We start from the raw sequence: 121,896 nt of genomic DNA, 5'->3' as shown, positions 1-121,896 counted from the left end.
AAATGAACAATACTGAGCTCTCAGAAAACAAAAAAACTAAAAACTATCTGAGTAATTGAGGTTTTTTTTTCAACATGGTCCTGGTTCATTTCTTATGCTCTGCTGCCACCTGCTGGCCGTTTCGTGTAATAACTACCATTTATTCAACCGTTCTTTGCAGTACAGAGGCTGCATCAAAGCTTTTTGTATGCTCTAGCATTAAAAAAAACATTTAAAAACATATAAATACGTCTTTGGGACATTTAAAACACTTAAAATAGAATGTATCTATACGTTTTGGGGAGCAAATGAGTTAATGTGATGATACACTGTGTCTATCACTAGAATCTGGAATACAGAATACAATGTAGACACTAACTTTTACATTTAACTCTTCTGTCATTTATGGAAATGAAAGTTTGTTCAGAACGGTAAACTTCAAGGTGGTGGACCGAATTATGCTCGAAATGAGTGCAGACTACAGACAGGCGTCTGTGCTAATTCTTGTCTATCAGTTCATTTAAAGTGTTATGTAAGAAGTTCCTGTTCACTCCCTTAAGTCTGCCAGAGTTGTCATCATGGTAATAGGCGAAAACAGATAGATCCAAATGCGGATTGGTTGACTTCAGGAGGGACTGGGCAAGATAAAATAAGATAAGATAAGATAAGATTCGCAGCGTTACCAGCAGCAATACACATCGTCACACATCATATATGAATAATATATTTGATCATAATCAATGTATATGACTGATGCGTATAGTAAGAATCGAATCGGGGACGGGTTACTAATAAGCCATGGCTTCTACCCGTCAGCCCTTCTTTCGGATGTCAATGTTGCAAATGATATTATGTGATCGATGTAACCTGTAATAATGTGTCCGAAAAGAAAAAAGAAAATAAAACAAACAAAACAAAACAATATGTATCACAAAAAAATACTTATATAGCCCATAGGTAAATAAAAACATATAACACAGTAGTGCAAATAGATTTAACAAATGTGATGATGATGCCTCATCACATTTGTTAAATTTGAAATTAAAACATCACACCACATCAATTGTCTTCCGAGTGTACAGTTTCAGTTTACTGTCTAACAGCAGCAGGCAGGAAGGACCTTCGGTACCTTTCCTTGTTACAGCGTGGGTGAAGAAGCCTAGCACTAATGGTGCTCTCCATGGCTCAAACAGTCCCGCACAGGGGGTGGGAGGCGTTACCCTGGATAGATGACAGCTTAGTCACCATTCTCCTGTTGCCTACCACCTCTACCGTCTCGATACTGGAGCCCAGAACAGAGCCCGCCTTCTTCACCAATTTGTTCAGTCTCTTCCTCTCCGCAGTTGAGATGCTGCTGCTCCAGCAGACCACACCTTCAAATAAGACTGAGGCCACCATCGAGTCATACAAGGTCCTTAATAAGTCCTTCGCACCCCGAAGGACCTCAGTCTACGTAGCAGGTATAGTCTACTCAGTCCTTTTTGTACAGAGCCTGAGTGTTGTCAGTCCAGTCCAGGTTCCTATTAAGGTGAACACCCAAGTACTTGTAAGAGTCCAATATCTCAATGTCTATTTCCTGGATGTTCACCGGAAGGGGGTGGGTTAAATTACCTTTGGTCAGGCGAAAATCCACCACCGGCTCCTTAGTTTTTCCTGCATTAATCCGGAGGCGATTTTCCTCACACCAGGCCACAAAGTTCTTGTTCAGTTCTTGGTACTCTGTCTCATCTTCATTGTTGATGAGAGCAACGAAGGCAGAGTCGTCCGAGAACTTTTACAGGTGACAGTTCGTCGGCTGTGTAAATGGTGAACAGTAGAGGTGCTAGAAGAGTCCCTTGAGGGGCCCCCCCGTACTGCAGATCACCGGATCAGACACACGGCCGCTCGTCTTCACATACTGCCGCCTATTGGTGAGAAAGTCCAGAACCCATGTTGGTAAAAGAGAGCTCCCTGACCGGGAATTAAACCCGGGCCGCGGCGGTGAGAGCACCAAATTCTAAGCACTAGACCACCAGGGAATGGTGTACAAGTGAACAAATACTCAGTGAAACCATAGACATTTCTGGTTTCTGGATAAAACTATGAAGTCCTATATTGTCGCTGCTATGTGAAAAACACTTACGTCCATCTTTCTTTCTTTTTCATTTTTATGTTTTGGGATGAAACTGAATGTATACGTCCCATTTTATTTTTATAGGACTTTTCTATACCTTCAATGTAATCACATTCACATATGATGACACAACATCAGGAGCATATCGTCGCTGCTTGTCAAGGAGGGGGGAAGCTTGAGGACCCAAATGCGGGAAGACAGGGCGAGGAGGCAGAGGTTTAATCAAAAAAAATAAAAAGGAATTTTAATTTCTATTCAAACAAAAGGCGATCTTCCAAATTAAAAGATAAACCAAAACTCGAACCAAAACATGGGGGGAAAAACAAGGCAAAAAACGGGCAGCACGACATGGGGAAAAACAATGAACCGACACAGACAGAGGGGAGACAGCAGACTAAATACACAGACACTAACACACAACAAGATACACCTGGGGCAAGACACAAGTGGTTGAGGGCACTGATTGGTTCACACGAGGAAGGGCAGGATGACACTTAAACAAGACCAAGGGAGACACACAAGGAAAACAGAACCCAAAACATGACACTGCTATGTGAAAAACACTTGCGTTAATTTTTTTTCATTTTTATGTTTTTGGGATAAAACTGATGTAGACATTCCAAAAAACTAAAAAAATATATGAAAAAAGAAAAGAAAATGAAACGGACGTCAGTGTTTTTCACGTAGCAACGACGATATCCTCCTGCTTCATCATACGTGAATGTGGAGACAGTGCAAAAGCACTTTGATTACAATGAAGGTATAGAAAAGTCCTATACAAATAAAAGCCCTTTATTATTGGGATCGACAAACCCCTCCACGACCATAAGGTGACGGCTCAGGGAGATTTATGTACATAATACTGTGCTACAGTAAATTCCAGCAGTGAAACCTGCCTCCAAACAAAGGAGGCTTTTCTATTTAATTAAAATCACAGTACTAAGAAGCTACTTGAAACAAGAAAGAGTCTTTATAACATAAAGGGTACAAATGTCTACAAAAAAACTAACCAAGAACGAATATTAAGCAAAGGTGTGTTTCTGTAAAAGGTGTTAATTTGTGGAATAATTTTAGAACTGGCCTGAAAAGATGTCAGTCACTTGCTGAATTTAAAAAAATTGTTTAAAAGCAAAGTTTTAAACAATTTACTTAATTTAGACATGAGCTGTTAAAATTGCATAAATGTTGTTGTGTTTTTTTTTAGATGTATGAGATGTAGATATGATTATTTATGTATGAGTGTAATGAAAATCGTATATGTGAGAATGAGGATATGATTCCTAAATGTATTATGGTATATGCCTATGAATTTCATGTAGGCTACATATGTTGCTGGCAAATGTACGCATGTCAAAGTGCACTTGTATACATCACCAGATTTATACATTCTTCTTTTATTGAAATACATTAACCCATTATTGTGTCAATAATAATTAAATAGAGAAATGGGTGAAATAAGTCAAAACACAACGAAAAAGGGGTTGGACTAGATACGTTTTCAACTTCTTCCTACTCCCTTTTGAACATGTAAACCGTGACTAATGATGATTGTATAATTTTTTTTCTTCTTTTACATCTTTATTTTAAATTTTAAGCTACTTGTTTACATGTTCATATGTTCAATAAATAATCAAACAAAAAAAGTAACTACTTTGCACACTTTGTATAAAGGTGCTTTATGAAGTTCAATCCATTTATTGTACTTATTAGTTTATGGGGCAGATCTGTCACGTGACATAGTAGATGTGCTGATTATGTGTCAATCAATCAATCAATCAATCAATAAGTCAATCAATCAATCAATCTAATTTAACCGGTTTTGTTTTGATATATTTGCACCAAACGTCTAATAGTTAATTGCGCTATGCACAATGTTGTGGAAGAGTTGACTTCATGTTCTCCACTGGTGCAGTCATTTTTTATTTTCGTTATTTTCTTCTTGTTCGTTAACATGCATAAGATTAATCATATGCATGCAATCTGTGTAACATGATGTACATGTTATATTAGAAAGTGTCAAATAATTAGGTAAATAGGCTTTTAAATTCCAAATCCCTAAAAAAATGATGACATGAGGCAAGTTTATTAGATATATTCATGTTGTACCTCACAGCTGTTAAAAATTAAAATACACCACATTTGTCACCACTTGCTCTAAGTACTCATTATCTCATGCGCATGTTTGAAATTTTTGCTATTGCTTTAAATTGAGGCCATAGGTTTTCTGCATGAGAAGACATTTAAAAAAACACTGCAATGGGCCAATGAAGCATTGATGTGTTTTAATGTGTTCATTCGGCGTAACAAATCACTAATGACACTGTGTGTATTGTACAGTATAGCATAATTTAAGCATGTGGGGAGAAAGCACCAGTAATTATTAATACCCTCTCTCAAAATAGAACATGAGTAAAGCAGACTTATAACATAAGATGGTTGAATTCCATGAATTAACTGTGAAACATTCATCCCCAACAGCTTCATGATATCTTGGATGTAACACATTACGCCTCACGCAAGTCCATACCCATTTTGTTCATCTTTAAATATGTCAACCATAGTTCGTGATTGCACACCATCCTTGTCTTATGCGGTTGTTGTCACGGAAACAGGAAGGCTGTAACTGACCAGTTTTGGCTATATTACAACAGAGGTGGTGCAGGCACTATTGATCTCCGCCGTGAGGCCTGGAGTGACACTAAAATATGGATTAATATGTCAGGAGAGAACACCATTAGGATGCTTCACACTCCGCCCACCATATTTGTCTCAATAGTAGCTTATACTGTACACGGCTCATTTCATTGCAATGCAGTAGAGAGGTTGAGGTTAGATGTTGAATCTAGCCTTCCTGTTTGGAATCTGCAAGGTTATTGTTTGAGACCCCTAAAATAGGTTTTCACAAGGATACGTCAAAATGTTGCCCCCACTAATCAAAACATGATAATGTGATTAACCTAGTGTTTGTTGAATGTGAATTAAGCAGAAAAATCCGCCTTTTTGGCTGCCATTGTGTCCTGTACTGCCACCTGCTGTCGACTGAAATTGACATCACCGTGCTCACGGGCTCAGTTTGTGAATGTTACGTGACCAGACCTGGAAAACATTCGATTCCCTTTCAGTTACAACATGATTTGTGGTGACTACAGTCGATCAAAACTATATGCTGCATTTGAGAAAGGTAGGAAATCGAATTTATCCCACTCGGATTGTCCCAGTTCCGACCTCAAAGTGGGCGAGGCAAATGTAAACAACAAAGATGGACTTGTTTGTTCTGGTTAATTAACACAGGCATTCCAAATCATGTTGCATAACTAAATTAATGTGACAATCAATAAATAAATATTAAAAAATAACTGTTTAAACTCCAAATTATATTTTGCCATTCACCGTCTGTCTTCATGGGGGTCGTCATTGTCAAGTGACATGAGATTGAAGCCGGTCGGTGTCCTTTTTTTTCACCATTTCCGTGCGCACTTCCTGATATGAAGTTGGAAAAGTCTGACTCCCCACTTTCCTCAAATGCAGCAATATCTAAGTTTGGTCACGTGACGTTTGTAAACTGAGCCGTGATTGGTCGCTATACCTGATCCTTGAACAGCTGTGATGTCATTTTCAGTGGACAGCAAATGGCAAAATGGCCGCCCTCCCCCCACCCTGACTCGTGGGGCTCCATAGAACATATTGTAAAGAAAGTTTTTGACTTGACTTCTCTACATTTGAAAGTCTGTACTCTTATCATTTTTAATCATGAATAACTTCTTTCACCAGAGTTCTTTTTTTTTTTAAGAGTTATTATTATTATTAATTTTTTTTTACACTGGTCATGCTAGAGTGTGAATAGTTGTGCCACCTATGCAGCAGGCCAATTTAGTGGGCAAAAGGCAGGTTCTAGCGCCCCCCTTGTCAGCCTGTGGTGACATTGAGGAATGTTTACCTGGAACAGGAGGCTACTAACCAGATCATATCTCACTGCAGCCCACTGTTGATGATGATGATGATGATGATGATGATGATGATGATGACGAAGCCCTTTGACACTCTCGTGATTGAGGTCTATCTAGATAAACTGACATGATGATGATGATGATGATGATGATGATGATGATGATGATGACGAAGCCCTTTGACACTCTCGTGATTGAGGTCTATCTAGATAAACTGACATGATGATGATGATGATGATGATGATGTTGATGATGTTGATGATGTTGATGATGATGATGACGATGATGACGATGATGACGATGATGACGATGATGACGACGGCGATGACGACGAAGCCATCCTCTCAGCCAACCTCTCCCGACTGCAACGAAGCATGTCAGCATCCGCAGCGCTTGTAAAAGGCGCTTTGTGCATCCCTAATCCGCTGTGATGTCACCGCGCAGGAGGAGGGGCTCCGTTCTCCGCTTTAGCCCGACAACTTGTCGTCGTCTGGAGGGACCAACCGAACCGAACCGCAGCAAGCCGACCGAGCCAGCAGGCACCGGGGGGAGGAGGAGGTGGCAGGGATGTACACGGCCAGAGCCGGACCACTAATCTACTGACACGCAGGTAACCCGATGACTAATAACTGTGTGTTGTGCTGTGTTGCGGGTGTTTGACTGTTTATATAAGGCGTTGTTTTCACGACACCTGCCCGGATGTAAGCGTCTGGAAGCGCATCAGACAGGTGACAGATTGTTCTTCTATTACATAATATTTTTGAATACGCCGAGATGAATGCATCGGGAAAGATCCGCGTCATGTTATTTTTACAGAGCATGTCAATACACAACATTATTATGTTTGAGAGACACTGTCTTTTTTTCTTTTCTTTTATATTTTTTAATGCTCAGCTGCTTCTTCATTCTCATCGTGCTGCCAAATAAATGGCTTAGTTGCCTGCTAACGGAAGAGAACCGTCAAGGCAATGCATGGGAAGGGATTGAAGCACTCGACAGTTTGCCTGTACCATTCTATGTTTTTCATGGATTTTGGCGTTAGCTATTATTATGCAAACACGGTGCAAGAAACATGACTCTGCGTGTTTGTTCTTGTGTGTGTGTGTGTGTGTGTGTGTGTGTGCGTGTGTGCGCGTGTGCGCGCGCGCATGTGCGTGTGAAACAGAGAAGACAGAGAGGAGGAATGATGCACTCAATTATTAAAAGGTAACAAAATCCACATATGAGTGAGCACAGAGCAAATTAAAACTAGACTAGAGCTGACTAGAAATAGGCTGTATATATATATATATATATATATATATATATATATATATATATATATATATATATATATATATTTGAGGAATGATCGCAGAACCTTCAGGTTGGGAGACGGCAGCAGCCAATCTACCTACTGGGCCATGCCGCTCCTATGTGTGTCGGTATATCGCTGGTGTCAGGTGAAATCATGGAAACATGGAATGGTGTTTGTTCTCCTTTTGGACACACCAGCAATATGTTTACAAACAGTAGGAGCGGCATAGCTCAAGTGGTGGAGTGGCCGTCTCTCATGCTGAAGGTTCTGTGATTGTTCCTCAGCCCTGAAGTCTTATTTTTGTTTATTTATTTTTTCACCCTCTTCCAGTTCCAAGTGAAAAACTTACTCTGGTTAGTCAGTGACTGCATATAGTCTCTCTCTTTTTTTTTTTTTTAAATCTACTCTACATCTACTCTACGAAATTTACTGTGTATGTGAGGTTTATACATAAAAAATGACTGAATAGATGCTGCTTTGCCAATATTGCCACAAACATGGGTGGGATCTTATGTTGCTTTTCACAGGTTTTGTATGCATGAAACATTTTTGGGGTTGTTTTTCTAACCTACTCGCTGTGTAGCTGTGGATTTTGAGCAGAAAGGGTTACTTTTACCCAAGGTTGGGCTAAATTATTTTTGCCTAGCATTTGGGTAGGCTGAAGAGCTGAAGCTGGTCACCATTTTGGACACAGTTAAGGAAACATTGGTGGATGGCTCAGTGGTAAGTTAATACCACTGAAAGGGGGCAGTGTTCAAAACCTGGTTTGGGCAAATAAAAAAACCCAATTACAAGATATTGTTTATAGACCCGAATAATTGCACATAAATCTAGGGATGTTCAATACCACTCTTTGTCAGGACGATACTACAGTATAAGTATAAGTATTCACTCTTTCAGTACTCACAAATACCAAGTACCGATACCTCTAGTAAACTACTTTTGATAGTTATACAACTTCATTTAACACCATGATAAAAAATGGTCAACAAATACCTTGCTTTCCGACGCTGATGTGTCAAAGCTCTGTAGTATAGTGGCAACTCCTACCAAGGAGGACTTATTCAATAGATTTTTGTGGCCTTAAGTATCTATGGCTGGTATCGACAGCCTCCATGATACCCGACATCTTAAAATATCAGGCTGGTGTCCGCCCGATACAAATACCTGCTAACCCACCCCTGAATAAATCGTAATTTTGTAATTTTTAAACATTGTTTTGTGCATCTAACAGACAGCATAGAGGTATAGTGTCTGCTTTCCATAAGGTTAAGACAGGCATTTCTTCTCCAAAACCTCAGGTAATGTTCATGTTAGTGCAGTACAATATTTGATTCCGGCTTTGGGTGCAACACCCGATTATGTGGGTCATTGCACCAATCATACGAGGGAGGCAGATATCACTTGCGTAATACTTGATGTCTTTTTGTGCTTCCGCTTTTTCTTGATATTGCATAACACACTGTTACTGCCGCACCAATCATTTGAAAAATCCAAATGTCAAATTGTGACTTCATCTCACACAGGGATTTCCAGACACAAATTATTCATACCATAGCTAATTTAAATTGTAGGGGGTTGAGTGCAAACGACACATGACGTGTGGCAAAGGACTTTAAGAAGAAAAGAATAACCTGTTTGCCTTTTTTTTCCTTTCCTTTAAAAAAAATATTCATATAACAGATTTCATTGGACAATTTTTGCATTATTTTAAAGCGTTCTGGTAAATTTTAATGTAATCTAGAATACTACCAGGCAACTTTGATGCCTGTCAAGGCCTTACCCTGAGGATCAGACTGTGACCAGCAACCTACGACAATCACAATTTATATTGAACTAAAAAACAAAAATATATGTTTAGATTTTTTTTTTATCCATGATAATTATTAAACAAATGTATATAGGCTACATCAAGTGAGTTTGCCCACTTCTCAAATTCAGATATTTTATAATTAAAAATCATAAAAAAAAAAATGCAAATATCAGACTAATTCAACCCAAGTGAAGATAAAATACAGGTTTTAAATGGTGATTTTATTTATTAAGGGGAAAAAAATCATTCAAAGCAATCTTGGCTGTGTGTGAAAAAGTACATACCATACTTACTCCCTAATCCTAATAACGGGTTGGGCCACCTTCAGCAGCAACAACTGAAATCAAACACTTTCTCTAACTGGCAATGAGACATTTCATTGGAGGTATTTTGGATCACTCTTCCCTGCACAATTGCTTTAATTCAGCAAAACGGTTGTTGTTTTTTAGCATGAATAACCTTTTCAATTGGATTCAATCAATATCTTCATTTTGTGTTTTTTAAGACATTCAGAAGTTGACTTTCTGGTGTGTTTTTGATAGTTGTGCTGCTGCAGAAGTGCACTTGCTTGAGGTCACGAACTGTTAGCTGAACATTTTTCATCAGGATTTTCTAGTAAAAATCAGAATTCATGGTTCCATCAATGACAGCAAGTCATCCAGGTCGTGAAGTAACAGAGCAGCCCCAAATGTGACAAGACATACACCTTCCAAAAGGTTCAACTTTTTCCACATAGGGAGCTTACTTGGATTATATTCATCTGATATTTACATTTTGATGATTTTGGTCATTAAAGTAGGGAAACTGAAAAATTACAACAACAACAAAAATGAGAAGAGGGTATAGCTATTTTTTTCCACGACTGCAATTTGTGTTAAAATTAATCTGTGACCACAACATCATACTGCATTTTTGCCTTTGTAATTTGTGTGTCATTTTCAGCAAGACATTCAACAACTGAAAATGTATGCATGAGTAATTTTGATATTAATTAGATTAAAATTTTCTGAATATATAACATTTATATTCCTTATTATTTAATCCAAAGGAATTCCCTTCAATGTTTTTTTTTTAAATTATTATCTGTGTTATAAAAAGCAGAAATATATTTTGCACTAACTGTATCTGTACCTGTATTAGATGCACTGTGTCTTGGAAAGACAAGTTAAGTAAAAGTAGAAGACATTTAGAAAATACAATTTAAGAGTAACTCCTAACGTCGAGAGAAACCAGTTGAGGTGGCTCGGGCATCTGGTTCGGATGCCTCCTAGACGCCTCCCTGGAGAGGTGTTCCGGGCATGTCCCACCGGCGGGAGGCCCCGGGGACGACCCAGGACACGCTGGAGAGACTACGTCTGTCGGCTGGCCTGGGAACGCCTTGGGATCCCGTCGGAGGAGCTGGCTGAAGTGGCTGGGGAGAGGGAGGTCTGGGCTTCCCTGCTAAAGCTGCTTCCCCCGCGACCCGATCCAGGATAAGCGGTAGATGACGGATGGATGGAAATTTAGGAGTTAAACAATAGCTGATGAATTTCAATTTCATCCTTTTGCCATTGCCATTTAACGCACCTTCCCATCACATCACCTTTGTTCGAGAAGTACTAATGACTTAACTGCTTGTTGTCAACAACTACTTGTGTCTCAAAAACATTATCTTGTTATTGACGCTGTGTATGATAGCTAGCTCAAGGTCCTTGTATGCCCAAGCAGCACGTGTGCTGTTGTCGGTTGGTGTTTATCAGGAGTGGATTAGTGAGTTAATGGGTTAGCAAATCCCCAAGCCTGCAGCTTTCACTGCACCCTGACAGATGGAAGTGCAGCAATCTGCTCAAGGCCCCCGCAGATATACCGCCGCTGCTGGGCCATCTGCGACTGGGCCAAGCCCTTCTTGATGAGCCTCTCTCTAAGGTGCCTGGCATCCACCGCGCAAACTGTGCAGAGAGGATCATCCAGTAGCCCCCAGTCTACCCCGGCAGTTGGGGCTTGCGGTCAGATTACAACATCAACTTTGGCGACTATATTAACCTTAGCCCTAGAGTTGGTTGTGTCCCTTTTCAGTATGTATTTGATTACTGACACCGCCCCCCCCCCCTCCGCACCCACCCCCCAACCTACCTTATGGTGATGGGCATTATATAATCAATTTATTTAATCCATCCATTTTCTTAACCGCTTGTCCTCACAAAGGTCGCGGGGGTCGCTGGAGCCTACTTAATTTAATCAATAATTTAATTTTAGTTAAGTGAATTAAAAATTTTGAAGCCTTCCTCTGAATCTATCCGGTCAATGACATGCTTCAACTTTGTGGTATACTCTATGTTACCTTTGCCCTGGACCAGGGTTATAATAGTTTGGGAATGTTTTTGTCATTTTTTGTTTTGTTTTCAGTTTTTTGATGTAGTTAGTTTTATTTAGTTTTCATAGTTTTTATTTTAATGATTCGTTTTAGTTGAGTTTTTCTTAGTTTTACTATTAGACTTGTATTATTATTTAAAAACATTTCCAAAACAACCATTCACAAATCAAATACAGGTAACAGTCAACAGACTTTGAATTTCAATAAGTGCAGTGCATAATACTGCTTCTTGATGCATCACAACCCAAACGTCTAAACTAAAGATTGGATGGCCTCGCTTTCCATTCCTTGTTTGAAAAGTTGCCAACTTTGCAAGCACAGATGTCTGGTGGCGCTTTTTTTACTGTGCTTCCGTCGCTTCCATGCAACACACATAAAAGTTTTTGATCGTTTTGTAAACATAAAATGTAGTTTTCAGGGTTTTTTCCATTTTTATTTTATTTCTTTTTTTAATTTATTTAATTTTGGTTATTTTGTTAGTTAAAATGACTTTGCCTTTGACAGAGTAAACTATCTTTTTGTTGCTGCTATCCTCATGAACCCTTTCACCTAATTGATTGCCACCATTGGTGTAAGCTTTCTTGCACAATCTGCAGACCTGAGTAACACCAATGTCACAAAAACGACACTTTTGTCCTTTTTTTTCTAGAGTCGCTTCTTCAGGCTCAGCTCCCTTAAAAGAGATTCTTTTGGCTCCCAGGTGGGCCTCAATTTTTTGTTGTTGCTTCAATTACTCATTAAAAAAATATATAGCGTATGTGGTATATAAATGATTAATATTGCATTGTTATTGCACAAACTTGAGAGTGCTACACAAATAAACTGTTTTAGGAGCAGCAACAGTCGACACACTCGTACATTCATTAACAACAGGTTATTTTGCTTGTTTTTCCCCCTAAGTAACTTAAGTAATGTATGTTGTTTGTGAAACAGAAAAAAGAAGAGCGAGACGGGTGCGTTCGTGGCGGAATTGTTTGCAACCACCTCATCACTGCGCTGATGCATTTCATGACATCATACCTCCGTGACTGTTTCATGCAATTGTCTTATTTTACACTCACACAATCATTCTCAATTTCACAGTTACATAACAAGATCATAAGCAATAACAATGAGGGGTGTTTTCAGATGGACCAATATTATAAGCCCCTCTAGAGTGGAATATTTTAAGCAACGGTTAAAAAGGTAAGCCTAATTATAACAAATGATTCTAGTTACAGTCTGCACATGTTGTCCTTTTCTGGTATTTTAATCAGTAAGATTATTTTGTGTATTTTCTCAGCACGATACACAGCAAAGGCTTGCACAGGAAATAACTGATGGATACCCTGATAGCCTCATTCTATTTAATAAGCATCACAACTGGCCCTGTATCTCCCAGGACACTTGTTATTCCAATCACTGGCCTATCCATCGCTCCGTGTCAGTTCTTATGCGACAACAGCAAAATATCACTTTTCGTCTTCCCACCCTGACTCCTATTTGACCTTTGGCCTCCTCTCGTTCTGCCAGCTGCTGGTGGCTGTGTGAAAGTGGATGAAAGTGCACTGAGGAGCCATACCAGTCCCAGGGGATTTGTTTTTATTGCTATTAGTATCATTGATATAAGCTGTCAGGAAAGAAAAGCAACATAATGTCTCTTACTTACTAAATTACACTGGCCCAATTGTAAGATTATTTTTCATAATCTTTTGGCTGTTCATGCTTTCCCAAAAAGTTGCACGTTAGATCAGTTGAATACTCTAAAATGTTAAAAGGTGTGTTGTAAATGGTTGTTTATGTGTCCCCTGCCTTCGATTGGCAACCTGTTCTAGTTGTGCCCCGTCTTGTCAACCAAAGTCAGTTGATACAATCCTCCCTTGTGACCCGAACAAGGACAAATGATTCTCAAAATGTTTACACCAAATACAACCTCAATACACATGTAACATTGCATTTTAAATCAAACGATTTACTGGATGACAGAGAGATCGAGTACACAGCTATTTGCCTTTTTCTGATGGATGCAGAAGAAGGTCTAATCTGTCCAAAATGGTTTCAATTCTTTAGATAGGTAGATAGATAGGAAGACGCTGAGCCTGGAGGACAGGTCATAGTGACACAATGGCGTAGCTCAAGTCACCTATCTAATTATTAAGAGGGCTTATCTAACAAACCTTTCCGATTTGTCTGATCATTTGTTTATATTGTGTTCTGTCTCTGTGTCTGAAGGGTTTTCATGTAGGTGAAAGGACTATGTTTTAAAAATTGGAATCAAATTACCCCAGTAAAATGAGCCAGAAGTATCCTGAAGAGGAGAGTGGGGAAGTGGATGAGGAATGCCCTGCAGCCTCAGGTTCTCAGAGGACAAGGCAGAATAACGGTTCAGTGCCTGGAGAACCTCCTGTACGTCGACCCTGGAGGCCATGTCAGATGCTCAGTCCGGATGGAGAGTTGAATCCACATCATCATCACCACCATCACCAACCTCCTTATCATCACCACCCACCTGCAGGTCGTGGTGGTCCACAACGGCAACGCCGGCGTCCACCATCAGTACAAGGGCAAAGTCAAAGTCAGGCAAATTTTTCTGGCTCTATCCCAGAGGCTGTTCCCTGCCACGAAAGTCAAAACACTGAACCCCGTCCTGTCCAGCAGCTTCGGCCCGCTGTCACCCGTTACCGCCGTCGTGGTGACCCAAATCCGAGGCTCAAAGGTCAAAGGCAGAGACCACTAATCCAGGAGACGCAGGAATCTTTATCAGTTTCAGAGCACACAGAAGGTCATACAGAAATGACAGTGCAGCAAAACATTACAGATGGTCTTTCTAAGGAACAATTACCGGACAGGGGATCTCCCCACCTGACTTCTGTTGCTGTGGTCACCCCAACCCATCTGTCACCGGGGCCAGTTCATCTTGACTTCCAACCAGACCTTCAAGAAGGTGCTGTGGCCTGTGAGAAAGAGGCTAAGGAGAACGAAGAACCAGGACCCGCAGAGGATGGAGCAGATCAGCACTCAACCACAGATCACTCTTGCTGCCCCTCCGACAACATGCATGCAGTTCAAGATGGAAGAGAGGCGACAAGAGACAAAGGGTTGGAAAACTGTGAGGAAGAGATGGACGTTCATGTTCTCGATGTTGAAGCTCAGGGGAGTGAAATCACTGATCTCTGCTCAGACACAGAAAGCGCTGCCTCACTTAGTAACGACGGACCTCTCCACAGCCCACCGCCACTCCAGTCCCCGACTCCGCCATCATCTCCCGATGCACCGCTTTTCCCGCAGCTGGACCACTTCAGTGAGGAAGCCAGTATGAGCTCGCTACCCGACAATGACATGCTGCCTCAAGATGATGACGAGTGCTCGGAATCACCCCTGGAATACTACCCCAAAACCTATGCAGACTTTTATACAGAGTCCCACCAAAAGTCTTACGTGGAGTCAATTGATAATTCAGAGACAACATCCCACCCCAAATCTTTTCCAGAACCCCTTAAGAGCTCCTATTCTGAAGCACTCCGAGAACCGCGCATGCAGTCTCGTCAGAGGTCGGAGCCATATGAGGCCCAGCAGGGGTCCCACCGCGAGCCATTTGCCAGCCATAGACAGGAGAATGTCCAAAAAGCCTCCCCCAACAAGGGCTCCCATCATGCACCAAGGCGGGGCAAAGACCGAGGTCCCCATCCGTCCCAAGTGGACAGTTCTGTTGGCTGCCGGCTGCACCACTATGACGGCCAGTCTGATGGAGAGGGGGGTAGTGCTACTCAAAGCCCCATCCAGAAAACCTTTAGACAAGTAGATGCACAGACGAAACATCCATCATCCGCGCTGAGCAGCTCAAGAGAGACCAATGATGAGGTTGGTCTCTCAGCTGAAGAAGGTCCAAAGGTCCCGGGAGACGCCATCAGCCTGGTCATAAAAGACATTAGAGAGGCCATTGAGGAGGTTAAGACCAAGACGATACGGTCCCCCTACACACCTGACCAGCCTGTGGAACCCATTTGGGTAATGAGACAGGAGATCAGCCCGCCAGAGGAGGTCGACCCACTACAGATGATGGCAGGCCATGTAAGTATGATCCTCATTTCTCCCCCCCCAAAATTGGCCTTTGATTCATTGAAGTGATTATTCATTCCGACTAGGGATGTTTGATACCACTTTTTTGAGACCAATACCGATACTCAATTCTTCAGTACTCACCGATACCGATACCAAGTGCCGATACCAGTAGTAATTATGTTGCATAAAATTTCCACACAAAAACACACAAACAATGACAGATAATTTAAAAAAAAAGAAGACATTGTATACTACAGCAAATTTCCTTAAAACTGAATAAAATGAATGGCAATTATATTTTTTCAATTTGCTCATAAAAGTCATTTTGCATAGAGCACACAATAAAATTAATTTAAAAAAATCGATAAATAAGATGAAACAAATAATCCAGTGGTTAGGAGTGTAGTGCAAAGAGTGCAAAAAATTAAATTCAATACATTAAGGCTTCAAGTAATTTAGTAATATCTACCATGTTAAGAATCAGCCTACTCAAGCTGTTAAGTGTGTGATGTTTAATTATGTCTTGTTGTGAAATCCATGCTTTTAATTTGTAAGGCTGCTCTGTTTTTCCAGTTCCTGTATCACGTTCTCCATTCATTACAAAAACAATGTAGTATGTATACTAGAGCTGTGCGGTACTTGAGATTTTGGTATAGATCGATACCAAGTAAATGCTGGTGCCATTATCGCCGATATCGTTACCGATAGCAATTACTTTTAGGTTAATAAAATATTATAGTATTTTAAATAATTTGTCTTTTTAAATAAAAAAATAAAAAAATTGAATTAGACTTTATTGTAAAGTTCTTAAACATGCCATAAAAATATCCTCAATGAAAAAATACCAGGGCTGTTATTTAAATTTTACAATGTACAAGTAATAATCTTCATAATCTCAGTCCCTGTCTGCACTCAAAGAAACGCCAGCCACCGAAGTTTCTCTAGTCTAGTCACATTACATGAACGATATACTTGCTGTACTATACTTGTTGTGCTACACTAAAACCGAGCTCAACTAGTAGTTGGACAAGCTCAACCGAAGCATAATATGACTCATTGTCATATTATGTCATTCACTGTTAACATAATTATTTGTTACCGCCAGTGCTGCCCACTGCTGTCATTGGCAGGCTGGCACATGCACGTGTGCTACAAAGGGATTGTGACCGATGAGAAAGCAAAAACCAAAATAAATAAATAAATGTAAAATACAGATACTAGTGCTCTGGTATCGATACGATACTGGTATTCACGTTAGTATCGATTCAATCGATACTTGGATCGATTTGCACAGCCCTAATGTACACCCAATTCACACTGACTGCGGAACGGACGCGGTGCGTTTTCCGTACTTGTCAATTAAGACCAGCTGCAGTGCGGTGCAGAAGGGATGCGGCGCTGCGAAAGGTTTCCACATTTTTTTCCCGGACGCCGCATGCGGATTTGCATGAAGTTGAAGAAATGACACGGGCCAAACTGGAAGTCGAGCGTCGGCATCAGGGTAAATCCGGTATATTTCAAAATAAAACAGTTTGCAAATTCATTTTCTGGGGGAGGCAAGCAAGCATAGTCTAACATGAGTCGGACATTTAAGACAAAAAAACTAGCTCAGATTAAATTAAACATGACAAAATAACACTATTTAAACACAAAACGTACTTACGCATGGTAGAAGTCACAGAAATAATGTCCAAAACCATATCGTGTGACAGCAGGCAAGTGTGGCTATTGTTTACAAATAGGACTCGACATACTCTGAACGTGATCTTGTGGTCTGTCGGGTGCAGATTTCCGGAATTGGGCGTTAAAGAGCTATAAGTAGCGTCTGCAGGGCCTTAAACGGCACCGTTGTATTTTTAGCACCCCAGCTCTGACGTTAACGAGGCAATTAAGCGCCTGGCAAACGTAAACGAGGCAATTAAAGTTAAGTTACGTGAGCTACGAACATATACAGTGGTACCTTGGAGTTTGAACATAATTCGTTCCTGCGAAGTGTTTCAAATCTGAATTGTTCAGCCTCTGAAACATTTTTTCCCATAGGAAATAATGTAAATGCAATTAATCCGTTTCCAAGCTCCAAAAACTTCTAATTTCTATTTATGTTTTTACATTTACAGTACAGTACAGTATTTAAACAATAAAAATACCTTACCTTACTTGTGGTGTGATGGCATCAGTGGATGATAAATGCTATGCTAATGCTAGCTTTAGTTCAGTGCTGTGTTGTGTGAGCTGTTTAACGTCAGGCACGTTGTTGAACAGCTAAGGGGGTCTTCGTGCCAGTATTTACAGAAGTAGTCACGGTAGTAACCCAACTGCGCGATAATCTCCTTCCTAATTCCACTGTGGTTCGTAGCACTGTATGTTTTTCTTTGCTGCCACTGGCACTTTTGTCTTTCTTTGGGCCCATGGTGAAGAAAATTGTTGTTGAAAAATCAAAATGCACTCGCGAGTATGGAGCACCTCCGGGAGTATTCACGATCTGACTGGAAATGAGCAACGTAAGCATTCGGCATTGCTCGGCTTCGCTCAACTTAACTCGGCTACCCGTTTTCAAGGTATGTTTGGCTTAGCCTTCTTTGCTTGGGTGTTCGAACTCCGAAAATGAGTTGAAACTCCGAGGCATTTTTTATTCAGATTTTTTGGTTGAAGTCCGAATTGTACGAGTTCCGAGACGTTCAAACTCCGGGGTTCCACTGTATAACACTAACCCACATTGAATGACAGATATACTGTAGGTGATATTACTCACAACTTACTTATTCTCAGTAACGCACACCAAAATGGCGCTGCCGGAAGTAATGAAATGAACAAGTGTTACCTCATAACAGAGGAAACAAACGAGACGGAACAAAACTTTTGTTCCCCCCAGTCTTTCTGATAGTTCCTGACCGAAAAATTGCCACAAGAGCGGGGGCCGATACCAGTATCGATATCCGTCTCCAGTACCTATACCATTAAATGTGTGACCTGGTATCCCGCCCGATACCTGGTATCGGTAATCGCCCATCCCTAATTCCGACCTACAAATTCTATTTCCTCCTTTTTGTTTCCTACTACTTTGTTCATTTTCATCCCTTTCCCAGTCAGTGTCCAGGTCTCCGACTCAGCATGCCTCATTGTCAGATCAGGAGTCTGGCAGTCCGCTGAATGTCGAGTCGTCCAGAGCAGGCCTTTCCCAACAATATCGCGAGCATCAGCCCCAAGGCCGCCAATCGCATCAGAGGGATGGCGCGATGCAACCGCACCCATACACGCAGCCTAGTCAAGCACAGCAACATCACCAACAGAGTCAACACAATCAGCAGCCGCCTGTCCAAAAGGTGATGTCATTCGACCATTAAATCACAAGAAAGCCCTTGACATGTGCGATGTTTCACTTGTTTGATGTAAGATTATTGTGCTTTTTTATGTATAGAGTCGCAGATCTCTTCCGCAGTTTCCCACATTTGTGGATGGTGAGTAGACAAAATGTGTACATGTGCAGGTGCCAGTGTGCACTAGTTAGCCCTAAGGATAACTTGAGTAGTCCACAGGTCTGTTCTAAAAATAGCTCACCAGTGATAAAGCACACTGGGACTTGCTAAGATTAATTAAAACAGAAAAAAATAAAGCTAACATTTATTTATTCAATTTATTTGATTAAAGTTAACATGATACCTGTTTCTTAATGTACCAATATTCTATATTTGGTTTAAAAAAAATTGTTTGTGTTCAATGGATTTTTTTTTTGACTTACCCAAATATTTTAAAAAGAAAGAAAAAAAAAGGACGTTTCAGAGCTGTAATTTTAATACTGTGATACTGGAATATTTTTGCTCATATTTATCATACCATCAGAATCTAATATTGGCCCATGCCTAGTAGTACTGTCTGTAATAAATAAATAAATAAATAAATAAAACGATAGTTGTATTAGGTTGGTATGGAAGCATTTGAATACCATGAAAACACATTAAAGGGATACTTGACTCATTGAGCCATTTTCACCAGTAAAAAGTTAATATTTTGTACAGAATAAATTTGATAACTTCATTATTTTTCATGTAAAATTAATACCTTTAAAAACTAATTTATCCACTTGTCAACTGAAGATGACATTAGTAGGTAGCGACCAATCATGGCTCAGTTTGCTGACCAAACTCAGAAAAGAGGTGAGCCATGATTGGTCGTTACCTACTTCCTCAGCGCAGGTGATGTCATCTTCAGTCAATAGCAAGTGGGGGAAAATGTGTTTTTAAAGGTATTAATAATATATGAAAAATAATGAAGTTATCAGATTAATTCTGGACAAAATATTAACTTTACTGTCTGAGTTAAGTACCCCTTTAAATATTATGAGTGACAGTGTGAGCAAGGCGATATTTGTACTTTCATACTGCCAAATGTCCCGTTACTTTTGTCCATTTAGTGTCACATATGCAAACATTCTTGTGCCTGATGAGTGCATTTCATCTTTGTAGTCCCGGGACCATGTGACCCTGACGATCTTATTGATGGCATCATTTTTGCCGCAACCTACCTTGGATGCACACACCTGCTGTCAGAGAGGACGCCCACAAAGAGCGCGCGCATGCAACAGGCTCAAGAAGCCATGAACAGAGTGCGGGTATGTTTGTCATGGTGATTCGTGAGCTTTTTAATTCTGAAGTATGAAGTGGTGAACTAGTTAATATGAAAATGGGTGAACGTAACTTTGGATTAGTCTGTGTAGAAAATTAACTTTCTCTACACTGGGAACATAAGGTTTCGAGAGTGACAAGGTAACATGTCAGCGCGAGACTGCGTTAAAAAATGGATGAACGACTGAATGAATAAATGAATGAAATTCTACGCTGTTGACCTGTGAGTTGTGCTCTATATCTCTGCAGGCAGCACAGAAACAAGCAAATAACAGGAAAAAGGTGAGCTGTCTCTCCTCTCTTTTTTTCTTGGAAAATGGAAGTTTATGTTGAGAAGTCAGTGCTCATATAGCTAATTTGAAATTTTACAATTGTCTCTTCATTTTAAAAAGAAGTAATTTTTTAAATTTGTTTTTATTCTATCTGTTCTTGTCAACGTTGATGTTTCTGTAGAGTCCTGACAGTGAGGCTCCATGTAGTGCTGAGGTGGATCTTTTCATGTCCACGCAAAGAATCAAAGTCCTCAACGCAGATACTCAGGTGACGATACATATATTATATTATTATATATATATATATATTATAGCCTTTAGTAGGAATTGTGTTCACGCAGTTGTGTAGCATGTCAAAATGGCCTTCGAACCCCACATGCAGCACTTGAAAATGACCCAGATGGCTTTTTCTGAACATGAACATATGCTTTTTTGTGACCTTATAGGAGTCTTTAATGGATTTGCCGCTGAGGACCATTTCCTACATTGCCGACATTGGCAACATGGTGGTCCTGATGGCACGGGGGAAGATGGTGCGGTCCCGCAGCGCGCAGGAAAGCTTGGAGCACACAGCGGAGCAAACCACCATGTCCAATGATGACAGACGGCTCTACAGGATGATCTGTCACGTCTTTGAGTCTGAAGATGTGAGTCAGTGCTCACATGGGTTCGGTTAGATGCAGATTCAAATTCGGATAATTTGTATTTTCAAGTTGATGTTACAAAATATTTGTTGTCTTTCGACACACTAAGAATAAAAATACGAATACTGTAGATATAAGAATAATATCAATACATCCATTTGACATATTACTAATTAGCATCACGAGTGAGCTGGAATCTATCCCAGTGGTAAAAGTCCTCACACTTAAGTAGAAGTATATATACATGTGTAAAAAAGAAGTATGGTTCAACTTTGTTTTAGCCACACCCCAAAAAACACAAACAGCTGAAATGGTCAAAACAACTTTAACATTATACAGTTAACCATTGCGGGGTTTGTATTACATATTCAAAGTCCAGCTATTTCGCTTTTTTATTATAATTTTAATAATAATAATAATGATAATAATTTATTTATTTTACAGTTGATTACTGTTATTTTGTTCTGCCATGTTTATGTTGTGTGTAATTCCACAGTCGACCTCTAGATGAGGCACACTATTTCATTTGAGACTAAATTTAACTAAAGAAGATTGAAAACACAAAATATTTCATCTCCGCCTTGTTTTTACTTAAGGTTGAATATCAGTCTACTACAATGCTGCTTTTTACGCCAAAAGAAAGCGACGGTTATTATAATGTAGCCCCTATCTTTGAACAAAATGGACAAAATGAATTTCTGTAAACATATATTTGATTGGTACACTGCTTATATAATATTTTGTGTTATCCATTGTTCTTGCTCTCTCAATACATTCAATAATATTAATAGTGAGTGTGTATAAAGGCCTTAAAAAGATAAGTGCTAAAAATACTATAAAAACAAACATGGGTGTATTTAAATATGGTATTGCTATATCACAGATTTCACTTATTGAGGGGGTAGTCTGGAACTTAACCCCACCAATGGATGGGAGAACAACTGTATCCCAGCAATGCAGTCCTGTATTACATTCGTCTCCTTTCTCTCTTGCATTTATTATGTAAATTAGCCCCACTGTTACATTACAATGGGGTGGAAGTGTAGAATAACTTACTCACAGGCACATTTTCAGAAATTGGCAGAAATCAACAGCTTGACTGTTTCACACTTGATAAGTGAGCAGCCAAAATAAATAAATAAATCAATTTAGAATGAAACAGGTACACCTATGTACGCCATTTTGAGTTGTTTTCTCAGGATGAAAATGTCTTCATCTCTTCTCCAGGCGCAGCTTATTGCTCAGTCCATTGGACAGTCCTTCAGTGTGGCCTATCAGGAGTTCCTCAGGGCCAACGGCATCGACCCCGAGGATCTGAGTCAGAGAGAGTACAGCGACCTACTCAACACTCAGGACATGTACAACGACGACCTCATCCACTTCTCCAAGTCTGAAAACTGTCGAGATGTAAGTGAACCAGTAGGTGGCAGCAGAGTACTAGCGCTTCTTCTGGCTGATAGAGCTCAACACATTAGAAATTTGGCTTTCCATAATATCAATATAGAGTATGAAAAATGATCAATACGCCTTTTGCCTTTCTTTGGGCAATGAGCCATTTTGAAATAGACGGTGTGATGTGTATGGAAAACACTTCTCACCATAAATTTCAAGATTACATTTTAAATCAATTATAAAGCCAGTCTTTTTTGTTTGTTTTAGGTTTACATTGAGAAGCAGAAGGGGGAGATTCTGGGTGTGGTGATAGTGGAATCGGGCTGGGGGTCCATCCTCCCCACCGTCATCATCGCCAGCATGATGCACGCCGGTCCCGCAGAGAAGTCCGGTCGACTCAACATCGGCGACCAGATCATGACCATCAACGGCACAAGCCTAGTGGGTTTACCGCTCAGCACCTGCCAGAGCATCATCAAGGTACGGCGGCAAATTTCGATTTCTCGGACTCTATTCTGTTAGCGAGTCTAATTCAGTCGTCCTTCAGGGGCTCAAGTCACAGTGCAGGATCAAGATGAACATTGTCCGGTGTCCGCCCGTTACCATGGTGCTCATCCGAAGGCCGGACCTCAGATATCAACTGGGCTTCAGTGTCCAGAACGGCATTGTGAGTATAATGACAGGGAGTAAGCTTTTGTGTTGAAACCACAATTCATAACCAATGCGTGATTTTTAGTGGTTAATTGTCATTATTTCATGACATTTTGTGTGAAAACCTGGCGACTGGAGTTCGACTCGAGTGACACGTCTGCTTCCAAATAACAATTGTTTCATATATGATACATTTGTGTGCAGATCTGCAGCCTAATGAGGGGCGGAATCGCAGAGAGGGGCGGCGTACGCGTTGGCCACCGCATCATTGAAATCAACAGTCAGAGTGTGGTGGCGACACCTCACGAGAGGATCGTACAGATCCTGTCAAATGCCATGGGAGAGGTATGTTTAGTTCCTTCACAATTTCAATTACAAATCTGAAATCTATACAGTGAGAATGAATGTTGTCACAGTATTGTCCTGCGTTTGAATTGTACACGTTGAGACAAGATCAAATATTGTCCGTCTCGATTCCAGATCCACATGAAGACGATGCCTGCAGCCATGTACCGCCTGCTTACAGCACAGGAGCAACCTGTCTACATCTGAACACAATTCATCACGCCCGTTTTCTGTCTGTTCATCCCGCTTTCACTCCTTTGAGTAGCTTCCATCACTTAGCAACCTGTTTGACATCACGCTAATTGCCTTAATCTGTACAGTGCACAACAACATAGACATCAACACCGTAACAAGTTGATTTATTTATTTTTTTCATTTGAGCCACGTGCTCCCTGTGATGTGGTACAGTATGTGGGACCAAAGATAAATCGACGGTCTTATTGTGCATATGTAGGCGGCAAACAAGAGTAAACGTTATTTTTGGTTGAATAGCTGTCATATCTGAATGTACACGACATAATGTTGGACCTTAATATTGTCAGGGCAAGCAAAGTGTTAAACAAGTGAAGCCAAGCATGTTCATTACTGCTAAATAAACCGAAGGCAATCACCAACACCAGCTGCTTTTGTGTTTGACTTGCAAGTGGACGCAGTCACCAGCTGAAGATTTCAATTCAGCCGGTTTGACTCCGTAATTTATATGAAATCACATTCATGCTACAGTATAAATTACTCCTTTAATAGTGAACATGTCAAACATTTCAATCTCAACTAGTAACAAAGCCGAAACGCTGTCAAATATATTTAACGTTAAAAAAAAATATTTATTTGAAATCCCCAGTGACAACACTAAAAAAAAAAAGAATAAAAAAGAAAAGCACATAAAAAAAACCCCTAACAAATCACTATGATTGTCTTCACCACATACCATTGATTGATTGGATTTAAGAGAATATACTTTGTAAAATCTATATCATTGTCTGTGGTTGCAAGAAGTTTGAAAAGAGAAAGTAAATGCTGTTCCCACAACTCCAACATAAATGTTACTTGGACGGTCAAATGTGTTTAAGCATACAGTACTTAATCTACTGGCACCACAAATAACACTTTTTAATAAAAATGATATTCAACGCTTAAAAAAAAAATCAAGGATTTTGCAACTTTGAGACCTACACGCTATTAATATGTATCTAAGAGATTCTCCCCCATAATATGATGCAGCATTTTTCATTGATGAAGGGACACACAGCAACCAAAGCAGATATGAAAAACAAAAAGGGAAGTTATCTCAAAAACAACTCAGATTCTCTCAATTAAGACTATTTTGAGCTTTTGATGTTTTGTCCGTTTGTTGTCATTATTTAAGACAAGGCACTTGAACATGTGCTATTTTCCTAGTACACAGTGTTCTCCAATGTAAAGTTGGGTAGAGGTACACAAGAAATCACACGACTGACCTTATTTTCTTAATGTGGATGAGCACTGCTATTCATGGGAGCATTGAAACAAACAAAATAGCTTTGATCTGACAACACGAGACAATTCAAACAGCTAATTTCTCTTAACTTTGATTTCCATACAACATAATGTATACTTTTAAACAACAAAAATAAAAAAAAAATAAAAAAGTCATCGCTCACTAGATGAGGAAACAATTTCTTGTCCTGGCGGTGATGTGTGGGTCACCAGGTTCAACTGAACTACTATATGAGAGGAACGCTATAATAATATATACAACACATAGAGAAGTGATGAATTACAAAGGATAGCTGAAAATATGTGAGTGTGAGTAGGTCACCTGGTTGATCAACACACACTAAGGTCAATGTGTCTGAACCTGACATGCCCCAGATAGTGCAAATCACAAAATCACAGAGAGGTTCTTGAGGTGAGGCTTTTTTTTTTTTTTTTTTTTTTAACAGCAGAGTTTAGCGCGTTTGGTCACACGGACGACAAAAGTAGTGTGGAATCACGACGTCATTTGCTCCCTTTTTGGACTACAACTCAGTGTCCTTGTATTTCTGGGGGTTGTAGTAGCCCCTCTTGTTGTTGTCGGCCAGCTGCCTGCGGTACTCGGCCTCGTCGTCTTCATAAGATCTGCTCTCCGAGTACTGCTGCCTGGATGGAGTCTGTGGCTCCGGATTGGAGCTGGAACTGATAAAGGCACAAACACGCAGAGTGAAGAAAGGAAATGCTTCGGCTTCATCGGACAAATGGAGGCTGCTTATTTGCGACAAGGGAACGGCGCTCTCACCCGATTGGCTGAGGACGGTTGAGATTGGGTTTGGGTAATTTGACTGGGATTGCATAGATGTCCGGGTGCTTCTGGGCGATTTCCAACTGAGTTGAGAGAGGAACAAAGCCCAGATATGTCAGAATGACTTTCAGAAAAAAACAAAATACAGCTTGCAAACACAACCCAAAGATGACTTCTGCACGGAGTCACAAGGATTTAACTAAACTAAAATTACATTAGATTAAACCCAAAAAAAACCCAAACTTTTCCGTAGTTAGAAGCAGAAGTTTCCAACGCAACCCAAGTCGTCTGTCAAGACTGTGTGCGTTTGGAAATTAACTTTGATGCCCCAACACCATCATAGACAGGTGACCATGCGTGTATGTGTACCTGCCTTTAAAACAGAGTTGGCGGGCTGTCTCGTATTTATTTTTTAAGTACCGGTGCAAAAAAAAATATTATACCGAGCCGTTTTTCTGCCCAAACATCGAGGTATGGTACTGGTATCCCGTGCAACACTCGTCGTATATATTTCTTAATTTTTCCCATGATGTTCTTTTTTTTCTCCTTTTTTTCTTCTTCTTTGCCCTCTTGTGGTTAAGATCAGGGGATGTCGTTAATATTCGTGGGTGTGAAGCCCTTTTAGACTCTTGTGATTAAGGGCTATCAATTTGACTTGACATATTTATATTTCATGATTCCTTAGTAGTGCTCTTCCGCCATCTTGTGGCATTGATTGCTAATTTGAAACCTTTAGGAGTGGCATCAATTAATCGCAGGTTTCCACTCACACTGTCAAAAATTAACACTTTATTCTACTCTGTGAATTTGTGCTGCACTCGCATTGGCATGTAAATGCTTAAGATTTTTATATACATTTGGCACAGCCCTGATTCAAACCTGAAGATATCTAACTTAATGCATTTTTTTTGTATTTATGCTGCCTTTAAGAATATCTGAATTCTGCCACTTGAGAGTAAAAAATAAAAAGTAGTGCAGAAGCAACACATACCCGAGCATTTTCTGCCTCCTGCAGTTCGAGGATCCTCTGAGCTCGGGCCAGGTGGTCCATCTTCTCAAAGGCTTTAATCTATGGAGAAACATGTTGACATGACTTATTTTTCTACAATATGTGTCACATCATGATATCCATGTAAATCTCACAGATAGATGAAACATCTGACTTTTAATGAGGACTGGTGAAATGAAGAACAAAAAAAATAAAAAAAAATAAAAATGAAAGTAACAAATGCTTCATTCAAGCATTTCATTCAACACAGACATTCAATTACCTGATCCCCCGTTTGCTGTGCCACATAAGAAGCCAAGAAAGTGGTAGAAGAAAACAGCGGAATAAAGAGGCATCAACATAAGCAACCAAGCAGCAAAGCCAATTAAACAAAACAGAGGGCGTAACAAATTGGACTAGTCAGCAACATCTGCAGAATATTCATCAGGAAGCTGCAGCTCTAAAAATAAATATGACTAAAACTAAGTGAGTAATCACAACCTTGCCCAGGAAGGATTTGTTGGCAGGGTCCTCCTTCATCTCCGAGGTCTGTTCGTCTGACATCTGGTTGAGGCGGGCCACGGTGGGCTTCAGGGCCACCGGAGGGGGCAGCGGCTTGTTCCCGCCCGCGGCATCGCTGCTGATTGTGCTGCTGGAGTGCGAGTCATAGCTGCGTGATGAGTCAGTCCGGGTCTGAGCACGCACCTGTAGCACAACGCAGCCAAGCCAGTAAGAAGCATTCAACTTCTGATGAGGTTCTTGATGCACTCACATGAGCGTTTGGGATTGCACACTTAGAGTTAACAGAACAAAAAAACAAAAAATTGTTTTTGATATATTTCCCCCAAAACAATAACAGATCATTTTAAAGAAAGACATACAGTATATCCCAATATAGCATTTTTTCTTTAAGGGAAAGTCAATCCAAAATTGTTCTGTACAATAATATGTTCTATGTTAGCCCTGCTCGTCTTAACATGGTACAGTATTCTTATTAACTTTGTGTTGGTGGAATACGAGTTAAGCAGCAAAATCCACCTGTTTATATCCATCCGAGTTGCTCAAGGCTCAGGTAACAACCAATCACAGCTCAGCTTCAGAAAACAGGAAAGCCGTATTTGGTCGTTACCTGAGAAACTGTGATGTCATTTTCAGTCGACAGCAAGTGGCAAAATGGCCTCCCCCTTGAGATGGATAAAAATGGGTGGATTTTGCTGCTTTACTCATATTCCACAAATGTAATATTAATCAGAATGTCATGTTGAGACTAGTGAGGTCACATAGAACATATTACTGTCAAGAAATGTTAAATGTTGACTTCCCCTTTAAAATTTAATCAAATTAATGGCAATGTTCTACTTCCTGATTGTAAAACAACAACAAGAGTGTGTCTGATACTCATATTGGCCACAAGTAATGATATACATGCATTCCAAAGTTTAGAGAAGGTCAATATATTTTCACTTGTAATAGTTGATGTGATTTTAGGTTTGTCCTGAAATTTTACTAAGAAGTAGGGCTGGGTTTAATTATTTTTTTTGAATAATCAATATTGAATTGATTTTCCTTTTCTAGCCTGATATCGATTCATAAAACCATAAATTGATTATTTTAACATCGCTTTTTCCCATGAATTCATAAGAAAATAGATTTTTAATGGTCAATTTTTTTGTATCTTACTTTTTTCTTTAAATTTACCGTTCACGTGAATTTAAAAGTATTTTCTTACCTTTATGAAAGACCTGATTTATTGCACTTTAAGACAGTTCTGAATCTTGTTAATTTATATTTATAATTACCTGAATTAGAACTGTGAAAATATTTTCATCTCATCCTTGCTGATGTAAACTTTTGTGTAACACTAAAGTGATTACAACACTTACTTTTATTAATAAACTAAATCATTTAACCGGTTACTGCCTCCGGAAAATTTTATGTTTGGGGAGTTTTTATCATGTCCTTGATATTTAAGAAATAATTGATGTTCCACAATTAATCAATATTGGATTGAAGTGAAGTGAATTGAATTGTAAAAAAATCTAAATCGAAATGAACTGAACTCTTGTGAATCAAAATCGAATCGTTTGAGGAAATTAGAATCGATACCCAGCCCTATTTAGAAGTCAAATATCCCAAACTTATTGTGAATAGTGCATAAGATACAAGATTAATGGATAATTGTGGTACTGATGATCAATAAGTCTTGCCTCATTAATGCCTATTTTTAGTTTTGAAATGGAATGGATCCTCACTACTTATAAGTATATATATTTTGTCATTCTTGGTTGTTTATCACACATATGTAGTTTTAGTGTAAGTGTCCCTCAAAGAAGACATTTAATTCTGTATGATGTTTACAAATGTCTTTATTTTGACTGCCTGTACATTAAGGGTGAGAAAGACACAACTCAGTATGCGATTAAGGCACTGTGCTCTCACCTTTGGAGGTTCAGGGACAAAAGCAGGGGGAGGACTGGGCTCTCTATTTAGCCTCTCTCTGCTGCCTGACCTTCTCATACGATTCCGGGGTTCAGGGTGGGGCTTCTACACGCACAGACACAAAACCACACACACGCACCCGATACAGGAGGGTTTGACAGGGTTGCACTGCACATGAGAGTACTATACCGGATGGGGGTTCGGATTGCACTCCACTCACCTCGTCAGGTAGCACGGGTTCTGACGAGCGACTGATGGCTGACACAGGCTGTGGCTCGTCCATTGGCTCGTCCAGCTCGTTGTCGGTGTAAGCCCCGCCCTCATCGGCGGTGTCGTCGTAGTCGCTGGTCAGACGGCTGTCCATGCTTAGGTAGTCTGCGCTCATCGCTGACAAGTAGGACATTCGGTCGTCATGGAGATCTAGATCCTCCTCTGAACCATCCAACTGTCAACAGGAAGTGATATACCGTAAAGCATCCGCATTTTGGCTTGACATTTACAAATGCACATTTTCGCGGATTTATTTTGCAATCTTCTATTATTTGCTGAAAAACTTGTCCATTTGCTATTTTTGTTTTAAATAAATAAAAGTAGTTTAACGATGACGATTTGTTTGGTCTCCTCATGTTCGGCGAACTGTTGCCTACTTAATGCACCGTACTATAACGATTGCTCTCATGAAAAAAACAAGCAGTGTACTGTTACTTCCTGCACAGTGGATGGAAGAGGGGGATTTCCCTTCAGAACATGTCCTGTACTCAGAGATTGTTAATTGGGAGCCACTCAGAACGACTAATACTGTATCAGATTGTGTTTGGTGCTTATATACTCAGAACGCAGAATGTGGACTCCACAAGATTTGCACTTCAAAGCATTGTATGACTGGTCCTAAAATACTGCAAAAATATCAGTGCAGTTTCTAACATTTTCATATTTTTTTTATTTTCATTATACACCAGTATTCATCATATCAAAATGATATAATTGCAACAATTAGGTTTAGCCAGACTGTTCCAGTTCCTCAAGTTACCCCTTATTCTCTAAACACTGGTTTAGTCACCAGACAATGCAACATGAAATGAAATGCTACAAAGAAAACCGATGTCAGACTTACCTTGCCTTCACACACCCACACAGCTCTGTCCTGCTGTTCCCGAATGGAATCTTTCACACTGCCGTACCATGCATCATTGGCTGAGTTGAGATCGATTGTATCTGAATGGGAATTGAAAGGAACAGAATACAGTACACTTACTATTTGGTCTCTACATCAGCAAGGCTTCCATTTCACAAATGAATTTAATGGTTAATTGCTTTTATAGTATGTAGATTATGTCAATCAGTATGTATTTGATAGGGGAGTCATATTTACTTTAAAGCATTCCATAACGTTTATCAGAATCTCTCAAGGGGAAACACAACTCACACTTTGTAACATATACACTAAGGCTGTATATACAGTATGTATACAGTACAGTATCAGCCAATCACACACATGGAGGCATGCAAGGGGAGATGTCAGAGTGAAGAGGCACACAAACATTGGGCTGCTCCTTTTGAGCTGGGGCTTTGGTGTTGGTACCGTGCTCAAAAAAAGACCTAGACAGCAATCAAATGTAGTAAAACTTTTGCATCCAATCATATGTAGCATTGGGAAATGGACCAATTGCATTTTGATGCATATTAGGATAATGGTGAGCCAAGAATTTGATGTTCTTGTAGCATTATTTGTTTTTGTGTAGGACAGAATTTGGAGGAAAAAAAAAAAATCACATTTATTTTTCTATAAAGGGTTGAACATGGATGAACATAAACTTGCACTTTATGCAGATGATTTATTAGTATTTTCAACTCAACCAATGATGTCACTTCCCCCATTACTGAATAACCTTATGAAATACAGTCATGTTTGGGGCTATCAAATTAACTATCCCAAGAGTGAAGCATTCTTAATAAATTTGGAAAATCACTGTTTTAGTAAGCTCTCAGTACCATTTAAAGGGCTTTAAATATTTGGGAATTAATGTCTGCCATTCATTTGATAAGGTATATGAATAAAATTACAGATCACTGCTCAATAAATCAAAAACAGAACTGCAAAGATGGATGGTTGGCCAAAATGCTAAATTATTGGTTAATTCACTATTAATGAATAACCCTAATATTCCAGCAGTTAACAGTGACAGAGCTCTCATAATTTAAAATACTAAAACAACCAAACAACCTCTCAGTGACAAAACCTACCAGTGAAAAAGTGTGAGCATGTCTTTCTCAGCTTAATGGCCTGCTCATATAGTTTGCGTGCACTGCGGGTGGATCCAGGCAAGAGGCGATTCCTCATGGTCTTGAGTCCCTGCTTGCTGTCTGGATTCAGGAAAATGACGATGGGATACCACTGGGTGTAATTCAAGGTGTCAACGGCTTTGGGAGTCACATCCAGCAGCGCGTGAGTATTCTTAGGGAAAAAGTTCCAATGTTACAAAGTGGATCAACATTATTAAAATGCATTTTGTGGAAAAGCATACCTGTTCAATAATTTGTCGAATTGTGTTCAGTCTCACAACTCCGGATGATTTCTCACTTCCTGCATCCTTCGGCTCGGTTTCTTGAACAGGAAAGATCACAGTATTTACGGGTGTATAATGTTGTAAGTAGAATACTAGTTTGCCTAACTCAAGCACAATCTCTACCATGTTATCCTAAAATACAAAGCATAAACACTTACTAGCAATGACAAACTCATTCGGCATGTCACTGGCCAGTTTTTCATTCACAGCATCAGAAATGGGCCCAAATATGACCACAGGTCTCTTGAAGCCAGCTGAAAAACAATAAACAGCCGTTGGACAAAGACATTCAAGAATCCCACCTGGTAGCAACAACATTCCTGCAGTATAAATTGAGGTTAGGGCACCTTCACGCAGGACAACTCTCTCATAGGCTGAGAATCGTGTAGCAACTGGTGCTGCACTCAGATCCTCTCGACTCTTGCGAAGATCTTTTTTCTTAGCCGCTCTTTGACCTCGAAGCCTCCAGAAGTCTCCTCTGTCGTTACCTGATGCAGCTCGTGCAGCATTCTGGACGTTAGACATTTGCTCTGCTCTGTGATATCAAACAAAAGTGCCTCAGTCACATTCATTTTTTTGTAACAAATGTTGCATCTTTCCAGCTGACACGTGAACAAATTGAGCTTGCATGTTACATGAGGAGAGCTGCTGCAAAAGGAATAACAGATTACAATTTTTGCCTGCTTCCACAAGACTATACAGACCTGCTTTTATTAGGAATGATGCCCTTCTCCAGCAACTGGTTTTCTTTGTTTGTACGGACTGCTAGCCAGTTGCCCAGCTTGCCGTCATAGAGTGTGTCAGTAACTTTGAAAATCTCTCCTCGGGTGAAAGGAAGGCTCTGAGGAGCCTCTTTCTCGTACTCAAAGTGGGTCCTGATAAAGAAGGAGTCGCCTCTGCCAGATGCTAAAATGTCTTTGTAAACTGAAAAACAAAGAGAGAGATGGATGTCATTGTGGGCTTATTTATGGATGACAATTCACAAACTAAACTGCTGTGAAATAAATTGTGGTTCTAAACATTTCACATACCAGCAGGTTCAATTCTCTGAACTGCTTTCACCAATAATTATTTGATATATTTTTCATTGCACTGTACTCAGTTATTGTGTAAAATTATTACTTGTATATAAGAGCTGACAATTGTTAGCTAACACTTCAGAGACATTGGACACACAAATACACATATAATACCTTCTGGCTTGCTCTGTGCGAGAATGGTCACATCTTCTCCTTTGGGAATTTCCAGGAGATAAAGGACTGCATCTTCACGGACCATGCCCCTAAAGTCCACATTGTTCACCTGTAACATAAATAGCAAGATCATAATACCAACTGCTGTTAACACACTGATTTATGATGAAATTCACTTATTATGAGCTTAATAGTAATGTTGCATTTTACCATTTCAACAATGAATTGTGATTTTGGTTCCTACATATTAATAATGCTATGCTTGATTAAAAAAAAAAAAATATATATATATATATATATATATATTTACCATATATTAAAAAAGCCAGAGTATTTGCCTCTTGAGACATATTGTCATGTTTAGAATTGAGAAAAAACAGCAAATCTCACCTTCACAAGCTGATCGCCAATACGAAGACCTTCCTGTTCAGCTGCACTATCTTCCTGAACTCCCGCAATAAAGATGCCAACATCATTCCCTCCAGCAAGCCTCATACCAACACTGTCACCTTTCTGAAAATGGACCATCAGTGTGTTCGGTCTGGAAGATGCCAACAAGAAATCATCAATTTACTATCATACAGAACTCTTACCAGATGAAATGTGACCTTTATAAACGTTAGTCACCAAAATATCAAGAATATCTGATATACTACTGACCCGTACACTTCCTGGTCTTCTTTGTTTGGCTTTAGTGGTACTTTAGGAGGAGCGTGAACTTTTGGGCCAACTGCGATTGCTTGCAGAGCAGGAGCAAAATAATAGAACGTAAATACTTCTCATTAACTTAATGTTTTGAAAATTGGAAAGTAAGAAATAAAAAAAATGTTTACTTGGTGGCGTTTGTGGTCGCGACTCCGCCCTCTCAGGAGGCACTGGGGGTGTGTCTTCCACAGCTCGCTCAAGACCTTTGAATGGGGTTGGCATACCACCCATCTTAGCCAGCCGATTGGATGGCTCCTCTCTAGTAACAAACGGAAATTCTAATTATTGGCCATCCTGGTTTACAGGTGAAAGACAGTCAGCATTTAACATTTGCAGTCATTGAAATAGGGGCACATTTGTCTCTAAAAATGAATTAATGTAATTCTACACAATCTTAATTTTGCGCTCTATTTAGAAGGTCTCTAATACCAATTCAGACATCCTCACGAAGCTTATTTTCTCTTGACACTCATTACAAATCTTTTTAAATCAGTGTTCTCAGGTCTTAACCTGAGTTCGATCAAACCCCTGGGGTTTGGTGAGTCAGGTTGTTTTAAAGAGCTTTGTGAATATAGAGTTGAGTGATAGGAGTCAATGTCCTAAATCCATGATTTGCAAATGCAATTTGAGCAAGTCTAGTCCAGCAAAACTAGCTATCTAGCAAAAATAAATAAATAGTGAATAGAAGAACACTTTCTGAATTAAAGGTGAAAAGAACCAGATTCTACCAAAAGGCTACCTTCCCTGTTCATTTTGTTCACCAGTAAATCCTATAGGCTACCTATGTCTTGAATCGGACTTTAAAATAAATAAATAATAATCATCAAGGGTTCAATGAATGTGCATAAGAAATTGGTGGGGTTCGGTACCTCCAACATAGTTAAGAAGCACTGTTTTAAACGTATTCAGTAAATGATTCTTAGTATATTGGCCAAAGCCAGACATTTTTTTGCAGTGGTCTCATGTAAATGTTTGCCTTTACTGTAGTCTCTAATTCCTGAACCTTTAAAAGAGCCCTAAAGCTCAGACAGTGACATTCTGAACCTTGGCTTCTCTCGGAGCCGCTCATTGGAGGAGTGTGAAGATAGGTCTGAATGATGGCCTCGTCTTTCATCTTGTGGAGAGTAGGAACGATAAGACTCGATCTCAGAAATATCTGCAAAACACAGACATACACAACTTGACAACTCTAGTGTGAATTGGATGTTGAGAGCCTTAAGTCTGCCAACATAATTATTTTGTGTTGTCTTCATGTTTTGATGACAGTAGACTTAGAAAAATCCCCTTTGTATTTCTTATATGATGTAACTTATCCCACAGGGTCATGGAAAACAAGAATAAAACACTGTATACCGGTTCAAGTTTACCAACTACATGAATTATAAAGGCATCATCATAAAAAATGTTATTAAAAATGCACAATCAAACATCTGATTGCATTTCAGAGGTTAACAGAGGTGTGGCAATACTATTAGTGGATGCACTTAAAGTGATTAGAGGTTTTAGAATATACGTACACACACCTACATGCCACTACACGCCACACCCACACAAACCCCTATTGATTTTCAAAGCAATGAGCCACATGGATGGTGTGAACCATCACATGATGAAATTCTGTCATATCCAATAGCAGGATTATAGTGGTGGATTAGTTCACCCTGCCAAAGGCGGGTGAGAACCTTCACAAACACACACGCAGTCCCAAAAACAGACAAAGTGGGTCACAGGTCCTCTGGATATTCCACCCTCCCTGCAGATGTTTGGTGAACAAAAACAACCATTCACACCACTTATCTAGGTTGGATTGGACCAATCACAGCACAATTTTAGGTCACGTGACATTTCAACTAGATATAAAAGAGAATTCTCTTGAAGGTGGCAATAGAATGAGAATTGCTTGCCGCCTTTGGTTAGCTCATAGTGTGACGTTCTGCTTTGTGACAACAGAATGTAAAGAATACTATAAACTGATATCAAATTAAAACTTTTATTCAATAATGGAAACACAGGATTAAGGGACAAATACAAAACATCAACATGTGCAACATTTCCACATTTGATTCTTACGCAGTCATTATGTTGGGGGAATACAGGACGACGACTGCCACGTTTGTTCTACACCGGATAGGACCTGCTGCTTTTCAGTTTCAAGTATCTCTCACCATCAAGCTCTGAGTCGCTGTCGACCATCGGGGGGACTCGGATCAGCACTTGCTGCCTGTCTCTCTGGACCACCAGCTGCAGTTTCCCGCGAGACTTCTCAATCAGCTTCCCTGCGTCGCTGAGAGACAGGTTTTCAGTCGCTGTTCCATTGATCTGACATTGGAGAGATGAGATGCATAGAGAGTTACTACAAACAACAAATCCAATGAAGTTGGGACGCTATGTAAAACATAAAAAAAAAAAGACATAATATAATGATATTGAAATACTTTTCAAGGTATATTCAACTGAATACACTTCAAAGACAAGTAATTCAATATTCTAACTGATAAATAAATTTCAAGGATTCACAATTTGACGCCTGCAACATGCTCCCTAAAAAAAATTGTGGCTGGGGCAAAATTCTTTGTAATTTATATCACATCACCTTTCCTTTGAACAACACTCAAACATTTAGGAATTTAGGGCACCAATTGTTTCGATGTTTAGGTGGAATTCTTTCCCATTTTCACCAAATGTACAACTTCAGTTGCTCAACAGTCCGGGGGTTTCCGTTGTCACATTTTGCTCCTCATCATGTGCCACACATTTTCAAATGATGACAGGTCAGGACTGCTGGCAGGCCATTCCAGTACTGGCACTCTTTCACTATGAAACCACACACTTATAACAGGTGCACAATGTGGGTTGGCCTATCATTAATTTTTAACAATACAACTTACTATTAACAATACTGTTTATCGATCTGGTACTTTATATACTACATAATGAACACGAATTTACAATAAAATGACAGTTAAACTGTTAAACATTATAAAACAATTATTTGTGTCCAAGAAAACTGGTGTAGAACATTGAGCTGTATCCAGTTGGTCTGCAAAAAAGCACTTTTGTGTGATGAGATGCACAATTTCTAAAAGTTGTTAAGCTTTTTTTGTTTCTCCTCCTAATGTTTAATGATTGATTGCACTTGTGGCATCATCACCATCATGTATACGTACCCACAATTTTGACCGTTTCAATCTCTTTGCCATTATTGTTAACCACAAGGAGCTACGACATTGCGGTCAGCGGTGGTGGCTTATGCTACGTGAGTGTACACTAAAACCTCACTCCTCGGAGCCATTAAAGCCGCTGACTTGGTGGCCCAGGCTCCCAATCAGGTGACACAGTGGCAGCACAGCTTCGAAGCCCGAGTAGGCTGGGCTCGGATGGAATGGGAGTCACCACCAATATCAAACCCAAAAATTCCCATTTTTTAACTAGTATCTATATCAAATGTATGAACTTGAATTTATAACTTTGCGATTTTCTATTTTCGCTAGAGCTTTATTTTTGTAAATAAATTGAGCTCTGAACTGAGCTCCCACTGATGCGCTTAACCTGCTGTGTAGACAGACAAACGCAGAGCAATTTGGTAACCCGTCTTATATTAGCAGCAAGTGCAGTGTGTTTACACAGTGCCTCTTGTTGACACACTTGGTATAGAAAATACTACACAAATGCTAATGTTAGCTGGTTATTTGCATTTGAGCAACCCCACCGTGTAGTTGTTAGATGCGTCAGTGTTGGCAATCGATGCATTTTATAGTTTTACTCACTCGATCGGGTAGATGCCACTGACTTCCGACTTCCCTAAGTCACACACCTACGCTGTTTCAGGTTACTTTTGCGACATAACTATAGCCGGCTTTTTCACAATACTCGCACTTCCACCATTGTGCCCCTCATTTGTGTGTTCCTGTTGATGGGTGCGAGTGTGTGTGTCTGAGACGCACTCGGGAGCAATTGAGACACCCTACACACTCGCACCCATTAACAGGAACACACAATTGAGGGGCACAAGGGTGGAAGTGCGAGTATTGGAAAACAGCCTATTATGTCGCAAAAGTAACCGGAAACAGCATTGGTGTGTGACTTACAGAGGTCAGAAGTCCCGCCTCCTCTGTGGCATATACCCCATTATGACATTTAAATTCAGCGAACTGTAGGCTGAGTGGGAAGGAGCACCAAAGTAGTGAAATACGGCACTCACCACACAGAGACTCAATGACATACTGTATATACACAACATATATTTTGGGGGAGAAACAATTTTGTAAATCAATTACTTCATTTAAAGAGAAACTTTCTAATTTTGTGGAGCTTTTTTTGTAGGTTAATTCCAGTGAAGTCAAGCTAGGGTTTTATTAAACAATAAAAATAATAAACAATTTTATTTTTTTAATAGACTCAACAATGTTTCTTAAACTCACATTGTGTATAGCAGTTAACTATTTTCTTGTCTAGAAGTAAAGCTAAATGAAAAACTAACAAAAACAACTGCTTAAATTAAGGTCATATTCTATCCATCCATTATCTGAACCGCTTATCCTCACAAGGGTTGCAGTGTAATGTCATTTTATAAAACTGAATTAATTACAATTTATTATCAAGTATTCCTTTATTGAATTGGTCTATGTACAGATACAAAAAAAATGAATGTGCAAAAAACCTGAACTATTTTGAATATTAATTTAATTTAAAGGTGAATTGTGGAACTTGTCACTTTTTTTACTCGCGAATGCCACCTCTGGCCTAAAGCGTAACTACATTCTATGTGTCAAGCTCGTGCAAGGTACCAATCCACCCCCAAGAAACTGTCCCCCAAGACTTCACACTGAAGGGAAGATACAAGCTGATAGGCACTGTTTAAAAAACAAAACAAAACAAAAACAGTTTTTTTTTACTCATCTGAAAATTGGTGGAGCATGCAGGATGTAGAAAAATCTTTAACATTAAAATTGCAACTTTATGCTTTTCATTTTTTTCTGCTAAACTGATTCACAGCAAAACAATACCGAATCACTTCAGAACACAGCAAAATACAAATTTAAAAACATATAATAAAAGGGGGGTGGACGGGGGGCTGAGAACAGCATCTGGATCATTTTTGTGTAGTTAAGATGGGCAATGAGCATCTGAACCCGAGTGCCTTCACAAATTTGACACTGGAGAAATGCTTTGGCACCTTCAGAATTATGTCTCCTTCTTGTAGGTTCCCATCTCTGCTGGCAAGCCCTGTGCTGGTCATCTCTTTGATAAAAAGCTGACTGCCCAGTCGAAGGCCATACTCTGGAACACAAAATAACAAGCATCTCTGTTGATATGTATAAGCCTTGTATATAATATATGGTATCTTTGTGTCTTACCTTCGTTAGGCCGATTTTTCAGCAGTAGAACATTCAGAGGTTTCTCCAGTGGCTCCAATTCTCGAGCAGGACGTGGCATAGGGATGGGCATGGCCGCAGGTGACGGTGAACGCTCTAGCCGGTCTCTGCTACCACCCCTTTTAAGAGGCTCATCATATTTCTTCGGGTCACTGGGAATTCGTTCCCGTCCTCGCTCAAAACTGTGGTTACGTCCATGGTTGCGTCCCGGGCTATGACTGTCCCGTCTGTAGCGCCGTTCGGGGCTGTCTGTGCGGTCTAGCGCACGGTCACTACGAGAGCGTCGGTCTGGACTATAGTCACGGTCAAGGGTTCGCTCACTGCGGTAGCGCCGATCAGGACTGTGGTCTCGGTCTAACGTGCGCTCGCTACGGTATCTTCTGTCTGGGCTATAGTCACGGTTTATTGCGTGATCGCTCCTGTGGTGACGATCAGGGCTACGTTCTCTGTCCAAGGCGCGACCTCTGCTACCATCTCTCCTGTATGGCTGGTCGGGGCTCCGGTCTCTCTCTGCACTCCTGCCCCGTTCTCGTCGGTCATAGTTTCTGTCATAATCACGTTCACGGGTTTGGTAGCCAGAATCCATGTAACCGCCTTGTTCCCTCTCCAGGCTGTGGTCCTGCCGGTTACTGTACATACTGCGACGGTCCTGGTCGTAGTTGTAATCTTCAGTGTAATCATTGTTGAAAACTCGATCATCAGGTGAACCAGGACGATTCAGGACATTTACAGGAACCTTTCTTGGTCTCTTGACGGTCTGTTAGTTCACACAAAAGGTTCCAGAGTAAAACATTTTACTTCTTAAATTGAAATCCAAACATGATGTTTGAAAATGTCATAATCACAAGATAAATACATCAGGAAGTGGAATGTATGTCTAGAATGGCAAATGATGGTCTTCCAATTTCCAGATGCTTGGTATTACGGTTTCAAAATTGTATTTAATCACGTTAAGCATCTCAGAGCAGTAGGCTTTCAGTGTAGTTGCAGCAAAGGCACTGTTAGGCAATGATCTTCAAAAAAAGATGTGTGGGCATGTTATTATCTTACAAAAAGAGTGGAGATGAAAACTTGAATAAATAAATCAGGAAGTATTGAGGTTTAAGTCATTCTCCAGGTACTGTGCCGAACAAAAGCACAATTCTTGCTCTAAGATGCTTAGGAATTTGTCCAAAAATAAATTGAAGCTATTTATTCCTCAATAGCAGTGAGGCAGGTACCTGACAAGTCTGCCACATAACGATGCCTGAAACTGAGCAGCTCCTTTTTCTGCCTTTTGACTTTAATCGGCTATTGTATACAATTGACAAACCTCACAGATGTCAACTTAAACCAGGCCACAGATTCATTTCGACATTGTAAGAAATGCAAAAAATGGATTTTGATTACATGGTACCTTAAAGAGCAAGAATACAAATTTGAGGGGGGAAATTGGGACTACAGCCCTATTATTTTATTTTATTTTAAACATCAAGTTGTGCCTCATTTAGTTGGCATGATTTTATGATTAGGTTTTGTTTGTGTCCACAATGAAAAAAGTTAATCAAAAATATTTACAATTATACATATTAATGAAGATATTCAATATAAAAGTGATATATTCAATGAATCAAACCCTTAACTTACTATTTTTGCAACTTTTCCACACTTTCTGAGGGTTTGAACGGCGAAGGAATGATTGACTCCATCCATGGGAATGGCGTTCACCTGCACCACTCTGTCATTCTCACTAAACATAACAGATATGAAACATATGAGTGAAACACTTAGTCATGCAATATACTAATTTATGTACAACACAATAAGTAGTGCAAAATAAGTTAATATAAATAACAAGAATGATAGCCAGAGAAGCAGAGTTCGGTTACATCAGCTGCTATTCAAACAAATGACTCATCAATTATAGTCACAACGGAGGAATCACAATTTCCTGCTGTGAACCATCTGATTTTTGCCTCTGAGTGAGGAAGTGCGACAGCCTTATAGATCGTTTTGGTGACAATCGATAATGCCCTTGATTGATGACACAGAACACAGTTGGATTCCAGGGGGTAGGCATCTATAAACAAAAGTGCTAATCCTCTGTAGTACCTGTGCCATCTCGTTTGTAATGTGATACAATTGTTACTTCGGTAATCTTCTAGTGAGTGAATAAATGAGCTGTTGGATGACTGATTAATCCAGACACGATTTCCCTGTGCAGAAAGTGTGGGTGCCTCATGGCTGACAACCTTTCAAAGTCTGGAATTACACTGCAGGCCTAAATGCCTGATTCCAATGTACGCAATATAATTTAGATTTATAGCAGGCATTTAAATGCATTTTATAATTTAGATTTACAGCAGGTGTTGTAATGCATTTTAGGTGTTGACCAGACGCGGTTATGTATACATCACTGATGAGCAAATATTGATGTCAGATTCGCATTGACGGGATACACTGTATGTGATTCAAACTTTACACTCCCACTATTCGCAGGGGATGGAGACCAGGCACGACTGTGAATAGCAAAAATATGCCAATACAGTAATTGACAGCTATTGTAAATGCCACGAAAAAGACTACAATTGAAATTTTAAAAAAAAAGAGAATAAGCAGGTGATTGCCCCCCCCCCCCCTCCACCAAAAAAAAAACCACATTAATAAGTGGGGGGTTTCGCAATTAAGCAGGGTATAGGTTTAAAAAAATGCCACTTGAAAAATACCAAAAATGCATGATAGAAAAAACTTGAATACAAATAGAAGAGTATTATGGGCATTTGGAATTGGATAATGACAACTAATAGTCTAACAAGTTCTTAAGGAATGAAATAGCAATACACACAACAACAAGCCATCGCCTGGTCCTCCCTGCAGAACATCAGACACCACAATGGACGTCTCGCCACTGTCCTCATTGGGGTTGTCTCGCCCTCCTGATACAGCAATGCCAAAACCCATCTTTGGATCCTGAGAAACAAGAAAATTAAACATGATAATCCAGCATAGGTCGGATCTATTCTATTTGCGTGCACGTTTGTGTGCGTGTGTGTAAATCAGTGTGAGCGAAAAAGCAGTTCAGTAATCCTAGTGGTGTGTGTCAGCTCCCACTGTATTATCGTGGCTCTATGACATTGTGATAGCATTTAAAAAGGATTTTTGGCCGTTTAATTACATTCGTGAGCACTGCAGTCACATAGGCAGTTCAGAGCTGTTGGGTTCATTGAAATTGTGCTCTGTGCATCTGTAATTAAAAGCCTTGCTAATATGAAGATTCATCATGTTACCACGTGTGAAAGGACAAGTACAGCTTATGCAAAAGGTGACCAAACCAAACAGTAAAGACCTTTCGCTGTGTTGCGGCTTTCACACAATCTACCTGCCGCTGTTCCAGATTGCGCAGATGAGATTAGTTCAGAGATTTGACCAACCCTTTCGCTTTATCCCTTCCATCTGTACATAAAAAACCCTCTATTCATTCAATTCCCTCTATCTTGAGCAGATGGCCAATGCTGATAGTGGAAGGGTGAAGTGAACAGACAGACAAAATGAAGAAGGCTTCTTTTCGCTGATAGAGTACACTACATTTAAATATTAGAAAGATTGTTTGTTGTGTTGCAGGACATTGGATTGAGAAGTGTATGTGTGTGATCTGTGTGGGTGTGCTATAATCTGTGTAATGTACTGATCCTTAGGGTACAAACCAAAGGCGGTTTTACAGGGTGGCAAGGGGTGACCTCTACCAAATGCCTTGCGACTCCATTTGCCACTCCTACTGTTGCCAATAAAGTTACCAATACTAAATTCACAATGTTATTATAAATGTACCTGATATTGGCTCTGTAGTGTGGATAAAAAGCTTAAATCACAAGTTTAGAATTCATGTGCCTTGGCTCAATAAAGGTTGGGAAACACTCTAAGCTACAGCGTCAGGTAACCCAAGGCTGAACTGTGGTTTTGTCCTGTCACTTGTTGAGCAAAGAGAGTGCTTTTTGTTTTATATAATGAAACCAAATTATACACTGTAAGACATCAAGAGGGTTCAGCATTGGAAATAAAATAACAAGAGGTGCATCACTAGATATTTTTGTTAAATGTTTTGCTAGCCACCATAATTAACCACTGCCTTAAATTGGCTTAAAGATTAGTGTGAAAATATCAATACAGACATTCAGGACAATTAAATTTTAATCGATTTTAATCTAATAAACCCAACAAACATTTATCCAAAGGTTTCATTTATCCAAAAATAATTCATTTGCAAAATGTTAAGACAACAATAATGTATACTGATTCTAAATTAGTTTTAACAAACTTAACATTCATAGTTTTTTTCTGAAATGCCACAATTAAGAAGTTGTTAGCTATTGTAAACATGTCTTGTAAAGCACCCATCCAGCATTCTGACACTTGTGCAAAATTACAGCGTACAAAAATATTTGAATGTAACGCAACCTAAGAACAACAGCTTTTAATAATCCAAAAGACAAAATTCTATTTCACGATTTAGCAAATTTTCAACGATTCGATTTTTAAAATGTCGATGTATCGAATTAATTTGATTTATTGCCCAGCCCTAATTGAAGCCAAAGCAGCGTAATTAAAGTTCTATATCAGCTGCAATTTTTTTTTTAAAGGACCTTTTACTTCAAACCATCGGTGAGAATTTCTGAACTGTATTTACTGATTCACTCGGATGCCTGATAATTAGTTATGAGGGTGTTTTTCCCCAATGATTTGAAATATGAATTTAAGCAAGAAATTTAAAATGTTCAAAGCTGACTTGTATGAAGTAACTCTGACATTGGAGTAGAGTACATTAAGTGATTTGTCTTAATGATTGGCTCAGTTGTAGTCTCCCAACCCAGAGGTTGTGGGTTTGATCCCTGGCTCTTGTTACCATGTCGAAGTGTTTCTTGTGCAAGATAATGAACATCCAGTTGCTCCTGATGCTGCACAATCAGTAGGTGAATGTAAAGTCAGTGTGAATCACTTTGAGTTTGAGCTTTGTGATTACAACAATAAATGCTTGCAAGTTTGCAATATTGCAAATATCTTTAAAAGGTGGATTTCCCTCAAAAATAAAGGCTGTATGCATACAAATGAAATCCGTCTCAATCAATGCCTCTGGCTTCACACACACAAAAACAAGAAGAGCCAATCAATACTCCGGAGATAAGACATGGCTGCATGCATAACAACTTGTTTTGCAGCTCGTCGAGTAGACCATCACTGAAAAATACACAGTATGCATTAATATAGCACTAAGAAAGACTTCAATCCCCATTCTTACCATTTACTTTTGCTATCGTTTAACAGGATTAACATGTTTGCACCTCTCTTGCATGGGTTGATTTGGATGTTTCCCCAAAGAGACTTACTTAACACACGGTAGAAGAGAATCAAAGTAGGTGTAGTGAGCAGAGTGTGACAGATGGCTGTGGAGGGGTTGAGAGCTGGAGGACAAATGCCTGGAGTAAGGGATTTTTTTTTTCAACCCACTAAATCAGCTTTTCTGGCTACAATGAACTGTAGCACAAGACAATGGGCTCATCGTGATGATTAACTAACCTCAACTGGTTTGCTCTGCTCTCACAGTACACGTTTAACAATAAATGACAATTTGACCTTGTGGCAAGTTAATTGCTTGTTGGATAAATGTCAAACATCAAAAACAGTGCTTACATTGCCCTTACAATATTACAATACATATCGTAATGTGAGACGATACATATCATAATGTGAGATAAACGTCTATTTTTATAACTATCATTTGTTGATATTGTTGCGTGTGGGGTATTGGGGTGTGCCTGTTGCTACACTAAAGCAACACAATTTTATTCATAGCCTTAAGACAACTTGAAACGGCCGAAACAAAGTGCTGTGCATAAACATCTAACAAAACAAAATTAGGGCCGCAGCAATCAAATATTTTTGGAATTGGGTATTCTATTCTATTACTTTGCATTATTAATCACAACAACATTTGCATGTGAGGTGTAGGTATTATTTACTTGTCCACTTAAGGATCACCGGTCTCATGTTTCACTGTAGTACTGTCACTTTTAGCAGTGCCGTGCTGTCAGGACCGTCATCAAAAGCACGGACCTGCATTTAAAACTTATAAACTGTATAAATTTAAAGTCTTTTGACCTTCATTTAATAGCGTGTGTCTTGGCTGCGCAGCCTACAGTCGTTTGTGGGTTATTATTATTATTATTTTCAGAGGTGGGCATTCCGTCAACATTGACGGAAGGTCTGTCAAACCATCAATGATAGACGTCCATTTTGTTGACGATGCACAATTGACAAGAAACTTAGAAAAATTGACTAAGCGTTGCCGGAAGTGGGTTTTTGTTAATCAATAACCGAGTCAGTACTAACGAATCATTTTGCGACAAATGCAACTTTTTAAAGAATAGTATAGAATATTTCCACTTCTTTAATGGGACTAAGCCACACTTTTTCTCCATCAGTAAACAATATACCGTTACCAGAGTTGTGGTACCAAATTACCAGTTTTGTGTGTTATGAACCGGCATTGTAGAAGTAAGGAGGCTCGGCAGCGGAGATTGGTTAGCATTTAGCTTAAGCCATCCTGGCAGCCTTTGTTACGTTACCTCTGCTTGCCTACGGTGCATAATCATCCAGGATGTGTCAAGTGCGGTTAAATTTGTACTGTAATCCAAAATTGATTAAATCAACATGATTATAAAACACAGCAGCTTTTTTCCTTCTTTTTTTTTTTACCCCGTTGTGTCTAACAATTAAAAAATAAAGGAGCCGGACTTCGCTCTATTGTGGTGTAGGAATTCACAGTAGGCAACGGGGCAAATCACTGACATAACAAAACGTATCACTCCGCGCGTCTACTGTAATCTTTGTAGATGATTGGGCATTTTGTCCATATTGACGGAAGGTCCGTCAGTTTTTTTCCTGTACTGCAACGGAATACAGTTAAATTTTTTGTATTCTAATTACATAACGCCGGTACATGAATTCCGTTACTCCCCAAACCTGCGCCGCTCTCCTCTATGACACAGCGCTTCCCCGTCCTCCACACATGTATGTGGAATCGATGCAAAGCTCCGCTTCTCCGCTCTCAGAAACCATAGGAATGGCGTTGCTAGCACAAATAGTTCTGGAGTTACAATACTTTGAAGTGACTCCTCTTTATGACGAGGGACTTCCCTCTCCTCCACACGTGACAATCTGCTAGCTACTGTAATGTATGTGGTATCCACGCAAAGCGCCACTTCTCTGCTGTAGAAGCCTTTGAAAAAAAAAAAGAAAAAAAGAGAGAGAGCAATGATGATGACATGTCGAATCGGTAAGATTACCGAATGAACAATACTGAGCTCTCTCTCTCTCTCTCAAAAAAAAGAAGCCATTGAAATTACGTTGCTAGTGCTAACGGTTCAGGAGTTATAATGATTAGAAAAACAAGTGTGTCTTCCTGTCGCCGCCGACATCTTTGGATTTGGAGGGTTAAACACAGGGCCTGGCCTGGTGAATGACGTGGATGTCGGTGAATGAGTGTAGAGCTGGCTGGCCGTTAACTGGCTAAACCGTTAGTCAGTCTGCGTTGAGTCACTCTGCGTGAGTTGTGGCCTTCGGCAACTTGTGTAGAGAAGGTGTATTTAACACAATTGTTTTTTTACGGTTTGCTCAATTAAGTGATTTAAAGTAAACTGACAACTGTTTCTATTCTTGGCCACTTGCGGGAGCATTTGAATATAGCATTCGTAGGCTATATTAAATTAGCTAACTTTGATAGGTTACCTTGTGCTGGCTATCATAAATGTATAGTTATGGTACAAATTGTAGTTAATCACCCTAAATGTGAAATTATTCCAAACATTTGCACATTCTTTTGTCTTTTACAAACTCTTTCCTGCTGGCTTGCCACCACCACATCAACTCATGATGCGGGTGACTGCAGTAATATTATTCCATGTGGAAAAATTATCCCTGCCCAGCTTTGGGGCAAATGTGAACAAGAAATTGAAGAAAATAAGATGGTCTCATAATTTTTTCCAAGGCTGTATATCCTAATCTGGATATCAATTTATCTAAATTTGGATATAACATTTTGCCCATATCACATAGCACTATTATTTTCTGTCTTTTATGAAACACACAAAGTATTTCTCAATAGGTGTAAAAGAAAGAAAAGGAAAACAAAAAAACAGTCACTTGGGTCTTTGGTTCTGCTGAATATTTACACAAAAATCCCAAGGGACACATGGTCATGAGTCAGACGCTCACTGCTGGTCTAAAAATAGCATGTTTGCAGTGTATAATTTGTCATTTAAACAGCACAGTCCCATCTTAAATCATGAACTAACTATACCACTTGAAATATAATACACACACACACTATTTCAAATTTGAGGAACAACAAGTAAATGCATTGCTGAATGCATATTATAGAAAAATGAAAACTGGAAGTGTATTAACTATTTGTTAATAAAAAGCCGCAAACACCTTGATGTTTGTGTGGTATTGACACAGATGTTGAAACATCAAATGTCGCTTAGTATGCATTCTACCCCCCCCCCCCCCCATAGTAATAGAAATGAAAGAAAAAGAAAAAAGAAAAATCACTTCACACGAACAAGTGTTGTTGATGTGTGTTTTTTTTAAAAAGAAACTAAACACCAGCTTTGCAGTATCGGCCAATGCCGATACCATACCGATACCCAAGTTGTTGTTTTTTCTCAAAATGAAAAAGCTGTCCTGCCATTGGTTCAGAGCAATCAAGGGCCAATAGGATATCTTAGCTCGACATGTAGTGAACATGTCACACATCAGTGAATGTCGTGCATAAGCAAGGCACACGATGCTGCATCCGAAGTCTTATATTAGCGTCAGAATAAATGATATTGGCATGTTACTTGTTAGTACTCACCGATACTACTGCCAGTATCGGTATCGGAACAAAACTACTGCTAATATGATTGAGATCGCACATTAAAAGCACAGAATTAAGTTAAAAAAAAATTGTGAATGCTGACGAAATAATGATAATGTTACTAGTGTATGTGTATACTTCTACAGTGGAACCTTGCCTCTCACAAATACCCATGTTTATGGACAATTTTTGGGACAAATATTGCTTTGACAGCATCCACGCGGAATGCTCAGCTGTGCTTACTCCGTGCGTCACATATTTCGGATATACAGTATTATTTTTTTGCTGTAAATTAGCCTTTACTATGGCTTCCAAGAAACTGAAAAGTGCAAGTGATTTTGGAAGAAAGTGCTGAAGTGGTGTCCGGTGAGCTCTTGCTGGCCATGTGCCGCCACATATTGTTTTTATTGATTTTTTTTTTATTCTGAAAATGTAAAATTAAACGCTCTTATTTACAGTACAAGACGGACAAAGAGTATTATTGTTCCTTTGACAGCAGAAATGAAGCGTGCCAATCATTCACTGCTGGTGCACTTAATGGAGCGGCTTAGTACGGTGAAGCGATTTTTCGAACATCACCATTGCGAGAGACAGCACTCCCCGCTGAAGCTGTCATGACTGACGGGAGGCTACCGGATCGCCGTGTTCACCACCGCATTGGTCGAGTGCCCCTCCTCATCTGCTCTTTGCTGGGTATCTCAAAAGTGACTTGGTTCTAGGGGTGGAAGGGACTCATTCGTTCATTTCCATTCATTTTAATAGCAAATTTTGGTTGGTTAACATTTTGGTTCACAAACCAAGTTGTTTCTGAGGAACATAGGATCCACTGTAATTTTAATATTATATGACTACTTGTAATTTTGTTTAACATTATTTATAATTGAAACATACAACATATCTACACAAGTAGCAGTTAATGAAAATGTACTGCTCTATATAAAAATACATTAAACACAATTCAGTTAAACATGTTAGCACGACCCTCAAAATATCCTATAGTTTGTGATGTGGCCCCCCAAGTAAAAACTAATTGTCCACCCTTGCTTAAAACTGTCAGGGAGCATTTATGGTTGTTTGTTTGTATGTGTCAATGCGTTTGGCTGGCACCAGTCCAAGGTGGACCCAGCCTCTCACTCGAACTCAGTTGAGATACCCGCAACCCTAATGTGGACAAGCAGTAGAGAAAATGGATGCAGCCCAATTAGAAGAAATGTCTGTTCCATCTGTAGGCAGGGTGCACACATTTGTTTGTTGGTTAACTGCAGCATGCCCAGTTGTAAATGTTAGGCTCTCTGTAAATCCCAACATGCAGCAGCAGTCCGTGTCTAAATGTTAATAAAAAGAACAAGATGAAGTGAGGATAGACTCACCCTCTGCAGGGTCACTGTGTACTGCTCCCAGACCGTCTCCTCCATAACCGGGTTCTGCAAAGAGGAAGGCAAGATTACCATCAGTGATTTCATTTCACTGTACTGTTTAAAAATGAAATGTGTGATGTAATGACAAAGGCACATCATTAGTCTGTTCCGTTGTTACACAACCACAAGCTCTAAAACAATGAGTTGTCTGCAGAGCTGCATCAGGGCTGACTTTTAAATTGTGATATTACGGTATTCAAGACTATTTATTATCCGTCTAAGGATTTAGTTTTGTTCTTTTTCAGTCCATGACCAATTGACAAGAACAATGACAATCAATATGAAGATTAATTAATTATACATTAAATGTGAGAATTGAAACAAATTCAGCAACAGCAACAGTTTTTGCAAACCACTTCTAAGTTTGAACCTCAAAATCAATGATTTGATGTAAAAGCTGACACCATTCAATTAACCTTCTTAACTACACTACCATAAAACTTAACACTACATGAATTCACGTGTTTCCATAACCAAAAGACTAACAGAGCAATGCCGACAACTGATAAAAGTTAGCCATTTTACTCAAAACACTCACGAGTCCCTGCAGGATGCGTATGGTTTTGACCGCGTGGGCCCATTTCCTGTGCAGGCTGAGAACAGTCTTCATTTCTGGCACTTTCCTTCTCTTCCTATCGGTGTCTTTGCCTGATCACCGCCAGCGGTGCTCTGGCAAATTGATGTGCGCCACAGACTCCTCCTTGGCCACAGCTGCACAACCACCAGCTGCTCTCTCCCTGCATCTATCTGCCTGCCTGCCTGCCTTTGACGTAAGCGTGATTCTGCTGGCCTACATTCAGCACAAATCCCAGTGTTGGTAGGATGTGTAAACATTCAGACCAACCAACGCCTGTATGGTGGGTGGTGATTAACCTTCTGAGTGTGCATGAGCATCCCAACATTTGAATTTGATTTTATGCTACAGATAATAGAATATGTTTTAGAGCACCAAACAAACACATGAGAGAGTGACAGTTGAAGTTGGAAGCAAGAAATGTAGGTAGGGTTACAAAAAAAAATTAACCTACAAAGAAATTTGCTCAGTGACATTATAGGACTTGGCATTAACCCTCATGACCCACTTTTCTGATCATTTAGCCAAGAAGGGAACAAACAGTAGCAGGAAAACTGTGCAGACCATGTGAATGATAGAGATGAAACTTGATTCCATGTCGTGATATAGTTAGTCATCCGTCTCTATACGTTTTTGTCAAATCTGAAGTGTCGTTCATTGACTTGACTCATTTTATTTTAACTTTGCCTGTGATGTAGTTACTGCTACGATCAATCGATTTGTACCACATGATTACACCGATCACGACACAAACGTTTAAAGCAGGGGTGAAACGAGTTTGAGTAATTTAAATACCTCGGTTTAAAAAAAAAAATGCTTGGGGAATATTTTCTGGTTCGGGTACCTATATATTTGGTGTGCAACGTTAGGAAGACAAGACAAGCCAGCAGTGCAGCAAGAACTGTTCATGCTATGCATGATTGTAAGATGCCAATGTGGTCAAAAGCCAATTTCCAAATTAAATCTTCCCAAATACAGTAATACTCAGACATCAGTGCCAAGTTGGTATGCTTTTATTTTGAAGTTGTTCCTGGCTAGCGCGTGATGGCGGGTGATTTGACTTGTCTTCCCGACTGGAAGTTGGATAGTTGGATCTAGAGCTGAACAATATTTTGCTTTGGGATTAAAAAATCGGGATCTCAGCAATTTTGTGATCGGCTATGCTGATTTTTTATTTATTATTATTATTTTTTTTTAAGCGCTCTTATCCTCCAAGGCAAGCTGACCAATCAGCAGCATGCTATTGTGGACAGGTCACACTTATCGGCTCTGAGCTGGCTAAAAAAAAATGTATCGTGTCTACCCGTACTTCCGCAAGTCTTTCCCTTCGCAGCTGCTTGAGAATGCTAAATGCTAAGCTAGCTTGCTGCGCACCATGCAGCTCACTCCCCCAAGTAACTGATCCTCGGCTCCATGGCGTCAAATAAGCTGCCCTTCTAATTACTAGCGATTGTACCAAGGCGGACGAGATTCGCACAGCATGCAACCAATGTTCCCTCTAAACGGCACACTTGCACACTGCTCTCACACTTTCAGCATACAGCAAATGTATACAGCACATTAAAAAACAACAAAACTGAGCTATACTGGCATTTGCACTTTCACAACCTGCCTCATACAAAGATATTGAAAACTTTATTTGGCACATGTGGATGATGCAGCAGGATTAAAAATGTGTCAAAAATAGACAAAAAATGGTGAACGTGTGGGAGCATTTCAGACTGAAATGGGCACCATATCATCATGCAATCATTGTCACATGGACCATGGTCCGCTATTAGTTAATTGTAACTCATCAATACAGGGTTTCTTTTCAGTGATATTAATGTACCGAACTAATAACTCTCTTCTGATTATATGACTAAGGTCGATTTGTGGCTTGTTTATTACCATGCATGGTGTCAAGTACAGTACAATATATGCAATCTTGTAACGCCCGTACCACTTATTGATATTAAAAAAAATAAAAAATCACGGGAGAAATTGCCCAATGAGGTAGAATGCATCGACCTACCGTAAATTCAAAATCTGTGCATTTTGAAGCAGGCGCACTACTGTCTCAGAGAGACCAGGTATCCGTAGCAGAAAGATGGCAGCAAAACATGTCAGCCTGTAAGGCGTTATATAACTAGCGATTACTAGACCTACAATTATATATTTAAAAATGTACGTTGATGTGTAAGAACACACTTTTTACATATTAAAAAATTATACACACTGTTTCTTCAACACCTTTAAGATGTGCCTGACATATTTTGCTGTCTTGATTCAATTATTTTTCGCTTCTTCCAATTGTTTGCGTCTTCCTTTGTTGTTTGTTTGCTGTTAGTGTGTGCACCAAATGGGAAAAGCTGAAACATTGCAACTAATGTACTTTCACAGAAAAAAATATACCAGTATATTGTAAAATAAAATAAAAATCAGAAGTTTTATCTGCTAGGGGTTAGGGTTTGCCAACAGAAAAAAAAAAAAAAAAAAAGATCACTTTTGATTGTGGTGTTGTGAAATTGTAACCAAAAATTATTAACTTTAACTCATGACCTAACCTTTGTGAGATAAAGCTTGATATGAGTATGAGTAAATAATAGTGAACTGTTCTACATAAAATGGGAAAAATACACATTTGGGATTGTATAAAATGGATGCTAGACTAGTTTGAGCATGACACAGTGAAAACAAAGACAAGAAATAAAGAATAAATCAGGACATTTCCAAGTTCCAATGTTTTCATTTTAACACTACTTTGCACTTGTAGGCTATTGTTAAAACAATAGAGTGTGGAAGGAAACGCCACGCCTACAATACAATTGAAATGAATTTCATTCCGAAGCAGCTACGAAGAAACTACAAGATGAAGTTCAAATGAATAAGCAGCATGCAACCCAAAAGCTTTTGGCAAATGGTTCAATCAGACACACACATCTACTATGATGCGATACGATTGTGTTGGCTGCTAGCGGGCTGGCTTGCAGGATAAGCAGTAGTTTCCCGAGTTTAGACCATTATATAACACAACTATTTCCCCCAATGAGGGGGAAGTAGAGGGCAGAGTTAAAGTACAGGGTCACCCTTTTAAAGACAAAGAGTATTATAGAGGATCTTATTCTGCACGTATGGAAAACCACTTACAACAGAATATAAGATATTTGAACACCATCTATTCCAAACAATCTAGGTCTTAACCTCTGGTTGTGCAAAATGATTACAGAAATAGTACAGCATGGTAACAACACACATCTGAACAATGGATGACAATTTGAGAAAGTAACATTTCAATATTCACTCTAATGTAAATCTCAACACTTCATGAGAAGCTCTTGTCAGTCTAACCGATTACATTGCTTTCTCAAGTCCTGTGTGACACATTTTTGTAACAATTATATAAATTGTAGCAAATTCTTGCTAGAACTTAGAAGCATGTCGGAATTACCGGTACATGTAAATTCTTCTAACCCTCAAAAACAATACCATATATCTTGACGAATCAAAATGTAAATGGTTGTCCAGGGACCATTTTCAACGCATCCTGTTACATAAAGTCATCAGCATATTCAAGTGCAAGCAAGCACGGTTGATATGGCTTTGACCAAGACTCCTCACTCAGCATAATATCTTATCACAAAATGATTGTTCTTTCCTTTACAACCACAACAATGCATACAGAATAAATTGTGTAGAAAATATTGTCCGAGGCTGCCCCTTGCTGGTGACACTGCGTAGGGCAAGGAGGGATGCTAGTCGTGACATTAGTTGAAACAACTAAACCATCGCTTTTGGAAATGTGCAATGTAACCTTTAATTTGCGCTGGACTACAAATACTAGGAAGGATTACACAATTTGCATTAATGTATTTAACAGACCATCACATGCCGGCTGCTTAGGAGCTTATCAACGATTAAACAAAACCCAAATGTTAGACCATTAGCAGCAAGTTAGCACTGCTTAAAAATACCCGTAGTGGTGTACAGTAGACCACTCACTCACAATCGACTGTATATTAATGCAGTACACAGCAGGTGCAACAACGCCCAGTATGACTTTGCGTTTCCTTCCGATTACCTGCTGTATTACAACGCTACCGTGATACAATAGTAGTAGGCCTATCTGTAAACATGAATACATCAGTGCTTTAAAACGAACACCACCACGGGTAGACGTAGTACTTACACTGAAATATTGAGTAGCATATCTGCCCAGGGAGAGCAGACCCCCTCCGTTCACAGGCATCACGCACTTAGCAATGGCTCAAGATTCCCGAATCAGCAGGCTCCCACACAATTATACGCGTTCTAAAGCGAACGGATTTCAGTCGTGAAACCTGAAAATGCCCTTCCCAAATTACATTCTGGGATTAGAATAACTAAAAGAAAGAAAAAAGTTCGCAGTCGTGCAAAAAGTAGCACCCACCGAGTACGCTTGGTTCGGGACAGATTATACCAAATGGCGGAGAGCAAGGGGGGAGTAACAAAATACAAACTAAATGGTCCAGTGTGTCAACGAACTAATTGTAATGTTTTACATCGCTGCCCACCTGTAAATGCATATAGATTAAGATGATTGCCATAAATTATGAACACCGTATAATCTATGAAAGAGTGCGTAAGGTGCTGAAGACTACAATGTCGCCGGGATGGAGCAGTCCAAGATTCGCATTGATTTAAAGGTAACTTGCTGTGAGCCTTTCAGACAGGAAACACAAACAAGCAATAATATACAAACCCGAGGGCAGCCAATTACATAGTGTGTTCTACCTAGCTTTCGTAATAACAAATTTAATTGCTTTATTGTTGAATGATTACAATTTAATTAACATTACTGTAACAGCCTCGACAACTACTGTATGCTATTTTGCATCTTAGCTGCATTTGGATTTGATTCCCTTACTGTATAGTTGTGTATGTCACAAGAACATGAATGAGGAGACTCAGAACAACCCGGTTACACATCATGACAACAATATTTGGATGAAGTTAAGGTCATCCAAGCTTGGTCCAGGTCAGACAAACCCAGAAAAATAACAAAGAGCCATTGAATAAAAACACACAATGGTTTGTGTGGACCGGGTTAAATTTGTTGCATTGTATGCGTTTGTGTTTCATTATCTCAGTATTATCTTCAGCACAAGGTTAAGTACACACAAAACATAAAAAAAAAAAAACTCTCTCATAACAAATGTTATGTTTCCAATCGCATAGTTTACATAGTTTAACAATTCATCACACAGAGGCATTCAATTAGTCCACTCTAATGAAGATCAGCTTCTTAGGCCTCAATAATTCCCATAGTCAGACAGTGAAATGTCCAGGCAGAGGCATGTCTCTGTTTAATTATAATCATGCATGCTGGAAGGGCCAGAGACCATTTGTGTTCAAATAAAGGGAGCGAAGTCTAGGAACTACTGAATCACGCACACAAACTCCAATTCCAAGCAGTGTGCCAGAAAGAGGAGGCTTTGTTTATTTTTAGAACAAGTAAAAAAAAAAAAGAAAGAAGGAAAAAACAACAACAATGCATGCATCTCTTAGCCTGTCATTTGATGGGATTATAAAACAAAATGTTTCATGACATAATTTATTACATCTACACACAGTAGAGGAGAAAAACACAGAGCTGAAATTGATGCAAGTGTCAGATCCCAAAGGTTGATGAGGAATGGGAGACATTTGAACATGGTTCAAGAATGCAGTCTTGGAACACGCTTAAAGGGAAAGTAAAGTGAGAAACGTTATGTTGTAGCACTCTCATTATTCTAAACATGGTCTTATGATCAATACTGTGTTTGTGGAATATGAATTCACCCATTTTTTTGTCCATCTCAGGGGGTGGCCATTTTGCCACTTGCTGTTGAAAATGACATCATAGTGCTTAAGGGCTCATCTTACAAACGTCACGAACAAACCCAGAACACAGGTGATTCGTGACGGTCGTTACCTGAGCCCAGCAAGTGACAAAATGGCCACCCTCTGAGATGGATAAAAACAGGTGGATTCATCTACTTAATTCATATTCCACAAAGACAATATTAATCAGAATGCAATGTTTAGACTGGTGACATGACTTCCCCTTTAAGATCAGACAAGCATCCATTTGAGTCACGCAACCCACATTTTGCCCCATTTGACTTGACGTACCATCATAATAGCCGAAAAGCTGCGTGAAGAGAGGCGACGAAGATACAAGTAATGGGCTTCCCGGGACCAGCAGAACTTGCGGTTGGACTTAAAAAGAGCAGCAGCAGTTTGGTCAGATCCAGGCTGATCTCTGTGAGAGAAAAATCGCATGACTTATAACTCTTCGATTTACAATTTTACACATACAAAATGAATACAAAATTCAAGAAGACTTAGAGAAACAGTCACAAATAGTATACCATCTGTATTATAATTACACACAAACTAAAATGGACATTAAATATATTAAATATAATCATCAGTCACAAATAATCACCAGTCAAACACCCGTTTGGCGAATAAGAGTTCAGCAGCAAAATCCACCTGTTTTAAACCAGCTCAGGGAGACGGCCATTTTGCCAATTCATGTCAAGAAGCGACCAATCACGGCTTACTCTTTTTCTTTAGCTGAGCCGTGATTGGTCATTACCTGAGCCCGAGAAAGTGTGATGCCATTTTCAGGAGATCGCAAGTGGCAAAATGGCTGCTGTCTGAAATGGATCAAAACAGGTGGATTTTGATGCTTAACTCATATTCCACATGCTATATAATCAGAATGACATGTTTAGACTAGTAGGGGAACATCAAACATATTATAAAGAACCTTTTTGGGTTGATTTCACATTTAAACTAATAACATGGTTGCCAAAAGAGAGGAGTTAGTTGTATGCACCTCGTGTTCGCAAGAGACGTCAATGTTTACACTCCCATTAGTGGCCAGTTGCTAACGCCAGAGACTTGTGCCGTGTCAATGTACAATTACAGCGTAATTAACTAGCGGTTTCTTGGCGTCCTTAATTAGCGATTGAATACGATTTCGGGATGGTGTTGTGTTGATGTTGGTCGTTGAGAAAGGACGAGTCAACTTAGACGACAGGCCACCACATGCTGCTAGTGTCAACTCCAAAATAGAAGCCTAGCAAGGCTATTGCATTGACATCCATGTATTATTTGGTAGGCTTTTATTTTGAAGTTGGCCTTCGCAACGCGGCGTGCCTAGCTTGACGCGTCCTCGCGCTTTATCCAAACGCATCATGGCTCAAAGATTATCTGTTGCATTACTAATTAAAACATGCACTCACGCCGTGCAACCGGATTCGATTTTTTTTTTGTAACCAGCAAACACTGTAAAGTTGGCCGCATTTGTGGTAAATTGGTCGAAGTGTCGAGCCCTGCTGTCTGGTCGCCTTTTTAACTATCCATGTGGTGTAACGCTGCGTGGTTACACTCATCTCCTCTCCCTTCCAGCCTCAAACTGTTTTATTTAGAAATTTGAATTACCCGCCATTCTTAAATCGTAGCCGCCGCTCAGGAGTGAATGTAATGGAAACCCTGGTACAGGTACGTTAATATGGCAAGGAAATAAAATAAAAATAACTGGTATAGATCAGTTTGTGGTCGTGCATACTTGAGGAAAATTTCCTGTATGGTTTTAGGTGGTAGAATCCAAATTAAATATTTTGTGTTCTTATCCTATGATAAGAACAGTATTCACTTTTGACTGGCATTAAAAGGTAGCTGTTGACTGCAGTGGTGTAGAACCGGGATTCAGAAAATGATTATAGTGGTCAGAAGCCACTCTGTTTGGACCTTGAGTCAATATTTGTAAAATGTTTAAGTACACAGTATAAGGCTACAGATGGAATGAAAACATACCCGTTTAAAAAGTGGAAGGACACAAGTTTTAAACAGTACGTGATATATGACACCTGAGTAAATCTATGATAAGTCAAACGTGTCAACCAGCAACATTTTTACACGACAGCTGACCGTTTCATATTTGAATAAAAAAGAAAAAACTGAAAATATATCTGCTGTTGTTAGTTAGCCCAAGATTATTATTTTTTTTAAATGCCAAGGCCGCTGTAAGTAAGACGGATCTCTTTTTTTACAGCATCCAAAAATATACAAAGCTGTAATATGTATCCTTTTTAACCAATACCCACCCAGCTTGGTAATGTGTTAGCATTGGCAACTGCTAGCAAATAGCAACCCATAAATTCCTTGCTGAAAAATACCCACAGCTGCATTAAACAAGCTTCAAGAAACACACCAAGTGTTCAGGCAGATATACACTCCCCTCCAAAATGAACACTGAAGCCAATAGTGTTGCTGTAAATTGAAAACAATTGGAGTTTGACAACAAATATGAATAAGACAAAACATTTCAGCATTTTGTTTACAATTAATTACACCTGATTCTGGTACACAACTTAAATAACAGAACTGTAATATGTAACTAAACATGGAATTTTTAGGCAAGCACATACTGCAGACGGATAGATTCAATTGAAAAAGAATGCATTTTTAGTAGTGACAAATCTTTGATGACTGCAGTCTATTTTCAATAGCAGTACCAGTGATCTGCATGTCCAATAAAAACAGGTCCAAACTTGTGTGCTCCCAGTTAAGCTGAAAATAGTGTGATCTGATTTCTTATGCTATCAAATAACCAACCTGATTTGAGACTGATACTGCAGCATTGTTTTGTGGGTGAGGCGAGCAGAATGCATGATAGAACCTGCTGCCTTTCAACAAACAAACTTGTCCAAGTATGAGGAAAGGCTAGGCATCTGTAGCTACAGTGCTTCTGGGAGAAGCCACGATTTAACTACAGCACAAAAAGCGAGACCACTTTGTTTGTATGTTGGTACAACCCATAGAACGCTTCAAGCATGCTTGTTTGTTTAAATGTCTTAACTCTTTTAATTTCAATATGACTCCACTCATGAAACTGGGCCATCTTAGAGTTGCGGTCTTCAATTGGCAAATTGTCTGAAGGTGGATACTATAGCCTTCCATACTGTATACTTTTGTTGATTTAAAGCAAGTAATTCTGGTAAACAGAATAGAACTTCACCTTGGCAACTTGACCCTATAATTTTATTTTATTTTTTTATTGTAAAGAAACAGCTTAAATGTCACCATTGTTGTTTGAAACATATTGTAGTGGTAATCGTTTCATAATCACATACTGATTAGCAGTGATGTGAATAACGGCGTTTAAACTAACGGCGTTAGGTAACTCCGTTTTTTTTTTTCATAAACGGACTAATCTAACAAATTATTCTCCCCATATTTGAAAAGCCGTTATCGTTATTGTATGAGAAATGCGTTGCGTTACAATTTATTTACTAGATTCAAGGCTCGAAGAAAGCTTACAAGACATTGTGCGGTGACTAGCTCTGAAAATAAGAGGCACTGTTGTTGTCGAACCTCGTCACAATAAAAGTGTCTTGACAGCTGAAATGTATAGTGATTTTTATTTTAGAGATGCCGCAGGAAGCGTGTCACGACGTGATGGACGTGTCGTCCTTCTTCCTTCTGTACCTTAAGGCTTAGCATATTTTAGCATTTTAGCAAAGAGTCCACATCCTCGCCTGGAACTGTTTTGACAACTTTGACAAGAGTGACATTAATCAAAAATAACAGTCGAGATTTGCCGAAAAACGGCCGCCATGAAGAGCGATTTGTTGACAATCATGTCCCACCAAGAGCCATATTGCGACTCCACAAGCACCATAACAGCGATAAAGATACCGCTAAGTCATAGCGACACGCTCGCCTAGTGCAATTAATAGCGGCAACAATTGTATTTCTCTTATTTCACGAGTGCTAAACATGTGAAAAATGTTGAAAGATATATGCTCATACTATGTTGTGACATTTGTATGTGAATGATGCATGTTAAGCCTAGAGTTGGACAATTTTCTGACAAAAATCAATCATTAAGCACATCTTTATATGTGTAGAATTATAAACTGAAGATATATCACCATACTCTCATATTTGAAAGTGTACAAAATTTATATTTTTTCAGAGAGATCAAGTGGAAGCTGATGATTCTGAGGAGTAAATATAGTAGTAGTTATGGCTATTTTGCCCATGATAGCATTGGCAATTTCTTGTATCTATTCTTGATTATTTTAGCCCGCAACAATCATAAAAAATGCCCGGGAAATCCTGGAGGGACTGGCTAGGACTGTCTACAAATTACCTATAGATGACATATGTGCTACAAATCACCATCTATCCAGTAGTTATTTTATTTGTATTATTATTCTGATTGCTGTAGTAACTGGCAGAGGTAGAACATACATCACCACTCAGAATTTAATGAATAATAATAATAATAATTATTATTATTATTATTGTTATTATTGTTGTATGATGTGTCATATTATGGAGTGAGGCATTTGTGTGACAAATACAAATAATAATAATGAAAACACCCTATATAGCCTGGACGTAATTTGAATTCCTTGTATAAAAAATATAATAATAATAATAATAATATATTTTTTTAAATTACAAATCAAAATTGTTTGATATAAAACTTTTTTTAAGCAGTGAATGTAGTTACTTTGCCTGGTAACGAGTTACTTTTATTATGAAGTAATTCAATTACTAACTGTTACTTTTTAAGCAAGTAATGCGTAACTATAACTAATTACTTTTTAAAGTAACGTTTCCAACGCTGCTGATTAGCTAAGGTGACCAGATTTTAAAACTTAAAGTGGGGGACAATACAATTTAGGTGAAAATCCAATACACAATAATTTCTCCCCAAATATATTGCAAACGCTAGTCAATCTTCACCAATGGTTTGGTTGACAGTTCAACAGCGCTAAACAAGGCAATGCACTCACCAGTCACCATCATCCAACCTTTTTTGCTCAGCCACGGCAGCTATTGGAAGCTGGCTAATTACTACAAACTAATTCACATTGTGTAGATTTTTTGGCTCATTTATGTACGTAAATTCCTTTGAACGGCTGGTCTCAGTGTTCAGTGTTTTAAGACCTATCCATTTTTAGACATATTTTTCAAAAGGTGCTACCTTGGAGCATTTTTAATACAGGCACATCTGAAGTAAACTGTGTGTGTTGAATGTGTTATTACAGACGTGTCAAAATAGGGAGTGATATACCAGTGTATGAATTACATTAAGCCAAGTTTACAAGAAACTAAATGAGTTGACATGGTTTGTGAATTCTGTCTTTTTGCCCATTATACATACAGGAGCTGTAGTGTGGAGTTTATTACCATTGTTAGCTGTCATATGGCACAAGCTTCCCTGTGTTAATCTGGCAGCTAATGCTACCAATGAAAAGTAAGCACTTTAGGACAGGCTTTGGTTTCTTCCATATTCCAGTCAACTGCAATGTTGTAACACTGAGGTTGGGAGTCATGGTGTGTCCCTCTTGCATAGTAATCTGGGATGTGTCGAGATAATATTTTTATGTACAGCATTCCCACTGACTGGATGAACAGGAAAAACCTTCTAAATTTAATCATTAGCACAGTATAATTATGAGTCGTAAGTCACTAATTGCAAGCCTCTGTAGCAGATGTTTGTACATTTGTACAACAGACATGCTAGAGTATATAACATTTACTTGTATGTCAAAAGACACAAAGTACTGGAACTCACCCAGGGGGTCTCCACAGTTTCCTGCCCGGTGGAAGAAGCTCTCGTTTGTTCAGGGGTACAATCCCCATTGCTGCTTGCATGATCGTAATGAACTTCTTAAACTTCATCTTCTAAAACTCCTCCAACGCAGAGAGCATCACACAGATGGCCTCATCGATTAGCAGTGTCCCATTTTCTAACAAAGACCAGAATCATCTCCACATGCTTTCTCATCTTCTTCTGCATTACAAAAACTCTTTCTTGCTGTTTCAACGCATAAAGTGCCTCTAGAGCAGCGATGTTGCTGTGGCGTGACTACTACGAGTACCGTCCCCGACCGCACAGTCTAACAGATGTCCTTTTGGCTTCTCCCAGTGATGAAGGATCAAAGGAAAACAAACGGCCACGTTCCTGCCAGGCGGTGGGCCGTCCGAGAGAGGATGACAGCACGTCACTCTTACATAATTGTGGAGCTTCTCTGAATATTAGACTAATGAAAACACAGCTTCTGCCATCACAGCGGCTGCTGCCGTAGGGATAACTGTGGAATTAAGCCCTTGACAGATCATGCATGCTCCCCGCCCCCTTCTCCTCTAATCCCTCAACCAGGCTAAGTCTTCTCACCATTTATACCCAGACTGAACCATACTACCTCACACTCGCAACCCCTCAGCTGAGGCTGACCCTGTATAGTGGGTTAACTCAGGACAGAACTTAATCTTTGAGTGATTGAAATGGTAAACGCAAATTTAAATGAACAGAGAATGATATGAGCATACAAAACACATTTTGAGAACATCAATAGGATTTTGAGAACATGATAATTATTTTTGAGCATGGAGCTGCATTTGAATATGCCCACACTGAACTATGTGATCCATCCAACCAAAGCAATTTCTACACAGCTTATCCTCATAAGAGTTGCAGGTAAGCTGGAGCCTAGTATCCCAGATTACTTTTGGCAGGCGGGGAACATCCTCAAATGGTGGCCTGCCAGTTGCAGGGCAGATATGGACAAACGATGATTCACCCTCACTCAAAGGGCAATTTAGAGTTTTCAATGAACCAAACATGCAAGCATTGGAAGAGCATGCATACGCCATAAAGAAGGCCAGAGCCTGAATTCCAACTCTAAGCCTCAGAAAAGTGAGGCAGGCGTGCAAACCACTCAATCACCGTGCCACTGCATAAGTGGTAGACTTGTCATAAACAGAGTCAACAAGCTACAAATGCAAGGCTTTTGTGATATGAAGAAAAAAAGAAACCCAGTGTAATTGTTCCAAAGACTTTCCACCATTAATGAACAAACAAACATGTATCATCAAGCAGAGAAAACAAGGCACACCAGTGACGCCACATCAACCGTACCAGAGCATCCGGAACTGGTGACGAGATCGGACGGCCCGACCCACCCAAACAGTGACAACTTTTAGCTATGGATCACTTGGCTCCTGCATCAATGAACAACACAGCTGGCTACCTTAGAGAACTGATGCAAATTATTATTGATCATCAACATTTGAAACACACAGTGTGGCACTGGCTCCGCATTCCGCAGCTGGAGTGGCCTGTCGCTTTGCATGGTGTAAGCATATTACATATAAGCGGAGGAATATACATTGCTTACTCCCTAAGTGGAGCGAAGAGAAGAGCAAACTCCATCATTACCATTCTGAATCCCACAAATGTTTTTATTTGTCTGTGATCGATGGTCACTCTTTATGTTACATTTACATACAAAATACCAAAATCTACTTGAATGGTTTTCACTTTCTAATGTTTAAAGTTTTTTTTATTCAAAGTAAAATGAGTATTGAAGCTTTTGGTGGATGTATCTGTGATTTTCTTGATTTACATTTCTCTTAATAATCATGAGAATAGTGGTCATGGCAGTTGTATAATATAAAATTCTGTTTCATATCTATCTATCCATCCATCTCTCTCTTGTAGTGACCCACACTTCCATGGTTAAAATCAGATAAATGTACTTCCATTATCTTTTATTAAAACAAAATGAAGAAAATGTTTCTAGTGTAAAACAGTACTATTTCCGCTCATTCATTAGTGCTAATTCTGTTCAACAACACGAGGAGAGCAGACCAGATGAGGAAAAACATGACTAGTAATAACCCGGAAATTGCAGACCCTCCAAACAGAAGCATTTTGGAAAGTGACAAGTCAAATAAAAAAAAGTTTTATCTTCAAAAGGCACCATTTAAAAAAATCATCTAAAGAGGAACTAAACCCAAATGACAACATTTTAGGTTATAATGTAATTTAAAGGGATACTTGACTCATTGAGCCATTTTCAGCAGTAAAAAGTTATTAGTTTGTCCAGAATTAAGCTGATAACTTCATTATTTTTCATGTACAATTAATACCTTTAGAAACAATTTTTTTCCACTGGCTGTAGACTAAGGAAACAGGTAACGACCAATCACAGCTCACCTGTTTTCTGGGTTTGGTCAACAAACTGAACCATGATTGGAGACAAAATATTATCTTCATACTGTTGAAAATGGCTCAATGAGTCAAGTATCCTTTTAGAGGCTCACGAGATGCTGTGACTATCGCGAGACCTACAGCGAGACCAGAAACCCTAACATGGCGGCGCCCTGCTGCTAAGATAGAACTAGCTCTATTATACTAAACTAATCCAAATTTAACCATCATATATCTTGGCTTTTCTCTTCTCTCTTTCATCCGGCAGATCTGAAATACCACCCAACGTGGAGGACCTTGAACGTTTCATCGACGGATATTTTTACAGCTGCGCGATGGAGGATCCTTCCGTCGAGAAACCATCGAAGAAACCTTCTTCGAAGAAGAGGAAAAACGATTCAGCGACGGACACGGACGACCTAACCACCACCACTACGGACGTTTCGGTCAGTGTGCTGGAGTCCATAAATAAAAAACTTGACGTCCTCGGCCTCATCCTCGAGGACGTCAAAGAATTAAAAGTAAGCATGGAATTCATCAGTCAGCAGGTAAGTGTCCTTAAACAGGAAAATGCCGAGCTACATTCTACACTCACGGCTGTTTCAGCCGAGCTGGAAACTATGAAAAAAGAGAATAAAACGCTAAAAGAAACAGTTTTAGATGTACAATCCCGTAGTATGCGGGAGAATTTAATATTCTCAGGTATATCTGAGAATACCTCTGATAACCCAGAGGTTGAGATAAAAAAAATTATGACGAATTCATTAAAAATTCCTCAGGAGACGGTAAATAACATCTCTTTTGACCGGGTACATCGGCTTGGAGCCCGTAGAGGCAACAAACCCCGTCCTACTATTGCCAAGTTTGAGCATTTTAAACAGAAATTATTTGTTAAAAGTAAAGGACGGGAGCTTAAAGGGACCTCATTTGGAATGAATGATCAATTCCAGAGAGAGATCAATGAGCGGCGAAAGGTACTGTTTCCTATAATGAAACAAAATAGGCAGGAGGGTAAACGGACTACGATAGCCGTTGATAAGTTATATATCGATGGCCAACTATTCCGGAACCCCAATTCCACTCCCTGGCTGTTCTAATTAGCATTGGTGGAACTAAACTTAGTTTGATTACTAGGTGTATACTTATACTGTATATGTGGTTATAAAACCAAAAACATGAATACTTATTATGTTTAGGCTATATTATAAATATAATATTAATACACAACTATATCTAAAGTATATTTATAAAAAAAAAAAAAATCTCGCTGGGGTTACTGGTGTATTGTTATGTTTAATCCCCTGTTAATTTCCTTCACTTTCACCGCCCTACTCGTTTTTGCACTGTTTTATTTACTTACACGTTACCTTACACGTTACCTTACACGTTACCTTACACGTTACCTTACACATTACCTTACATGTTACCTTATACGTTACCTCATATTTTATGCAAACTATATAAATCACCTAACCACTTTGATTCTATCCTATAACATGCCAGTGGTGGCAAATGGCCTATACAGATATATACATAGGACTGAGTTTATATTATTTGTATGCATAAATTAGTTCTGGTTTCCTGGAATGTTTGTGGCGCTCGCTCACAGGCAAAAAGAATAAAAACTTTAGACCATCTCTTAAAATTAAAAGCAGATATTTGCCTCCTACAAGAAACCCACCTACAAAAATCTGAAGAAAAATTACTTATTGATAAAAATTTTAGCCAAGCGTACTCTGCCCCTTATAACAGTAGACAAAGGGGAGTCTGTATACTCATACATAAGAATTTACTCTTTACTCTAAATAATACAATAACAGACCCAGAGGGCCGATACATTATTATTCAGGTGACTATATTTAATAAAATATATACATTCTGTAATTTATATGCCCCTAATAATGATGATCCGGCTTTTTTCCATGAATTTTTCTCTAAGCTGTTTGAATTAGCAGCGAACTCTACTATTATTATTGGAGGAGACTTTAACACAACCTTAAATCCATTAATAGATCGTTCTAATAAAACAACATGTATAAGGCGATCACAATCCACAAAAGTAATAGGGGAATATATGGATGACTTTGGCCTCGTCGACAGCTGGAGACTTAAAAACCCAAATAAGAAGGAATTTACCTTCTTTTCCGCTGTGCACCGGTCCTTTTCAAGAATTGATTTTTTTCTTACAAATAATTCTATTGCTGATAAAACCGTTACAAAAATACATCCTATTATTATTAGCGACCATGCACCAGTCTCCCTTTCCTTACAAGTTGATTATACCTTTAAACCACCACCTACATGGCGTTTTAACATCTCACTACTAAACGACGCAGAATTTGACAAAATTATAAGAAAAGAATGGGCAGACTTTTTGGAAATAAATGACTCTCCAGACCTATCTCCAGCTCTTCTCTGGGAAGCCGGGAAAGCATTAATTAGAGGTAAAATTATATCATATTCATCTTATAAAAAGAAACAGGATCAAAAATTTGAAAAAGACTTGGAAGATAAAATTAAACAACTGACGGATGAGTACGCAATAAACCCAAATAACCAAATATGGACTGACTTACAAAATACAAAAATACAGTTAGACGATATGTTAACTAAAAAGACAGAGTTTATAATACAACAATTGAGATACAACAACTTTGAATATAATAACAAATCAGGTAAATTTCTTGCAAACCAACTTCAACGTAATCGGGAAAAATCGCTTATAACGGCTATTAAAGGTACAACTGGTGAATGTACACAATCACCAGAAGAAATTAATCAAATTTTTTATAATTATTATCACAACTTATACTCAGAAACTAATAAACCTAACCCAGAGCATATTGAGGCATTCCTCAGTAGCTTAAGTATACCTCAGGTAACTACTGAATATAAAGATATGTTAGATGCACCACTTACTATAAACGAGTTGTACAGTGCTCTAGATAGTATGCCAAATGGCAAAGCACCCGGCCCGGATGGTTATCCGGCTATATTTTTAAAGCACTTCTGGTCAATGCTTGCTCCACTATTCTTAAGAGTAGTAACAGAAATTAAAACTAATGGTCACATACGCCCACACATGAATACAGCAGCAATTAAACTTTTATTAAAGCCAGAAAAAGACCCCACCCTTCCATCAAGTTACCGTCCGATTTCACTAATTAACACTGATATTAAAATTATCACTAAGGCTTTTACATCTAGATTAGAAACAGTAATCCCGACAATCATTCATAGCGACCAAACAGGCTTTATTAAAGAGCGTCACTCTACTAATAATATTAGAAGGCTCTTTAACCTTATTAGTATGTCACAGCGGCATGATAAAAAGGCAGTTATTATATCATTGGATGCAGAAAAAGCTTTTGATAAAGTTAACTGGTCCTTCCTCTTTGCTGTTTTAAATAAATTTGGCTTTGGGAAGTCATTTATTCACTGGGTGTCAGTATTATATGATTCTCCTAAAGCTACTGTTACTACTAATGGGATTATATCTAAGAGTTTTACTCTACAGAGAGGCACAAGACAGGGATGCCCACTGTCGCCTTTATTATTTGCAATATTTATTGAACCGCTTGCATTAGCCATACGCCAGGAAAGAATGATTCAAGGAATTCACTCTGGGGTAACAGAACATAAAATTAATCTATATGCCGATGATATTTTACTTTATTTAGAAAAGCCTGCTATTTCATTAGGGGAAGTATTTAACTTAATAACTAAATTCTCACAGTTATCAGACTATTCTATTAACTGGACAAAATCAACACTTCTACCTATTACAGAAAATTCATGGAACCCTGCAAGCCAGGACCCATACTACTCATTTCCTATAGGTAATTTAAAATACTTAGGCATAAAAATCTCACCTAAATTAACTGATTTAGTTAATTTAAATTTCACTCCACTTCTGGATAGCATTTATAGTGACTTGGAGCGCTGGAATAATCTTCCTATTTCTCTAATAGGACGAATAGCCACTATTAAAATGAAAGTTTTACCCAAAATAAACTATTTTTTCTCAATGATTCCATTTAAACCTACGGCTAACTGGTTCCAGTTGTTGGACTCAGCCGTTAAAAAATTTTACTGGAAAAAAAAAAGAAGCAAAGATTAGTCTATCTACTCTTTAGAAAAATTAATCCAAAGGAGGTCTAGAGGCACCAAATTTTATGCACTATTATATAGCCAACCAGCTACAATATATTATTTTATGGGCACAACCCAATAGAGATACTAACTGTTGGCTGGAACTAGAACAGAAGGATTGTAATAACCTCAGACTCCTAGATTTACTCTTTATTACAACATCGATTAAGCGACATAACTGCTTTAAAAATCCAATGATTTCCGCCACCCTGACTGCCTGGTGGAAGGCACTAGAAATGACAAAAGCCCAAGTGGAGCCCAGCGGGCTTTCTCCCCTATGGCATAACCCCGACTTTCAAATTAACAACCAATCGTTTTATTTGAATGTGTGGGAGCAGAAAGGAATTACACATCTCCACCATCTCTTCTCAGATAATATGTTTATATCATATACATCCTTGCTCCAAAAATATAAAATAAAAAACGGAAACTTTTTACATTATTTGCAAGTTAAAAGTATGATAAAGAAACAAATTCCAACACTCCAGGGTACGCTCCAACCGCCTGTTTTAGCTAAAGATATTACCAAGCTTTCTCCGACAACAACAAAAAAACTCTCAAAAATATATAAGTTACTTTCATATACTGATAAAACGTCTTTACCCATCTCAAAATGGGAAACAGACTTGTCTATAGCTCCGGAATCTGTCTTTTGGATTCAAGTTTGTGAAAATGTTTTTAAAATGACAAAACACACAAATTTACAACTTATCCAATATAAAATTATTCACAGAACATACATTACTCAATATATGATGAAGAAAATGGGACTCTCAGACTCCGACATTTGTCTCCAGTGTTTACAAAACACTACAGACACTTATTTTCATGCTTTATGGTTATGTACTCCGGTTATGTGTTTCTGGACTAAAGTCTTAGAAAAACTTTCCGCTGTCTTGGACTGTAGGATACCGTTCTCTCCAAACTTGTGTTTGCTAGGTGACTTAACAACAATTGACTTACCACATAAACAATTTCCATCTATACTTGTAGCCCTTACTATCGCAAAAAAAACAATTCTTGTTAACTGGAAAAATATACAAACTTTGAATATCGACCAATGGTCTATCCTCCTCATAAATCATATTTTAATGGAAAAAATATCTGCCTCAAATAAAAACCAAATGTCGAAATTTAAAGAAACATGGTCTACGTATATAGAATTTTTTAACCTAAACTTGGATTTTAATTCTGCCTGTTAGCGAGAGCCACAGCAGCGTTATAACTTGCATTGATGTTTCTGTATTAGGCAATTTGTAACTAATGGTTGTGTTTCTATAGTCAGGAACCCGGCTGCTGCCAGCGGGATCGAGCGGATTCACCTCCGATGGGCACCAGGGGTTGATATTCGGATTCACGGCATGCCAGTGGGTTAATTCTGTGGGTGCTGTCCCCCCTGGCGGGGAGTGGGCGGGTCTGCCCCTCTGTTGGCTGCTGGGTGGCGGCTGCGTCTTGGCCGTTCCCTGGGTCTCTTGGGGGGTGCTGCGTTGCGGGGCTTTCCTTGGTGTCGGGGGCGGCGCCGTTCCGGCGCGGTCCGTCGCTCTGGGCCCGGCGACGCGGTTCGGGGCCTGTGGGCCGCCGGGGTGCCCGGTGGTTCCCTCTCCCCTCCCCCTTCCTCCCCCTTGCTGCCTCTCCCTCCTCGCCTCTCCCCGCCCGTCCTCCGCCTCCCTGTCCCCTCTCCCTCGTCACCCTTCCTCCTCCTCTCCCCCTCTCCTTGCGTCCCTGCCGCTGCCCCCTGCCCTTCTTGTCGTCCCCTTCCCTCCTCCCTTCCCCGGTACGCCTTCCTTCCCCTCCCCTGGGCCGGGGGCTCCATCCATGGCCCGGGTCTCGGTGCTATGGGGGCCGGCGGGGGTGGCTGGGGTTTGGTGTCGTGCCCGCCCCGCTCCGGTGGGCGTCCTGACACCTCGGGCGGGACCCAGTATCCGGGGGGCGAGCCCTATCGCCCCGCCGGATGGGTCCCATATGCCCGCCGGGGTCCTGGTCGGGTGGGTGGGGGCTTGGTGGGCCGGTGCGCCTCCTGCCCCCGCCCGGTTGGGGAGGGCCCCGCTGGTCACTCCTCTTAACTCACTACACTAGGTTTGCACAATACACTTTTATAGACATATAGGGCACATAACACACTTTGGGGGGTGGGGTAGGGTGGAAACATCGTCTTCACCCTACAACTCCGTCCTGCTGCGTTGGGCCGGGGGCGCGGGCCGTGTTGGGGCGGGGGGCGCTCCTGCTCCTGGGTTTGCTCTCCGGCCGGTGGCCCTGGCGGGGCCCGGGGGTCGTCCTTTGGCGCTGCCGCGGCCTGGGGGGCCCTGAGGTGTTGCGCTTGCTCTGTTCCGGCGGGGGTCGACGGCTCCCCTCTTTGGTGGAGATTTTCATGCATGCCAGATCCACCACACCAGCATCTACCGAAACTCAGACACAATCTGTTTCCTCCTCAGGTTATTGAATCGGTGGAGGCTGGTGTCTGCGGATCTCACGCGGCTTCGTCTGTCCTTCCTTCCTTTTCTCGGTCTCTCCTTTGGTCTCTTGAGGCCTCCCTGATTTTATGTTTTTTGGATTTGTTGGGGTCTGGATGTTTCTTGGGCTGGGGAGGAGTTCTGGTGGGGGGTGTCTGGTCGGTGCTGGATTTCACCTTCCTTGGTTTTCTTCGGTCCCCTCGGGTCTCCTGGTGTTCGGTTTAGGTGAACGGTATGAGATTTTTTTCTAATAGGTTTTCTGGTGAGCTAACAAATACACACACGCACGCACGCACGCACGCACATAAAAAAAGAAGAAAAAAAAAGTATCCTTTTAAATGAGCATTTATTCTTTGTCTACTTCTGTTTACTTAAATCTGCAAAATATTTATTCAAACAAAAATTAACTTTAAACTGTCTGTCTCTGCCTTCATGTACTTGCTTATGGGCTTATGCCACCCGCCACACTGTTCTCAGACATGTTACGGCTTGACTGTTTTGCACACACACAGAAACACATGCATGTACTTGTCAGTCACAAAACCGTTATGCAACATTACATGTCATTTTTTAATCATGTAAATTTGTAAAACAAGCACACAAAAGTGAGCACACCCCTCACATTTCTGCAGATAATATTTCATGGGACAACACTGAAGAAATGACAATTGACACATTGAAAAGTAGTCATTGTGCAGCTTATATAACACTGTGAAGTGTGAATGTATTGTTCCCTCAATATAACTCAAAAACAGCCATTAATAGCTAACCTGACAACAAAGTACACCCCTAAGTGGAAATGCACAAAGTGTCAGTATTTTCTGTGGCCACCAGCAATGCCTTAACTCTCTTGGGCATTGAGTTCACCCAAAACTTCACAAGTTGCCACTGGAATCCTCTTCCACTCCTCCATGACGACATCACGGAGCTGGCGAATATTTGAGAACCTATCAGAGGTGGGAGTAAGTCATTGTTTTGAAAGTCACAAGTAAGTCTCAAGTCTTTGCCCTCAAGTCCCGAGTCAAGTCCCAAGTCAAAAAAGACAAGTCATGAGTCAAGTCTGACACTTTGAGTTTCAAATCCTTTCAAGTAATTTTAACAACGTCGTAGATGATATTATTTCGGGTGACCATCAAAGTAAGAGTCAGGGACTCAGGGAGTGAACCCAGAGTGATGCAACAGATTGCCGTGTCTACAATGTGTTACCAGTGAGTTTACAGCCTCATTAACTACGCAGCTAGAAACGACAATTAGCAGGTAAACGACTGACATTAGCTTACTTATCGTTCTTTGTGCAACTTGTGGAACCAAGTTTGAAGTTGTTGCCTCTCCATCAGTGATCTAGTCTTGGACATAATGCAATTCATTTTTTGTTGACCACCTCATAATTTTTATACCCAAACAGGTAGTGGTGCAACAGATCACAAAAGTCATGGATCGGATTGTTAAAAAAAATTAAAAAAAATAAAAATTAAATCAGATCAATAGAACTTTGTCTTAATTTATTTTACAAAATGCTTTTGCATTTTATAAAATTTATAGAAGCTCAAAATGTCTAATATGGCCGTTAGGATTTAGGAACACAGCTTTAAGTGCAATATAAGGCAAAATGCATAATTATTTTATACATGGTCCATGTATAAAATAACAAGGTATCCTGCCTTACGTTATATTGCACTTGTAGTGCACTTGAAGTTGTGTTCCAACTTGGCCATATTGGACTTTTTTTTTTCATTTTTTGTTTTTGTTTGCAAAGTTCTATTTATTTATTTTTAATAATGAAAAATACATCTTAATTCAATTTAAGGCACATTCCCTTCATTTAAACATGTGGAGTGGATTACAAAGTAGCATAGCTCCACAATATTGAAAACAATAGAAAAGCAAGCCAGCCAAGCAACAGCTGTTAAACTACCGTTGGTAGCAAGGCACCCAATGCTAACGCTAACAGATAATGGAGGTAGAAAATATGTAATTTCAATAAAAATGTCGATAATGCAAGCCAAAATGTCAAAGCGAAGTAGTCAAGCTGACGTTCACGCCACCATGCAGGTAGACTTCAAAGTAAAATCCACCAAGGTTGTTGCATTATTTGGTCAGCTTTATTTTTTAAGTTTGCCTTACCGTAGGCAGTGTGTGTTTGCGCTTTTGTGGCTTCCCTGACATGTCTGAATGACCGCACTGTCAGCCCAGCTCGCACACGTACACACCGGCAGGAACTTACTCGTTAACATACATTTCAATCTTTTTGTTTTGGTGGAAGAAGCAAGTCTTTTCAAGTCAAAGGGCTCAAGACCAAGTGAAGTCACAAGTCATTGTTGGTAAAGTCCAAGTTGAGTTGGAAGTCTTTTAACATTTTGTCAAGTTGAGTCTAAAGTCGTCAAATTCATGACTTGAGACTGACTCGAGTCCAAGTCACATGACTCGAGTCCACGCCTCTGGAACCTATGCTCCTCCACATTTTGCCCCAGAGATGCTCAATAGGGTTTAGGTCTGGAGACGTGGTTGGCTAGTCCATCACATCTTCATTCATCTTAAGACAGTGGTTATCTTTGTGTTTAGGATGATTATCCTGTACACTACCCGACAGCATGCTCTGCGTCAGTAGGTTTTGTCATTTATGGTTCTATCAATGAACTGTAGCTCCCCAATGCTGGTAACACTCATGCAACACTCATGCTGACGTCAGACCATGAGACTCCCACCACCATGCTTGACGGTAGGGCAAGACTCACTTCTCTTTTTACTCCTCACTTGGATGTCGCCACACACGCTAGACACCATCTGATACAGAACCAAAGAAGTTCATCTCAGTCGCATCAGACCACAGGACATGATTCCAGTAATCCATGTCCTTAAGACTGCATGTCTTCAGCAAACTGTTTGCGGGTTATCTTATGCGTCATCTTTAGAAGAGGCTACCTTCTAGGTAACCTTGCTCACAAACTCCCAAGAATCCATTCTTGTACCGCTCCCATTGATTTCCACCGATACGAACCACTTGTGGTTCGGACCAATCACAGAGCGACATTGTATTTGGGGGCGGGATATGCAGCTGTGATGAAAACAAAAAGCGCAGAAGCCGTGGGAAGAAACAAACCAAACATGGCGACACCGGTGGACGAATGCGTGTGAATGGAAAATAACCATGGTTTGATATGTCCTCATGTAACTTCTTATATAAGGATATGTTGTTGTTCTGAACTGTTGTACAGTCAAGGTGCCCAACAATCTGGGAACTCTCAGGTTGTATGCCTTGTTTATACTATAGTCCTAAACATGTTTTCGAGGGTGCCTGGGAATTTTCAGGTTGTATGCCTTGTTTCTCACGCTCACCCCTTTTTGTTAACGAATAAAAGACGGAGCGGCACACGGTTTGGGTAGTCAGCTGAGGGATAAGTTCGATCGCCCAGCCGTTAAGCAGCTCGTTCTACCCGGACCGTCGGCTCTCCGGTCTAGTGTCAAGGTAAGCGCTGATTACTTTATATTATACTGCTTAGGGTCGAAGTGTGTTGATTGCTGTTTGCGGGGAATAAATGGCACAATTATTCTAGCACAGTATAGTGTGTTAATTGCCGTTTGCGGGGAATAAAAGGCACAATTATTCTAGCACAGTATAGTGTGTTGAATGCTGTTTGCGGGAAATAAAAGGCACAATTATTCTAGCACAGTATATCAGTCTCTGTGTATTCATTGTTGCCGCCGATCACTCACGATCCTACATAAAAATATAAGAGTGAAGTAGTGTTTTCTACAAAACAGCGTGGACGCTGCAATTAATTCTGTTCTTGCTGGTTTAGTCTCTTGTATCCGCATATCAACAACATAAACTCAACGCCATGATATCAGCTAGTCATAACAGTCGCATGCGGTGATGACATTTTCATCCTTTGCCGTGAGTGGTCGAAACAAAAGTTAGGTAGACGTGCACACTATTCTGCTTCGTCCAATCAGCTCAAAGTGTTGTACAGTATGCCCCGCCTTTCCCGAGCAAATCAACGCAAAACAGTCCCAGACTGATATTGTGGAGAACTCCCTCGAGTGAAGCACAAATCAATCTGGCTATTGCCAGGCTACCTTCTGGGATGACAGCAATGCAAATTTTCCAAACACAACCTCTAGATGTGCACTCAACTTCTTTTGGCCAACTATGGCGAGGTCACAGTAACCTGCCCTGTTAAACCGCTGGATGGTCTTGGCCACTATGCTGCAGCTTAGTTTCAGAGTATTAACAATCTTCTTATAGCCTAGACCGGGCTTTTTCCAACACTTGCAGCGTAGTTCGAGTAGCTCATAGACAAATTTTGAATCTGAACGTTTCCGTTGCTGAATGACATTCAGTTAAACAGACATGTCAAGGAAGCTGGAAACAAACTCAATGTAACACGCCGCCTACGCCAAAGCTAACTTCAAAATAAAGTGTTCCAAATAATACATTCACGGGAATGCAAATAGCCTTAAAATACTTTTACTTTGAATCTGGCCCACATCGTGGCGTGATGGCTAACTTGACTTCCATGTTTCGATGTTTCAGATTTCTTTATCGTAGTTTTTATTGACATTACATAGTTGTGAACTTGCGACCAACATCAAAAAAGCTATTTCAAATTCATATTCAATCACTAATTTGGGATACTAAGAAACCGCTACTAATTAATTACTCATCGTATGGTACGGCACAAATCTCCGACGTCAGTGGCTAGCAGCTAGTTGTTAGCATTAACAAGTGCCTTGCTGGTAACAGTGCATGAGTTTGACAGTTGGTACCTTGCTTTCTTAACTTGTTTTTCATTATTCTGGACCAAGGTTACTTTGTGATTCACTCTCCACTCACTCCATTCACTCTCTTCGTAATTCGTTCGCTGCTGTTTTGCTTTTCTGAAAGTAGCTTGGCGGTGGAAAAAGGTTGGAGACCCCTGGCCTAGCATCATTATGTAGAGCAACAGTTCTCTTTTTCAGATATCAGAAAGGTTGTTGCCATGAGTTGCCATGTTGAACTTTAAGTTCTTCAGAACTTTCAGCAGTATGAGTGAGTTAGAGCTGTAATACCAAATGTAACACACCTGCTCCCTATTCACACCTGAGACCTTGTAACACTATTGAGTCACATTACACCAGGGAGGGAAAATAACTAATGCCCAATACCGCCCCCTAACCCTAAATCAGAGGGGAGAGATAAACGAGACAAAGGATGCTAGGTGAAGAGGAAGTAATGGGATTGGGCCTGAGTGTGCTCAATTTTGGCATATTCATTTAAGGGTGTACTCAATTTTGTTGCCAGGAGTTTAGCTATTAACTCTTTGACTGCCATAAACGTTATAAAACGTTTAGCATAAACCTAGGGAAGGGCGCCGAGGACGTTAAAAGACGTCCCCTATGTTTTTTTGTTTTTTTTCAAAAACGGGTGCAGGAAAGCCTTGGGCAGCTGTGCTGAAAGTATCAGGCATATCTGAATAGTAAAAGACTCGTTTTGGCCCCTAGAGGGCAGCGATGACTCTCTTTGCACAAGGTTGGATGGGCCGCCCACCGTGGGCGTCAGTAGAAGACGTGAGGCGGAGCTAGAGTGTTGAGGAGACAATGGCTGATCCAAGCCACAATGGCTTGACCAAGCAACCGGTTACAAGCAGCTCACGCTTGAGCATTTTTTTCAAAGACGGAAAGCATCAATCAATACTAAAAAGCGCATTGATGTCGACGATGATGATGACTCCGAGCTTGACGCCAAAGTTGGAAGCTTTGACGTGACGTGTTTACGATCACGTAGTAAGCCTCACCGGCTAAGCGCGGCTAGCGCTGCTAAGGCCGGAAAACGCGCACAATAGCCGGCCGGGTACTTCTACACAATCGGACATTCGATCGGGCGATGGAGAGTTGGCATCGACCAATGCAGATTGATGATGATGATGATGATGACTCCGAGCTTGACGCCAAAGTTGGAAGCTTTGACGTGACGTGTTTACGATCACGTAGTAAGCCTCACCGGCTAAGCGCGGCTAGCGCGGCTAGCGCTGCTAAGGCCGGAAAACGCGCACAATAGCCGGCCGGGTACTTCTGCACAAGCGGACATTCGATCGGACGATGGAGAGTAGTCGAAAAGCATCGACCAATGCACATTGATGATGATGATGATGGTCACTCCCGAGGTTGACGCCGGAGTTGGAAGCATTGACGCGGCCGTTATTCTCTCGTCATAAAGCCTCACCGGCTAGCGCTGCTAACGCCGAAAAACGCGGAGCTGCACAAGCGGACATTCGATCGGACAATGAAGAGTACCCCGAGTCCAATGCATATTCATCGGAGGAGCGGGTACAGTCTGATCACGGAGAAGACACTGTTTCTGGACTACATCTCCTACCACCCGGTATAGCAACTGAAGGACACGAGGAAACGAGACGTAACGAAACCGTAGCATGATCCTGATATTAGACTTGATGGCACACTGCAGTATATACTTGCTATTCCCCGGAAAAAAACGGCCTGCAAGAAAGTGGCGCACGCGAAGAGGCAATCTGTTGTGCAAATGCTGTTGCGTCTCCTTGCACGCAGGAGAGTGTTACAAAAAGAAAAACTGTCGTTGAAACATCCACATATTTGTAAATAGCACCACAGTTGCACACATTTGTAAATAGTTTGCCAAATTGTTGTCAAATTGTTACACTGTTGAATGTAAATAAACATATTTTGCTATCAAAAAACACTTTTTCATTCTTGGTGGTAGTGTTTTATAGAAGTAAAGCACTATTTAGGTGTTTGTGGCATCATTCATGGACAAAAAGAAGTGTAAAATTCACTAGAATGCATGAAATAATATCGTTTCACTAAAAGCTTGATTTCTCCATATTTTGGTCCAAAACAGGCGAAATTGGGTCAAACTAACCATTTTCTATTGTTGATTACTAAAGAACGGAATAAGGTAGAAACAAACCTAGGACGTTAAAAGACGTTCACTATGTTTTTTTTGTTTTTTTTTGGAAACGGGTGGAGGAAAGCCTTGGGCAGCTGTGCTGAAAGTATCAAGCAGATCTGATTAGTATAATGACTCGTTTTGGCCCCTAGATGGCAGCGATGACTCTCTTTGCACAAGGTTGGATGGGCCGCCCACCGTGGCCGTCAGTAGAAGACGTGAGGCGGAGCTAGAGTCTTGAGGAGACAATGGCTGATGACGCCACAATGGCTGATCAAGCAACCGGTTGCAAGCAGCTCACGCTTGAGCATTTTTTTCAAAGACGGAAAGCATCGATCAATACTAAAAAGCGCATTGATGTCGACGATGATGATGACTCCGAGCTTGACGCCAAAGTTGGAAGCCTTGACGCGACCGTTATGATCACGTAGTAAGCCTCACCGGCTAAGCGCGGCTAGCGCTGCTAACGCCGGAAAACGCGCACAATAACCGACCGGGTACTTCTACACAATCGGACATTCGAGAGTTGTCGAAAAGCATCGACCAATGCAGATTGATGATGATGATGATGGTGAATCCCGAGGTTGACGCCACAGTTGGACGCGGCCTTTATTCTCACGTCATAAAGCATCACCGGCTAGCGCTGCTAACGCCGGAGCTGCACATGCGGACATTTTGTCGGACAATGAAGAGTACCCCGAGTCCAATGCATATTCATCGGAGGAGCGGGTACAGTCTGATCACGGAGAAGACACTGTTTCTGGACTACGATGCCACCATGAATGGAGTGGATAAGATGGATCAGAACATCTCTTACAACCTGGTATAGCAACTGAAGGACATGAGGAAGCCAGACGTAACACCACCGTAACGTAACCGTAGCATGATCCTGATATATACTTGCTATTCCCTGGAAAAAACGGCCGGCAAGAAAGTGGAGCACGCGAAGAGGCAATCTGTTGTACAAATGCTGTTGCGTCTCCTTGCACGCAGGAGAGTGTTACACTAAAAGAAAAACTGTCGTTGAAACATCCACATATTTGTAAATAGCACCACAGTTGCACACATTTGTAAATAGTTTGCCAAATTGTTGTCAAATTGTTACACTGTTGAATGTAAATAAACCTATTTTGCTATCAAAAAACACTTTTTCATTATTGGTGGTAGTGTTTTATAGAAGTAAAGCACTATTTAGGTGTTTGTGGCATCATTCATGGACAAAAAGAAGTGTAAAATTCACTAGAATGCATGAAATAATATAGTTTCACTAAAAGCTTGATTTCTCCGTATTTGAGTCCAAAACAAGCGAAATCGGGTGAAACTAACCATTTTCTATTGTTGATTACTAACGGACGGAATAAGGTAGAAACAAACCTTTTTTTCTGATGAAAGATGAAAGTCCAATCTTTCATTTGGTAGTACGTGTGTTTCCATAGTCCAAACAGAACATTTTCTGTGGACCTTGAAAGATCAGTCAAAATGCTTAAATCGGCTGGCACTGGCGGCATCCCTTTTCTGAAAACGTCTGGCAGTCAAAGAGTTAATGGCTATATTTTGAGGGAACAATACATTTACACTTCTATATAAGCTGTACACTGACCACTTTTCATTGTGTCAAAATGTCATTCCTTTGGTGTGTCCCACGAAAAGATATAATTAAATATATGCACTTATGCAGAAATGAGGGGTCTGCTCACTTTTGTGAGATACTGCACCTTGGCTTGGACTGTAATTCACAGTCAACAATGGCAATCATAGGCAACAAATCTGCAACTTCTCCCTAGGTCAGCAGCTGACTGCATGCAATCGTGCCCTGGGAGCATTGAAAAATCAAGAGGCAAAATAATATCCTCTTGATTTTTTGTTGTCAGCCATTGCAAACTCTGGCCAGGATTTATGTTCCAGGATCTTGGATGCCATGATGACAGTGCCATGGGAGCTACTGCAGCTTTCAGAAATCCTTGCTCATACGCATACGCACAGCAGGAAGGCAGGGAAATAACGAGCAGCTATTTTTAAAAACGATTGGGTAACAAGAACACAAAAGCAGACTGGGGAAAAAAGATATAGTGCAATATTTGCCAGGGTGGGTACAGGGTGGGGGTGATTTTAAATGCCACGTGGAGAAACCTGATGTCAATAATCCATAAATTGATTTGCAAAATAATTTTACAACATATAGTAGTACGCATTTATTCTTTTGTAAAACATGAATAACCTCACCATGGTATGGGAAAGGCCACAAGAAGGAACAAACAGTAAGTGCCAGCACTCAATTTAATAACAAACACATGTAATGGCAATATTTATCATGATGTTATTAGTAAAGCAGCTGCAAGTAAGCCCAAGGACTGAAGCAAGTGAAGCGATCAAAACAGCAGGATGGTGGGTTGCCTCTGGACAAAACAGTGGTCTGTTGTCATTTGTAGATTGAACCCAGTGGCTCGGGGGGCAGCAGTAAACACAAAACCACAGAATTGTTGTTGCGCTGCACAAAACCAGAAACTTGTGTACAGTATATATTTAATCAAATATGTCAGACTCCAAAAGGCATGTCACATAGATTAGCAAGTGCATTTCGCTCTGTATTGCATTTGCATGTGGACAGTGGCCTCAGTTTGCGATAAGCACTGCAGCTTTAGGGTCCAAATTGGGGCAAGTGTACACGTTATGATTACATGAGCTGCATCTCATACAACCAGTCAACGTTTACTGCAGTCACTGTGCATGCATGTGCTGTGTCACATTTTATATTGAACTTATTTTTCCCCCTCATCCATCATAGTGTGTTGCCATTCTTTCACAGCAACAATGTAGCTGGAGTTTTATGTCATCTTAATGCTTTTACATAAGCATTTTGTTTCTCTGTCCGAATAGGCTATTACTAAGGCCCAAGGCCATTATGCAATGTCCATATGCAATGCATGTGCGGGCCAGATGGAGTGACAAATACCACTCACAAATCTCTGATGTGTGTTGTGTTGAGAAATGGAGGCAGCCATAGTCCTCACGTGCATGTGACAACCACTAGTGAAATGACTAGATAGATTAAAAAAACAAAGTATTACAAATATAGTAACAATTTGCAGGGAAGGGATGCTGTCATAGTTCAAAGTTATCTTTATAAAAAATTCAAAAGAAAAACATTGAAAATGATGACTGCGAGGACATCAAAGTATTAACAATGGGACGCCAGCTGGTGTGTCCCTCCTGACTGACTCCAGCTACGAACAGCATTCAACAAAGGCAAGAGCATGAAAGTGCTGCCTGTCAGTCATGCCAATGAAAGTGCAATTGTCATACAGGGCTAGACTGATGATTAAGCACCATTGTGCAATAAACTGTATAGTATGCGGCAATAATACGATTTATTTGGACAAACTGTCACTTTTTTTTATTGTTTTTAATTTTATTTTATTTTTACGAAGTCAAAACTTTTTTGTGTGGCTTATGTACTTCTAAAAACCATATCCCACGTAGTGGTGAATGTTTGCGAAGGCAGCAAATTTTTTTCATCAGGGTTTGTTGGCAAACATTTTTAATGATTTTTCTTGGTGTATATATAGTGACCACTGACCAAAGGTGTAAGTTGCCCCACAGACTCTGCTTTTGTAAACTAGCCATTCTCTAAAAAACTAGAAATTAAAATGCTTGGCCGAAAACCGAAACACCGAAAAAAATTATGCCAATATTTACTATCATTGCATTTATTATAATAAATTAAAATTATAATATTATTGTAAAATGTTTATTTGGCACTGGCATTTTAACAAAGCACAATATAAATTTAAATGTGCCCACACCGCAGACATGTTGGCTAACGGTACATTAAACACCAAACGAGGGTTGAGCATTTTCTGGCGGTGCGATGGCACTTTAGTTCGCACAGGCGGCTACGGATGCGTGCGGCGGGACAAGGTGCAGCACGCTTAAAATCGGCACATTTACATACATAATACATTTGTTCGCACCAGCTAATTGGCTTCAGGAACGGACTGCAAAGTCGCACACAGCTTCCTGTACAGGACTGTCGCCACCCGGAGATAGCGGTAAGTGTTTCCGTGATTAAAACTGTTGATAGCAATAGTGCTGGCATTAGCTAAAGTATTTAGCATGGCCACCGGGATGCTAGTGAAAACGTGGAAGCATTCGAGGGGCTCTTATAAAAAAAAAGGGGGGGGGGGGAGAGCTGCAGAACACGGCAGTCTTTTTTCGACCCTCTTAAATGTTGTACACCAAGCAACACCCCCTCTTCTCCGTGTGCACAATGACCCTGGGAGCTGCTGCGACCGACCAGTGCAAACTCACACGGTGAAAAGCCAGCGAGAAGAAAAGGCGAACACTCACCGCCGCGTTCGCTGTTTAATTCAAACAAATGCTTGCAGCGTTTTTTTGCTTGCGTCACCACAACCTGTTTCGGCCATATTCTTTCGGCTTTAATTTTATTTCTGCGCAATGCCGAAAAATGGCTATTTTCGCCTTTTTCGGTCGTAAATTTTTGGTGGCCGGTGCATCACTACTAAAAACAGCACTTTTTAGTCTCAGCAGTGCACATCAGTCGGGATGCGCCTAAGCCAGTCCTTCTCAAATGCGGGTGGGGGTGCATGTGACCTCAGGGAACATGTTTTTTCCACCTGTACTAGAATGAAATGTAATTGCACATCCACTACAGTAGGTGGTGGCAGTGGCCCTATCATTGTCAAAGCTGGAGCAAGGAGTATTAACTCCTCTGCAGATGTGTACTTAAAACCATTTTATAGACAAATGATAATTGTTATAGTCACGGCAGAGGATTGGGCGGTTTGGCGTGGCACGTGGCAGAAGAAAATATCAAATATATTTGTAATCAAGTAAAAAAGCTTTTTTTTCACCCCCATTATCCTTCCTGACATTTGTCAGCTTTTGTAAATGGCTAGAAAGCCCACATTGCTTAGATTTTGTACTATACGTGAGGTACAGTGGCAACTGTCAGCACACAGATTTCGACTAAAGTTTTTCTGTCCGAGTTTGAAACGTTCTTCTGTGTAACGGTCTTTAAATGCACCCCATGTCTCACGAGGAACACAAGTGGCATCAAGGTTTACTTATGATCCACAATTCATAGATGAACTACAAAGGTTGTATTACAAACGATAAGAAAAATATCCAATTAAATACAATAGCCTGTTTAAATGGCACGAATAATTCAAGAGTGATAAGCCCGCTTTAGCTTTCACACAATTAAAATGCTTCTGGAATAGCAGCTCACTCCCATCATGGTAACTAGAGATGTCCTGATCCCGATCATGTCATTTTCAGCTAATCAGAACGGGTGTGGGGGGGTAGGGGGGGTGTATGCAGTATACGTTTTAAACTACGCAACATCGCAACACAACCAGACGGAAGTAAACATAGCAAGTGGGGAGACATTCTGGTAGTTGCCATGGAAATATTTGAATGTAGAAAGAGGTGATAGTGCAATAGCGACTTGCAATGTGTGAATATTGAGCATTTGGTGTGGTGGAAAGGACAAAGCTGCACACCCCCCCAAAATAAATAAATACATTTGAAAAGTTTTAACTTGGTTTAAACCACTGCTCCATTAAACAAATAAAATGGTCATGTTTGGATATTTTTTGTAAAAAATAAATGAATAAATAAATAAATAACAAATGAAGGTAATTTGGGATGCACTTTCTTCCTCTGCCCATTACATTGCAGAGGTATCAGATCAGGACTCTGGAGATCCTCAAAATCATGTGATTGGGACATCTCTCATGCTAGCTTCTCTCTAGCTTTGAGGCTAATGTGGGGTAAAGTAAATGATGATTTAGCCAAAACAAGACAGGCTGTCAACTATTCAAGGCCATTAAGTTAAGTTTTATTTCCACTCGTCCTCACACATATTTAGACAGTGAGAGATGTTTAAATTGTGTAGGGGTCAGTGTTATGAAGGCTTTGTCATTGTAATTTGCATCCAAAGTTTCTCAATACTCTGTCAACTTTGCAGCCCACATCTTAGCACATAAGGAGATTGGAAAATGTCTGAATATGTTTAATGAACATATAATGTATCTTTGAAAGAAAAGAAGGATACAAGTGTACCATATTTTAGTACGTAGGCCAATGGGCCTAATGTAGTGGCTGTAATGGTACTCGAGAAGCTGCTGGCAAATCATAATCCTACATGCTACTGTAGTAACCGGCCTGATATTATGGAGTAACCTTGTGATAGTGATAACCACTATAGGAACTAAAGGGAAGAGAGAGAACTATAATCAATCATGCCATGAGATATATAAAATTATCTCTACATGGGTTAGAACATGTAAACAATGTCATTTAGACAGTAGTTTCACGTTCAACTGATGGCTCCTATAGTCAAAAGAAAACACGCAGAGCCCCCCCCCCCCCCCCCCCCCAAACACAGCAGACTCGTGTGACATTTGCGTAACAAGAATAATAAGAACCTATCTAATCCAATCTAAAAAGAGATACACGTTATGGAGGGAGAAGTGATGTCTTAGTATTGCAAGGAATAAAGAGTTACCCAAATAAACTTTTAAACCTTAACTAATCGAAACTATGCGTGAGGAGCGGCTCAATGTCCAAACATGTCTGCAAAGATCCACACATACAAGTATCGACACAAAAGGGTACATACCTGGTAAAATGTCGTCACTTTCCCTTTTTCTGTGTCTCCAGAAGAGATTAATCCAAAAATACGGAGGCTTGTAACAGATACAGCTGCAAATATGAGGGTCAACGGGACGTTTACTGTGTTGCTTAAATTCACCAGGTTCACATATGCGCTATTTCCTGTTTCTCGCAGGTATGTGGGCGTGGCTCAGTAGCAGGCAGGTGGTTGTTTGCACAAAAGTTTCAGTTGGGCGCAGAGGTGACGTCATCGACCGAGTCATTCATCCTGTCTCAAGAATAAACTGCAGGGGGCGGGCGGGTCACGAACGGTTTCAGCGCAAATCTGTAACTAATACGTTTTTTGTTGTTATTTATTTTATTTATTTATTTTACAACTGATCCAAAAGTTCGAAGCGTTTGAGTATGGCTAACCTCTTCTGTCTGATGTTGAGTGCGGTCGTGGTTTTGTTTTGTTTTTCTTTCTTCTTTTGTTTTTTCAAACAAAATTTAGCCTTTGTAATCGGCGAGGAACTTCCTTCTGGTTTCAACCACAATTCAATATGGTTTCAGGAAACTATGTTCTATTTATGTCTTTGCGTATATAAGGCAATTGTTTGAAATATAAATTAACATATAATGCATGTACATTTAAATACTGAGAGCAAAATATTAGAAAATTCATTACATGCAATGTAAATAATTGGTGTTTGTCTCATATATAAAACAAAACAAACAAGCAAACAAAATCTACGAAACAAAAAAAAGTGTTTGAATTAAAAAAATAAAATGGTTCCCCACCACATTCTCATTTCGGCTGTGGTAACACTGTTATTCGTTAATAGTGGTACTGGTCCATAACTTTTACTTTGACACAAAAATCCTCAGTACCTACCTCGTACTCTGTGTGACTGAGAGTATGTCAGGGGTCAGCAACGTGATATAGCAGATCGCCCCGAAGGATCACATAAATAGGCCGCGGACTTGTTCTAAAATACCTCACTAGTGAAGGAGCATTGTGATTTTCTAGGAATGTTAGTAAAAGGGAACATTTGAAAATGTAGCTAATGGAAGAGATTGATAGAAATAAATAGTTTCATATAGTTTCACATATTCCTAGTTATTGTGAAAAATCATTAACATTACTGTATTATTATTATTATTATTATTATTATTATTATTATTTTAGCCGTAAATTGAGCAAATGTGTTAATGATAAGTCTGTAGTGTATTGGTAGCCCTTCACACTAATCAGTAGCCAGGGAAGTAGCTCTCAGAATTCAAAAAGGTTGGCGACCCCGGGACTGTTTTATTGTACCGGTATGTTATTGGTGCGCCACTGCGCCCCCTTGTGTTTGAATGAACATGGACCAATGTTGCTTATCACTGTGGTTGTACAATAGTTTGCAATGGTAACGATTCAGAACACTAAGGTGTCAAATAAATTGATAATTTATAGATTGATATTATATACTTTCTAACGTTATTAAGCCTTACAGCACTGCAAAGAACAACTACAACAATAAGCCTATTATTAAAGGAATATAAAAATCACAATTATGCTACTCACCTCTGCAGATGGTTGGTACTTATATATAAAGTGGTGAATTTGGGTGTTTCAATAGAAATAAAGAAATTAAGACTCATGTAGTTTGATAAAATAATAAAACCAACATTACAAACATTCATATTTCAAGAATTTTATTATTTGATGTCTACATAAGATCCAGGACACCACATGTTATGTCATATATGTCGCTAAAGAGTCACTATAAGGACTGATATATAATTGTACATATATTACATTATGTGATACGTCACAGAAAGAAATCCATAAGTATTTATATTATACAGTCATACACCTCCAAATCACATTTGATTTTAAAACATTTTAAGGCAGATGGAAAAAGAGGTGACATGAAAGCAAGAGATTTCAATATTGCCACAAACTGTTCAGTTTAGATACAATGTAATTGTAAGCAAACATCATTAAGATAGTTGGAAAATAAATTACATGTGCATGTGAAAATGTTTGCCCAGGGATCCAGCCACTGAGAGAATGTGAACATGTACACATAAAACAAAAGCAAATATTGATTTAACAGCATGAGTGATGTAGCAAAACCAAGCTACTATATTTGTCTGTGTGATTTGGTGTGAAGTCCTTCAGAATGTTCTTTCTAGTTGGACTTGAAGGAAATGAAAAGTCTTGAGCATGTAAATGCGTGTAGTTCACATCATATGCATGCTATTGTGAGGTCTTATATAATGGCATCGTGCGCGTGAGGTCATTCTCTTCTAAAGGCTTCCTGGAGCGCATCTACCATCTTTGTCTCTTCACTGCAAAACAAGACAACCCACAAACAGTCTTGTTGACAAAAACATCATTTATTTTTAGTTAACAAAAAAACATCCTTAAATCTATGCATATTACATATTTAATAAAATTACCTACACATCTCGGGCCGATGAGCATTAAAGTAATTTCTAAGAGAATGCTGAAGTTGGGTTTTTTTTGTGCTTGAAATTGTTAAAAACAAAGAAGTCAAACAGACGATGAACCCACGCCAAACGAGACACAGGTGAAGATTAAAAAAAATAAAGCACACAAGTAACTATTCACCCCCAGAGCTTTGTTACCTCACCTGAACCCAAATTTTCTCTTCTACTCCATCTAACGGTTCCAATCATCTGTGTCCATGTTTGTGGGTATGCCATGTGTTTTAAGTACATGTGTAATGCCCTGTGGGGGAAGCAAAAATGAAAGCGTGCAACCAATTTAATGCCTGTCCCTGCAGTTTTGTCTGGACCCTTCTGATCTTATTCAGTGAGTCTGTCAATCTTTGTTCATATTTAGTTAGGTCAGATGTGAATAAAAAGGAACCTGAGATCTGACACTTTTATAAAACAATACATTCATCTACGGATGTAAACTGTAAAATCCTAGCTCTAAATAGTACACATAACATGTCCTTTAATATACCACCCTAATTGTTTATGTAAATATAGAGTACATTATACGTACATACCCTTTAGTAATAATCACTTAAGTTGTCACTACGTACAGCAGAATGCAGGTCAATTTTATTTGATGGGTTTGTATTCATTTTGCTTTCTTTGAATGAAAAGGCTTTCCTTACCACCATAAACGGTTCTAAGCATAGTTAATTTCCTTTGAATGTCACCATTTTCTGTCAATCACGTTTGAGAGATTACCCCAACGTCTTCAGGCTTTCACATTGCCTAATAATTACTTAAAGAGGCCTGACAAACAGCTTCATATAAGCCTGAATAAGGATTTAGTGGTTATGTAAGAGAAGTAGTGTAGAAAAACTCCACTCCACTGGAGTTGAGCTGACACATGATAAAATCGTTCCAGCCTCAGAGTCAAACTGTCAAGATTAAGAGGGTGGAAAAACACCTAAAGAGGGAAGTCCCCCCAAAAAAAATTTATGCTTGGAGGAAGGAAAGTGAATGTTCAGTCTTAAAATTGTGATATAGTACCCTATAAAGTTCGGCATCTGAAATATAAGCATGCTTGTAAAATAGCACGGTCACACATCGACAGAGATCCTGTCTGAAACCAATAAAACGATAAATAAACTAGTGCAGTAAAACAGCATTCCCCATGTTTTTATTTTTCTTTAAAAAAAAAGAAGAAGTAGATTTTCACTGAACCCATATTCCTATCATCCCAATATCAAGGTATGACATGAATATTAAGATCAGAAATTTTGTTCATATGGTTTAGCACAACATTTTCTGTTGGTTAGGTTTAACATGATGAATACGTGTTTGTGTTTCACAAATAGAGTATACTGTAAGATTAATAAAAATGTACATCAATGTAAATACTCCCCACCACCACCTAAAGAGTGAGGTCTGGCAACAACTGGTCTGACCTTGTTGTACAATATGTCTCTACAGTAACAAGAAATCTCATTTATACGACTTCCCTTGCAAAAGGTTGTCATAAGAATTTGGGCTGTTGTCAACTGAAATAAGGAGTAAAGAGAATTGCAATGCCTAAGGAATCTATGTGAAAAAGTCAAGTATGCAGTTACTGTAATTGCAAGTATTTCATACCAAGTAGACATCCAGTTCAGAGTCTGACTGGCTTCTGCTGAGGGTTGGCAGAGGGTCATCCAGCGCAAGTGTTGCACTGGAGGCGCGTCTGTGCCCACTGCAGCGTAAATAAATACAGGTCAAAACAAGAGCAACTGTGATCATTCTAAAAAGTAAAATGGAATTGCAGCACTTGAAGGTATTTAGGAGGTTCAAACTGTGCAGCATGTAGTATTTTTTGTTGAGCAATGTTCTTTGTGTATTTTTTTTTTCACGACAAAGGGTGCCATTTATATACCTGTTATCGAGGTGCTCTTCTTCAGTGGATTTGAAAGTTACAGTCGATTTTGGTAGAAGGTCCGTTTGCTTGGTTGAAATGCAAACTGTTGAAAGAAGCCAACATATCCATAAATAAAAGCTGAGACATTTTACAATGAATCATGGATGCTTTTTGTTTTGCTTTTGTTTTTTTAACATTGGCAGAAAAATGTCGATGAAGAACAACAGAGAATAAGCAAGTTGGTTAGTGCTAAACCATTTTTCCAGTATGAAATACATAAATTATTTTTACCATCGAGGTTGTCCATGCTTTGTGCTTTCTTCTTCTCACACTCCTGTTTTGGAGGAGAAAGTACCTCCTGCGAGGCTGACTTAACTACAGTCTTCTTCCTCTTGGAGGATGCTTTTCTCAAAGCTGTAAAACACAACAGTGCAAGTGTTTAAGAAAAGACAATTATTTATCAAGGCTTAGTGACATGCAGCACGGCAGCAAAAATAACTCACGATGGATGCGTTTGAATACGACTGAGCCCATAAAGTTAAGAAATCTGTCAGCATAGAAATTGGGCCTGTGAACTGACACTGTGTCCTGAAACGAAAAGAAAAATAGGTTTTAGTACTGACTCGTGTCACGGGACTGGAATTTGTAGATAAGTATTTATTTATTTGATTATATTTTCATTATTATTATTATTTTTAGCTACTTGACTCAGGGTTATGCACAATAATTCCATATTAGTTTGTACACATGGCAATAAAACTCTATTCTATTCTATTCTATTCTAAAACACAGACAAAAAACTGTCAGTCGCTCTTGACACGCAAAAGATAGGAAATATGTAATTGCACATACCCCGTCATGTAAAAGTGATTTCCAGGAATGTTCCACCTTCTTAATGAACCTGACAACGAAAACGGAGATGTACTCCATAATCCACATAAAAATAGCAAACATTATATTGACAGTGTATTCATGAGAGGCATTGTAAACCTGTAGGACTGAAGGATGTCAATAATTCCTAAAAAGATGAGCAGGTTTTCGTCTCTATGCTTGGCCGGAATTCCACCAAAACTGAAATTGAGAACGTTTGAAAAAATAATCCACATAATTTTCCCAAGGATGCATACAGTGGAACATCGATATAAAGGGGAAGTCAAACGCCCAAAATGTTCTTGACAATAATATGCTCTATGCAGCCCCGCTAGTCTAAGTATGGTATTTTGGTTAATATTGCGTTAGTGGAAATTGAGTTAAGCAGCAAAATCCAGCAGTTTTTATCAATATCAGAAGGCGGCCATTTTGCCACTTGCTGTTGAGTGAAAATGACATCACAGTTTCTCAGGTCTAAGGTAACAACCAATCACAGCGCTGCTTCAGAAAACAGGTGATTGGTCGTTGTCTGAGCCCTGAGTAACTGTGATGTCATCTTCAGTCGACAGCAAGTGTCAAAATGGATTTTGCTGCATAACTCATATTCCATAAATGTAATATTAATCAGAATGTCGTGTTTAGACTAGTGGGGGCACATATAACATATTATTGTCAAGAAATGCTTAAGGTTGACTTCCCCGTATCTGTATCTACCCTGTGTTCCATGTGTTGTGTTTCTACAAACTGAATGACAAAACGTTTCCTCACGTGTCGTCATCGGCCACTGGTTCTGGGTCCTTCACAGTCCCCCGGATGGATTCGAGGGCAGTGGAGTAGAGAACTCTCTGCTTCTTGCTGTCACGTCTGCTCTCTCTGCTCAACGCCTTGCGATTTAAAACGTGGATTCCCAGCAGCAGGCTGTAGTCCATGATCTTGAAGCTCTCTAGAACCTACAAAGAGGAAGAGGTTTATCAGCTGAATGCTGTATGTCAGGCCTGGATAACCCACATGCGACTTTTGTCCGGTTTCATGCAGCTGTCGTGTTGGTGTACCAAATTTGCTCTCAAAATGGGAGGGGGAAATCCAAAACAAAAATATAAACATTTAGCTTTATACGATATGTTAGGCATCATTAGAGCATTTCATAACTTCAAATCTTCAGTCCATGCAATCAACTAGGAATTTCCAAAGAGGATTTGACTTTTCAAGCCAACAAGTTTTTGTTGGAGGACTGTCTCTTTCAAGCACAAGTTGCTCATTTTGAAAGGTTAGGCAGGAAAGTAGACGTAGTTCCCAAAATTTATGAAGTCATCGTATCATCTTGCTTGGAACATTGCACTGGCTAAAAAGCTATATAATGAAGGGGAGTTCATCAAAACATGCAAAAGAGGAACGGGGATGAGGGGCGGTTTATGTGTGCCAACGTGTATGATGTGGGTCTATACAGTAACACAGTAAAAATTGTGGCCCTTAGCCTCTGACTACTGTTGGCCACCCCTGCTGTATTTTCTTTATTTTCAACAGATTTTGAAGCAGCGCAGTGAGTTTGTGGTTTGTTCATCTGCCTCACAGTTCTAAGAAAAATTCTGGCTCCGAATTTCCTTTCTTCAGGTACTCTATCTTTTTCCTACAGTCCAAAAACATGCATGCTAGATTTATTGATGACCCTAAATTGTCCATTGCTGTGCGTGTTTGGCTGGCAACTATAGTTCAAGGTATGCCCTGCCACTAGTCCAAGGTCAGCCGGGATAGATTTCAACTCATTGTCGTTCCTAGTGATGTGCTCTTATACCGATTCTGATAATAAGGTGACCTTATTTTTTTTACAGTCCTTCAAGAAATGTGAGTAAGAGTACAACGCATGAGTGGCAGACCTTAAAACAAATCCCTACTGTTCCTCTGCGATGCAAGATCAGGTCCAAATTAAGAGGACTTATTATGCAACTACATAACAAAGTACAGTTTTGTACACTAAGTCTCATCATAATGTCACAAAGAAATATTGTGTTTGAAAACAAAGACTTCCTTGAGCTGAGAACTGTTACCTAATAGAATGAGATCAGAGGAGCCAATTTGTGCTTCAAAGTCCAGCCTGGTCATATGACTAATATGCTTGGTTCTACTACCATGTCTTAATATTCTTGGGCCAACATGCAATCTTGAGCTTTATGCAGCCTTTTTGTCTCCTTGTGTGACTTTTGTGACTGTCATATGAGATTGTTAAACTACAGACATTTTGGCAAGGGAGCTTTCATCAATTTGCTGCATCCTGTGCGTCCTTAAAAGAAAAAAACAACAACGTGTATTAACAGCCTGAAGTATGGCTAAATTACAAGTACCACATCTAGATGAGGCACACTTGTCAAAAGACCTGTTATTCAACTAATATTGAATTAATCTTGTACGTAAACACATTTGGCCTTAGATATTATTAAACGTGCCGTTATCAGTGGAAAACACCAACCCAGGCGCAACAAAACAATTACAACTCATTTATGTTCTTCATTTAATGTGATCCAATTTTAAGTATTATTAAAGATGTAGCTTTGGATAACTGTTTCTTTCCAGTTTCCACACATGGATAAGATGCCGTATTAACCTGCAATTATTTTAGGTAAAAAAAAAAAAAAAGGAAATGGGAAAAAAAAATGCTTAATGTTACCACACCCGGCAGTCTCTCTGCAGAGTCTTCATCAGGGCGCTATAGGTCTCCGCATCAAAGCACAAGCCTTCATGCATATCTTGGAAATCCAAGTCTTTGAATGTAGGTGAAGACTTAGCGCCTTCTTTGCGCGAAGCACGACGTTTGTAGGAGGAGCCCTTCAGGTCATACTTGTAGTGCATCTTGATGGCACGTGGCAGGACGTTGTTCATCACCACCACACGGACAGTGACACCAACACACTGGATGCAGTAAAGGCCATAAAACTTGGGTAGCAAAGTCCTCGGGTTTTGGTTCAGGTTCTACAGAAGTGAAAGCAAACATTTCACTAACTCATTCACTGCCATTGACGGTTATAGACATCAAAAAAGCATTTGAACTATTTCTATTAGTTAAAAAAAAATTATACTTTTGTTAAAAAGAGTATGAAAACCTAGATTTTTTACTTTATTGTACATTTAGAACAGATATAAAATGTGTGATTAATCGTGAGTTAACTATTGAAGTCATACGATTAATTACGAGTAAAAATTTTAATCACCTGACGCTCCTAATTTTTAATAATCCTCTCCGTCAGGCAATTACAATTTTTTATTTTATTTAATCGCATGACTTCACTAGTTAATTCACAATTAATCACACATTTTATATCTGTTCTAAATTTACATTTTCATACTCTTGTTAACAAAAGTGGAAAAAAACCCGTTAAACTAATAGAAATAGTTCAAATGAATTTTTGACGTTTATAGCTTTCAATGGCAGTGAATGAGTTAATAATTAAGGATGTAACCAAAGACATGATGGGTTTGGCCAAAACATGATGATAAGATGCAGGTTATGTGTTAAACTTAACAATACTTAACAACTGACCACCAAACTAACTAATCACTGTTGACACAGTACAAGTAGAATTAAATACATTAAAAAGATGGTTTGACATTAATAAGCTATCCTTAAATATGAGTAAAAAATTTTTTTTTTTTTTGGCTATCGACAGACCAATAATATAGTACAAATTATGATCAATAACATCAAGAAAGAGTACCGGTATATGAAAATATTTTTTTAGGTGTTATTATTGATGATAAGTTGTGCTGGAAGCCACATGTAAACTATATTAAAACAAAAGTATCCAAAGCCACTGGAGTACAGTTAGTAAAAGACATCTTCAATCAATTTTTTTTTACATTTGTTGTACAGTTGCTTCCTAGTCCCATACATGAGTTATTGTGTGGCGGTCTGATGGCATACATACAAATCAATAACAAATGTGGTTTCTATTTACGGAAGCGAGCAATCAGAATAATAAATCGTGCTGATTGCCATGCACCTTCCAATAATAAATATTTTTTCCAAATCACATATATGGTACTCAAATTTAATGATCTGGTGGATTTTAAAATAGCCCAGTTTATGTTTGAAGTAAATAATAATATGCTCCCTTACTGTGTTCAGAGGCTTTTCCCAAAACAGAGTTATGAATTATGAACTGAGAGGAACATTCATGTTTAGAAAACTAAAACTTCATTTTCTGTTTTGACTGCTGATTGTTTTTGACCTCATAAACTACAGATAAATTAAATATCTAATCTAGGTGTAGTCCAGCTGTGGCATTTCTTTCCTTATAATAAAAACAAACATTAAAAGACAGTTGATGTAAATGTATTCACCATGTAGTAGCCAGGAAGCAGCTTTTGCAAAAACTCTGCCTCTTTCGGTTGCACAGTCTTGATTATGAACTCATCATCACTGGTAAGGTAGAACCAGGAACTGCTGGCACCAGGGTTGGACAGCTCGATCAGAGGCTCATTACAGATGGAGTACTGAAAATGACAAGGATACAGTAGCCTTATCTCAACACACTGTCATGTTTAAATAATGATTATCTGGGCATGGCATTATTTAGCACAGAGGTCACCAAAGTTTTTGAAACTGAGAGCTACTTCTTGGGTACCTATTAATGCGATAGGCTACCAGTTTGATAACACTTCTGAAATAATACATTTCTGAAATCAAAATGATATTAATTTACTGTATATGAATCCACTGTTAATAATTAGGAAACATACAGCAAATATCAATATGTAACATTCTCTGCCAGTGTTTATGTTTTCAGATGGTTACTTCTACATTATAACATTAATAGAAAATCACAATGTCCCATCACTGATGAGCTATTTTTAGAACGGTTTCACAGGCTACTCGGGGTCCTTGAGGTCCACTGCAGGCAACTCAACCTTTTTTAGGGGCTCTAAATCACCACACCCCAAAAAACAACACCGGTTATGTTTGACCACTTTGGACTATCTTGTATGCACAGTGTTTAGAAAGATTCCTCTTTGGATTAGGGTAATGAAATTAATACAGTTGAGTAATAAAACTTACAAGGTAGTCGTCTGATTTGATGCCAAAGAGTTCCCGAAAGTAGCGGAATGCCAGTGGTGCATATGTTTTTAGACGGAAGTCGGGATAGTGATGTGCTGGAGTCATGTTGCTGCCTTCACTGGGGAACAAACAAAATGGAATTGTAAATGAGCTGTCTGCTGTGGTTAGCCAGAGCAGTTGGTTTTCTTAAAGATGCATGTTGCATTTGGGTTTTTCAAATGCCATTTTCAAGATGAAAACAAAACACAATCAGATATTGTGATATTAAGGCCTTCACAAAGATAACAATAATTAAGTTTGATTTAGAGGTGTTTCCAATGTTTTTGATATCCTCACATGGCCGCATTAGTGAATAGCTTTCACTATGGTGCAACAAATAAAAAGTTACAAATAAATACTTACTGACAGACTGTAATATAAAACAAAACTAATGATTGTTTCCTGAGGTTATACTTCGAGACATTCAGCCTCAAGGACCATCATTTTATTTTTTTTAAACAATATGTTTTGGATTTACTTTGGATTGTACGGATTGGGTAACCATTGCTGGGTCCACTGAGTGATTCGTTAAAATAAAGACATATTATTTATTCCTCGTCTTATTGCTATAAGTTGAAATAAAAGTACCTTGGCAGGAAGACAGTCTCCACTACAGAGAAATCCTGCATAAGAACATCTCTGTCAAGTTTGGAGCTAAGGTTTCCCACAGCATAACCTATGGCCAGCTGAATGGCTCCTTTCAGGGCAGCTGGTGTTGGCTGAATGGAGAGAGAGAGGGGGGGGGGGGGGGGAGAACAATGCTAGAATGTACACTATGTACTACAGCCTAGCACTAAAGTTGGTGATTCACAGACACAATGACAAAATTGTCAAAATAAACAAAATCACTTTTGTGCTTATTACAATAATGAATTTGAAAGCATTAGATCAAGACAATGATACAACTTGTTTTCGTTTAGCATGTATTTCCTCTATGTTGTGCTTAGGAATACAATTAAAATATTCAAGTGTTATTAAAATGTATATAAGTACCGTCTATAAAAAAGGAGCATACATTTTTCCATTCAACAAATTATGGTGTAGAATCTTTCCGTCTGAAAGGAAAGTCAGTCAATTTGAATGCACTTGTTTTGAACAAAATGCTCTATTTTATTGTAAGATCAAATCAATTTTCATGGATCTGATTGTCAATTTTTTCGTTTTATAGATCCCTGAAAATATCTCAACCATTAAAAATCAAACACGACACACACAATATCCAAAAATTCAAATTGATTTCCATTTCATATATTTTGTACTAAAATGTGTTTTATTCAGGAAATATTTTAAATATATATATTTGTCATTATCATACGCTTTGCTTTGTCCATGATTGAAGAGATACTGCAGATAACTATCCTGTGTTTGTTGGTTTTTAAATTGAGCTTGGCAAGAAGTTAGTTTAATGTACACTTTTTTTCTTTTTTTTTTTTAAATATATCTTTAATCCAGAATAAATGTGATAATGCACTTACCTTTTTGTGATCTTTTGCCGCTTTGGAGGCATGGCTTCCTCTCCCTGAACTGATTATGCTGCTGGTTGACATATTTCAAAGAGACAGAACTTGACAAAGGGGGAAGTAAGGATGAGGTACACCAGGTTCCCCTTTACCGTCAATCACGCCTTGAATGGATATTACCGGAACTGCATTTTGCAAGTAAAGTGCTCCTGTAGAGAGATGAAGAGTCACACAATGTGGAATGGTCTCAGTGCAGTTCTCTTTATGCTCTGTAGAACAGTTCTTTACCCTATACAGCTTACAAAATTGTGCAAAGCTTTCGGTCCAGGCTCTGAGGGTCCGTCAATGCTTGTGTGAGTCTTTAGCTCAAGAATCCGTCGCAAAACTCTTGATCCCAGCTAAGAAGGATTGGCAGAAAAATGTTGCTTACCCAATCCGCCTGTTTTATAAGAAGAAGCAGAATGTTTAGATAACACAATCAGTCATCATTTCACAAGAAGAACATAAAGTGGAAACAACAAACAAATATTCTGATTAAATGTCCTACTAAAGGATAGGTAGTGGCTTCATAAGATTTGATTATGTAGCCTACTCTTGTAGCTTGTAGTTCTTGCGTTGTTTTAACAATTACATTTGAAATCTATATAGACATTATGTCATTATGACATTATGTATCTGTTTTAGATATAGATTAATATGAATGTGGGTTGTTCCATCTTAGACTACGAAGTGACCTAAAGAAAAAAAAGTGTTGAATGGTGTACATTTATGTTGTAAGTGCCTAGATGCAGTATTTGTCATTTGCTAACCAATAAGAATTCAGTACTAAATCATGAGAAAAATTCAGCAATAGGATTTTATATTGAAATTTATATTTATGTGCACCCCGCACTGCCAAACAATTGTGAATCCTGAACAAAAACATAGTTCCTGTATATATGGTTTATTGAATCATAATTTCCCATAAGAATGCTATACAATTCAATATTTTCAAAGACTTCATAGACACAATTTTAATTTTAACCCGACAGCAAGTCAATTAGTGACTATTGGCAAAGAGGATATGGTGGTTGCAGATTAACCCAGATGTTGATAAATTAGTAGCAAGACAGGAAACCTAAAAAAAAAAAAATTGAGAGAGAGAGAGAGAGAGATTTCTCACAAGCAGAAAGTAGCAGCAACCAGAGTCAAAAAATAACTAATAGCTAATGAGAAGTGAACAAAAACAGGAAAGTACAGTAATACAGGGAAAAAAAGACAACTGGAAGGAAAGCTCAAAATGTGATTGGGTGCCACAGGTGGGCATGACCGTTGAAACCAAGTGAAGTTCATGAGACGATAAGCACGTAACTGACAAGATGTGCATGATCACAGGAGGAGCAAAACCACAGTTGCAAAATTAAACAGCCAAAAAATGCTTCAAGAGCAAAGTGCCAAATATATTTCAGTGGAACTGTGAAAATGAGAGTGTATTACTTTTTAAATAACTTGCTATTGTGAGCATGATCAATAACCATTACCATTCAACCACGGACAACAGTAAGAGTTCATCTTCACCACCATCATGACTATCTGTCTGGAGTGAACTAACTGTTATGGGGACTCGTATTTTCAGGATGTGGTATTGTAGTTTGACTTGAGGTAAACAAAACAGTTTCTTGTAGGTCATTCGAGAGGCCTTTGCACATGGGTGGGTCACTTACAGGGTGAATATTGTTTGTACAGATTAGCAGCATACGACAGTGAATTGTCTCAACGCCCTGTGACAATTCGTTTTAGTTTTCTTTTAGCAAACATACGCTGACGAGACATAACAACAAAGGGTACAGTATGTTTAAAACAATAACAAAAAACATGGTGTTAATGGTAAGGGCCTGAGTGTTGATCTGATTAGTGAAAGGAATGTGTGGATATGTGACAAAAATAAGGTTCTTATTGTGACTGATTGCACACATAACATAATAGGCCCTTAGCCTGTTTAATATGAGTTAATCAGATTTGTTTCAAGTTGGTGATTGTTATAAACATTTATTTGAAGCAAATCATTTTAAATTCAACCTATTTGCGCAATATATTTCTATCAAAAGTAATGCCCTGTAATTTGCATAAATTCCATTGGTTATCACCCCACCCTAACCCACAAACTACTATGAAATGACAACATGTTTTATTTGCATAACTTTTTAGATATATCCAACATTTTGCAGTGGTTTTTCTAACATTTTTGGGGGAGGTAGCAGATTGCTGTTCTGGCACAGTGCCACTCATGATGCTGTCATATTAAATACATATAAATAATATATTTTGTATGCTCCATCAGCCTGTACATTTCTACATCATTTGTTCAGGTTTGTCAGTAGCTGAAACTTGTCTGACTTTGGACCCCAACAAAAAAAATAACAAGTTGAAACCATAATCCCTGTACGGAACTTAGGTAAGTAAACGACTCGGGTCTACCATCAGTGACTCATTTTATGATTTCCTGAAATTCTCACGTGAACATTTTTCAAGATAAAAAAAAAAATATATATATATATGTGCAGGTAATGAGATTGTAATGTACAGTGAATGTTGAGTACAAATGTATGTACAGTATTTAATGTACCTGTACATTCAGAATACTGATAACCTGCTTCTTAAGATGTCAGTCAAGGACAGTGGCGTTTATTTCCTCTTGCTACACTACCGTCAAATTATCTTCCGTACGGCTGATAGCCAATGATGATCATTTCTGACAGGAATTCCTCAATCTTAAGTACAAGTTCCTCCTCACATTAAGTAAAAGGTCTGCTGAATGCTGTCTTACCTCAGGAGGCATGCTTTAATGAAGAAAGTCAGAACAGGTCAGACGATGTAAACTCTGTGGCAGGCTGTCTGTGGTGAGAAGCCAAATACAGCAATAACTTCCTCATCACTTCCTTCCCCTCTCTCTCTTTGTCTGTTGTACTTCAGGGGCCAGACTATAGGTGTCGGCCGAAGATTACACAGCCTTCTCTCAAGCTCCGGATCTAGTTTCCATCCATTTTCTGTAGTACTGATCCTATTCAGTGTCTTGTAAAACCCGCAGTGTTACTCCCTGAATCACCGGACTAGCACGCTGGCACAGACAACCATGTACACTCACCTTCCCTCATGCAAGCAATTAGTTTTTAATGATCCTAACAAACATGTTTTTTGGAATGTGGGAGGAATCTGTGAGACAAAAACACTCACAATAAAGTCCAAGTTGACATAGATTCAGACTTGGAAACTTGATGTGAGGCAAACACTGCTCAGCACTTGCTCACTGTTTTATATTTTATTTTCTGCAGGGCATGTCCAAGGGTCGCCAGCTGACTGTGGGTGAGAGGCGAACTCACTCTGGACTGGGCGTGAGCTTATTGCAGGCCACACATAAGGAAATAAGAAAACAATATAGCCATTCACACTAACTGTTTGGACATTTTTGCAGCATTTCCCCCTGTGTGTATATGTAAATATATATGTACATACCCTTGGGGTATGCAAATTTACGAGTACAACTGTAAATGTACAAAAGCTAAACGTCGCTTAATGGAAAAACAAATACTAGTCTATGAATCATCACCAAAATTCACATGCACATCTCTACTCATGTCAATTTAAACCTCAGAAAATATACAAACTATTGCCAAATTATCTTGGATTTTGTGGGCATTCAGCCTTTTTCTCACTCTACAGTGTGAGCTCATAAGTTTATATAACCCTTGGATATGTACACTTTCATGCACAACCGTATGTTGATGGCTTAAAAAATGGTATTGTGATAGCTGATTTCTTACATAAAGCATTCTTTTAGAATAAATTATATTTAACCTCTTAAGGCTTAGTGGCCACATACGTGGACAGCACTTCGCATGTAAAAAACAGCTTGGGCCTTAGGAGGCTAAGAGGGTTTAAAATACATAAAGTGAGGACTAATGTAAAATAAAGATGTGTCTCGGTTTTGGGTGTGAAAATTGTGGAATAGTCTTGATGTTGAGCTGAAGCTATGTACTTCCTTATCGGGGTTTAAGAAAAAAATAAAGCCTGTAGTGCCACAGGCGAAATGTAAAATATTAAGGCACTTTGGTGTCTGTGCTTTGTTTTGTTGTATTTTCATGTGATTTTATGTGAATGTACAGGACTGTGTTTTGAATTATGTTTGTCTAATTGTTTGAGAATGTTTAGTTATATAGGAGTAGGAGTTAAAAAAGTGTTTACTTCTTTCTACTCCTTTGTTTGTGTATAGGTTATGTTTTTTAAATTTGATTTTTAATATCTTTGAGTAGATTTTTTTTCTATATATGTGTGTTTGAAAAAAATTAATTTATTCATTCATTCATTCATATTAAGGTAATTTATTGTATACATACAGAGCATACAGCAACATCGGCAGTAATAATTCAAAACATACAGAGTTAAATTTAACACTTTAGCACTAGTCCATACTAAATATACTTAAAAAAATAATTTTGAAAGTGCCAATGTTTTACACTGAGATGGAGTTAAAACAAACCTGATGGTAGTTGAAATGTGACACTAGTCAACACTAGTCAGTGTTGATTTTACACTGCACTAGTGTGTAGTTTTTTTTTTAATATGACACCATCTTGTGTTGTATTTTTTAACACTCAAAACAAGGTGTTTTCATTAACACGAGAAACGTTTATATTAACTGATGAATGTGTTTAAGTAACACGGCCAGAGTTGAAAATATACAACTTTAACACTCCAGTTTTTGCGATGAGCGAAAATTACTTAATGTGCCCAAACAAATTTTGTTTGGGTGTCAGTGTTTTTCAGTGATGAGCGAAAAGGGAGGAAAATGGCGGTGACTCATCTTTCTCTAACTGGAGAAGAGCAGGTGCGAAGGTGAACCTTAATTACATGGCTGCAGAAGTAATCTAACACTATATGGTCAACTTAATACGTTAAACGGTACTTAACAATCTAACCTTGTTTTGGTGTTATATTGCATTTTCATTTTCAGTTATTCCCTTGGTTTTCCTCAGTAAAATACCATGAGCCAAATCCACAAAATATGAACTGTGGCTACTGATAGCACCTTTAGTTGCAATTCATTTGCACCTGCAGTTTGTTTTACCTTAAGGTCCTATTCACAAACAATATTTTGCCAATGATGTACCAGCGTCCAGCACAAACACACCCACGAAGTTTGACAGTCATTGCACACATGTATAAATGCTGACTTTGCACAATAAGAACACCATGGCATAACAATGGCAGTTAGGAAGAGACTCGTTTATTCAATTCAAATCACACTTCATTCAAAAGAAACCTGTTTAAAACTACTTAACCTGTCATTTTGCTCTGTAGTTTTTAAATTGTAATTATTTTATTCATTCACCTTTTTACTGTTGTTTGAGTTAACATAATGTAACATATTGTGCAGGGTTCTTGAGTGCCAAGAAAGGTGCCTTCAAATAAAAAATAAAATGAGTGCAGACTCCGTATCCGTCTGTCATGGTCAAGAGGGAGAAGCTCTCAATTTACCGGCCGATCTTTGTTCCTACCCTCACCTATGGTCACAAACTGTGGATTGTGACCAAAAGAACGACATCCCGGATACAAGCAGCTGAAATGAGTTTCCTCCGCTGGGTTGTCGGGCTCTCCCATAGAGATAGAGTGAGAAGCTTTGCCATCCAAGACGGGCTAAGAGAAGAGATGCTGATCCTCCATGTTGAGAGGAGCACGGCCCCTGGCAGGGGACGACCCAGGGCACGCTGGAACGATTATGTCTCACGGCTGGCCTGGGTTAAGTAAGGCCCAGCAGTTACATGGACACTTGTCACACACTGCATAACAGGGCTGTGTTGTGTTCTAAGATGGAGCAGAGTGCTCGCTTTCATCTTGACCTCACTCAGACTGGTAGCGTGATGTCCCGTGGGGTTAGGTAAGTGTTGAGCATTTTCTGTGACAATCACTGAGGTGAAAAATGGGGATGATTGACAGCTTAATGCTGCAGCTGTGGGGCACAGTCATGGAGCGGAAATGATCCCTGATTAGCCGTGGAGACAATTTATTCACTGCTACAGCAATTTGATTTGATTTAGCGCCATGGCTCATACTGGCAAAGATATAACAACCTAAGGGATTATTTTGCATATTCCTGGAGCTCGTTTACTCTTCACTTGGAATGTACTGTCACCTGCCATTGCTGCCAATACCATACATGTTTGTTTCTCTTGTCAGCGCAACAGAATTTTTGTCTTTTTTTTTGCTATTAGAAGGACATGCTTGTTGTACCTTTATCCTCTTGATGTGTGCAACATGATGAATGAAATGAGACAAATACCCAAATGTAAGCCTAACATGGGAGCCTATGTGAATCTGAGGGGGAGGGACTGGGACATAAGAGAGAAAATGTGGCAGGAGACGAGTCTGTGGCCATGTGGGACTCTTGTATGGTGATTTGTGGTAGAGAAAAAAAAGATGACATTAGATTACTGCACTGCTAGAGTGTCCACTAGTGCCTTGAGTCGGGAGTCCTGTAACTTAGAAGAGGAAACCTTCCGAACGCTATTGAAGAACTTGCGGATCATTCTTTAAAAAAATTGGGGAAAAAAATGATGAAGAGCTTAGTAGACTGAAGAACATGAAGTCTCAGCGGTTTGTTCACACTGGCTAAGTTATTTATACATGCAGGAATGGAGATCAGGATGAGTGACACGGTGAGAGATTTTATAAATTGAAAATGTTTGAGGCTGATTGTTATGTGTAATTTCTCAACTAGCTCAGAGTTACATCAATGTACACAGTCTAAGGAGCTCCAAATAAAAGATGTACTGTAGCAGGTGACAGTGGCAGAAGAGTATTGAATTGACATGATGTAGTAGTGTGGTAGTGCTGTATTATACCATACCACACAAAGTAAATGGCAAAGACTATAGCATAGTTCTTGTCAAGGCAGAACTTTGACATCATGCTAAAGTGAATGCCAGTGAGTTACTGTAAGCCTGCGTAGTTCTGGTTTCCATTCTAATATATGTATTTCTTAGTGTAGGCTAGCTAATGTTAAATTACAATCTGCTATTCTTATTTTGAAACATTAACACTGATTACATGTATAATTAATTAATCACTGAACATTCTGCATAGAATTATCAATGCAAATGTAGAGTATTTATTGCTGACATTTATATTAAGAAAACAACTGGCTTCCCTCACGTGACTTCTGAATTGAAAGCAGTTCCAATAAATACAATGGATCAGTTCCGCGGTGACAGCAATCAAGTCAACACAATATCTCTGTTGTCACAACCTGGCTGTGGCAAATGACCTCCATGGACATTTCAGGTCAAGAACCGGAGTGAACACGATTTACTTGAGCACAATCTACAAGTTTATTAACGAGGTAAGCTATCAATTTGTATTCATTTAATTTTGATTCCCTGCTTTTTCAGACGCATCAGGTGCTGTTTTCGCCTTGGTGCTTCTGGCAGAGACGAGAGGATTCATTAGGATCTACTGACCTCTAACGTCGTGAAGTGGAACTGTAACCATTACATTACAAACATTACTACAGGGTTGTACTGTACAGTATTATAATAATAATTATTAATATTTCTTAGTTTAAGACCCCTTGGTAATTTATTATTATTATTATTATTTTGAACATGGAAAGTAGGCTATATTAAAACATATATTAAAGGCTATATTAAAAGGCTATATAAACATTTTTTTTTTAAATTATATAATTATTGATTTATTCAATAAAAATTGCCATTGAGCAGACCCAAGTTTGGTGTTCAAGCTTGCACAATATCCAACACAACATAATATTGACCCTTTTAACATAGTCTATATTGTGTGTAGCAGACTAGATCACATAGTTTTAAAAGATCTTTAGTTACTAAACGTGGGTGTCCCGACGTTTTATGGCTACGAACGGTGCGCAATGAACTCGTTTGCGTCCTTTTCAGTGAGCAAGTCAACCACGAGTATGGAAATGTTTTTTATGACTGTTTTGAATTGCATTATTTACTGTATAGCCTATTTATGGCCTAGACTTGTTTTTCATACCGTACAAATACTGAATTTATAACTATCTACAGTGTTAGTAGGATATAGATTAGTGCAGTTCCGACTTTGTATTTATTTATTTATTTATTTATTTATTTATTTTTATGTAGGCTTTTGTCGTGTATTGGGTATATTCTAGTTCATGCCACCAGGTGATGCTAGATACAAACTTTAATTCCCCCATCAGCCTACCGCTTACAACAGCGAAACTTCTATAGCGAAATATCTATAGTCCCTGCATGACTCCACGTCATGTGGCACCAAGTGGGTCTGGCCCCTATAATACCACTGGGTTAGGCCTACATCGAGGATTACTTGGAGACAAGCTCTGTTTAATGCTACAGAGAATGTAGGATACCGCTTTATACATATTAAAACACCACATGCCTTTTAATTTTAATTTTTATTTATTTATTAATTTTTCTGTTATGTACAGTACCTCTTTTGAAGCTCCTACATGTATGAAGCTGTAAGACAGAACAGGAAAGGCATACTGCATGCCTTTTTGCTCCTTTTAAAAACCTGCTCCTTCTTGTTTCTATACTGTAGCTTTATGTCGATTTTGGAGGATTATCATTTTAAATTGTTATAACGTAAGGTATAGCACAAGAAATATGAGGAAAAAGGAACTGTCACGATATGACATGTTGATGAAATGTATGTGTTTTTATCATCCTCCTCAAATGCAAGAAGATATTTTTCATAAGCTTCTTTTTTTTTTTTTATACAATTGTAGTGTTCTGTGGCAATTAAGTGCACAAATGTTTACATTGTCAAGTGATCACTTCAACAATATTCAAGAAAATCACAATGTCCCATCACGTGTGCGCTTTTTTTCTTCTTCTTCTTTTTTAGAACAGGCCTATGGAATACTCATGTGGCTCTTGTTGGTCACGCCTGATATACAGTAGATTACCACATATCTGCTGCATTGTGATATTTTTGTTATTGTTGGCAAATTATGTGAATGTTGCAGAATGCAATCCGGAAAACAGTCAATAGTTAAAAACAGAACAGCAGGGCCATTGGCACATAGTAGTTCATATAGAGAATCTAACAAATCCCAGTCTATCCCCTATTCGCTATTGCCTTGTGATTGACTGTTGATAAGTCCGCCTCTCACCCGAAGTCAGTTGGGATGAAAGCAGCATAGAAAATTGATAGATAGATGGCTAGCAATGACTGAGCTTTCAACACTGAGTGGTTTTGAGCAAATTATGCTTTAATTTTTCCTCAGCCACCGTCCCCCAAATGGAAAAAAAGATTAATATTATTGACTGACAGCCAAAGGTCAGAGTTGGAATGCTTTGCCTGGTTTCCTGAAAATTGAGAGACATTTCAAGTGAAGATCAAACCAAGAGCTCGAAAATTGAGCCAAAGGGAACAAAGATCTAGCTTTAATATCCACTGTGATTCTGTCAAGGATGAGAAGCAGAGATTCATTAATTATGACATTACAACAGCAATTTGAATTTACCCCAATTCAAATCTTCCCATCCATGGATGACTGTTGAGCCAAAGAATGACATAGGGCTTGAACAACCAGTTTGGAGTAACACAAATTTTGAAATGGATGAAATTGGTTCCTAAATGCGGCATGTGTTTTTTATTTTATTTTCAAACCCGGCAAATTCTTTTCAGGGATATGTCATTTTGAAAAGTATAGTGATGATGTTTCTAGGTTGCTTATTTATTAACCCTCATTACATATTGAGAGGTAGGCTATTAAAGATAGACAAAGGTGAAGCATTAATTGTGTCAAAGTTGGCATATTGTATATACACAGACTGTAACCTATGTTAACATTTTCTTTGTGATTGTGGCTGCATTGTATACGTTTCATATGCCTGGCAAACTAATGCATCAGCTCGAATAACACAATTGCAGTGATTTATTTGGGCTCCAAAAATTCTGTAGTAGGACATTTCACTAGGGCAATAAAAAGGCATAACACGATCTGCAAAGAGTTGTAATGGCAAAATCAATACATGGACATATGGAAGCCAGCAGAGGAAAGTGTTTGTGATCTGACAGTGTACTAACTCAACTGAGTGTTGGAGGTTTTATAGTGGACGTCAACCCCCAAATTTTCTAGACAATAATAAGTTCTATGCAGCCCCACTAGTCTAAACACGTTATTCTGATTGTGGAATATAAATAAAGCAGCAAAGTCCACCCGTTTTTATCCATCTCAGGAGGCGGCCATTTTGCCACTTGCTGTCGGCAAAATATCATCATAGATGCTAAGGGCAAATGTAACAACCAATCACGAATCAGCTTTGAGCGTCACATGGCCAAACTCAGAACAGGTGAGCCATAATTGGCCGTTACCAGAGCAAAATGGCCGCCCCTTCAGATGGCTAAAAACAGGCGGATTTTGCTGCTTAACTCATATTACACAGACACAATATTTATCAAAATGTTGTGTTTGGACTAGTGCATACAGCAAATTGCAAAGAAACATTTTGGGTTGACTTCCCCTTTAACGGCTGAAAAACAAACAAACATCTAAGCTTTTAGAATTGAGAATTTAGTATACAAACAAATCCAACTTTGTTACTGAATCTGTTGGATCACTGTTCTGTATTTATTTATTTATTTTTGCAAGTTGCAAGAAACCTGTGAACCTTTTGGAATTACTTGGGTTTCTTCATGAATTGGTCAAAACGTGCTCTGATCTTCAAGCAGGTCACGACATTTGACAACACAGTGTGTTTAAACACACCCAACAAATGACCACGTGTTTTAGCATTTGTACTGGATACACCATGTAAACATTCACAATGCACGGTAAAACAATATATTGAACCCTAAGGCTAATAACTTATCTGAGAGCTGGTCGGAGTCAATCTACTTAGAGTCCAATGAATATTATGTTTTGGAGGTGGAGGTTCAACACTGTTACTTACTCTTCCTTGGAGTGGCCGCCCTGTAAAGATGACTGCAAGAGCACAGCGCAGAATGCTCAGAGAGTGTCGGCTACAGATGTATGGAAATCAGCACATTCCTCTCTGGTAACAAATCTATAATAAGTAGACCATTAAACAAGAATGGAGTTCATCACGGAGTAATCAAGCACGTTCAACAGCACCACTTCCTCCACACGGGAAATTAATTGTCATTGTAAACATGTACTGCATGAAGTCATGGAATTTGTAAAAAAACAAAAAAATGGGACCAAGTTGGGGTGATGTCCCCCATGTCAAAGGTTGTCCCTCTACTGAGAGCCATTTTAGTTTTTATTTATTTGTCAGGGTGTTGTTTAATTAAACAAAAACCAAACAACGTACAAAACAAGATACAAAGTACTAACCAAAACTGGGAATAAACTCATGGTAATCAGACTAAAACAGGCAGGACACACAGGAGCCGGAAACACTAATTGACACAAACGAGACACACCTGGGCAGGACAAAAGTGGCAGAGGGTGCTGATTGGTTGACACATGACACAGGTGGACATGACAATGCTTGACGAGACTAGGGAGGCAGACAAGGACAACATAAAAAAACACAGATCATGACTGTAACTAAAGCTAAAATAAACTCAAACAAAACCCAAAACATAACAGAAGGAAATGAAACTAAACAAGACTCAACCAAAACCATGACATTATTTGGGATTAACTTTCAGACAAAGGCAATGGGACCCTAATGTTTGGAGGCTGATTGAAAGAAAACGTTTCTGTACTGACCGAACCGTCAGGAAAAAAACAAGACATGTAATAGTGGAAACAATAAACACCTTGACTCTAATATAAAAAAAGCAAAGGATTATAAATAAGATGTCCCTCTCTCAATCTCACCCTGAAATGTTTTGGAGGTGAAAAAGATTCACAAGAGAGTGTTGTGGTTTCTGTTCTCTTCTGCAGAGAATGTCAAGATCTCTGGTAATGAAGAGAGCGTGGATGTCAGGACTCAGGGCCTGAACTCATGGGCCTACTTGCTGTCTCCAAGGAAACAATTAAGACTGGCTCATAATGGAGGAGAAGCAGCAGCAGCAGCATCAACACACTTTTACTCTCAGGATGCAGAAAATAATCTGTCATGCTAACCTTTTACATTTTAAAGAGCTTCGCACTTGAAGCATGATTTAGATTTTCATTCTTATTAGGACAAACTGAATAATCAATCTTCAGTGCAATTTCCAAATATGTATTTTTTTTTAATCTCGTCTGTTGCATATCGCAGAACGTATTTTCTTTCCTCCCAGACATTCTTCGCTTCTCATCTAATTCAGTATGAAAATCAAATTGCAGACACTTGAAACTTGCTTGAGCGCACTCCATTATCATGAATATATCCAATTTCATTTGTTCTCTTAAGCCTCATTCAAAAAGGATTACCTTTACAGAGGAGGTGGAGAATGGCATTTTCACCGCGCTTCTTTGTAATTTATCTCATTGTTCCGGACACAGTTTTAACCATGTGGAAATAACATGTTACGGTCTGTCATACACATGAGCAGCCAGTGGCTCCCCGAGGGAGTCTCAGAGAGGGAGAGAGACAGAGATTCGCTATCGGATCCACATCACATCACAAATACTTGAGAGAAATAAATGATATATTTCACAGTGATCAATGATCATACATGATCAGTTTCAATTGGAATACATCTTAGATCCGATTGGAGGAGAGATAAAGAATCGGGGGTGGGGGGGGGGGGGATTTTGCAGCCACATGTTTATTCATCTATGCTGAAAGAATAAGTGAATCATTTAATCATCAAATTTATTTTCGATTTAGGTATTTTTTAGTCTTTATAAGAAAAAGCTCGCGCCATGGTTTATTCTTGTCTGGTTGTTATCGATTGCTTAGTGATATATCAGTAGATTACATCCTGGACATGAGGATTCACAAAATATCACACCAACATATAACACCAACGAAGGGACGTTTTAATTTTAGGTGTTAAATGATTGTTCCACATTTTTCTTTTTTTTTCTTTGTTTGCTTATTTGACAAATTCCATTCAAGACTTCACCATTGTGCACATCACTTTCAAGCAGACAATCAATAGCCAACAAGTATAAAGGTCCCAATTCTACTTGCTGCCAGTTTGCACCGATTCACCTGTTCTCTGAAGCTGTTTTCAGTCTACAGCAAATGGCAAAATGGCCGCCCCCTGACATCAGATGAAACATATTTTGCTGCTAACTTATATTTTGCAAATGCAATATTAATCAGAATGTTTAGACTAGTGTGGGCACATATGACATAAATCTATTTTTGGGGTGACTTCCCCTTTTAAATTAGCTTAGTAGTATTTACCATAAATTTAGGCTAATATTAATGTTTCTCACAGACTAAAAAGTGTGAATTTGAGAAAATTCACCTATTTCCTGTGCTACATAAATTCATTAATTACCTTCTTGAGGATTATTATCTAACAAATGAATCATCTAAACACTTTAACTAACTTTGTGTCAGTGCCGAGTTATAAGCCATCAAATAGAGGAAGTGAACATGTGACATGTTGCAAATACAAATGGGTAAGTTGTCACACTATATGGAGTAAGATGTCACTTTGGTTTTTGCAACTAATACAACAAGGACAAAATTATCCTTGTTCTCCTGTTTTTTGTTTGTGTGTTTTTACAGCCAAAGAAATTGTTTATCATTGTTATTGAAAATTTACCATAGTCATTGAGCAAACTTTAACATAAAATATTATGAAATAAATTAAAGTCCTTAGGAACTGCTGGCATATAGGTCATAGCTCTCAGCCTCAAATTCCAGTTTTGCTTCCCTTAAACTGGAAATTTTTGATTAAATTAAAATTTAAAAAAATAAAGCATTTCGGTTAATGGATGGATGGTTCATAACAGTCCTGACATGTGGGCATACAAATCTATTTTCAAACAATGATGGAAAACCTGTAAAACTAATTTCCTCACTCTTCAGACTCATCATCTGAAGAACAATTCAGGCATACGTAAACAGAGTGACCGAGGTGCACTTTTCATTGGCCCATTCTTTGCATATGTGACAACAAACCCCAAAATGACTGAGACAAGTTGCCCCAAACTACCATGTTGGTTAATACTTGCTCTGGTTTAAAGTTAGCTTAAAACAGAGCAGTGACTGAGGCATGAAAATATGCCTGAATCTCTCCTCTAACGAGTACACGTGATTTGCTTCTAGAATTTGTCTATCTACGACGCCTGTTTCAAAATACATGAAGTTTACATTTTTTACTTTGGACTATGCAAAACAGAAAACTGACACTCATCTCAGCTCGCAATATGCTATTGTCTTCTCAGACAGTACACAACCCCTAACCATTTATACAAAGAAAACTAGTATTCCACTTTTTCGTTGCACCCTCTAGTGGAGAAGAAAATTGCAATGTGACAACTTACCCGTGATACAACTAGCCCCAGTCTCCCCTACTACTGAATATTTGTCTTATTCCTTGTAAACTGGTCTAAGCTCATAAACACACAGCCAACAACCTACTGTATTATTTTGTTGCGTGCTAAAAGGCTAGCAGCTAGCTGCTCAAGTGAAGTCGCTCAAAGTCGGTTAAAGCCTTTTTGTATTTCATGCCTTATGTTTTTCATACAAGAAATGCTAAGTTTAAATGTATATACTTTTTAAATCGCCTCACTGGAAATGTTTCTAGACACTAAAATAAAGTTTGCTGCCATGCACACTGCACAGTGTAGATCTAAAGTAATAAAGTATGTTAAAATAGGAAACCAATTGTTTAATCGATATAAAGTGCCTGGTTTAAAGTGTATTAAACATATATATCAATACATGATTATTCTATAGAATTTTCAGTAGGATACTCAAATACTGAAATATTCAGTAGCTGCAGCCCTACATTCAATTGACCCGTTGTTGTCATGTGTTTATTGTGTCATAAAACCATTGCTTCTGGTCCTTGTGATTAACCAAGGGAAAAAAATGCTACTCTTTGCAAATTAAGCTAGTGATTAGCAAAATTGCTCCTTAAAGAATTTTTTTTTTCAAGCATTGATATATACAATGTTTCTAACACTGATAACATGTTTCAGGAGGTAGAGTAGCCATTTTGAATTGGAGGGTTACCAGTTAGATGTTGGGCATCCCCAGTGATCATGTTGAGTGTCCTCAAGCTCAATGAGCCGCTACGTGCTCCTGATGGCGCAGTTGGCACCTTGCATGGCAGCCTTTGCCATCAGTGTGTGACTTTGTGTGTAAATAGTCATTGAGGAGATGAATTTAAATGTAGACTGTGCAAAGTCATTCAAAAGTAAGCAAAAAAAAAACACTGGTCTGGAAAACCTGTTGAAGCATAACTTCTACAAGCAAAGGGTTCAGAGTAAAGAAGTGAAACTCTGCAGCAGGGGAGAAATAATTCGGTATAGGGAGGATGAACGGTATTTAAAATGGAAGGATGGCCTTGAAACTTTGGACATTTGGTGACCTTACAGTCATAAGCCTGAGTGTATGTTGTTAGATAACAACAGCATAGGAAGTTGTGTTGGAGTTGAGCAAGGATGGGAAAAGTACTAACATTCTCTACTTGAGTAAAATTACAATTGCTTGTGTAAAAACTTTGGTAAAAGTACTCACTCAAATAATTACTCAAGTAAAGTAAAAAAGTACAGGTTCGGAAATGTAGGCTACTTGACACCAGTAGCGGAGCCAGACTTTTATAAATGGGGGGCAGGGAGGGGCCAAGAATACTTAGTATACGCATCCAAAGATTATGCCAAATACTTTTGTTTTCTAAACAATTAATTTCAAACGGAGTCTCTAAATGTTGAAATATATTTAAGTACATATTATAGCACATGTAAGCGATTCAGGAAATGCATGGATGGATTAAAGCACACAAGAGATGTTTGCCCATAATGTGCTGGACAAAATGTACAATATTCGAACAATAAACAATTAACAGTGTTTAACATGAATGAAATTTTCAATTTGTTTGAAATTTGAAATGTGTTTTGTTTAAGGAACAAGTCATATTTTCTTCTTTCATTTTCCACACACCCTATGATTTTTTTTTTTACAACCACATAGTGTTACTAATGTTATTATTTAATAATAATGTTATTAAATCTTGCTATTAAATCCCCCACTTCTAGACTAAAAATGTTTAAATCTCTTATTTTGAAATCAATGCTTTTAATTTGGAAGGCCGTTCAGTACTTCTGTTTCCTGTTTCACGTCTTTGTTTGTCATTTAGCTCATGGATTTATTTTTAGCTTGTGCAAAACAACTTTAACTTACTGATGTCCGTTCAAAACAATCTATCTGAATATAAAATATTTTAAACAATTACTCACATCTCACGGGGAAACCAACATGACATTGCCAAAAACATGTCATCTTGATGCACTGATCTGAAGTGTCTTGATGGGACTCAAGAGATTATTCTACTCCAGACTCATATTGAGGTGGATTACAACATATTGTGGTACATAGCGCCACCTACTGTGCAGGAGGGGCATACAAATTAGTAGGCATTTGATTGAAAAAAAATGGGAGGCTGCACTGGCAAGACGTGTTGAAAAAAAGTTGAGGCATTGTTTTGTTGAGTGTGTTTGAGTAAGTTTGCCATTTCAAGACTGTCAGAATGTCTTCTGCAAATCCATACATCACAGTAGGAAATGATGATGGCTGCAAGCGCCGAGAGAGGCGAAGGCACTCCGACTGTGTCTAAAATGAGAGATGCAAAATGCTGCTGTCACAAATTTAAAAGACAAATTGTCAGTGGCTTAGCGGGAGCCCCATAAGCCTGTTAAACAAAACAACGACGTGCTTGACATGATGAGCTATACGGCTAACAACTGAGGGTGCAGATATGATGTCTATCAACTGCAGGGCTTTGTGTGATTTGTCTTCAAAACACATTTGTTGGAACGTTAATCTGCTGATTTTATCTTCTGTCTTTACACAGCGTGTGTGGACTGTGACAGTACTAAAGTCTAACAGTTAATTTGGGGTAATTAATTTTAATTATCAAGCAGATAGGCGCAGTTTGTACAGCAGATGGGTGCTGCACTCCGCTATCCTGCCTGACTCCGCCGCTTCCATTTTCATCACCTCCTCCTCCGAAAGGGGTCTACCCCCTTTCAATCTGCAGGGTCACAGGGCCCTGCTCGGGCCTCATCTTTCATCAGACTTGCGTGAAACGTAAGACGCCATCGTTACACTTAAGTGATTACTCCTCCAACATGAAAAGATGCAATCAACCCCTGACAGCTGCTCCAAAAAAGACAAACAGTAGGTTCTTAAATCTTCATTAGTCAACAGTAAATGAGGTTTGCTTTGCACGCACGCACGCACGCACGCACGCACGCACGCACGCACTCACACACACACACACACACACACACACACACACACACACACACACACACACACACACACACACACACACACACACACACACACACACACACACATACACACACACACACACACACACACACACACACACACACACACACACACACACACACACAGTTGGGCTTACATGTCTAGTGGGGACATCTCATTGACATAATGCATTTCCTAGACCCTTCCCCTAACCCCAACCATCAAAAATGATTGCCTACCCTCATTCCTTACCCTAACCTCAACCATAACCCAATTCAAACCTAAACTCTAAAACCAAGTTTTGACCCTCAAAAAGAAGTTTGGACTCATGGGGACCACCAAAATGTCCCCGCAAGGACACGTGGTCCCCACAATGATAGTAAAAACCCAGAAAATGTATCTCCAGATAAAGGTGAGGGTATGTCAGAAGGACAGGATCACGCTTTTTTCCCTACATTTAACCTTAACCCTATTTTGAAACCCTACTTTGAAAACCTAAGCTTACCTTGAAATCCTTCTTTGAAAGCCTAACCCTACCTTGAAACACTACGTTGATACCCTGACCATACTTTCAAACCCTACCTTGCAACCCTACTTCGATACCCTAACAATACTTGAAACCTTGACGAAATTACGCCAATTTTTAGTGTTTTAGCTTTTCTTTTCTTTTTTATTACATTTATGGCTATGACTGTGTACTTGCAAATGTATAGAGTAAAAAATAAATAAATACATTGAACTTTTGCTGCATTTGAGGAAGTTGGGATGTCGGAATGATCCCACTCAGATTGTCCCGTTTCGACCTCAAAGTGTTTGAGGCAAATGTAAACGACAACAATGGACAAAATTGTTTGTTGTTTTAGTTAACAGTCATTCCAAATCATGTTGTGTTATGTAAAGCTATGTCAAATTACTAAAGTAAAATGGGGTCTTAATTCCCTTTCAAATAATGTATAATATGTGGTGATAACTCAATTTTAATGTTGGCAGGTTGAAATAAAAAAACGAGTTTAAAGTTTTTGGCACGTACATCTTTTAAAGGTCCATAGAAATTGGTACCTTAGGTAAAAGATACTAATCCAAAACTTTCAGGAAGTGTTGAGACTAGAGTCCCCTGGAAACTCAATTCCAATAGCAGGTAAGGGCATCATCCAAGTTTGACCTCTCAACTGATGAAATGGGGCAAAAATTTAGATTTTTGGACTCAAGCCCAAAACAACTTTGAAGATCTCATTAAGCTTACAATTCATCTTTTGTGCCATCATCTGCCAAAGTTTGATTAATTAATTCTTGATTCTTGTGTATGTGTGTCTGCATGTGTGTGTATTTATTTTATTGAGGTCAAATTTTGCAATGGGGAATTTAATTTAAAAAATTTGTGTCAAAATTTTACTGTTTACTGATATTTTATCATTTTGGATATTACATCTCAAATACATTTGACCACAAAATAAAATTATGACATTGTAATTGTTTAACACAGTTTGTTGTTGTTGCTTTTTCTCTCTCCTCAATGTAATACATAAGGAAGTTAGGAACACACCATTAGCACTGTATAGTATTTATATGTCACTCCAAATATGCATTATGGGGCGGGGATGGCTTTAGGACCATCACGATTTGCCATCATCTTTTCATCTTCTGGTTTCATATTTCATAGAAAATATTTACATTTCATCCATTTCAAATTGTGATGGCTGCTTTGTCAGTGACGTACACGGTGTGTCATCAGTAGTTAACGTCACGTGAATGACGACATTGAATTGATCAAAACGTTATATTATATACATTGCATTATTAGAGTACATGATTACACAAAAAGCATTTCAGTTTTTGTTTGTTTTATTTTTACATTATATCCCAACTGGCATTTGGCATATTTGTTAATGTGAAAACAGAAAATATGTATGGTTGTTGAAACGACCTAGAATTGCAGCTAGTTTGACCCAATATTTGGGTAACATTTGAAGTCTTCTGTTGGGTTAAATCAACCAATCCATCGTGTTGGGTCAAATGAACTATGTTGGGATGGTACAATAATAAACAAGTGGCTGTATAATTTTTCACCCTGCTGTTTTTAGTGTTTAAGAAGCTGCTTTGGCCATTTTAGCTTAGCTTAGCTCGCTACATTTAGCTTGCTCAACATTAGATTTTCGTACATACGTACTGTCACGCGCTTAATAGCTAGACGGCATCTGTTACACACACAAATGTACACACACGTTCACGCAAGTACACAAGCACATAGACACACACATGCACCTCAACCAAGGGCTGTGATAATGGCATCTATTGATTTCCTTTCTCCCCTCCACCAGTCAAGCATGTAGTTTGGATGACGGGTAATGAAATTACCTCCGCTCTGGAGGATGTCAGGAAAATGTTACAGCTGGAGAAAGGCTCCTCAGAGAGCATGTGTGATAAACACAGCACCTGTTTGCTTCACCTTATTTCTCAACCAACTGCGGCGTGTCCTATCTCAATCAACACGTCTTCCCCAGTCCCACCAGGGCAGTAATTCATTCATTATTCATCTAATTAGAAGCACTAAATGATGGAAATGACCTTCGTTCAACTGAGTGGGAGCCCATTTGGACACTGTCAGACACTATTAGACATTCAGCAGAGCGGGTGCCCGAGAGGGTCAACTGTTCTCGTTGCCCTGCCAGATACGCTGTGATGTAGATTAGGAATGCAACAGGGTCCTGTTGGTGGGATTCGGTATGGACATTAAATGCAATCATGAGGGAGACATTAAGATGCAACAATGTGAGTCACAGTTAAAGAAATGATAAAGAAGTTCGTTGTGACAGCAACATTTGCGTCAACAGGAAGTAGATGTGTTTTATTTATCTTCTGTGTTGTCACTGCTCTAAATTAGTAAACACAATGCTGCCTCAATTAACTCTGCAGTTCTAATTGATAAAAAATTATCCAAAGATAATAAATAATACATGATATCGTTTTTCTTTTTGATGAATTGCTTCCTCCCTTCTTTTGGTTTATCCCCTAATGACTGGTTAGCTAGGGACTGTACTGGGGTCTCTAGTCATGAATTAGGGTCAGCCAGTTTAGCATTTTTGCATTGTGAAGAAGACGATTTTCTGATGATTAACCACTTGACTAAAAACACAAAACTAAAATTGCATACACTACTAACTAACATGAACAGTGGAGCCACAGAGCTTGGAATGGTTGGCAACTAATCCATTTTAAGTTTTGACCTTGAATACGGGTTGAACTGACTTTTGTTGAGTCCAACAACAATGAATGAATAAGACACCCTCTACTGTACATTATTTTATTCTGAGTGATTTCATTTATTCATTCATTTTTTATTTTATATTTTTTATTTTTTATTTTTTTTACTGTTAACAAGCTAGTAGCTTGTGCATGACAAACATTTATGCTAAAATGGTACGTCAAACGTTATGTTGCACAACATTTATTTGTTGGGGCAGTGTGGACAAATTCACCCACAGATCAGACACACACGTGTTTCAAGAATATTTGAGTGTTATTCAAATAGTTTTCATCTTATGTTAATCATAAGTCATATTGTCACATGGCCGCACTATGCTGTACTTTGTGTCGTTTGCTGCGTCTTTCCCCGTACTCACTTCCAAGCTTCTTCGATAGCACTCCAAATAGAAGGAAAATGTTTCAGGTGACAGCAAGATGAGTAATAAGATTCCAGGCAGCACTGGTTGCTGTACTTTAAGACATTGGGAACAGTCAAAAAGTGGACTCACATATATACAATACAATATTATAAGCTTTAAAGGTTTTAAAATTCAACACATTTCAAGAAATGTGACTTAAAAAATGAAAAAAGTATGGTCTCTCTAGAATGATATACAATCCTTATTGCTGTTTTGTTGTTGTTTTTTGCAATGTGCACATATTTGGTGAGGTGCTTTTGTAGGTATCCCCCCCCCCCCCCCCTCAGATTTGACTGATATGGACAGGTGTGCACATGATGGTGTGGTTCTCAAATTAGCACTGGAGGTTGTTGTTTGGTGCCCATTTTTTTCCAGACCCGCCAACTTCAAGTATGTACTGTTTCATTTTGATGTGCATGCTTTGCCAGCAGTGGTAGCAAACAAGAGCAATGACTTTAATGTATTGTTGCTGTATTTAGTGACTTTTCCAACCATTTTAGCAACTTTTGTTTTTTAATGAATAGCACTGAGGCCAACTGCGGTCCTAATACACATTCAATTTCGTAGAGTAAATTTTACTAAGAAAAAGACTATATTCGGTCCCAATCTAAACAGAATAAACTTTACACTCGGAAGAGAGTGAATTATTATATATCATTAAAATAAAATAATAAATCACTCAAGGGTTCAGGAACAACCCCACAACCTGCACTCTATCACTTGGGCCATGCCAAGCTTATTGTTGGATTACATTGCTGGTATGTTCAAAAGGAGCCCAAAAATGGTCGAAGGACTCCACCTAACAAAAGCGATATACTGACACACAATAGGACCTGCATGGCTAAGCGGGTAGATTGGCCATCTCCCAACCTGAAAGTTCTGCGGTAGTTCCTCAACCCCTGAGTTACTTTTTTTAAAATATATTTTTATTTTACTCTCTTCCAAGTATAAAGTTTGCTCGAGTTTAGACTGGGAGCTAATATAGCCTTTCCCACATGTGTCAAGATCCGGTCCTCGAGGGCCTGAGTCCTGCATGTTTTTGAGTTTTTTTTTACTCCAACACACCTGATTGAATGATCAGGATAATTATCAGGCTCCTGCAGAGCTTGCTGATGAGCTTAAATATAAATCAGCTGTGTTGAATGTGGGAAACCTCTCAAACATGCAGGACTCAGACCCTTGAGTGTGTAATGAATCCTGGTAGTAATGTTTTACGTGAATACTCGTTTTTTTCCTTTGTTCTTTTTTTGTAAGTATATTGATTTTTTTTTTTATCAAAAAAATCTTTTGGGATAAAATTGGCAGTGCAACCCCAACACAAGTCATGTCATGTCATCATTTCAGTTCATGTCAGCGGATATTCAATTGTTTCAATTGCTTTTCTGCCACCCTGAATTTCCCTGCCACTTATTATTTACAAACATTATGAAAAGGTCTATAAGCATCGGCAGATGATTCATTAATGAGAAGAAATTTGGTATTCATTTCATCTGAATTTTGATGTGTGCTACATCACAGATGTGTAAATCCACTGCCGGGCCTCAGTGCGATGAAACAACAAAACCATCAAGACTCATTTGTGCTCATGTCACACAGCACGGATCTTCATTTTCCTTGTGGGTGTGCACCTTCGTGTACGTTTACCAGCCCATTCGTTATGAAACTCTGAGTTATGCATGTACTGTATGTGCCCAGTGAATGACTTGCCGCCCTGGTTTATTGGGAGGAAAAGGACCTGCAATGGGAAGCCATTTTCCAGCATTGAAATAACACTCAGGCAAATTACTCTTTGAACTTGACTACAGGCTACACAGACTCATCACCGAGTCATTGCAGGCAGAATGGCAGAGTAGCAATAAAGCAACGTCTCACGCAGCCGACAGCTCATGAATATCAATGAGGAGCAGACACAATCAGGGTGACGCTGTCTTAAACAATGAGGAAGGGAAGGAAGTCTTAATATGACTGTCATTTGTCTTCTTGGCTCCTCACACATGTACACATATAATTAACAGTACCGGCACTTTGCTGCCTGAATGTAAAGGTCGTGAGGTCACAGTCTAGAATGATGCTCATGATGATGAGGGGTACAGTTGTAGTTGTTGAAGTCAATAACATTAGTGTCCATTATTTCCTTATAAGTAATTCAATATAAATGTTCAAATAAATTTGATGCAGTGCCAAATTATCATATGAATAACAAGATTTTTCTTTTTTACTGAAAAGTGAGGATTAGGTCATAATCATGCAGTGACCTATATTTTTACCCAAAATTTAAAACTGTTTCCGGGGAGATACAAATACAATGATCGGGAATTGCAGCATACTTTACACACCCTGTTTCTGGTCTTGTTGAAATTAGGACATTAGGCCACAGAGAGCGGCCTTACCTCATGCAAATGAGCCACAACTCATTCCATCCTACATAGTGCTTCTTCAATGGCGGGTACGGATGATGTTACTATGAAACTAGGGATGGAATTTGGGGTGGCTGCACTATAACACCCACAATATGAATCCTAACAAAATGGCAAGGTGGCTTCTAAAACATCCCCAAGCAATAAAGAACTTAACAGAAAACTGTATAACTGCCATCTGCGCATCCAACAAAACTCAGTGCAGTTTTGCTTACCTTAGGCTTTAATGTAGTGTTTTACCCCTCCAAGCCTAGACTGCAATTGAAAGCCACGTGTAGGTTGGTTCAGTTCTTGATACTACTACTGATTTGGTTAATTTTTGGAAACGAACATTTTGAATGAAACTGACTATAACAATGCTAGTGGGAATACTCACCATCAAACACCTTCAACATCTGTCATAGCATTAAGCAGCATTAACTTTTATTATACTACATTATAGGTTGACATTATGTGACATTTTCAAGATTTCCCATTGTAAATGTGTTTGTGTGTGTGATGAACGCTGTACTTTGCTTATCATACAAAGATGAAAATGTATTATATGAATACAATTAGGTCATCTATAGCAAAAAAAAAAAGACCTGTTCATTTCTCATGTAACAGTTACACAGTCACATTTGCCACCCTTTTCCAAATGTATTTACTATTTTATCTTTTCTTCATTGTCGTTTGCTTTCTATTTATGTGCTCTGTTTAACTCATTAAGGCCAAGATTGTGCAAACACGTTTCTACCACTAGAGCAGGGAGCGCTACAGCGCACTTCTCTCTTTAAAACTGGGAGAGCGGATACGTCATTTTGTTTTGTTTTGACCAATTCTTGGTCTCTTAGCCGATAAAATGCATCAGATTATACACGAGAGGGTGACTTGGGCCTTATAGCATGTCCTGGAATTTTATTCGAGCATTCATGGCTGATGCAGATTGGCGGGAGTTATGAAATAAATGACGCAATTGATGACGGCGTGTGAGGAATTTGAATCAGTGTAATGAATTGACAGTGACATTCTGTTTGTAGACAATGAGGATGTTGAAAATGTCGACGACTTTGGAACATAATAGACGACGAATAATTTACCACTCGATTCCCAAGGTTATTACAACTGCGCTCCAGTGTTGAAGATAAATATACCCGCAGACACAGTTGTTTATTAATTTTTTTAAATATTGAAGGTTTGTAATAATAAACTTAGGTTTGCGTGAATGCCACAGATACAAACTCTGAAATGTTTTTTGAACTATGTTTCTATCTGCTTCAGGAGCTGAGATATCAATTATTTTTCATATTGTTGAATTTCCATGAAAACTTCAGGTTTTCGGGGGTGACTCTAAAGTCACCCATAGGGTTTAGAGACATGTTTTGCCAGGCGCTTTAATGGGTTAATAAGCTCAGTTAATTTTGTTGTACTGTAGTTGAATTTCCAACAAGCCTGTTAGTAGGGCCCACATTAGAGGCCTCCCTGACTCCCAACATGTCATTGTATCCTGTTACAGTTGTGTCATTGATATTTATCAATATCAGCTGTCCCTCGGGGCTGGGCCCACCAGCCAGCAGGAGCTAGTAAGGGGCCATACGTTGAAGTGGTTGACCGTGCAGTGCTTTGTCATTGATTGTGCCAATGTTAGCAGTCTCCCGGGGCCCAGAGGCCCCCAAGTTATTGCCTTGTTTGCATACCCTGTAGCGACATCTCTGGTTGACCGGGTTGCGGGTGCAGTGGAGTCTATCGCAGATGATTTGGGGCAAAAAGCTGGGTACACCCTGGACCGGGTGCCCGGCCAACACACAGACAGACAACAAAAATAACACACACATTCACTATTCACAATTCTATGGACAATTCAGAATCTTTAATTGATTAAACCAGGAACGCATGGTTAAAACAAACCACACAGGAACAGAGCTGAGATCCATACCTCAAATCTCCGAACTTTGAGGCCAATATGCTAACTTGGTTCAATTCAATATAATCTCTTTGGACCCTATTTTCATTCCCAGACCGAAGAACTACAGAAGTGCAGTTAACTATGCGTAGGGGTGGAGTCTTCCTTCTTTTGGTATTTGTATAGACTTTGCACAGGTAGACTTGGGCGTAATCAGACATTTGCCCTGTTACACAACATTGGCAAGACAATGCAAGGCAGTTTTATTTCTATAGCACATTTCATGCACAAGACAACTCAATGTGCTTTACACAAATACAACAGTTACCCTTCAGAAGCAAAACAGTGAATACAAAAGTAAAATTAGGGGGGTATATAAAACACATTAACAGAAAACTTTAAAAACATTTAAATAATGAATAAAATAAGAAAATAAATAAGAAAATTTTTCGAAAAAAATTAAAAGAAAACAATCATGATTTTAAAATGTTTAGAAGACAATCAAAGATATAAGGGGGGGGGGCGATGGGCTTTTAACCTGAATTTTAAAGCATTTACACTCAGGGCTGACTTCCCTTGTATTGGCAGTTCATTCCATTTGCATGCAGCATAATAGCTAAATGCAGCTTTGCCATGTTTACTTTGAACTCTGGGTTCCACTTATTTACCCAAGTCTGCAGATCTCATAGCGCTACTGGGTTTATATTCAATCAGCATTTCTTTTATGTATTCAGGACCCAAACCATGCAGTGATTTAGAGACCAGTAGCAGAATTTTAAAATCTATTCT

At 39.1% G+C, this 121,896-nt stretch overlaps 3 protein-coding genes across 17 annotated transcripts; 1 reads left to right on the top strand and 2 right to left on the bottom strand.

The window, feature by feature from the left end:
* Positions 1–6,339: 6,339 nt before the first annotated feature.
* On the top strand, positions 6,340–24,083 carry LOC147162142 (amyloid-beta A4 precursor protein-binding family A member 1-like). Its single transcript, XM_086095875.1, has 13 exons — positions 6,340–6,649; positions 13,714–15,552; positions 18,630–18,866; positions 18,962–19,001; positions 20,007–20,152; positions 20,415–20,447; positions 20,619–20,705; positions 20,884–21,084; positions 22,309–22,488; positions 22,741–22,953; positions 23,021–23,140; positions 23,329–23,469; positions 23,605–24,083. Exons 2-13 carry the CDS (start codon positions 13,774–13,776, stop codon positions 23,674–23,676), a joined length of 3,249 nt encoding a protein of 1,082 aa, XP_085952001.1. The 5' UTR covers positions 6,340–6,649; positions 13,714–13,773; the 3' UTR covers positions 23,677–24,083.
* Positions 23,819–84,203, bottom strand: tjp2a (tight junction protein 2a (zona occludens 2)). 8 transcript variants are annotated; one of them, XM_086095872.1, is made up of 26 exons: positions 84,054–84,203; positions 56,011–56,140; positions 49,257–49,310; positions 41,818–41,942; positions 40,620–40,722; positions 38,976–39,750; positions 38,795–38,898; positions 35,784–35,937; positions 34,663–34,774; positions 33,747–33,877; positions 33,574–33,652; positions 33,304–33,454; positions 32,914–33,022; positions 32,425–32,644; positions 32,068–32,255; positions 31,879–31,974; positions 31,679–31,758; positions 31,398–31,608; positions 30,268–30,368; positions 29,374–29,598; positions 29,154–29,258; positions 27,216–27,419; positions 26,998–27,012; positions 26,718–26,795; positions 25,724–25,809; positions 23,819–25,623 (listed from the first exon to the last, which is right to left on the bottom strand). In XM_086095872.1, exons 2-26 carry the CDS (start codon positions 56,014–56,016, stop codon positions 25,467–25,469), a joined length of 3,669 nt encoding a protein of 1,222 aa, XP_085951998.1. In that variant the 5' UTR covers positions 56,017–56,140; positions 84,054–84,203; the 3' UTR covers positions 23,819–25,466. The 8 variants fall into 8 exon arrangements, with proteins under 8 accessions (XP_085951998.1, XP_085951992.1, XP_085952000.1 ...); XM_086095866.1 differs by lacking the exon at positions 84,054–84,203 and adding an exon at positions 61,484–61,988; XM_086095874.1 differs by lacking the exon at positions 56,011–56,140 and having other exon boundaries at positions 84,054–84,196.
* A 1,506-nt stretch (positions 84,204–85,709) lies between these two features.
* pip5k1ba (phosphatidylinositol-4-phosphate 5-kinase, type I, beta a) lies at positions 85,710–98,878 on the bottom strand. 8 transcript variants are annotated; one of them, XM_086097147.1, is made up of 16 exons: positions 98,593–98,878; positions 96,075–96,225; positions 95,802–95,995; positions 94,915–95,045; positions 94,288–94,405; positions 93,573–93,725; positions 91,908–92,204; positions 90,009–90,190; positions 89,361–89,441; positions 89,223–89,271; positions 88,874–88,958; positions 88,662–88,784; positions 88,389–88,473; positions 88,112–88,208; positions 86,671–86,768; positions 85,710–86,365 (listed from the first exon to the last, which is right to left on the bottom strand). In XM_086097147.1, exons 3-15 carry the CDS (start codon positions 95,871–95,873, stop codon positions 86,700–86,702), a joined length of 1,542 nt encoding a protein of 513 aa, XP_085953273.1. In that variant the 5' UTR covers positions 95,874–95,995; positions 96,075–96,225; positions 98,593–98,878; the 3' UTR covers positions 85,710–86,365; positions 86,671–86,699. The 8 variants fall into 8 exon arrangements, 7 of the variants coding, with proteins under 7 accessions (XP_085953273.1, XP_085953272.1, XP_085953274.1 ...); XR_015097283.1 differs by having other exon boundaries at positions 86,671–88,208; XM_086097146.1 differs by having other exon boundaries at positions 85,710–86,768.
* Positions 98,879–121,896: the final 23,018 nt, after the last annotated feature.

The sequence above is a fragment of the Leptonotus elevatus genome, chromosome 15 (assembly GCF_054856555.1).
Source record: "Leptonotus elevatus isolate MCC_2025b chromosome 15, RoL_Lele_1.0, whole genome shotgun sequence".
Lineage (NCBI taxonomy): Eukaryota > Metazoa > Chordata > Actinopteri > Syngnathiformes > Syngnathidae > Leptonotus > Leptonotus elevatus.
This window is presented reverse-complemented; position numbering and strand designations above follow the sequence as displayed.

Bases quoted from the DNA above. Each gene is read 5' to 3' on its own strand.
- tjp2a (XM_086095866.1), bottom strand. From the start codon at position 61,590: ATGAAGTTTAAGAAGTTCATTACGATCATGCAAGCAGCAATGGGGATT. The intron at 32,256-32,424 runs GTCTGTATAGTC...TTGATATCACAG, and splicing joins ATCATTCCTAATAAAAGCAG to AGCAGAGCAAATGTCTAACG. The intron at 31,609-31,678 runs GTATGCTTTTCC...TTTTTCCCTAAG, and splicing joins TTCGACAAATTATTGAACAG to AATACTCACGCGCTGCTGGA.
- pip5k1ba (XM_086097146.1), bottom strand. From the start codon at position 95,873: ATGTCAACCAGCAGCATAATCAGTTCAGGGAGAGGAAGCCATGCCTCC. The intron at 95,046-95,801 runs GTAAGTGCATTA...CTCTCCATTCAG, and splicing joins CGGCAAAAGATCACAAAAAG to CCAACACCAGCTGCCCTGAA. The intron at 86,769-88,111 runs GTATGAAATACT...CTTCCCCCACAG, and splicing joins CTGAACTGGATGTCTACTTG to GGCATTACACATGTACTTAA.
- LOC147162142 (XM_086095875.1), top strand. From the start codon at position 13,774: ATGAGCCAGAAGTATCCTGAAGAGGAGAGTGGGGAAGTGGATGAGGAA. The intron at 20,706-20,883 runs GTGACGATACAT...GTGACCTTATAG, and splicing joins TCCTCAACGCAGATACTCAG to GAGTCTTTAATGGATTTGCC. The intron at 22,954-23,020 runs GTACGGCGGCAA...GTCGTCCTTCAG, and splicing joins CCTGCCAGAGCATCATCAAG to GGGCTCAAGTCACAGTGCAG.